Source organism: Phacochoerus africanus, chromosome 2 (genome assembly GCF_016906955.1).
Source record: "Phacochoerus africanus isolate WHEZ1 chromosome 2, ROS_Pafr_v1, whole genome shotgun sequence".
Taxonomy (NCBI): Eukaryota; Metazoa; Chordata; class Mammalia; order Artiodactyla; family Suidae; genus Phacochoerus; species Phacochoerus africanus.
In genome coordinates, this window is record NC_062545.1 from 166,935,542 (window position 1) to 167,077,251 (window position 141,710).

General features: G+C 51.1%; 1 protein-coding gene across 2 annotated transcripts; it reads left to right on the plus strand.

Annotated features, from left to right (window-relative positions):
* The first annotated feature begins 21,443 nt into the window (after nucleotides 1-21,443).
* SMAD6 (SMAD family member 6) lies at nucleotides 21,444-98,122 on the plus strand. Of its 2 annotated transcripts, XM_047767133.1 has the most exons (5): nucleotides 21,444-23,546; nucleotides 31,204-31,260; nucleotides 35,793-35,870; nucleotides 68,263-68,419; nucleotides 97,341-98,122. In XM_047767133.1, exons 1-5 carry the CDS (start codon nucleotides 22,733-22,735, stop codon nucleotides 97,969-97,971), a joined length of 1,737 nt encoding a protein of 578 aa, XP_047623089.1. In that variant the 5' UTR covers nucleotides 21,444-22,732; the 3' UTR covers nucleotides 97,972-98,122. The 2 variants fall into 2 exon arrangements, with proteins under 2 accessions (XP_047623089.1, XP_047623090.1); XM_047767134.1 differs by lacking the exon at nucleotides 68,263-68,419 and having other exon boundaries at nucleotides 21,659-23,546.
* Nucleotides 98,123-141,710: the final 43,588 nt, after the last annotated feature.

Below are 141,710 nucleotides of genomic sequence, written 5' to 3' on the forward strand. Positions count from 1 at the left end.
GCTCGGATCCGGCGTTGCTGTGGCTGTGGTGTAGGCTGGCAGTTGTAATTCTCATTTGACCCCTAGCCTGGGAACCTCCATATGCTGCAAGTGTAGCCCTAAAAAACAAAAACAAAGAAACCAGGGGGCTGAAAGTAGGAGGAAAGTAGGAGGAGCCGAAAGTAAGGAGGTGGCAAAGGAAGGAAGCTCTGTTCGAGAAGACTTGCTACTCGGGTCATTACCAATGTCAGCTGCCCAACAGAGAGGAGGAGACACGCTCTCTGAGCCTCAAAGACAGAGAAGGGGGGAGTGGCTATTTCACTCTAGTAGTCCATTCATTTTACTCACTCATTTTATTAAGCACTTAATGTATGCTGGACTCCATGATGGGATCTAGGGGTGTCATGAGGGGGTCATCTGGAGGTGTCATAAACTTCAGCCTCATTCAAGGGAGGTGTGAGAGCTCCAAGGAGGCTATGGTTGTGCCCAGCTGGGAGACCAGAGAGAGCCTCCAGGAAGAGAAGGCCTCTGAACTGGGTGCTGCAGGATGATCAGGGGTTTGAAAGTCCTCTGATCAGGAGGAGAGGACATTTTAATCAGGAGCTCCAAACCACAGGGTTTTAATGTTTACTATTTAGTTCACCTGGCAAATCTTGGAGCAGGTAGCCAAGGCGAAGGAGATAAGGAAATAAAGGATAAATAAATAGATAAGGAAATAAAGACCTAGGGGCCAAGCCCAGAAAGCGCAAGTGCCCAGCCCCAGGTCAGCAGCCTGGAAGCAGCAGACTTGGGACTAAAAACCAGAGCTGTTAGGCTCCCAGCCAAGTGCTCACCCTGTAGGTTCACAGCCACTACTGGCTGTTTTAGAGCCCCCTTCACTGCTGCTTTTCAGTGCTGTGGATGCTGGGAGGGAGCTGTCAGCTGGTCCCCAACCCCCAGGATCTTGATCTGCCGAAGCCTGACCCCAGAAAGGGTCCAGGACTGGTGCCCCAGTCCAGGCTCCTCCATGGTTGGCGGAGGGCAGGCAGTGATCAGGTTGGAGAAAGACTCATCAGCCTCTGAGTCTGAGGGCTTGGGGCTGGTCCCAGGTGGGCCAGGTCCTGACTATGCAACTGAGGCTCCACTTCCCCTGTCCGGTCCCTTCAGTTCACTCTGTCAAATTCGAATGCTGTTCACTCTAGGGTTCCCTATATCCAGTCAGTGGAGAAACTGAGGGCATAATGGGTGTGACTAACAAAAAGTTACCTGATACTATTTTGAGGGACTGGGGGTTTCCTGCACCACTAGAATGACGACAAGAATGCTGCCTCACTGGGCCTGTGCAAGGTGACTTTCTCTGAGCGCTTACCAGGCCCAGTGCTGAGTGCTTTGTGTGCACTAATTCGTTGACTGGGGTGTAGACTGGAAAACTATCATTAATACGTTTGGTCTGTAAAGATGAAGAGGAGGAGGAGAATGAAAATTTCTTGCAAAGCAATGTAATTAACAATCTAATTCTTGCAAAACAATGTCATTCAGAAGTCTTTGAGAGCTCCTGGGGGCTTTGCAGACTGGGCACCCTGGCCCCTTGGGACAACTCTGGGCCTTCGCTTCCTTTATCCGAGTGGCCGGCATCCCTAGCACATAGGCAGCCAGCCCCGCATCCTCAGCCCCCAGCCCCTGGACGAGGTGTTTAGGCCCCAAGCCAGACCAGCCCCAAGATTCCTATTCTGGGGCAGCTCGGCTGCAGACCCAGGAGGGCAGCCAACAAGGGGCCCAGCAGCTTATCGCTCGGCAGCGACTCTCCAGCTGGCAGACTGTCTCCGCTGCTGCTGAGCCAAGCTGATAAAGAGGACAGACCCTAGTGTTTACAGTGGCTGGGAGAGTGGGGCCTCCGGGGGGCGGCCCCATCTCCTCTGGGAACAGACTGTCTGTTTGCTGAGATACCATCGCATTCCTGGAGCCCCAGGATGGATGGGGGCCGGGTGGGGCGTGGAGATGGGAGGGAAGGAGGAAATACGACAGCTGCCGGCTCGCTGTTCCCCCGGGGCCCTCGCTGAGAAGGCCGACACTGGGTCTTCCAGTGGGTCTGTGGTTTCCCGGCCCGATTGTTAAGCACTTCATAAAAGGTCAGTGATAACCCACACGGGCATTTCACTCCACAGTTTGTAAAGTATTTTGGTCCTGCAGATAACCTTCCATTTAGGTAGTCTAAGGTCATAAAGTTTCACAGGTGAAAGATGCCTAACAAGGTTGGAGCAGAGAAGCAATGACATGGCCAGACACTGGGGCAGGGGCCTTGTATGACCCTCAGTCGACCTGGCCAGCTCACAATAAAAGCTACCACTTGTGTAGCGCTTGCTGTGTGGCAATGACTGTTAAAAGCGCTTGAGGAGTTCCCGTCGTGGCGCAGTGGTTAAAGAATCCGACTAGGAATCATGAGGTTGCGGGTTCGGTCCCTGCCCTTGCTCAGTGGGTTAACGATCCGTCATTGCCGTGAGCTGTGGTGTAGGTTGCAGATGCAGCTCGGATCCCGCGTTGCTGTGGCTCTGGCGTAGGCTGGTGGCTACAGCTCCGATTCAACCCCTAGCCTGGGAACCTCCATATGCCTCGGGAGCGGCCCAAGAAATAGCAACAACAACAACAACAACAAAAGACAAAAAAAAAAAAAAAGCGCTTGAGATGTATTAATTCATCCTCAGCATATGGAAGTTCCCAGGCCAGGGGTCTAATCGGAACTGCAGCTGCTGGCCTATACCACAGCCACAGCAACATGGGATCCGAGCAGCGTCTGCAGCCTATGCCACAGCTCATGGCAACGCCAGATCCTTAACCCACTGAGCAAGACCAGGGATCGAACCCTCATCCTCATGGACACTAGTCAGGCTCTCTACTGCTGAGCCACAATGGGAACTTCCATATTAACTCATTTTTGATCTTCACAGCAGCACATATGAGGTAGGTGCTATCATTATACATTTAACAGATGAGGACCTTGAGGCAGACACATGTTAAGTGACTGATATAAATCACACAGGTGGGCAGTGGGAGGGCTGGGACTTGAACCCCAGCAGTGTACCTCCAGAATCTCCAGTTTAACCCCTGGGCTGCACTGCCAGCTTAAAGCCACCTAACGATAGGTGTGTCTCCACCCTGCTTACACCATTTACAACTGCAGAGGTAGCCTGGCAGAGACAGGAACTGGCTTTGGAATCAGGCCTGTGTTCAACCCCCAACCCTGGCATTGATGACCCCCAAGGCTGAGCTTCACCTCTCTGAGTCTCAGTTTCCTTCTCTGGAAAGTGGAAATGGGACCTGCCTTTGCAGTGGGTGTCAGAGATGTATGGGGCGGACCTGGGACATGGTAGATTTTCATTAAATAACTACTCTTATCATTTTGACAGCTGAGTTGGGGAGGTGGCCTGCCCAAAATTGAGACAGAGGAGTATCGTTTAAAAAGAGATGCCCGGTCACTCAGCTGTGGTTGCACAGAGGGGTGACATCTAGTTGAAGGGATCAAGTAGCTTCAGAGGAGGCAGCGTGAGCAAGTGGTTGGGACTCTGGCTTCAGAGTTGGGCAGACTTGAGTTCAGATTCCAATATCCAGAACTTACCATCTGGGTAAACTTGGGGGATTGCTGAACTTCTTTTTGAGTCTGTAAAATGAGAACACTAATAGAACCTTCTTATAGGGTTGTGAAGAATGAGTGAGATCATTCAAGAAAAGCAGTCTTGGACATGCTGGCAGGTACACACTGAGTGCTCAATAAACACTGCTGCCATCATTGTTCCTGGAGGAGGGAGAGGGCGTGGTAGACAGAATAATGCCCCCGACCCCAAGATGTCCATGTCCTGGTCCTTAAAACCTGTGACTTGTTAGGTTACGTGGCACAGGGGAATTCAGGTTGCTGGTGGAATTAAGCTTGCTAATCATCTGACCTTGAGATGGGGAGATTATCCTGGATTATCAGGGTGGGCCCTATGTCACTGTCAGGGTCCCTATAAGTGGAAAGAAGGAGGGAGAGTCCATGTCTTAGTGATGTGAGTGAGAAAGACTCCTCCAGTCATTCCTGGCTTTGAAGATGGATGCAGGGGCCATGAGCCAAGGGATGTGGGGCTGCCTCTTGAAGCTGGAAAAGGCAAGGAAATGAATTATTCCCTAGAGCTGCTAGAAAGTTATTCAGCCCTGCTAGTGCTCTGATTTTAGCCCAGTCATGCTCAATCTGGTCTAGACATCCTGAACTCTAAGATAATGAAATATGAGTTGTTTTAAGCTGTAAGCTTGTGGTAATTTGTTATAGCAGCAAAGAAAACTAATACAGGAGAGTTGGTCCTTAAACTCTGGCAGGATGGTAATGGGTGAAGGTGGGGCTAAGGACATACAGGTAGAGGAAACTATACACCTAATGGCATTTAGGCTAGAAAGCACAAGGTATTTTGGGGTTTGGTGGGAACCCACTGTGTGGTTCTTTGCAAAAACAGGCACAATCCTCCACCCTTGTTCCTATCTCCTTAGCAACGTAACTAGGCAGATCTCCCCATCAAGATGTGGAGTCTCCTTCCCCATCCCTTGAATCTGCACTTGGCTTTACGACTTGCTTTGACCAAACCTATGCATGTTTCAAGCCTTCGCCTCAAGAAGGTTTGCACACTTCTGGACTCACTCTTGCTGTTCTTGGAACCTTGCCACCAGCTTATGAGCAAGTCCAGGTGTGACAGGCAGCTTCTAAAATGGCTCCCAAGAATCCCTGCCTCCTGGGATCAATGCCCTGTGTAATCCTGCACTGGTGGCTGGATCTTGTGCCTCCCTTCTAGCAAAGAGAGTACAGCAAAAGAGATGGGTTGGCACTTCTGATATTCAGTTATGAAAAGACTGTGTGGTTCCCATCTTGCTCTCCCTTTCTTGCTTTCTTCCTGACTTGCCTTGAGAGAATCCAGCTGCTGTGCTGTGAGTGCCATGTAGAATAACTCATATGGCATGGAAATGATGTCTCTGGTCAACAGCCAGTGAAGACCTAAGACCAGCCAAAGCCACATAAGTGAACTTTGAAGTAGATCCTCCCCCATCTGAGCCTTGAGATGACTGAAACCTTCGTTAATACCTTGCTTGTAGACTTGTGAGAGGCCGTGGGCCAAAGTTACCTGCTAAATGGTGCTTGGCTTCCTGACCCACAGAAACTGAGAAAATAAGAGGTAGTTTTAACTGTGGAATTTGTTTTGCAGCAACAGACAACTAACACAGATAACTAACTAACCGATAACTAACCAGGCTCATCTGCTGGATATGAGTGACACATGGCTCTTCCTTTCACTCAGTCAATAGCTAGACAACTATCAGAGATGTGAGTGAGGCCATCCTAGACCAGCTAGCCCCCAGCCAACTTGTTTGCTGCTTATAGACATGTGAATGAGCCAAGCCAAGATCAGCTGAGCCTGGCCCAGATCAGCAGAACTTCTGCTGACCTTAGACGTGTTAGTAATAATATACGTTGTTGTTTTAAGCTGCTGAGTCTTGGGGGGGTGATTTTTTTTTTAAACCCAGGAATAGCTAACTAATATAACCTGTATGGCCAGAAGGTTACGGGTATAATAGGAACTGAGGCTGGGAAGCTGGTTAGGGGCCTGAATGTAGAGAGATTTGATGCCAGATTAAGGCATTTAGATTTTAAATGGCCAGCAACAGGAGTAGGGTTTTGAGCAGGAGACTAAGATCATGACCAGCACTATGGTTAAGGACCTTTCCTGTGGCAGCAGGGAGTGGCATGAATCGGAGGCAGGGGATCATTTAGGAAGCTGCTGTCCAGAGGCTGATGAGAAGTGATGGGGGCTTGAAATTTGTAGTTGTGAGGAATGAGAGAGAGACAGCAGAGGTGGAGTCAATGGGACCAGTTCTGGAATGGGTTGGGGGCAGGGCAATGGGAGTGTGGAAGTCAGTGCCCAGGTTTTGATGGGTGCTATTGACAGAGATTGGGGAGTCTGCATGAGGAGGAAGCAGATGCATGCTATTTTTTTTTAAGGCCACACCCATGGCATATGGAGGTTCCCAGGGTAGGGGTCCAATCAGAGCTGTAGTGACAATGCCTGGTCCATAACCCACTGAGTGAGGCCAGGGATTGAACCCAAAACCTCATGGTTCCTAGTCGGATTTGTTTCCACTGTGCCACGACGGGAACTCCATGCATGCTATTTTGGATGGACAGAGGGTCAAGTGCTAAAGAGACCTTCTGGTAAGAGGCCCAGGAGACAGTGATTCAGTTCTGTAAAGGGAGCTTTATCCCCAGCTCAGTGTATCAGTAGCTCTAAGGAAGAGTAGAGAATAGCACGTTCAGACTGGGCAATCGAGAGAGATGGATAAGAGAGATGGATAAAGGACTATTTACAAAGGTGGGGAAGTAGCCTGGGGCTAGCATTGGTGGGGAGCTGATATCACCCCCCCAGCACTGAGAAGGCCCCAAAGGGAGGAAGCAGGAACCAGAATGAGGAGAGTGTGTGGTATGGACAAGGCTGCGTTATAGGAGATGTGGCCTTTGGTAGAAAATGCAGATGACCCGTGGCAACCCAGCAAGGAGGACACAGGAGATTAAATATGCTGACTGCTCCCTCTTCCTGTTCTGGGAGCACTTTCCAGTGTCCTTTGTTGGCTGGCTCTAACCTGAAGCCAGAGAACAAGGTTGCCTATTGATGCAGCCTAGACACATCAGCCTCACAGGACACAGGTGGAGAAGGGGAGGGATGAACAGAGGGTATCTAGCCACCTAACAAATTAATTTTTTTCTTTTAAAAAATGTGTTGAAGCATAGCAAATGAAATTTCTCTACCTAGGTCAATCGGTGACCCTGTACTGGTGGATGAAATGTGAGGGAATATGCTAGGGAATTTCTAGAGAAATGTTCTTTACTTTTAGGAAGGAGATAGCAGGAAAGCTGTTCCTCATTATGTCTGATGTGATGCCTGGAACTGCAGCAGCTATTTTGCAACTGTGAGGGAAGCTAGCCTAGGTCAAAACTGACCTACCAAGGATCGAAAAGCAAAAGATGGAAAGAACTGGATCTTTAATGACCTTGTGGAACTGCGCTGAGAACCTGTTCCATCTCTGGTTCTTTTTTTTTTTTTTTTTTTTGCCATGAAATAATAAAGGTTCTTATTGTGAACCACTTTGAGTTGGCTTTCCTAATGGACACAGCTGCCGTCTACCATCTCCAAGCTCATGTGCAAGCATTCTTGGCTCCCAGACTGCAGGCCACACCCCCTTGTTTTTCTCTACTGACCAAGGGCTTGAAGTGCATGCATCAGATTCAATGAAGAGTTTCTAATGCTTTTCAGTCTGTGGCAAATGAAAGAGTTGGAAGTGGGGGATAGGCTTATATCTGCTGTGTTGCCCTATAGCTACAGATGGCTCCTGATGGTAGCAATGACCGCAGTAGAGAGACTTTCATGGAAAGAGGTGGAATAGGGTGGTTGGGAGGCATAGACCTTACAGGTTGTCAGAATTGGCTTCAAGTCTAGATTGACTGCTTTCTAAGTGTGTGACTTTGGGCAAGTCAATTCACCTCTCTGAGCCTCGGTTTTCTCACTGGGTGCATTAAGGATTGAATTAGGTAAAAGAAAACCAAAAAACCTACCCAATATTCTGTGATCATCTATATGGGAAAATAATCTGAAAGAGAATAAATGTGTGCATATGTTAACTGAATCACTGTATTGTACAACAGAAATGACCACACCATGGTAAATCGACTATACTTCAATACAACCTAAAAATGGAAAAAAAAAAAGTAAGAGTGGAAGCATATTTCTCTGGAGAAGAGAAAAATATTCTTAGCTGTGCATCATGCCAACAAGGTGTGTTGGAAAAATGCAACTTAACACACTGTTATGAAACAACTGACTTGCTTTACTCACTGCTCTGGCCTGGCAGGCATTTTACTGGTTGTACAGTGCCCTGGGAAGACGGTGGGTCTGGTAGTTGGTCTTCCTGGTTCTACACAGCTCACTCCTCTTCCTGGGAGAACAGCCCCATTTTTGTCCAACATCTCTTAACCCCCCCTTTGGAATGATCTCGCCCTTCTTTGTACTCAGGACTTATTTTGAGCAAGTTTAAAACTGTCTTGCAAAGTTCAAGATCATTATGGCAGGCAAAAATGCAGTGAAATAGCACACCACTGTCAGTTAATTACTAAAAATCCTTTAATAGCTGACATTATTATAAATTACATACCCATTACGACAGGGACAATTGGGCTCTCTGTTTTTCTTGCGCCGCATTGGAACCCCAAACAATGCCGTCTTGTTGGGGAGAATGACCTGGATGCACTTGGAGGCAAGTTGGGGGATTCCATGGGCTACCTATGCTGATCACAGCAGCCTGAGGCAGCTGCCTGACCAGACCCCAGAACCAATCCTTTCTCCATTTCTACCTGCTTCCCCCACTGCTATGGCTACAAGAATCCATTCCCCATGGGCCTCGCAACTCCCTCTGCCCTGCTCCCGTTCCTCTGCCTGTCGACATAGCTTAAAGAGCCCCTCTTCCAGGAAGCTTCCCTTGATTCTCCTTCCTAAAGCTCCAGGCACATGGTAGGTTGGTTCCATTTTTGCTTTTGAGTTGGGCACATAAAGTATACATGTTAAGAGTAAACCTTGATGATTTTTGACGTATGTGTACACTGCGTACCCACCTCCCAAGTCAAGATATGGAATGTGGGTCCTCTCTGGACTCGGAAACATTCCTATGCATGAGAATCCCCTCTGGAGCATGTGCAAAAGGCAGCCCCTGGCCTAGGCCAGAGATGCCGACTCAGTGGGTCTGGGGTGGCCCAGGAGGGCGGATGAATAGCACTTAGGTCTTCAGGTGGCCTGGGTCTGCAGCCCACCCTTGGAGAAACCCACTCCATGGTTGCTGGGGCTAAGTCCCCTGTCTTCTTTGTTGTTTCCCTGTCAGGTGGGGGCATGCGCTGGTCCTCTCATTTCAGGGCCCAGCAGAGTTCTGGGGCCAAGAGCAGCATCCATAGGGATGGATCCAGGCAGGGTACAGCCTGAAGCTATGTGATCTGTGAAGCTGTCCCAGAGAAAAAGACCATTGTTGTTGAGTGTGGGGGGCTTGGAAGGGCCTCCTGCAAGGGACTTCTACCCCACTTTCAGTCCACCTCTGGCAACCACTAAAAGTTCAGGGTCTTAGATGTTGTCAGGGTGAGAAGTCATCTGCTGGACAAGACAGATCATTCCCCAGCTCACTCCTCCTATCCGCAGGCAAGGCCATGGCGACACTTAGCCCTGCCCCAGATTAGTATCACCTGGGGGAGCTTAAAAAAGCCATACCCAGGCCCCACATCTGATATTCTGGTTTAATTGGTCTGCGGTGGGGATTGAGCTTTAGCAGTTTTTAGCGCTCCCAGGTGATTCTAATATACAATCAAAGCCAAGAATCCCCGAGCAGAGACCCGGCTCTGAATTTTAATCTTCCTTTAAATGCTTCAGTCTGAAACTAGGAGAAGGCCAGGTGACTGCACCTCGTCCATCACCGTCTGCGTCTCCTTCTGAAGGGACCAGTCATGTTCCTTGCCCACCTCCAGAGCACCCACTCCATCCTGTGGACAATCCAACTAATAATATTGGGCAATTATCAAGCACCTTATGTTATTTCTAATCCTCATGGCACCATTGCATTTCTGCGGGAAGGAACCTGAACATGGGAAGCCTTACTGGTGGCCTTCGGAGCTAGGATGGTACCCAGGCCTTTAGGACTTCAGAGCCCACATGCGTTTCCCTGGCCAGGCTCTTCCTGGAGGCATTGCCTGTGAACACTGGCCATGCCCAGGGCACAGGCCTGGGGCCTTCTTATCCATTAGGCACAGCAGATACAGGGCCTAGGGCCCACAATAATTTTAGGGGACCTGCAAAGTGTCTTAATTTTAATTTCGTTTGAAATCAGAATAAAAAAAAAGGAATCATGATGAATGTACAATGAATCCATCCTGATTACATTTGTATGCCAATACACTTGAGCAATATACTATTTAATATTTTGTTATGGAAGAAGAGGCCCATGAAAACAAAAATGTCTGGGGACCATATGCAACCCCGCACACAGTCCTGGGCCCTGGATGGCATTGACACCTGAGTTGCCCAGCCCGTCCCAGAGCATGGCCAGTGCTAGTGGGGACTGAGGCAAGAAATGTTTATCACACACCTTCTGTACTCCGAGCTCTGGGAAGTGACAAAAGCATTAAGCATGTCCTGGACTGGCTGCGGAGCCGATGTGCACCAGGAAACCAAGAGCAGGACGGCCCAGGATGCCCTCTCCCCCTGCACCCAGTCCTTACCTCTGTCTCTTCTCATTCTTGTCATTTTATTATCTAGCTATGTCCTCTTTTGCGGGTTATTGAACTGTTTAATGCATGTAATTCTTCAATCAAACTATTCTTTTGTTGATTTTTTTCCCTTTCTTCAGCAAAAGTATATATATATATATATGTATATATATATATGTATATGTATATATATATATATATATTTTTTTTTTTTTGGTATTTTAGGGCCAAACCTGTGGCATATGGAGGTTCCCAGGCTAGGGGTTGAATCAGAGCAGCTGTAGCTGGCGGCTTATGCCACAGCCACAGCAATGCGGGATCCGAGGTGCATCTGGGACCTACCCCACAGCTCACAGCAATGCCAGATCCTCAACCCACTGAGCGAGGCCAGGGATCGAATTCACGTCCTCATGGATCCTCGTCCCGTTCATTAGCCGCTGAGCCATGAAGGGAACTCCAAAAGTATACTATTTTGATAATGCACTTGTTATTTTAAAATATCGAATTGAGTTGTCTCTGAATGGGTAAAAAGCCCATGGTGTAGAACTTCAGAAGGTACTGAGGAAGGCCGAGGGTGGGGGGAGAGAGGGAGACTTCTTTTGTACGGAACCTTTGGTCCTGTTTTGATTTTGTGCCACGTGCAAGCATTGCCTACTTAATAGAATGGATGAGAACAAACAAGCAAACAAAAACCAAATGAGTTTGGGCCAAAAAGTTAATTTCCTTCTCTCCCGGCTTCCAGCCTCCCTGTCTCCCCCAGAGAGGACCATCTTTACTAGGTTATCATGTATCTTTCCAAAGACATTTTATGCATATGCAAGCTTATATGCTTTCTATAAAATTTACCCAAACTGTAGCACACTGTATGCATTGCTGTTATTCACTTAATATCTTTTTCCCAGTTAAATATACTTACTATAACTATATATTTATATTCATTATATATGTTCTATATTTCAGATTATTTTCCTTTATAGGTTATTATAAGATATTGAATACAGGTCACTTGGTACTTTGATAGGGATTGTATTGTATCTGGAAATTGCCTTGGCTGCTATGTTCATTTTGACAATGTTGCTTCTTCTAATCTAAGAACATGGTGTATCTTCCCATCTGTTTGTGTCAGTCATCTTTGATTTCTTTCAACGGTGTCTTACAGTTTTAAGAGTACAGGTTTTTTTGCTTCCTTAGCTAGGTTTATTCCTAAGTATTTTATTCTTTTTGGTGCAGTGGTAATGGGCACTTGGGTTGTTTCCATGTCTTAGCTGTTGTAAATGGCGCTGCTGTGAACACTGGGGTGCATGTACTTTTTAAATTAGAATTTTCATCTTTTCCAAATATATACCCAGGAGTGGGATTGCTGGATCATATGGTATCTCTATTGTTAGTTTTCTGAGGAACCTCCATACTGTTTTCCATAATGGCTGTGCCAGTTTACATTCCCATCAGTAGTGTAAGAGAGCTCCCTTTTCTCCACATTCCCTCCAGCATTTATTATTTATAGACTTTTTGATGATGGCCATTTTGACTGGTGTTAGGTGATACCTCATTGTGGTCTTGGTTTACATTTCTCTGATAATTAGTGAAGTTGAGCATCTTTTCATGTGCTTCTTGGCCATCCATATGTCTTCTTTGGAGAAATGTATACTTACTTAGGACTATACCTAAGTAAATGTCACCATACTTAGGTCTTCTGCCCATGTTTTCATTGGGTTGTTTGTTTTCAGTCACTTAGTATCTCGGTCTCGTCTTACGGAGAGTTGCCTCATTCTTTTTTAACAGCTGGATGATATACCATAGTTGGTTTAACCAGATCCTCTATTGATAAGGATGTTTCCAATCTATTTTTTTCCTTTTTTTTTTTTTTTTTTTGGCAAAGGAGAAAAACAGCTTTATTGCTTTGCCAGGCGAAGGACTCCACAGCAGGCTAATGCCCTAAAAACTGTGTCCTCCTTTGGGAGAGAATAGAAAGTGGTTTTATAAGTTTGGGAGTAGAAAATAGGGCCGCAGATAAGGATCAGGGTATATGCAGCTTTCATTCTTCTTCAGAGTTGGTGTTTGGTGGCCCCAGGATTGATTCTGGTGATCCTCCTCTCTTGTTTTCCTATTTCTTTTTATTATAAAGTAATCTTATGGAGCATAACTCCCACCCATTTAGTTGTGCTTTAAGTGTGTGTGTGTGTGTGTGTGTATATTATTTTACTTATGTGCAAGCATATCTGTATGGTGTGTGTATAAAGTGGAATCAGGAGTTCCTTTCATGGCTCAGCAGTTAACGAACCCAACTAGCACCTGTGAGGACATGAGTTCGATCCCCGGCCTCACTCATTTGGAGATCTGGCATTGCCTTGAGTTGTGGTGTAGGTCGCAGATGCAGCTCGGATCTGGCTTTGCTGTCGCCTTGGCGTAGGCCAGCAGCTGCAGCTCCGATTCAACCTCTAGCCTGGGAACCTCCATATGCCAAGAGTATGCCCCCCCCCCCAAAAAAAAGACACACAAACACACACACACAAATAAATAAAGTGGAATCACAGTGTTAACAGGTGTGAGCTTTGCTACCAGGAGGGTAAGTTGGGACAGCTACCATGGGGAGGCCAATTTGGCCATATTTATCTAAATTAAATCCCTGCTCTGTAAACAATTTCTGGAGCACCTCCTGGGTGCTGGGCTAGGAGTACAGTGGTGAGGAGCACTCCATCTTTTCTCTTGGGGGGCTCTCAGATTGGGACAAATTCACTTATAGCCCCTGGAAGGTAGGCTATACAAATGTCAGAATAGTGCAAGCCATGGACCTTTCACTCGGGAGAGAAGGAAAAAACAATTGCTCAGAGGGAAAGAAGGAAGGGGATTGCAAGCAGGTGAACCGGCATGCACAAAGGCTGGGCATCAGCTAGCAGGACACAGGGGAACTTTGGGGTGTTCTGGGGAGCAGGCCTCCTCTTGTTCAGGGTCCATGAGGTGGGAGGGGAGGTGAGATGGGACCTGCACCTAACAGGGCTGGAAAGCGGCTCTTTTGGCTGTCACTCATGGGCCTCCATTGCATGGGTTCTTAACCTGGGAGCTCCATGATAGCAAGTGCCGTAGAACCAAGCAGTTGATTCTAGCCAAGGACCAAAATACGCCATATTCCTGGGCATTGTCTCTGAAATGAGGGTAGTTCCCCTGAAGGCTGTGGGTAGTGAACTTCCTCCAAGAGGCCAGGGGTCAGGTCTAGGGTTGTGGTCTGATGCTGCTCACAGTGACAGTCTTTTTTTTTTTTTTTTTTTGCCTTTTTGCCATTTCTCGGACTGCTCCCGTGGCATATGGAGGTTCCCAGGCTAGGGGTCGAATCAGAGCTGTAGCCACCGGCCTACGCCAGAGCCACAGCAATGCGGGATCCAAGCCATGTCTGCAACCTACACCACAGCTCACGGCAATGACGGATCCTTAACCCACTGAGCAAGGCCAGGGATCGAACCCGCAACCTCATGGTTCCTAGTCGGATTCGTTAACCACTGAGCCACGACGGGAACTCCACAGTGACAGTCTTTAGAAGTCTCTTGTCTCTGTTCAAAAAAAACTTCCATTTTGCATTCTAGTCCCTGATAGATCAAGGGTAGCTTTAATATTAACATGGGATATATTATAAATATGATGTAAAAGTAAATTTCTTCAATATCTTTGAGTCAAGAAAACTCCTTTGACTTGAGAGGTTCCCCTGGTCATGCAGTTTGAGAAGGATGGGTGCAGGCAATCTAGTTTCAGCAAAGCCACAGCTGTCACCCTGGCCTCTGTGGAAGTGCTTCCAGCCCTCTTAACAACCAGGAAACTTGGTGCACTTCACTCATTCACTCCCCTCTTCATTTGTTCACCTAGTATTTCTGAGAGCTGATAATGGACAGGGCATTACCAACGTCCACAAGGAACAGGATTACAGTAGCAATTCTAAAGCCTTTGCATATATGATCTCAATCCATACAATGCCCCTATGAGGTAGGTGGTACTATGATTAAACCCATCTCTGAAACTCTGGGAGCACAGGTAAAATAACAAAGGCCACCCTGTAAGCAGCAGAGCCAAGACTGAGACCCAGGCAGTCTGACCACCCTCCCCCACCACCAACTGCCCTTTTACCTCCTGAACTATGCACACTGAACAGTGGTGAGAGGCCTTAAGCATTGGGAAAAGGGGCAAAGAGCTCTGGGAGTTAGAATACCTAGGCTTGGGAGTTCTTATTTTGACGCAGTAGAATCCAACTAGGAACCATGAGGTTGCGGGTTTGATCCCTGGCCTCGCTCCGTGCATTAAGGATTCAAAGTTGCCATGAGCTGTGGTGTAGGTTGCAGATGAGGCTTGGATCCTGCATTGGTGTGGCTATGGTGTAGGCCTGCGACTACAGCTTCAATTTGACTCCTAGCCTGGGAACCTCCATATGCCGAGGGTGCAGCCCTAAAAAGACAAAAAAAAAAAAAATACCCAGGCTTCACTTCTGCCTCTCTCCACGTGGCCCTAAGCTCTTGGGCAAATCACCTTCCTTTCCTTTTCTGGCCCCCCTATCCTGCCCTATTCTGCTCTGAGCTATTTAGGTGATTTATTGATTGATCGATGGAATGAGTGCTCTTTGCTTTTTAGAGCCACACCTGTGGCATATGGAGGTTCCCAAGCTGGAGGGGTCAGAGCTGCAGCTGCCGGCCTACACCACAGACACAGCAGCTTGGGATCCAGCTGTGTCTGCAACTTACACCATAGCTCACAGCAACGCCAGATCCCCAACCCACTGAGCAAGGTCAGCGATTGAATCTACATCCTCCTGGATACTAGTCAGGTTCATAACTGCTGAGCCACAATGGGAAATCTCTATTTAGGCTACTTAGATAGTACAGGGTCGGGAGTTTCCATCATGGCTCAGTGGTTAACAAATCTGACGAGCATCCATGAGGATGCAGGTTGGATCCCTGGCCTCACTCAGTGGGTTAAGGATCCGGCGTTTCCGTGAGCTGTGGTGTAGGTCGCAGACTCGGCTCAGATCCTGTGTTGTTATGGCCTGTGGTGTAGGCTGGCAGCTACAGCTCTGATTGGATCCCTAGCCTGGGGCCAAAAAAAAAAAAGATAGTACAGCTTTAAGTGCAGTCCAAGGGGTGGGACCAAGAGCACTCGGCTATCTGAGCTGCTGAGTCCTGTGTGCCAGGACCTTCTGTTTTTAATTCCTACTGCGGTCAAGCAGGTCCATTTCATAGATGAGGAAACTGAGTCTCCCAGAGGTTAGTTTGTTGCTAGTTTAGTGGTTTAACCTGGTAACAATTGACTCCATGCTCATTTCACTAATAATAGCTCCCATTTACAGAATACTTATTGGGTACCTGACACTGGGCTAAAGCATTTGGATCTTCAGAACAACTTCCCAGTGTCATTATTGCCAGTTAAGTCTCAGGCTCCCCATCTATAATCAATAATTTGGGAGTAACAATAACAACCTACTGAGGGTTGTTGCAGGAGGTAAAGGAAATTGCCCAAGTTCACACAGCTAAGAGGCAGCTGAACCCAGCATTTGAACCCAAGTCGGTTTGGTTCAACAGAGTAACAGCTAAGAAGCAGTACTCTGTGCAAAATACAGGCTGCCTGGGGTGGCAATAGTAGAGCCAGTATTTGATTGCAGGGGCTATGGTAATAGGTCCCATAAGTACAGACAGGACCAGGAAAAACCATCCTTTCTGAGAGAAAGTAGTAAGAAGCAAGCAGGCCAACAAAAAAAACCTAAAAGTAGGTGACGTTAGGAACTGGTTAAACCAGTATCCCCAACATTGCATGTATCCAAGTGGATATTAGAATGATAAGAGATGATACACAGATAAATTTCCTATTCTGTGTATTTTATTTATTTATTCATGTCTTTTGTCCTTTTAGGGCCACACCTGCAGCATATGGAAGTTCCCAGGCTAGGGGTTGAATCGGAGTTGTAGCCTCTGGCGTACACCAAAGCCACAGCAATGCCAGATCTAAGCCGCATCTGCCACCTACACCACAGCCCACTGCAACGATGAATCCTTAAACCACTGAGCGAGGCCAGGGATCAAACCCACAACCTCATGGTTCCTAGTCGGATTCGTTTCCACTGTGCCACAGTGGGAATTCCCTGTGTATTTTATTTATTTATTTATTTATTTATTTATTTTTGTCTTTTGTCTTTTTTGTTGTTGTTGTTGTTGTTGTTGCTATGTGTATTTATTTTAAAATGATAACTATAACTAGCACATTTGTGACTCCAGGGCTATTACTGCTTACAAGGCCAACTGATTTTTTAAATTAATAAGCGTCGATAACTTGTGTACACTTTTCAGATGTTCTCTCAAGCTCTCAAATACGTAACAGCAAGTTATGCTGGTTCTGTCTTCAAATATGTCCAGAATCTGATCTCTTCTCTCCAAGCCTGCATTGCCTCTCCTGAGCCACTGCGTCTCCCACCAGTTCCTTGCTCCCAGCCCTGCCCCTGCAGTATAGTCTCCACATGGCCGCTAGAGGGAGCCAGTTAAAATAGAAGGCAGATCTGTCTCTCCCTCTGCTGGCTTCCAGGGTCTCCCAGCTCAGAGGACAAGCCAAAGACACATCTATGGCCTGTGTGACGCCCCACTCCCACCCCCAATTTTTCTCTCATCTTATCACCTCTTTGATGGTCTCGGAACATGCTCAGGACCCTTGTACTTGATGTTCTCTGAGCCTGGAACATTCTTCCCCCAGTGTCAGAGAGGTTCCCTTCATCATCAAGATCTTGCTCAAATGTCACCTTCCCAGAACAGCATTCCATGACCACTTTCTCTGAACCACACTCACCCTCTCCTAGCATTCCTGTCTCCTCTTCTCTGTTTTATTTTTGATCTTGGCACCTTTATCTTCCAAGATGCTGGATACCTGATTATTATGTTTATGGTCTGTCTGTCCTTCCACTAGGTTCCTTGAGCTCAGGGATTTTTGTTTTGCTCACTGCAGGATCCCTAGCACCTGGAACATGGCCTGGGACCCAATAGGAGTTTGATGAGTTGGTGTCCAATAAATGAATACAAAGTTTCATTCATGCGCATGTGCATTTTTCAAGAAAGAAGGTCCAGGGTACTCACCAAAGTCTCAGAAGTGTTGTCTACCACCAAAGGGGGCAACAGCTCCCGCATTCTGGACCATGTTGGCCAAGTAGATTGACCTTCTAGAGATGCAAACAACATCACATAGCCAATTGGGCCTATAATGTTCTCCTGAGAGTTAATAAGTGAAGTGTTGTTTTATCCATTAGTTTTCTGTGAAGTGGGCTGGGTTGAATCAGTCTCCCTGCCCTTCCATCTGTACATAGCAAGAGGTGGCCCAGACACCCTCTATGATACCTCCATTCATATGCAGTGACTCCTAGAGCCTGCCTCTTCCAACCGTTGAGAAGCAAGCTCTGTCTTGAATGATTTCTGCCATTTCATGCCTTGTGTCTTCCCAGCTAGTGTGGAAACATCCCAAAGCAAAAGATCATGTTTTTCTGGGACCAGATATTAAGAAAATGGACACTCAAGCAGCCCTGGGTTCAAGTCCCATATCTGCCACTTGTTACTTAATCTCTCTGTTTCCTTCTTTTTTAAAAATGGATCCTATAAGAATTTCTTCATGTTGTTGGGAGGATTTGATGAGATAGTGCATATAGGTGTTTGGTACAGGATGATGAACAGCATGGAACTTGGCGAAGCAAACAATTTTTTTTTGTCTTTTGTCTTTTTTGTTGTTGTTGTTGTTGCTATTTCTTGGGCCGCTTCCGAGGCATATGGAGGTTCCCAGGCTAGGGGTTGAATCGGAGCTGTAGCCACCGGCCTACGCCAGAGCCACAGCAACGCGGGATCCGAGCCGCGTCTGCAACCTACACCACAGCTCACGGCAACGCCGGATCGTTAACCCACTGAGCAAGGGCAGGGACCGAACCCGCAACCTCATGGTTCCTAGTCGGATTCATTAACCACTGCGCCACCACGGGAACTCCAGCAAACAATTTTAATTCCAGCATATCACAAACATTAAGTGCCCTTATGTGATAGGAGTTATGCTAGGGACTAGGGAGACGAAATGGGACAGGCCCTCTCTTGTGTACACTAGCTTCTCTGATAGTGCAGAGTGGCATCAAGTGGCCTGTTTCGCTCAATGGGGCTGTGAGTGGTCTGTGCCTGGCATTTCAGCATCTTTAGCCACAGGGGGCTTACATTCCAGAGGCAGAGGAGAATGGACGCAGGATTGCAAGGTTTACGAATTGTGAGAAAACACAGGATTCTCTGAGGGGAATACTAGAATGATGGGGAGGGGGCAGATTTGAATCTGAGGGGTTATCTCTTCGTTATTTTGTGAGTAACCTGGCTGCAGAGACCTGCGGAGCAGCAACTGGGACCCCACTTATCTCCTCTCCTGCACCCCAGGGAATTGGAGCTTGTTCTCCAGAAGGGTGATCTAGGAGGGTGCCTGTAGGCTGAGGCTCCGAAGCATGCCCTCTGGGCACTGCGACACACACCCTCTAGTGGTCACAAGTCAGGCAGTAGGCTGGATGGGCCCTGTAAATCCAAGTACAGTGGGACTGCCACCATCCTTTTAGTATCCCTTTCTGATCCTATCTCCACCGTGACACAGTCTTTCTAGAATGAGGGATGACTCTGGGACCTCATGTTGTTTAATTTTGGTAACCACCTGTAGCATGATTCCTATTCCCAATTTACAAATGAGAGCCCTGAGGCTAATAGAGCTGAGGGAAGTTAAGTAGGGTCAGTACTGGACTCAGGCCTACCAGGCATCATCCAGCTGGGACCTAAAGGCGCCCCACCCCACTGGCACATCTCTGGGTTGAGCAGGAGCAGAAGGCAAACTCTGTCTGAATTACCACCCAGGGAGAAGGTAGCCCTCCCTTGGAAGGTTACTACTTTAGTTGCTCCTTGGCCTGAGGCTCCAAGCACAGACCTGGCATCCCTGAAGGAATCCTGCAGAAAGGGGTGAGCTGGTACCTCAGGGAGGTATGGGGGTAAGAGGAAAGAGCCACAGTTCACAGATTTGCCTCCAGGGTTAGGGGCTGAGCATTTGAGGAAGACTTGAAGGGTAGCCCATCTGCCTGCTGGTCTCCCTTTACCTTTGCTTCACACCCATTTATGCCTCCCCCCAGCCAAAGTGGCTGGGTTTAAATTCAGCCTCTACCACTAACTACAGGCTTGTGCAAGTTACTTAAGGTCTTTGTGCCTCAGTGTCCTTAACTGTAAATTAGTGCTTAACAACCATGCCTACCTCCCAAAGTGTTGTATGGAGTTTGGGGCCTCACTCCACAACAGATTCAGCAGGTCCAGTGGACATTTTGAAAAACACTGTCCTGAAGGGTGTGCTCTGGCAACACAGACCCACCCCACTTTCTAGCTGTTGGGGAGAGGGCTCACAATGGTTTATACCTCTTTGGTTTTAGCATTTCAGTACTTTCAAGACTATCTTCTTTTCAATGGCAAATTAAGTGAGCAAGTTCCTATTCCTCAGTTTCCTCATTTATAAAATGGAAATAAGAGTATCAGTGTTGTTGTGAGAATGACTAAAATCTTTGTAATGCTTGAAACATGGCCTTGCCCATAGTAAACACAAGTTATTGCAATCCATGGCCAAACCAGCAGATACCCTAATTAAAACAAGCTATCAAAAAACTACATTACATTGAGTTTCTCCTTACATTAATTTCCCCAGGGGCAAGAAGTGATCGAAAAGGGGGTACAAGATCCTTTATTCTTTATTTGTCCTTTAGGTGTTGCTTACACAGGTGTTTTGTTCACTTGTGAAAATTCACCCTGTTTACTTGCGATTTGTGAACTTAAAATGCACTGTCTTGTAGAATCTTCATGGTTCTGTGAAGAAAGCAGGGCAGGCATCACCAACTCCATTTATCAAAAAAGAAACTGAGGCAAAGACAGCTGTTTTCATTCGGCCGAAGTAGAAGGGGATGAGGGGGGGGAAGATTCTAAGTCCTGCCCTCAGTTCTCCAGAGTAACCGCCTCTCCCAGAGGTGCGGAGCGAACAGTGCCTGGCTCCAGGTGAAGCTCGGCAAAGGGTTCTGAGTCCTTCCTACAAACACCGCCCTTCCCCCAGCGCACACACAACTCGGGCTTGCTCGGGGACTCGCACCACCGCACGCTCACAAGGCCAGCCCCACACGTGGGAACCCCCGAGGGAGGCACGCGCGCAGGCGCCCCCTCTGCCCTCGCTGGGGAATGGCGCCCAGCCCCGGGCCAATGAGAGTAGCGGAATTTCTTTCATTCAAGCAGGGCCGGGCTCTTGCCCGGAAAGGGGCGGGGCGCCAGGCCCGGGGCGGGGCCGACTTGCGCCAGGGAGAGGGCGGTGCCCGCCCCGTGGCCCGGCCAATCGGCGCCGCGCCCGAGGGGGGAGGGGGAACCAGGTCTTTTTTCCCTCCGCTCGGGGCCAATCCCGACTTTACAAGCTTGAACTTTTGCCACCCTCGGACGAGCTAGCGCGCCCGAGGAGGTACCCCGCCGCGCCGGCTCCAGGGGCAAGAGCGGCCTTAACCCTTCCCGCGCCGGGAGGCCTGCTGCTGCGCCCCCACCGTCTCATCCTGGATCGGTGGGGAAGCGGTTCCCCCAACCCACCCCCATTCCCATGGTGAAACGTTGTTGGGGAAATCACGAGCCCTACTACCTATTCCTCTCCGCTGTGCAGAGAATAAACTGGGGAAGGGAAAGGGGTGGAAGAATCACTCAGGCTCGAGGGGGCCCGGGACACTGGAGGCCCGCCTAGCTCTGAGGAAGAGAGACTCGGCGACCAAGAAGAGCCGATAGAAGACATCTCCTGCCTCTACCCCACCCTCTTTAACTCCCTGTTTCTGCAAGCCTGGAGCCCCCATGCGGGAGGCGTCCCACGCTCCGCGGTCGGCCCAGCGGACAACCCCTGACTGCGCATGGGGTGTGTAAACCGCGTCCTCTCACGGAAGATCCCGCTATTCCACAAATCAGCAGCCCCCTTTGCACCTCAAGAGATGCAAGCCACGAACGCACACACGCACACCCATTTTTATCAGCCTTCTCTGGGCTGGGGGTATGTAACAACTCTAAAGTGCAATGTGTAAGTCTGTGCACAAACCGAGGAAAGGCAAAGCTCCCCGTTTGCATCCAAGTCTCAGTGGGTTCGCCGAGCCCTCGCACCGCCCGCAGTGGTTTGTGTAACCGTGTATGTGTGTGTGTGTTGTTCGCTCGCATGCGTGCCCGAGGCGCACGCGAGCCAGAGAGCTGGCCGTGGGCGCTGTCAGGACCGGGGCCGGAGGGGGGCGCGGGGGCGAGCTCGGGGCGGGGGCCAGGGCTCGGCCCGCCCCGGGAGCCGGCCCCTCAGAGCCTCCGGCCCTGCAAAGGGACGTGTTCTCCTTTAAGAGTTAAGAAACTTGAAACCTTGTTTGCGCAACAATCAGCGCCGCGGAGCCGCCAAAGTGTCTAGACTGGCATATGATGGGAGGCAGCCAATGACTCCGCGGCGCTCCTCCGGGGGCCCTCAGTGTGCGTTTGAGGAGAACAAAAAAGAGAGAGAGCCGATCTGGGGAGCGAGCGAGGGAGCCGAGCCGAGAGAAAGAGCCGCCGGGCGCTGCCTCGCCAGACCTCGCTGGGACCGCGGGGCCACCGGGAGGCACTTTTTGTGGAGGGGGGAGGGGGGCGACCTCTGCAGCCGCAACGTCCCGGGCGTCCCAGCGCAGCGTGGGGCGGGCTGCGACCTCTTCCTCGGTGGATTGCATTTTTAATTAAGGATTCCCAGCAGCTCTTTGGGATTTTTACAGTTTCCACTCATGTGTTGACACCCGCGTTCAGGAGAAATTCGCTCCAAGTGCATCTAGCGCCCGGGACCTGAGACGGAGTTGGCCTTTCGTGCATGCAATTCCAGGGATTTTGGTTTTGTTTGGGGTTTCTTTTTCTTTCTTTCCCCCCCCCCCCTTTTTGCAGGGAGTAAGAAGGAAGCCGAGGGTATCAACAAGCCTGCCTTTCGGATCCTGCAGGAAAAGCCCATGTAGTGAAGCTCTTGGGTTTTAAAAGCAGGGCTTCCCAGACACATTTGGGGGGTTCGGCGCGAGCGCTTTGTGCTCATGGACCAGCCGCGCAACTTTTGAAGGCTTGCCGGCCCATGCGGGGTCCTTCTGGCGGTGCGCCGCCTGCAGTCCCTGTAAAGCGCCGGGGCTGGAATTGCTGAGCCGCCCGGCCGCCGGGGTCCATGTAGCCGCGGGTCAGGCGCGGACTGCGGCTCGGCGTGCGCGCGTTCCCCGCCGTCCCGCCCCGGCGAGCTCCCTCATGTTGCAGCCTTGCGGCGCCCCTTCGACGACAGGCTGTGCGCGGTCTGCACGGCGCCCGGCGGCAGAGCTTCATGTGGGGCTGCGGCTCGCGCAGCCGGCGCCTCGCTGAGGGAACTGAACCCCGGTAACCGGAGACCGCCTCCCCCCCCACCCCTGGCGCCAAAGGATATCGTATGTTCAGGTCCAAACGCTCGGGGCTGGTGCGGCGACTTTGGCGAAGTCGTGTGGTCCCCGACCGGGAGGAAGGCGGCGGCAGCGGCGGCGGCGGCGACGAGGATGGGAGCGAGGGCAGCAGAGCTGAGCCGGCCCCGAGGCCACGAGAAGGCGGAGGCTGCAGCCGCCCCGAAGTCCGCCCGGTAGCCCTGCGGCGGCCCCGGGACGCGGTGGGACAGCGAGGCGCCCAGGGCGCGGGGAGGCGCCGGCGCGCAGGGGGCCCCCCGAGGCCCATGTCGGAGCCGGGGGCCGGAGCTGGGGGCTCCCCGCTGGACGTTTCGGAACCAGGAGGCCGGGGCTGGCTGCCTGAAAGTGACTGCGAGACGGTGACCTGCTGCCTCTTCACGGAGCGGGACGCTGCTGGCGCGCCCCGGGACGCCGGCGACCCCCTGGCCGGGGCGGCCCTGGAGGCGGCGGGCAGCGGGCGGAGTCGTGAAGCCCGCTCGCGGCTGCTGCTTCTCGAGCAGGAACTCAAGACGGTCACGTACTCGCTGCTGAAGCGGCTCAAGGAGCGCTCGCTGGACACGCTGCTGGAGGCGGTGGAGTCCCGCGGCGGCGTGCCGGGCGGCTGTGTGCTGGTGCCGCGCGCAGACCTCCGCCTGGGCGGCCAGCCCGCGCCGCCGCAGCTGCTGCTCGGCCGCCTCTTCCGCTGGCCCGACCTGCAGCACGCCGTGGAGCTCAAGCCCCTGTGCGGCTGCCACAGCTTCGCCGCCGCAGCCGACGGCCCCACCGTGTGCTGCAACCCCTACCACTTCAGCCGGCTCTGCGGGCCAGGTGAGCGCGCCGCGCCTGGCCGGCCCTCGGGGTTCCCCTCCCGCCCCCTTCCGTAGCCTTCTCTCTCTCCTTGACACCTCGGGCGCACGGGCGGAGCTTCGGGTGCTCCCTCAGGTTCCTCTGGAGCGTGGGAACTTCCAGTGGGGGCACCTCACCTTGGAAGGAAAGCCGAGGAGTGGGTATGTGGGCGCACACATCAAAGGGCAACTTCATCTTAGGACTCTGGCAAACTCAAAAGGGTACGCGATGGGGTTTGCTCCGTGCAGCTTCAGAGACTTAACTCGGGCTCCAACTTCTTAAGACAGTGGAAGGGAAGGGCAGGTCCGGGAGAGGCCAAAGACGGGAGTGCCACCCCCCACCCCACCCCACCCCCATTTACCCCGTCTTTTCCCCGGGCCTGTGGCATTTGTGTGCATATGCCTCTGCCTCCGGTATACTTGGTTGTATCCAGGTATGTAAGTTATGAAACATCCAGGTATTGTAAGTTATGAAACTGGGGAGTGTAGACAATTCATGGCTAGAGTCAAAAGTGTTTGTAAATTGTTCCACTTGCTCCTTTCTCTGCTTTGGAGGAAAACTTTTGCAGGGTAACCCTTCTCTCAGAGTGGAGACCACCCTCTTACCCCCGTTGCTGCCAGCCTCCCTTGGGTGTGTCAAATGCTAGGGCCCTCTGTTAGCATCATTCTCAGTTCTCTTTCTAGCTTTTCTAGAGAGTTGAGACACCTCCTGGAGGTGTCTAGGTAGGCAAGGAAGCTGGATATTTTAGTGTCTCTGCGAACTGACCCCCTTCTTTGTTCTCTTCCTGGGATTTCCTGCACTCACCTACCCAGCCTGCTTACCTGGGCAGACTCTGGGTCCTGGAGCAGAGGTGAGGGCAGGTGGAGACTCCTGGCAGGTCAGAAGCTTGCATTCCCCGCCCCTCTTGCACTGCAGGGATCACACATTTTAGCCTGTAGCATCTTCTGGGTGTTTTCATCTCAGGTAGCACTGGGGGTTCTTGGGGGAGGGGGTTCAGAGGGTAGTAGACTGTTGGGCAGTTCTGGGTTCCTCCAGTCTGGTCCCTCTGGAGATAGTCACACCCAGCCTGGGGACACAGGAGAGGGTCAGATCGTAGGTCTCCTGACTCCCAGTGTGGAGGGGAGGGTGGGGCTAGAAGCATGGGTTTGTCCCAGGTGTCTTGTTTATGTCTGGGGTGGTGGCTGGAGAGGAAAAAAGTTGCCTCAGTGGTGGTTCCTGAAGAGAAAGCACTGATGGGAGTCGGGTGGGGAGAGGCAGCATTGATCTTGCTGCCCTGCTCCCCTCATGGGCATTCAGATGGTCCCTGACCTGTGGCCCACTGTGGGCTTTCTGTGCCTCTTGTTCCTCTTCTGACAGCTTCCCCTGGAAGTGGCTTTCACCCCTCTTCCACCCCGGCTCCTCCCTGCTTCTGGGGAAGAGGGCCCTGTGTGCAGTTGCCCTGTCTCTGGTCCCTTTTTTAGTGGGGGAGAACTAGGGGAGTCTCCTCTGCTCTTTTAGAAGGCCCTGCCAGGCACGTCAGTCTGACAGTGAGTGTTGAGTGCTTACCCTGTGCCAGGCACTGCGCTGGGTGCTATAGTTGGGAGAGTGGAATATGAGTAGGATCTATGCCCTTAAGAAACAGAATCCTTAAGTGGGGTGGGGACATAGATGGAGGAAGCAGGATGGCCTGTAGGCTTGATCTCACAGGACTGTGGGGTGTGCATGTAGCAGGAGTACCTCTAGGAACCTCAGGGCTCCAACCAGGAGCAGAGTCTTAGAGGGTGGATGGATCAGGGGAGGTGAGTGTGGCGGGGGCAAGGGGAGGAGGAGAGGGTCCACAGCTGGTCAAGGTGCCAGACAAGCTCAGGTGTGTGGGGTGGAGTAAAAAAACTCGAGGCAATAGACAGGACCCACCCTGTTCCTACTCCTTGGGTAAGTTAGCTTGGGTCGTGGTTTGAGTTTGGTGAACCTGGGCAGTTTTAAGTTAAAAGGCAAACCGCAGTGGAATGGTTCTTACCCACAGACCTGGTCCGAGGCTCTGACAACTTGACCTTGGAGGAGTAACCCCCTTCTCAGTCTCCCTATGGGCCAGTGGGGGAGGCTCTAGAAACATTCTCCACATCTAATTCTAGACTAAGCATTGGTGCTTGACTCCTCTCCTCCTCCCAGAAGGAGGCGCTATTGCAAGGGCTGCATGGATTCTCCTGCCTCTTGAGCAGCCCAAGATTCCCCACCCCCCACACCCCCAACTCCAGCCCCTGGGGTGGTGGGGGACAGTTGGGAGGACTGGTGGTCTGGTAAGTTTCCGGTAGGCGCCAGGTTGACCCTCTTTCTTCATCCCCTGCCTGATGGCTTGGGCTGCCAGGACGGAGAACTGGGGGAGCCCTTTGGGGCCCACCCCACCCCCGCCTCCTGGCCGCCAGCCTGGCTCCCAGAGCTGGGCGGGTGCATAGCTGGAGTTCAGCCGTGCGCGTCCTGATAAGGAGACTGCTCCTTCCAGGGTTCTGGGGGAGAGGGCTGGGGCAGGCAGGCAGACGGACAGATCTACACACAGAGGGGGCATACAGCTAGAGAGTACGCTGGAACATCCAGCCAGCCAACTGACAGACACCCACTTGGCATCCCAGGGCCTCCCTGACCCCACAGGGATCGCTAGTGACAGGAGGCCCCTTTCTGAGCATTGCGGCCCCCTGATGCTCAGAACAAACCCTGCTCCTTCCTTCCATATGCCTTGGGGCATTGGGGCCAGTTCCCCAAGTCTTTGGGCCTCTTTTCCCATTTGTAAAGCAAGGGGGGTGAACAGAATCCCAGAGGGTCTGACCAGTAGATTCCAGGTGACACAGGCCTCCCTTCTCCCCCATGCTTTCCCAGAAAGTGGGGTCCTCTGTGCCCAGCTCTGCCCCGGCCCTCCCTTGGGAGTCAGGCCTTAGCACTCCCTCCCTCTCGTGTGTCTTTCTGTCCCGGGAAAAGCCAGTTCGCTGAGCTTGGTGCCTATGTGGACGGAAATGTGGAGAAATACTTTAATCACAGTTCTAACCTGTGTTTATAGAGCTCCTTTCTCCTGAAAGTATCCATTAACTTTGGAATAAATCTCCTGCTCTTTGCTTCACCACTTTTTTTTTTTTTCTGTAATTATATTCCGTAAATTACTATTATCCAAATTGCGCCAGGGAAAGAGAGACAGAGCTAGAGAGAGAATTTCTAAACGACTGGAGGAGGCCGCCTAGGAAAACACAGGGTTCCCAGGCCAGGACTATAGGAATTAGAACGGGCTAGAAAGTTTTCCTTTTATTTGGCCTGGCATTATCCCTTTGAAATGAGATCAATTTCAAGTTGGGCTTCCAAGCCCCCGCCCCGCCCCTCCGGCGGCCCCTCGGCCTGCCCGCCCTGCTCCTCAGAGCTCCTCCTTGGAGGTGAGGAAGGGGTGATAATGTGCAGTTTGCCTCTTGCTGGCGCCAGCCGGCCGCGCTGTTTATCTGGCTGCCGGGGGAATCTGGGCAATTAGGCTCCGCCGGCCTTAAAGTGCCAGGAGCTTCTTTTCTGCGGCTCCCACCCCGGGGCTTGGGGTTGAGCCTTCAGGTTCTGGGGGTGGAGGGGACAGGCACCCGGGAGGCCACCCCGTGGGAGGGTGGAAAACTGGGAGGTCCAAGGAGGCGGGTGGACCTTTTCCTAAGCAAGATGCTAGGCTGCACAGATGGGGGTGGAAGGTAATATCTCCACTTGAAACTTTACCAGCCCGTGGGAGAGGCTGTGAACTCTCCTGGCTTTAGAATTAGGGTCTAGATCTCCAAAGGCTAAGTACCTCCTGGGGGCTAACCAGAGGCACGTCTGGGCTGGACTGAGCTGAGCTGGGCTGAGTGCTAGCCTTCTGGTACACTCGGCCCCTGGCTGACTGCTCTTACTTCTGAAGGAAGTTGGAGGAGATTCCTGAGGTTTATGCCTGAGGCTGGACGTATGAGGAGCTGGATTTTCTGATCTCTCTCTCTCCTCTCACCCCCCTCCTTCCCTCCCGCCCTTGAGCCTTTCTTTCTGAGGGGGCCTGCAGGGCTCTAAGAGATCTCCCCTGAAAGTGTAGAGCATGGAAGTTATTGTTTAGAAATCAACATAACTTTTGCAAGTACTGAGATAGCTTCTGAGAGCACAGTGGACCGAGGGCCTGGAGGCAGCTTACACTTTCTGTCTGGACCTTTTGTCCCACCTGAGTTAATGTCCTGGGGCTCCATCCTCCCAGATCCATGGGGAGAGGCTGGAGGTGTTGGAGTGAGGCAGAGGGGCCAGTTAAAGATTACTGAGTATTGTTCAGAGCAGCTATATTCCTGAGAGCCCGAAAGTGGAAACAGCCTGTCCCTTAGCTGAAGGATGGATAGACAAAAATGTGGTATTGCCATCGTAGGGAATATCATTCAGCCATAAACAAGAATGAAGTATGGTTGAAGCCACAGCATGGAGGAGCCTGGAAACCAGTGCTAAGTGAAAGAAGCCAGGCGCAAAAGGCCTCGTGTTATGTGAATCCATTTGTATGAAACGTCCAGATAGGCATCTCCACTGGGAGAGAAAGCAGATTTGTGGTTGCCTGGGTTTGGGGTTGGGAGAATGGGGACTGACTGACTGCTCATGGGGACAGGGTTTCTTTTGGGGTCATGAAAATGTTCTGTAATTAGATGGTGGTGTTGGTCTCACCACTCTGAATGTACTAAGAACCACTGGATTGTATACTTTAATAGAGTGGATCTTAGGGTATGTGCAGGATAACTTGTTCGTTTTTAGAGTTAACTTGGTGTTGCTCTTCCCCTTTGTTTAGTTGAGGCAGAATAACATCTTCCACCTTCCTGTGTGGCCTGGGGTGGGCCCTTTACCTGGTTGGATACCAGTTGCCCCATCAGTTAAAGGGAGACATTGAGTTGGGTGAACCTCCGACATTCTAAATCTCCATGTCTTGGGGTGGGCTCTCTAGGCCTTCATACTTTTTTACTCTCCTAGGCTGGAAGTTAATGGTGAAACTCTGATCTCTCTAGTTGTTAAACCGTTCTGTGCAAACCATTTTTCTGGAGTGGAGGGGTTGCCTGGTAAAGTCCCTCCTGAAGGCTTTGCGTTTCCTCACTGGCTGGTATGTCTGACATATCAGGTCTGTAGATTTGCCTTCTGTCATACTCACACAATAGAAACCCCCATCCCAGGTGTGGCCACAGGTGATGGGTGTCCAAATTCAAGGCCCGGGTGGCTCCTTTGAGGGGGGACCTTCATGAGCAGCCTCTCCCCACCCCCCAGCCACCCCCTTTGGGTCCCAGGTAAGCAGCCCCTGGAGGAGATGCTGGGGTCAATTACAGTGGCTTGACTCCAGCCACCACAGCCCGTTGCTGCCAGGTTACACTTTTGGGGGGCAGATCTTGGGGCAGATGTCCAGAGCACCCCACCATGTGTGGCCTGGGCCTCAGCCAATCAGATGTTTGCAAAAGGAACCCTGACACAGGAGCTGCAGGCCTTCTCATTAGTTAGTGGGAGTGGCAGGAAGGGCATGAAGCCACCGGTCAGGACACCTAGCTTTTGGTTCTGGCTCTGCCCCAGCTCCCTGTCTGGCCCTGAGGGAGTCACGCCTACTGTCAGGCCTCAGTATTCTTGTCTGTACAGTGGGAGCACTGGTCTCAACTCTCTTTCCCCATGGAGCCTTAGCCCTTCTTGTACGTTGCCTCTGGTCCTGAGAGTCTGATCCTCCCTCGAGTTTGATCTCTAGCCCCTCCAAGGCCGGTGGATAAGGAGTTTCTGTTGAAGGCAGATAGTTCGCCTTACTTGAGGTCTCCCTTGGGTCACCCCTTTGGCCCCCTAGGTCCTGGTTCCCCACACCTTTGACCTCTGCTGCCCCCAACTTGACCATTATCCTCACCATCATTGTCTTTGCATCCATTTGCCGAACACTTTCTGTGCATGTGATGTACCCGATCTAGCTGGGAGGAAGGGCTGTGAACAGGGTGGATGCCTCTTGAGTACTTGTCTTGTGGGGGTACAGAGCAGAGTCAAGCCTGGGCTCAGGTCCCAGCTTCCCCATGATTGGCTGGGGGATATTAGGTGCATCAGTTTTCTTATCTGCGAAATGGGGATAATAAGGGTTATCTTTTTTTTTTTTTAAAGAAAGGATGAACTACAAATAGGTGCCCAATGAACATGAGTCATCATTTTGTACCTAAAGTCCAAAAGAATAAAATGCAGTGAATGAAATGAAAGGTCCCAGCACAGAGAGACACAGGGTAGGCATTCAGCAAATGTTTGCTTCGCTCCCAGTGGCTACTCTGTGATTCATTTTCCTTCTCCCTCACTCCAGAGCACAAAAGATTCCCTGTTTCTAGACCTCAGAGCCTTCACTTTGCTGAAGTCACTTCTAGCTGGAAAGGCCGGGGTGGGGAGGAGGTGAAGCTGCCTGCGCCTACAACTAATTGCGCCTTATTATAATTGCGAAAAACGCTTATTACCCCTTGTGTCATTCCTGATACCTGCCTAATAATAGTTATTACCACTTTACTACCACTGAGAGTTTGTTTTAGTTTGCGATTTGATGGTGTTTAGTTTCATTTACGGAAAATGAAGGGTCATTTCATTCATGCAAATTGTTACTTAGTTTAGCAAATTGTTACTTCCCATAAAGCAGGAGGCTAAGGAATTCTTCTGAAGACAAAGTATATGTTTTTAAGGAGGAGTATTTTAGGCAAATGAAAGGAAACCCAAAGAAAAATACCCTAGACAATAAGGAATCACAGAGGGTCTGAGCTGGAAGGCTGAGGAGATGGTGTGTTTTGCTCTTTCTCTTTACAGAGGGGGAGGCTCAGGCCAAGAGCCAGCAGTGACTGGTTTAAGGTCTCCCATCTGTGAGGCAGGGTTTGGCTTCCTGGGTTCCAACCAATCTTGTCCCCTCCTCGCCCTAAAGGAGGTTTGTTCTAATGCAGCTTGTTTAGAAATGAGTTTCTACATTGTAAATCAACTATACTTTCATAAAAACAAAACAAGGAATGAATAGCACTCCCTTGGTTCTGACTAGAGTTGCCAAACTTAGCAAAGAGAAATACAGATTGCCCAGTTAAATTCGAATTTGAAATAAACAACACATAATTTTTTAGTATAAGTATGTCCCAAATATTGCGAAGGATATACTTATACTAAAAACGTATGCCGTGTATATGCAAAATTCAAATTTAACTGAGCATCCTGTATCTTAGCAGGCCAGCCCAGCTCTGAATTGATCTGTACCTGTGTTTGTGTCATAATAATAATAATAGTTACTATTTGTGGAGCTCTTTTTCCACAGTACCAAGAGCTATACTAAGCGTTTTACACACATTATCTTCTTTTGCCCTCCTGGCAAACTTGGGAGGTCTTTGTGATTGTCTGCATTTTAGAACTGAGGAAACAGGCTCAGAGAAGTAAGGTAACTTGCCTGAGGTCACACAGCCAAAAGTGACAGAGCAAGGATTGAGCCCAAGTCTGTACCCCAAGCCTGTGGCCTCCCCTGTCGGACAGTGCTGTTCCAGGGAGCTTGGGCAGTAGAGGCGCTGATTTCCTGGGAGCTAGGGCTATTATTTGAGGACACCAATCATCAAAAGCACGTAAAACCTCCATGTGTGAACTCTCCCTTCCTGGCAGTGACACTGACACGTTGTCTCCTGTCTTCCAGAATCACCGCCACCCCCCTACTCTCGGCTGTCTCCTCGTGACGAGTACAAGCCACTGGGTAAGTGTGTCCTCCTTCTGACCCTTGGGGAGGCCTCCCCCCAGGGCCCCGCCTCGGTACTCAAGGGTTGGAGAGGGAGATGAGGGGGATCACCAGCCTGGTTACCTTTGAAATGGGGTGAAGTTTTACAAACACACCCCCAGTTGGGCCAGAGCCGAGCCAGCCTCTGAGGCGGGCTATTTACATCTCGAAATTCCTCACTCACCATTAACCTCTCTGTGACCTTTAAACATGGGCCTGTGGGAGAGGAATGGGTTTCGGCTTCAGCATCCCGTTGGAGGTGGGTTGGTATTTCTGTCTCTTTTCCCTTCCTTCCCTCCCAGCCTTAGGTGGTTCTCCTTGGTATTAATTATTAACGTGTGTGTTAATTAGCACTGTGGCAAAGAGGTGGAGCACGAAGCCACTGTTGAGAGGAGCCGTGTTTTTCCTTTTAAGCCAAGAAGTTCACCTGGGCAGAAAGAACGGGGGGTGGGGAGCTTCAGAAAGCAGGTGTCTTGGTACCCCAAGCTCTTGGCACGTGCAGTACCCCTCCACTGGTAATGTGGTAGGCAGGTCCCACCCAGGGGTAGAATGTGTTTTCTATAAAGCCTTGGGGCTAAGTGCGCAGCTTGTATTCTGGGGAAGATGCATGTGGTTTTAAAAGTAGAGGCGGGGAGTTCCTGCCATGGCTCAGTGGAAATGAATCTGACTAGGAACCATGAGGTTGCAGGTTCAATCCCTGGCCTCACTCAGTGGGTTAAGGATCCGCCATTGCCGTGAGCTGTGGTGTAGGTTGCAGACAAGGCTCTGATCCCGAGTTGCTGTGGCTGTGGTGTAGGCCAGCAGCAACAGCTCCCATTAGACTGCTAGCCTGGGAACCTCCATATGCCGCAGGTGTGGCCCTAAAAAGGACAAAAGACAAAAAACAAAAAAAAGTAAAGGGGGAGTTCCCATCGTGGCTCGGGGATTAAGGAACCTTACTATCATCCATAAGGATGTGGGTTCAATCCCTAGCCCTGCTCAGTGGGTTGAGGATCTGGCGTTGCTGTGAGCTGTGGTGTAGGTCGCAGACTCGGCTCAGATCCCAAGTTGCTGTGGCTGTGACGTAGACTGGTGACTGCAGCTCTGATTGGACCCCTAGCCTGGGAACCTCCGTATGCTGTGGGCGTGTCCCTAAAAAGACAAAATAAAAATAAAAGTAGAGGGGCTTGTTTCCTGGTCCTCCTGGTTCCTCCAGCAGAGAGACCCTGTGGTAGGGTGAGTGAATATGGCCTTAATAGTACCAGAAGGGCAGCCCTGTGACCTAGGCAGTTCCCGTGGGACTCAAGCTTTAAAAGTCAGATGGCGTGGCAGTGATGCTAACACATTCCACCAAGTGACCACAAAAAGTGGGGTTTGTTTTGTTTTGTTTTCCATAAAGGCCTCTTCCCGGTAGCATGTGTCAGCATCATCTGGGAGGTCCCTTCTAAGTGTCACAAACTCTCAGGCATCCAGTCCAGTTCTCCTTCCAGGCCCCCCTGGGGAGTCAGAAGTGTCTACTGGGTCCCTTCAGGAGCTTGTCCCCCTCAGTCTAGGAGGACAGAGGCCGTCTCATGCCAGTGTCTGAGTCAGTGGCTTAACGATGGCAACTTCCTCATTGCTTTTCCTGAAGGATGGTCATCCCATGGATGGTGGAGCTTTGTTTAGTTCTCTGGGGAAGTAGAGAGGTCGTGTGGTGGAACCTGGTCTTTTGATAGATGAGGAATCAGGCTGAGGGGCAGAGAAGGAGGCTCCTGATGAGCAGTAGGGCTGAGATGGAAACCCAGAGAAGCCCCTATTCTGCTCAGTGGTTCCCCATTCTCCCCTCCCAGGCCGGCTCAGCATTTTGTAAGTTAACCTTATTGCTCTAATGGCTTAGAAGATCCCAATTCCAATAGCGGGATGACCCCTGCCCCCGCCGCCGCCAAATGTTCTTAGTAAGTGTAAGACCTGAGTTTGAATTTTGAGGCTCAATGCCCTGAGGAATCATGGGTCAGCCAGTGATAAAGCCACATAAAATCAGGACACCGTCCAGCTGGGCAGAGTGACCATTTGGAAATCAACATGTGTCCTGGTTCTTTTACAAATGGGACAGCGGAGACGGAGGAAGAGGAAGTGACATTTACTGGTGGTCATATAGCTCAGGAGTCTGCCCACGACAGCCCACCATTTGCTTTTGAGTGGCTCTAGAGCTAAGAATCATTTTTCACTTTTTTTTTTCATCTTTTTAGGGCCACACCCGAAGCACATGGAGGTTCCCAGGCTAGGAGTCAAATTGGATCCACAGCAACGGCTGGATCCTTAATCCACTGATCGAGGCCAGAGATCAAACCTGCGTCCTCATGGCTACTAGTCAGATGTGTTTCCCCTGAGCCACCACAAGAACTCTGGTTTTTCACTTTTCTAAAAAGCAGAAAGCAGAAGACTCTTTTGTAACATGAAAATTATGAGATTCACACTTCAGTGTCTGTGATAAAGTTCTGCTGGAGCCCAGCTGTGTCATCTGTGGCCACTTCCCCACTGCAGCAAAAGGGGTGAATAGTTGCAACAGAGAGTGTATGCCTCGCGAAGCCGAAAATCCCCATTCCGGAGACCTTTGTAGTCAGTGCTGGTGACCCCTGATTTTGCTAAGACTAGAGGTGGAACTTGGGACCTAGGGCTCCCACTTCCAGATGGGATTCCTCCTTGGGGCTTTGAGCAGGGATCAAGGTTGGGAATGTTCTTTTTCTTCAACAGCTGAGATGGCCCTTTGGACCTGAGGGCCTCACTAGATGCCCGGCTTTGGAGAGTGCATGGCAGGAACTTACTAGCTACGAAGGGTGGAGACCACCCATTGCCCCCACTCCTGGGGACTTCACAAAGCTGTCTGTGTTGGCCCCACAGCGGAACACTCAGAAACAGGGTTCAGCTGGGATGTTACTGCTTCAAGCAAGAAGTGCCAGCAAGGCTCAGGGTCTGTACACTTTGGGAAGATTAGGTCTGAAAAGCAAAATTCTTTTGAAAGGTTCCCACTTAGGCATTGTGGTTATTTATTTATTTCGTTTTTCTTAAAGAGATTGTCTTTTTTTTTTTTTGTTTATCTTTTTGTCTTTTTTTGTTGTTGTTGTTGTTGCTTTAAAGAGATTTTCCATCTGTCCTTATTTTCCTCCTAACACACTCGACAAGCAGCTAACTTTTTTTATGTCCTGATAAACAGTAAAGAGGTATTTTTTGTATTATTTTCTTTTCCTTGCATTGTTACTTTTTCATAAACAAAAAGTCAGTTCACTTCTAAGCCGCTGTGATCACATGAGACCAAAAACCAAAATAAAATCCAGAACACCCAGTCAGCATCTGGCAAGTGGGTAACGAAAAAGAAAAAAAAAAAGAGGAAAAAGAAAAAGGCCAAATTGGTTAATGTTTCATCTTCCCGCCGCCCCGCCTCCCCCAAGCCATGTGGTAAAAAGAAAAAATTCCTACAGGATCGAATGGAATTCTAGCCAGCTAGGGCCCAGGCTAACGGTTTTTGTCCGAGGAATCCCCAGCTTGGAGTGGCTCTCCTAAGCCAGGTGGGACCAGCCGAGCCAGCCCTGGGTTACACTGGGTGAGAAGAAGATGCAAGTACTACAGGCCTCACAGAAAGGACATGCCTTCCGACTCCTGGATGGACCTGACCCTTCACGAGGACACCACCCTCTCGCTGGTAGCAGAGGCATAGGCCCAGGAACCACCTTCCAAGTCAGCCTACCCCCAGAGGCACTGGCTTGTCCAGCTACAGCTCAGCGTTCAAGAGACAACGTGCAAAAGAATTTCCCTTCCCCGTCTAAGTGCACTGCAGACAGGAGAAAACAAATAGCGCGCGCCATACAGAGCACTTAAAACTACTTAAACAACAATGAATGCCAGTGGAAAAAAAAAAAAAAACACAACCCAAACCCTCCAGGCACTGAAAGTTGCTCTGGGAGCAGGTTTGGATGTGAGGGAGTGGGGGAGGGGAGAGAGAAAAAGAAGTTAATCTGGGAGCAAATGCTTGAGCCCTTAATTAGAGGGGTGTAAGCAGGACAGAGTGAGGCTGGCTGGTAACTTGTTAAAACAGAGTTTCCCCAGCTCCAGCGGGAGGAAGGAAGGAAGGAAGGAAGCAAGAAGGAACAACTTCAAGAATTTTAATGGTTGTAATTAAGTACAGCAGCTATGAATTGTTTAGGGGCTTAATTTAACCTTACCCTAGGAGGCTCCAAGTTGCTACTTGCTCGGTCCCCTGAACTTGGGTTATTTCTGTGGTCAGAGCAATTGAAACTTTTTCAGGTGCCAGGGCTGCAGCCGTCAGCATTTTCCAGAAGAGTTCCAGGGTTGGCTGGCCTGGTCTCGTGCGATCGGGGACAGGGAGTGGCAGGAGAAAGTTGCGAGGGACAAGCTGCCCTTTGCAAGCACTTGCATGCCCATATGTGCATGTGTGCACCCCCCCCACATACCCTCCCTCCCCCTACAACATGCATGAGAAAGATGAGAGGAACACCCCACAGCCAACTAAGTTCTCTTTTTCTTTCCCTCCGTAGATCTATCTGATTCCACATTGTCTTACACTGAAACGGAGGCCACCAACTCCCTCATCACGGCTCCGGGTGAATTCTCAGGTTGGAATTTCTTTTTGCCTTGCACGCTGCCATTGTGTTGGACTTTCCAGGTGGGAACCAATGGCCAGGGCTTGACGGAGGGCTTTTCAATGCCCCCCGCCTTTTCTTTTCCCTTGGCCTCCCACCCCTTGAGGAGAAGACTGTCAGTGTCTTCATCGCTGGTGGTTCTTGGGGTTGAGAACCGTTGGTATGAATGACACCTAAGGATGGGAACTTTCAAGTGCCTGGCGATGCACATCTTAACTGGTTGTCTCTTGTGGAAATGATAAAAACCCAGCCCAACTCTCTATCCTGGTTTTACCAGCAATCTTCTTCTCCCAGCTGCCGAGAAGCAGCAGAATGGATGTTTGTTTACATTTATTTTTGTGGGTTTCTTCTGTCCCCGCTCTGGGGAAGGACTGATGTGAAGGGTCAGAAGAGGGGAAAATGGAGTGGGTGGAGGAAACGTGGGGGTGAGTCTGGCAAGCGAGGAGTTTTCCAGAGGCCGATGGCTTCCTGTCTCTCCCTAAGCAGGAGATGCTGGGCTAGGGAGCAGGGAGAGAACCCTGGTTTGGAGCACCGCCACCCCTCCCCCACCCCCGCCCTGCAGTTAAGAGTTGGCCACAGGGACCCTCACATCCTGGGGGTCCCTAAATAAGGGACCTAAATCTGGCTTTCCTTAGGACATGAGAGATTGGTGGTGACCCCAGGGGTTTTGAGGCCCCTGGAGGGATTGAGTTGCCGAGATTTGTGGGCCCTTTGGGAGCATAGTGGGTGGGGTGCAGTGTGAGGATGGCTGGGGCTTGTGGCCCGGCTCTGTGCCGTGTGGGGTGGCAGCCTCTCTGGCTGGAGATGCTTCCTGAGCAGACATGGCTGGATCTCTGCGAGGCCTTTGTCTCCATCTGAGCGATTCTTCCCCGACCCCACCCCCACGTCATAATGGCAACAACAGTCATTGGAGTCATTTCTTTTTTTTCTTGTTATTTTAGGGCTGCACCCACAGCATATGGAGGTTCTAGAGTTTGAATCAGAGCTGTAGCCACTGGCTTACGCCACAGCCATAGCAACGCCAGATCTGAGCCACGTCTGCGCCCTATATCACAGCTCACAGTAATGCTGGGTCCCAAGCCCACTGAGCGAGGCCAGGCTTTGAACCCGCATGCTCATGGATGCAAGTCACATTCGTGTCCTCTGAGCCACGATGGGAACTCCCTGGAACCATTTCTTGAGTGTCTACTTGGGGCCACATCCAGTATGCTGGTCTCTTGACACACATCACTTCAGAACAGCAGTAAAATAACTTGCCCAGGTTCACATAGGAGCAGAGCTATTCGCCACTATGCCACGTTGCTCCCAATCCCTTCTCCACAAGGCTGGATGTACCTCCGATGAACTCATTTCGCACAGAGTTCTGGCTGTCATTCCTGCTGTGCTCTCTCCGTGACTCTAAGGGTGTCACGATGTTGGCTCCTCAGCTGCCTGGCCAGTTCCCATGTGCAGGGCCCTTCCCATCCATTCCATATCCCGTCACAACCATGGGAGATCACAAGGGTACATCTGTTTCCAAGAGAGAGAAACAGGAGCCGGAGCAGGGAGTGACTTGCCCAGGGGCTCAGCGGAGCTCACGGCACAGCTGGTCTTGGGGTCCAGGTCCTCTGGTCCCTCTTGCCTTCTGGTCTCTGGTGGCCCCTCTAATTGAGCCCCTTGTTCTCTTCTCTGCCTTTTAATCCTACTTGTGAAAATGTCCCTCTGAAAGACCTAACCAGATGAAGTGTTTTAATCCCTTCTTTTGCCTGTATGCCTATGTGGATGGGAGCCACATACAGTTTTGAAGCAAGAGGCTTTCAAAACTTCACATTTCTGAATGCAGGATTCCATGTCCCCGCCAACCCTCAGAGTGTTTCGAAGGCTTGCACTGGCATTGGGTGTGTGCTTGGATGGGTAATTTTTCAGCGTCCCCTTCTCCTCATTGTTAATAGTGGAAACTGCCATGTATGGAGGTACCTTCCAGGTTCTTGGCATGTTTCATGGCAGGTGCGATCTCGTTTGATCTCTCTTATCCCAGAGCTGGCCTGGTGTGTGGCCCAAGCTGGAAGGAGCAGACCCCAGAACACCTGCAGGAGGACCCTGCCTTCATCTGGTTCCCAGGAGAGAGCACCCCCTGGAGGCTGGGAGGTCTCCAGAGACCCTGAGGCCATTAGGTTGGGCTGCCTTTGGGGCCCAGTGGGCCTGGGTTTGGGACCCCTATCCTACCCCCACTAGTTATCCCAGTGTGGTCTCTGGTGTTGACGGTGAGAAGGCCCCGCTGCTGCTTACTGTGGACAAGGAGTGTGTGCTTCTCATGAGAAAAGCTGGTATCCAGTGCCTTGGAATTCAAAGGGGCTGGGAAGGAACCGAGGAGGAAGTTTGGAATTTCCTTTTGGGGGTTGATTGCTCTGGGTTGCAGGTGGTAGGCGAGTAGAGGGCTCCCCATTAAAGTAATCCAGCCCCCCCAACCTCCCCGTGGTACATGTCTTCTCCCACCCTGGGGGCTCACCGTTCATCTTTTCCAGCTTCCTCATGCTGTGGGGGTCTCAGGGCTGATGGGCTGACACTGCCCTGCCTCCTGGGAGCACAGAGTTGGGGCTATGGTGGCTGTCACCCTAGAAGACAGGCTCAGGGAGGGAGGCCCTGCAGGGGGAGAAGGCTCACAGGGGTCTCAGTGGATGGTGACGCCAGACTCAACCTGCAAAGATGGGAGGCAGGGTGATGCCCGAGGGCAGGGCAGGAGGTGAGGTGAGAAAGGTGACAGGCACAGGCAGGTGGGATGTGTTGGGCCAGGCCAGGTGTTCGATGCGCAAGGACAGATGATAAGGATGCTGGTGCTGATGCTGACGTTTGTTTATTTATTTATTTTTAATTTTTAATTTTTTTTTCAGTTTTGCTCTCTGCTTTTAATTTTTCTCCAAAACATTTCTTTGGATGTTCATTTATTTATTTACCATTTATTGAGACCCTGACTATTTAGCACTTTGCTAACCACTGGTCATTCTCCAGTGCATTGACTTCTTACCACAGCCGAGTGAGACAGGTATGCTTTTCCCCTGTATTATAGATGAGGAAACCGAGGCTTGTTGCTGGGCCCGCTGCCCAAATTTCCAGACTGTAAGTGGCAGACTTGGGAGGGGAGACTGATCAGTGCAACTGCTCAGCTGGCCAGCCTTCCATAGCAAGGCTCCCCATCCCTCTCCCCGAGCCACACCTGACGGGGAACAGGGGACAAGGTAGAGTGATCAGAAAGAGGCTGGGGCACCCTGTCCTGATTGAAGTACCAGGGGTCGGGGCACGGTCTGGCAAGAGGCACAGAGCTCCATGCTCATCTGTCCCCCTCCAGGTGAACCCTGCCGACCACCCAAAGACCGCTCCAGCAGCTGCCACAGCCCCCTCTGCCTCCCTGCCTCCTGGGTGGGGGCGCCGCCATCCCTGAAAAGCCTGCCCTCTCTCAGAGTCTTGGGATGGGTGTCACTAGAGCAGAGTGTCTGCAGCCCCGGACTGAGACTGCCCTTGTTTGTCTCGCACAATGACAATCCCAGCACCCGGCCTGAGGCTTGCTATTTTTATCCAGCTCCAAGGTCTCTGCTTCACTTTCCTGTCTGGTTGTTGAGGCTGCTTTAGGGGGTCTGGGGAGGAATTTTGTGGCCCAGTCGCAGCCCGGGACGTTGAGGATGCATCAGTGGGCAGGGGTGGGGGCAGTGGGACAGGAGACCACCTTGTTTTAGGCCTCTGCTGATCTCCGTAAGAGCTCCAGGTGGCCACACATGATCCTCCGAAGCTCAGGGGCGCAGGTGGCCTCGCCAAGATCACCTGGGGTGGGGGTGGGGTGTGAAACTCAGAGCTTCCACTACGTAAAAACCTTTACACCTGGAGGCTTCAGTTGGATTTGGGAAAAAATGGAAAGCCCAGCAGTCCCTCTGGGGTGCCCTCAGGTCCTTGACACTTTGGTTTCCATGTCTAACTGCTGCCTCCCGACTATCTAAAGCTCCTTCAGCTCATCCCTTTCCATTCTGTATCATCTCCACCCCTTCCCATTCCCTTGGTTTCAGTTTAGTTTGGGGAGGAAAGCAAGATTAGCTAGTTGAATTCATACTAAGGTGTGAGTGGCTGGTAGGTAGCTCTTCTTGGCAGTTTAAAGGCAGGATATGTGACAGTTCAAAGAAATTGCAGGATGAAGGGCCACGTGGGATCGACCATTCTGAGGAAGGCAGGGTTCTCGTGGTTCTCAGCTAGAAGACCAGGATGAACACGACATAAGGAGCTTTTTGCTCTGGATAAGAGAAGGAGTGGCCAGGCCAGGCTCAGTGCTGGGCGCTAAGTGAGCTCTTGGGCCAGGGCCACTGACCAGGGCCTAAGGTGACGGGCTGTTTTAGAAGCCAGGCCTGCCTGACCCCATTGCTGTGGGGTTAGGGAGTGGAGCACTGGGTGGGCTTCCAGCCCGTTGGCTAACTGTTCAAGTGCTTTATTAAACACCCACTGTATGTAAAGCATGGTGTAAGCTGCCTGTCCCGGGGACCAGACAGTCCCTTTGTCTGACCTTGGCCATGTGTACCAATATCTCAGTCCTTGGAGCACACTGGTTTCTTTAGAGTTGCATCAGTGAGGGCGAGCCCCTCGTTTTGAAGAGAAGGCCCAGGGAAAGTTGGGGGCTCAGCTGGATGTGGATGTCTTTCCTCCACCAGCCAGACTGTAAGCTCCTTGAGGGCATAGCTCATTCTCCAAGATTCGTGAGTTCTGTAGATTGGCTGAGTTTGGGAACAGATGCTCAGAGAGGTTAGGAAAGTGGCTGAGGGCCACATAGCAAGCCTAGCAGGTGGAGCCAGGTCACCTTTCCTCTCAGCAGTCCCTGAGGAGGTGCCCTTTGGGTCAATGCTGTCTGATAGGCATCGTCAGTGGCCCTGGAGGCCGGGAGAGGAATGAGTTAGTGCAGAATCATTTCGTGATGCTTCCTGATCCCAGGGCCCAAACTTGCTCACCTCGGAGGCTCTGTTCCAACACATACTCGAGCTCCTCCTTCTCAGAGGTTCTCAGTTCAGCTCAGTCAGTGTGTGCCGAACCTCTAGGGCAAGGTGGGCTGCACCACTGAGTCCTGAGTTCAAGTCCTGGCTCTGCCATCTCCTAAGTTGTGGGGCTTTGGGGCACTCTGACCCTCAGTTTTCTCCCCTGTAAAATGAGGATGGTAACAGGGTGAAATGAGATGGCGCCAAGTGTATCAGCCAAGGCTTGGCTCACACGTGGTAGATGTAGCCATTATAGTAGCCCAGGCACTGTGCCTGGGCTGAGGCACAGAGACAAAAATTACAAGTTGGCTTTTACAAGACAAATAGGTGTCTACCAAAGAGACGAGTTCTGGGGGTGGGAGATGTCTTCCAGGTGGAAGGAAAATTGGGTGCAAAGGCCTGGAGGTCTGAAAACAGCCTGATGCTGAGAACCCAAAGAAGGTTAGAGGGGTTGGGAAGCAAGCACCCAGAATTGGTGGGAGACGAGGCCTGAGGAGGCCAGGACCTGGGTAATATTTTTGAAAGTCTTTTTCTCTATAATGTACAGAGGGCACAGGTACATGTTCGGCTTGGTGAACTTTTTACCAATCGATCACACCTGAGTGGCACACAGGGCCTGGAGAACATTGCTGTCCTGTGACAGTGCTCCCCTGACATGGTAGGGCTCATTTCCTGGGAGTTCTGGCCCTTATCTGGCATCCAGCACTGGACCTAGCCAATAGCAGGAGGTCATTGTGGAATAAATGAATGAATGAACGAATTTTTGCCTGGAACAATGATCTCCAAAAGAGAGAGAACACACACAAATAAGGACAGAGAGATCATAAGACATTTAATAATCACAGCAAGGACAGAGCCCTGTGTTAGGCGCTCTCTCAGTGCCATGCACGTTTTCATTTACGAATCCTCCCAGCAACCAGGTGAAGAAGCCCCTTTTATTAGCCAAATTAAAGAAGTAACTGTGGCTCAGAGAGGCTAAAGAACTTTCTAAGGTCACCCAGCTAGAACAGTGAAAATGGGATCAGAACCCAGGCAGTCCGGCCCCTATTGGGTTCCCCAGGGTCTGGTGTAGTGCCATCTCTGCCCCCTGGAAGGTACAGGGCCCCCCTTGGTTCCTGTTCTTCTGGGGTTTCTGTGTTCCTGGGTACCCGGAATTTGGCACGAACTGTTGTCATCGGGTCCCAGAGAGATTCTGCTCATTGGATGGCTGCTGGGTGACCAGTGAGATGATGGGTGGGTGGGCTTCTGGGCTGAGGGGGTGTCCTGTGCCCTTCCCGGGCTGTGTGCCCTGAGCTGGATGTAGGCAGACCCTACCCATCATCACTCCGCATCTGGCGGCCTCCATCCCTGGGGGAACCGGCAGGTTTTCTGAGGAGACCTGAAATTCCAGAAAATGCACTTGGTTGCCTCCAGCCTAATCACAACCATCTGTCTGCCAGGCCCCATGGCTCACCCTCCTCCTATCCCCGCTGGCATGCTTTCCCTGGGTGTCTGTAACAATCGGGAGCCGTGCTCGAAAGTTTCCTTGTCAGGGTAGAGCGCCTGTTGCCAAGAGCTCCTTCTTTGATGCAGAAAATATATCCCGAAGGTACTTTGTCAGATGTTTTTATATTAAACATTCTCCCTCCATGGCCCTTGGCCGCCAAGGGAAGGGGAGATGCATGGCTTTTCCAGTTGCCCCTTGTGGAGAGAATTGCGGGTGTTCACTGGCCTTTGCGTCCCCCCCACTCCCCACAGTCAGGGCCTGGCATCCCCAGCTCGAGACCTAGGGGGATGGCCCCTCTGCAAAGCAGGGGCCGCTCCGGCCCCAGGGAGAGACATTGCCCTCCTCCCATGGTAGAAGTCTCGGGGTTTGGAAAACCAGAGGTCTCCTGCCTGGTGCAGACATCAAAGGCACTGTCCCAGACTGCAAGGTGAATCATCGCAGAGGCTTTAACTGATATTTGAAAGGAGAAGGGGACACTCAGAGACAGGGGCCTGGAAGCTGTCTGGATCGCTGAGTTGTCCAGAGTAGTGCCGGCTCTGGACAGAGCAGCGGGGGAGCTGGGCTGCCAGGCCTTGCGTACCAGGTTGGGGGGAAGGTGGAGAGGTGGGCTCCATTCACCCAGTCACCCAGCTTGAAATCAGGAGGGGAAAGCCCAGTGGGGCAGAGCAGGGAGCTGCAAGGCTCCTGAGCAGCCCTGGAAGGCAGCTGAGGGGAAGGAAGGTTTGCTGGACAGATGCGGTGAGTGGGGCGTGTTGGGAGTGGGACCAGGGCAGGGCGCAGCCCCTCTGTCACAGGCTGCTCCTGTCAGGGTGTGCGTGCCCAGCAAGTCCCAGCCCGTCTCCCATCTCTCCCTCTTCCCCCAGCCCTCCTGTCCACCACCTATGTCCAGCACTGAGGGGACAAGCCCCCCAGCCTGGCGTTAGGTCCCAGCCTTCCCCTCAGCTGCGATATGGCCTTCTGCAAGCAGTACGTCCGCTCTGGGCCTTGGTTGTGCCCTTCTGAGCCGAGGGACGTGCAGGGTTGCTCCAGGGCTGCACACAGGGTCTCAGGAAGAGAGGGGATAGTGTTTCCAAAGCAAGGACTCCAGGCTGCTCTCTGAAGGCAGACGCTGGGAATGGGATCTGGGAGGGCAGGGCCTGGGTCATTCCCACCTAGCTACCCCTCTCAGGGCTTGGCATGTGGAGGATGTTGGGATTGTTTTGTGATTCCCAAAGGGTTTAAAACAAAATGGAACAGATTTCACAAAGAAGATGTGGCTTTTCCACGTCCCTGGACCCCCAGCTCGTGTTGTCTATCTCAGGTCCTAGGAGACCCTATTTGGGTTGGGGGAAGCCTTGCTTCTGGAACTTGCGCCCAGAAGCTGTGTCTTAGCTGCCTGCCCTCCTCCTCATAGGGCAAAGACCAGACAGAGCCCCGGCGGCTTCCTTTGAGTCCGCATTTAGTGCCACACCTGGCCTGGGGGCCAGCAGACCCAGGTCCCAGTCCTGGCTCTCTCCCCCATCTCTTGGTGGCCTCTGGCTGCTTCCGGGCTGCTTCCACTCGGCTTCTCTATGCATACAATGGGTCAGTTGGTCTCGCTCTTTGGTTCTCAACCCTCTTTGCACCTTAGAGTCCTCTGAAGAGCTTTTCAAGAGCTCAGATCTCATTCTAGAAATGGTTGAGGAGAGCCTGAGCATCAGGTTTTCAGAAATTCCCCGGGTGATGCTAGTAGGCAACCAGGGCCATGAACCTAGATCTAGATGGTCCTAGAAGGGACCCAGGGCATCTGGGCCATCTTCCCCTCAAGGCCAGAGCCTTCTCTGTATCTGGGCCCCCAGCCTGTACTTGATCACCTCTGGTGGCGGGGGGTGGGGGGGGCATGCGTGGCATCTTAAAGCAGCCTGTTCTGTTTGTAGGCTGCTGGCTCTAGTGACATCAGTGTGTTCCCGGGGTTATCAGTGAGAGAGCACCAGTGAGGTCACCTCTGACCCTCCCTCTGAAGGTCCACATTTGATTCTCGACACAACCTGGTGAAGTGGGTGTTGTGACCTCCAGTTTTCAGAGGAGAAAACCGAGTCTGGGAGGTGGCGAAAGCGATGCTCAGAGACACTCAGTTAAAGCCGGGTGTCTGACCAGCGCCTCTCAGAGGATGGAGGTTGCTGTTTTCATCTTCTGCAGGAAAATGGGCTCTGTATGGTTGCTCAAGAAAGCAGGGTAGCCCCACCTGAGCCTTGAGTCCCTCCTTGCTGCCCTGATGCCTCCTTTGGGTTGGAACAACTCTACTGACAAGTAAAATGAGCCGTTCGGCCCTGCTCCAGTACCTGGGAGTGGGATGTGGTATGAGAGATGTGGATGACGGGGGTGCTTGGGGACCCAAGAGGGCAGGGGTGAGAAGCCCAGGCCTGGGTTAGACGGCCCTGTGCTTTGACTCGCTTAGCCTCCCTTTTGCAGCGCCACTTCACCCTGCTTCGGACCAGTGGGCTTGGCAGTGCCTCACGGACGCCATGGAGGTCCCCTTCATGCTGTCGGCAGCACGGTAGCAAGGGCACTTTTAAGTTTCCTTAAATGGTGATTAAGTGAATGGGTAACCATGTATGAGCATGAGGGGTAGGATTGTGTGAAGCAGATACCCAAGGTAGGGTCGTCTTAGGAAACTTAGAATCTAATTGCAAAGACTGGGGGGACATCACTTCCTAGAGAGGTGGGGTAAATGCTGTTTCCTAGGTGAACAATGTGGGCTGGGAGACAGCTGCTGCCCAGGGCGGCTGCAGGGCATGCTGGGAGTGGGGGCTAACCAGGCTGAGGGGAAAGGGGACCCCGAGGCCCAGGGAAATGCTGGGTAAAGGCAGGGTGATGTGAAGATGCTTATTGCAAGAGGGGAGAAGTCCTGGCAGGGCAGTAAGAAGTGAGGCACTGGGAGGGCCTTCAACACTGCTTCAGGGAGGGCCACGATTTCCTCTTGGTGGGCCATGGCTGCACATCCCAGAATCCTTTTTTTTTTTTTGTCTTTTTGTCTTTTAGGGTTGCACCTGCGGCACATGGAGGTTCCCAGGCTAGGGGTTGAATTGGAGCTGTGGCCGCCGTCCTGTGCCACAGCCACAGCAACGCAGAATCTGAGCTGTGTCTGTGACCTACACCACAGCTCATGGCAATGCTGGAACCTTAACCCACTGAGCAAGGCCAAGAATTGAACCTTCATTAACCACTGAGCCACGATGGGAGCTCCATATCCCAGAATACTTTTGATAGTGGGTTGACCGTTGCTTTAGAGAATAGGTTTGTGTGGCTCTGTGACTTGGAACACCATTGACTAGTTTTCCTGTTACTGAAGTTGGTTTCAAGTAGAAGCATACACTGTGGGCTCTTTTCTTTTTTCTTTTTTTTCATTGAGATATAATTGGCGTCTAACATTGTGTTAGTTTTAGGTGTACGGTATAATGACATATGTATAATCTTATGACATAATTACCACATAAATTTAACTAACACTATCACCTTACACGGTGACAAATGTTTTTTGTCTTCTGATGAGTACTCTTAAGATCTCCTCTTAGGAACCTTCAAATACACAATACAGGAGTTCCCTTCATGGCTCATCGGTTAATGAACCCAGCTAGGACCCATGAGGATCCGGGTTCAATCCCTGGCCTCGCTCAGTGGGTTAAGGATCTGGCATTGCTGCGAGCTGTGGTATAGGTCACAGACGTGGCTCAGATCCTGAGTTTCTGTGGCTCTGGTATAGGCTGGCAACTGTAGCTCCGATTCGACCCCTAGCCTGGGAACCTCCACATGCCGCTGGTGCGGCCTTAAAAACAAAGCACACACACACATAAAATTACACAATACAATATTGTTAACTATAGTCACCAGGCTGTACGCTACATCTCCAGGACTTATTTATCTTATTATAGCTGGAAGTTTGACCCCCTTCATTCATCACCCAGCCTCACTGCCAGCGCTCATCCTGTGGGCTCTTTAACACAGGAGAACGTTTGGATGGCACATGCATATTGTTGTGAACACCTGTGATGGCTCCTTTAGTGCTGGCTGGTAGTCTTTGGGCACAGCCATGGTTCTCCCAGTCTAATGTATCCATTTTACTCCTGATGGGCCCTTGGGCAGTTCCCAGTTTCTAGCTCCTATCATGATGTTACTAATAGATATTTTTGGACAAGCCTTCCTGGGGACATAAGGACACACTTCTCTTGGGTCAACACCTGGGAGTGGCATCACCGTGCTCGCCATCAAACATGTGGTCAACTTTACACCCTGCTCTACCAGATTGTTGCCCAAGACCACAGCATTCAGTCAGAAACACTTTAGGGGGCTCTTGGTTCATCCCATCCATTTTACAGATGGGGCCAGAGAGGGGCAGTGCCTTCCTTGGTCCCGCAGCTCCCAGTGGCAGAGCCTGGTCCAGGCTAGGGTCTCCCCACTCTGTGTCCAGGCCTCTGCCCACTCAGAGGTGGTGCTCAGCCCACCACTCAAACATCTGACCTCAGGTCCCATTCCCCATGTCTCCATGTCCCCCCCAGGCAGCGTTTGAGCTCCACATCCTTTCTGAAGGCCCTGGGCAGTGCACTCTGGGAAAAACAAAGAGGAGAAAAGAGTGAAAGGAAACCAAACACTGGAAAAGAAGTGTGTTTCCAATAAACTGGGCCTTTCACCGGTAGCCAAAACATTACATTCCTGGACCGCAGGAGCAGCCGGTCGGGTCCGCCTCTCCGGGTTGTAAATCTTGCGGGCGTTGGATCGGGACTCTCGCCTCGTCCGGGGACACACAGACAGGCAGTGTCCTTGGGGGCTTTGGAGCCTTGCTCTCTGGGTGCCATGTCCCTTTGCCAGTGGGCTGGTCCTGACGGCGGGGCAGCCGGGCCCTTCTGAGGGAGCAGTGTGTGACTTACCGTAAGAGATTTTCCTCGCCTGCCTACCCCCTCCCTTTCTTGGGTGCTTTGATGGGTTTGAGGTGTTTATAGGCTTGATTCACGACCGAGTTACCAGGGTTTTCCACGGAAATAACTTATTAAAGGGGCCGTGCACACAGCGACATTGAAGTCTGGAGAGGGGCGCGCATCAAAGGCGGCCGCAGCCCCGCCAGGCAGCCTTCACTGGCCCAGAGCTCCAGACGAGGCCTGGAGGGGCAGGAAGGGGCAGGCCTGGGCTGCAGGAAAAACACTTGGGCTTAAGAACACACTCCCCAGACAAGCCCAGATTCAGCCCCCTGGGAAAAAAAGAGAGGGTGAGTGAAAGCCCAGCATCCCGGGGCAGCTCTCCGTTGGACCCTCCTGCCCAGATGTGGGGCACGTGTGGGGACCCGGACTTTTCTGCTGTCGTGCCCACACCTCCCCCTGGCCCAGGGCTGCTCCTTGGGAGGAAGTGCTGAGACTGTGGGCTGCCTGCTGCCTTATGCCAGGGATAGGTGAGGGAGTAGTTAGGGGTAGAGGGATTTTTCAGGTTCTCCCCCTTCTCGAGAGCAGCTCTCCTTTGATTTAATTATGTCTGATTTGTCCCTTGAGGCTCAGTAAAAGCCTGCCTTTTCCAGGAAGCCTTCAGGGATTTCGTAGTCCAGGGGGGCTTCTCTGTTTTCTGGACTTTCAGTAGCTTTCATCTCTACACGACTCTCTTGCTGTGGGTTGATGTTGCACTGAGCTGAACTGCTGTCCCCGCTCAGACTGTGAATTCCTTCTGGGCAGGGCCTGGGCCTGCCTCTGCCCCTTAGGGAAACTGGTGGTCCTGGTGCTTGGCATTGCCCACCTTGTGCAGGAAGTCATGGATTGAAGTCATTCCCTGCAACTCAGTCCTGGATCTTTGACAATAATAATGAAGAGAGCAGTAGGAAAATTAATAATAATGGCTAAGAGTTGAGTACTGTGAAACATATGACAGATATGTACTGTTTTTCTTTCTTTTTTTTCTTTCTTTTTTTTGGTCTTTTTAGGGTTGTACCCAAGGCATATGAAAGTTCCTAGGCCAGGGGTCAAATCAGAGCTGTAGCCGCTGGCCTATGCCACAGCCACAGCAATGTCAGATTCGAACCGCGTCTGCGACCTACACCGCAGCTCACAGCAACACCAGATCCTTAACCCACTGAGCAAGGCCAGGAATTGAACCTGCCTCCTCAGGGATAATTGGATTCTTTACTGCTGAGCCACAATGGGAACTCCTGTATTGTGTTTCTTATTCCTTAAGCTCATTCAGTTCCAGTAAGGTGGGTTCTGTTATTACCTGTCCCCATTTTTCAGATGAGAAAATTGAGGCTCAGAGGGGAGACTCACTTTGCCCAGGGGCAACAAGCTAATAAATAGCAGAGCTGGGGTTTGAACACAGATCCATCTGACTCCAGGGACTGTCTCCTTGGACAAGCTACTGTATGTCTTTGGGCCAGAATAACCCCCATGTTCTATTAGACTGGTTGCAGAAACAAGACAAGCTCTCCTGAGGCTGCATAGGATTTGTTTGGTTTGTTTTATTAAGATACAATCTATATAGAGGACAACTTTTTGAAAATGTACTGTCCTATGAATTTCAACTGTTACAAAACATTGTTACATAATCAAGATTCAGAACATTTCCATCACCCCCCAAAAGTTCCCTGATGTCCCTCACCCCACTCCCCAGCTGCTGGCAGCCATCCAGTGATTTCTCTCTCTCTAGTTCTGCCTTTTCTAGAACATCCTACAAATGTAATTGTATCACAAATAGGCTTTTGTACCTTTTTCTTTAACTCAGAGTAATGATTTCACATTCATCCATGATGTTGCATAGATGGACATTTTGGGTTATTTCCAGTGTTTGGGACTGTAAACATTCATGCTCAGATTTTTGTGTGAATATAAGTTTTTATTTCGCTTGGGTAAATGCCTCGAAGTAAGAGTATTGGGTGCATGGTTAAAGGTGTGTTTAACTTTACTAAAAACTGCCAGAGTGTTTTTCCAAAGTTTGTACCATTTGGCCCTCTCCCCAGCAGCGTATGAGAGTTCCGGTTGCTCCGAATCCTCACCGGCTGTTGGTATGGTCAGTTCATATTTGAGTTATTCTAACAGGTGTGTAGTAGGTATCTCACTGTGATTTAATTCACATTTTCCTAATGATTGTTATGCTGAACATCTATTTGCTGTCTGTGTATCTCTGGTGAAGTGTCTGTTCAGATCTTTGCACCTTTTTTTTATGTTGGGTTGAGTGCTTTTTAACTGAGTTTTGAAAGTTCTTTATATGTTTTGGTTATCAGTCCTTTCAAAGATATGTGCCTTGTAAATGTTTTCTCCCAGTCTGGGGCTTGTCTTTTCCTTTTCATAATGGAGTCTTTTGAAGAACAGAAGTTTTTAATATTTGCTGAAGACCGATTGATCAATTGGTTCTTTTCGTGTTTTTGTGCCATATGGAAAACTCTGTCAGACCTAAGGTCACAAAGATTTTCTCCTCTGTTTTCTTCTAGAAGTTTTATAGTTTTCGGGTTTACATTTAGGTTTATAATCCATATTGAGTTAATTGTTGTAAAGTGTGAGATAAGGGTCTAGTTTTGGGTTTTTTTTTTTTTTTTTTGCCTATGGAGGTGTAGTTGTTTTAGTACCATTTGTTGAAAAGTCATCTACCCTTTCTCTTTCAAATTATGTTGGCCCCTTTGTCAAATCGATCATTTATGTGTGTTCTCTTTCTGGATCCTATTCTGTTTCATTATCTATATATCTATCCTTTTACCAATACTGTGCTCTTTTTTTTTTGGCACCGCCCATGGCACATGGAAGTTCCCAGGCCAGGAATCAAAACCACATCATAGGAGTTCCTGTCCTGGCTCAGCAGAAACGAATCTGACTAGCAACCATGAGGTGGTGGGTTCGATCCCTGGCCTTGCTCAGTGGGTTAAGGATCCGGCATTGCCGTGAGCTGTGGTGTAGGTCACAGATGTGGCTCGGATCCTATGTTGCTGTGGCTGTGGCGTAGGCTGGTGGCTACAGCTCCAATTAGACCCCTAGCCTGGGAATCTCCATGTGCCATAGGTGCTGCCCGAAAAAAAAGAAAAAAATCCACATCAACACAGATCTTTAATAACCCTCTGTACTGCAAGAGAACTCCAGCGCTGTCTTGATTACTGTAGCTTCATAGTAAGTCTTGAAAGAGGGTACCATGAGTCTTATAACTTCATTCTTTTTTAAAGTTGCTTCGGCTATTCCAAAAGTTTGCATTTCGGCATTTCTTTTAGAATCAGCTGTTGATTTCTATGAAATCCTGCTGGGATTTTTGACTGAGATTGCATCGAATATAGAGATAAATTTGGACAGAATTGACATAATGAAAATATTTAGTCTTCCAGTCAGTGAATAGGGTGTATCTCTCCATATACTTGGGTCTTAGATTCATTGGTGTTTTGTCATTTTCAAGATCAAAATGAGGTCTTGCACATTATTGTTAAATTTATGCTAGTGTAGTTCACGTTTCTTGGTACTGTTTTAAGTTGTAAAGTATTTCCCAGTTATTTATCCCTAGTATCTAGAAATACAGTTAATTTTATATGTTGACCTGGCACGCATAGGATTTTAATGGTGTTGGTGCTTGGTGCTGGGTGCTGTGTTTCAATGAGAGTGGTGCGATGGGGAATTTTTTTCTCCTGGACTCTCAGGAGCATGGCCTCTGCCCTGTGCCATTCCCTGAGATACTAAGTGTGAGTTTATCCTGCCAACTCGGGTGAGTTGCCTCAGGCTTCGGGGGGTCCGTTTCCTGTCTGTAAAACGGAAGGCAGTGGAGAGAACTGGATCGGATGACCCGGTGGGATCCCTTCCAGCTCTGAGCCTGATGTTCACAGAAACCACAGGGTGGGTGACTTAGAAGAAAGCTGAGTCCTTCCCTCAGGGAACCCTCCCCTATTTCACAGAACCGAGAGGGTAGGGACCTTGCCTGGGGTTGCACAGTAGCTGATGAGAAGACAGGTTTCCTCTTCCCAGACGCAGGCCCTCACCCCTGATTTGCGTGGGGAAGGACAGCCCAGCATGGGGACGGCAACGGAGAGAGGTGACTCCACAGGACGGAGGGAGGGAGAGGCAGGCGAGGCGGCCATAAGTGCCAGCAGCCAAGAGGCCGCTGGGAGCTGTGACCCTCAGAAGTGGCCAGTTCACGTTTGGCTGTTTTCAAAGTATAAAAGCACCGTGCTTGGAAATGCGGGTTTTGGCTGACCTCACCCCAAGTGTGGAGTTTAAAGGCCTTTGTAACTCTTTGGTTTGGAACAGGGTCTGGGCATGGCGAAGGGAAAACACTGGAGCCCATTAGTACTCATTCCAGTTGCTCTGCCTCTGGGAGAGGGAGGCAGCCTCCTCTCCCCTTAGTCACAGCAGACGGCCCAGGAACCTAAAGGAACAAGCAGGGAGGAGAGAGCTGGGGAGGGGAAGGCACCTCTGGCCGTAGAGGCCCCAGCCTGGCCTTGATTTAATGGTGCTAGGAGCAGCTCAGCATTTTATCCCTGTTAGCTTTGATTTTCACGGCTCCTCTGTGAGTGCTCATCCCATTTCACAGATGAAGAAACTGAGGCCCAGAGAGGTTTCACTTACCTGCCAGGGTCGCACAGGGAGCAAGTGAAGGAGCTGTGACTGGAACCCACGTTTTCTCTGAACTCCGAAGCTGAGGGCGGGGAGGGGCTGCTCATGGGCACAAGGTTGGGGTGATGAAAAAGTTCTAGAATGGACAGTGGTGTGATGTGGCTGCACGGCATTGTGAGTGTTTCTGGTGCTACTGGACTGTGTGTTTAAAATGTTTAAAAGGGTTAACTTTAGGAGTTCCTGTTGTGGCGCAGTGGTTAATGAATCCGATTAGAAACCATGAGGTTGCAGGTTTGATCCCTGGCCTTGCTCAGTGGGTTAAGGACCCGGCATTGCCGTGAGCTGTGGTGTAGGGTGTAGGCCAGCGGCTATAACTTTGATTCGACCCCTAGCCTGGGAACCTCCATATGCTGCGGGAGCGGCCCTAGAAAAGGTAAAAAGACAAAAATAAATAAATAAATAAATAAATAAATAAATAAAAGGGTTAACTGTAATTACGTGTATTTTACTGCAATTAAAAAAAAAAAAAAAAAACCTGGCGTGCCCTTTCCCCCATCCATGGTACCTCTCGCCACAGCAGACTCCTTGGCATGGAGGAGTGTGGGCCCCTGCTGCTGCTGTGCCTTCTGGTTGTGGGGGCCACCCAGGATCCAGGCAGAAGGGCAGGTGGGGCTTTGGCCAGTGGATAGCCATGACTGGGTTGGCCTTTCCATGCCATTCCCTTCTTTAAGAATAGAGAGACACTTAAACCCTGGCAGCATCCCCAAGAGGATGCTGGGACACTGTCCCAGAGCTCTTGGTCCACACAAAAGAGGTAGGACCAAGGGTGACCACGGCCCGCTGGCCACCAATGCCACGCCATAGTCTAGGGCTGGGCTGGAGCCAGAGTAGATGGCCTGGTGCCTGCCTAGTTGGCCTCTGGTCTCTGTCCCTTGGCACTGTGGGGCGTTATGACTCTTTCCCCCACAAGAGCCTTTCCCTTTGGGAGGGAAATTGGGGAAGGAAGTCAGAACCTTAACTGCTCACATTTTTTCAGAGATGCATAATGAGGGAAGGGGGGGGAATGATCGGGGGTACTTTAGCCAAAACAAACAAGCAGATAACTAAATAAAAGGAGCTAAATGAAGCAATCTTAATAATTGTTGGATCCAAGAGAGACTTAGCTTCGGTTGGGTTCTGAGAAGCAGAGCCTAAGATGGGGGTTTGGACGCATGCAGCTTATTGAGGGGGCGGGTTCTCCAGAGAAGCGAGTAAGGGAAGCAGGATAGGGCAGCAAGGATGTGAGCTTAGCTGGAGTCCAGCCTCAGTTTGGTCCATTGGGAGCTGTGGAATAGGAACTGCACCTCAGAGTTAGTCACACCTTGAGGCAAGGGGTCAGCCTTTTGTTCCCAAGTCAGTTAGTCATTGGCTGTGGGTGTGCACACAGGAGCGGGGAACTATAATCGCCTGACCCAGGACAGTTCTCCCAACAAGGGGCATCTGTGAACCATTAGCAGCCCAAACCTCCCAGTAGCTGGGGACAAAGGGGATCTGGGCGGGGCATGTAACAGCATCCACTCCATGAGTAAGTAGTTTATTGTTACTATTCTTTCTACTTTTGTTGTGCGCTTGCAATTTTTCATAATGAAAAAAAAATGTCTCTACTGAGACAAGGTCCTGAGACGAAAGGAGGAAAAAGGTAGCTTTCACCCACCAAGTGCTGGCTTTATACCAAGCATCTCACTGACTTCTTTCACCTGGCTTAGTTCCCTGATGTAAATGGAAAAGTTGATTTAGGACAGACTTAGACTAAAAAGTTACTTGTGGTTTACCTGAAATTCACCTTTTAACTGGGCATCTGGTAATTTACCTGACAACCCTACTACCCAGGGCACGTATTTTGTAAGTTGTGGAGCTAAGACTCATACTCAAGTGGAGCAGCCCCCACAGCTTGCTTTTCAGCCCCTATGGGCACAGCACTAACAAAAAATTTCTGGAGGCAATATCTTGCTAGGGCCTCAAAAAGGTATTGCCTGACAGCAGAGCCCAGCTAGCATCATCTGGGCAGGTTTGAAAAATACTGATGCCTGGGCTGCACCACTTTCGTTGTTGATGAATGTGGAAAGGAATACACAAGACCAAGAGGGAGCCTGGCTCTGGTGCCTGGAAAGTACCCGGGGCCCCTGCCCTGGCTTGGGCCAGGAATGTGCTGGGGTGAGGCAGGGAGTCTGGGCCCCATTCATCACTGCCCCCCAATTCAGCATCCTTCCATGGCTTCCTGCCACCAGCCGGCGGAAGTTCAGCCTGGCACACAGGCCCTGCCCGACACTGCCAGAACGCTGGGCTCTTTCACAGCCTCCAAGCCTTTGCTGCTCACTCTACTTGGAAGGCCCTGCCAGGCTGTTTTTGTCCACCTGGCCAGCTCCTCCTAACCCTTCTGAAGGTCCAGCTCAGATAAGCTCCTCTCTGGAGCCTACCTCAGACCCCTCACCCCACCCCAGCAGGGCTGGTCACCCCCTCCTCCATCGACTCATGGCACAGACTCAGTGAGAGCAGTTCACGTCTTAGCAGGAATGATCAAGTGGTCTGTTGGTCCCTTTCACTGTTAACTCAGTACTTTTCCATGTCCAGGGATAGTACCTGGCATGGGGAGGCACTTGGTAAATGGATATTGAATTGGAGGGAGAAGGGGAAAGATTTTTGTTGAGGGAGTGGGGTCCTATCTTTCCTTCTCACCCCATTGTCCCCGGGAAGGTCCCCCTTTCCTGCTGCTCCCTTTCTGGGCTGGCATCTAAGTTCGTTTGCCTGGAGCCTAGGCCCTGTGTAGCCCTGAGGTAAACAGGTTTAAATGACTTGAAGGAGGAAAAAAAAAAATGCAAGTGAGTCAGGAAGTTGTACAGTGCCGGCTCTAGACCTGGCAGGTGGAAAAAGGCCGGTGTGGCAAACCCTGAGCCTTGGAGCCAGGCCCCAGCCAGCCTGGGCTGAGCCTCTGTTTCCCAGAACTCCACTCCAGATACACACGGAAGTGAGGGGTGCAGCCTCCCCTCTTTTGAGATGGGCCATATCCCAGAAGGAGGCTGAGGAGCTGGGGTGGAGGGGGGGCCAGGACCCCGCTTAGCAAAGGGAGCCCCAAGGCGCTTGCTCTTTAGGCATTAAAAACATGGCTTTTAAAAGAATCGATCCAAAATACACATAATATAAAATTTGCCATTTTAACCATTTTTAAGTGTTCCATTCACTGGCCTCAGCTACATTTGTCTTGGTGTGCAAACCATCACTGTCCATCCACAGACTCTTTATCTCGCTAAAGGAGAATGGCTTTGTATTAAGTTCTGTTGAAAATGTATACCGAGAGTCTATTTTCACATCATTGGTTGGGGACACAGATAAATAAAACAACCTCTGGCCCTTAGGATGTTCTCCTTCCTGTGGGACAGCTAGGACCAAGGAGCCCAGGGAGGCTAGGTGGGAGGAGTGGTGAGGGCGGAGCGAAATATATGTGGCAGGGGACCTTGCTGGTCTCAGGCTGAATGGGACCATGGGTGATGTGCCTACAGGCCACTCCCTTCTGTTTACATCATCCCTGGGAAAACGGGGTGGCGGATGGTGGTGCATGAAACAATTGTCACAATAATCCAGGAAGTTCAGAAATAGAAATTAAAATCACCCTTACAACTTGCTGTGCTCCATATTCCCCATGTCCTTCAGAATCCTGCCTCACAGGTGTATTTGCACGCTGTGGCAGTACAGTGGCAGAGAAGATAACTTTTTGCTTTCTGCCCTCACCTAACCTTGTCTTAGAACCACTTTTCCAAGTGTGAAGTCCCCAGGCTTCCAAATGTTGACAAGCAGCCCTGCTTGATCCAGGGAGTAGTGCTACCACTCCCCCCTTCCAAGAGTGGGGTGGGCATGGGATGCTTGGCCCCATTTGGGGCCAGAGAACAGGTTCGGATGGCAGGGCTGGAATGTAGAAGGAGCCCGGGGTGGGGGTGGGGGGTTCGGCAGCTTGTGGGGCATCTTCTTTTTTGGAGCAAGCTCGTGGACAGTGGCCACTGGGATTGTCTATGCAGCATCTTCAGGCTCGAGCGGTGCCTTCGCAGGCCTCCACTCTGGGTCCTGTGTCACCTGGGGAGGGGTGCTAAGGCCCTGACCTGGCTGCATGTGGAACCCAGGGCGTGGATTGCTCAACCTGCCACTCCAAGCTGTCAGGGAGCACGTGGCATTACGTGTCCTTCTTCCTGGTGCCTCAGAACGTCACTCCCAGGGCTTCTTGGCAAAGAGAGCCTCACCCAGGTTGCCCATCTCCCAGCCCAGCTCCCTCGTCCTCCACACAAAGGGATGGGGGCCGGGGGGCCAGGGGTCGGCAGTAGCATTGTTTGGTTCGCTTTAAAGCACACCTGTTGGCTTTTGTTTTTTTCGAAGAAGCACACGGGTCATTATGGGAAATGTGGAAAACATAGAAAAGTGCAAAGAGGTGATCCTTCCCTCTGGAGATGAGCACTGTGAATGTTTTGGCTTATTCTGTTTTGGATTTTTTGTTTTTTTTCTGTTAAAAAATACAACTTTGTATCCTGCCTTGCTCCCTCAGCATTACGTAAATAATGTTCCCGCATCATTAACACTCCTGGCAGTGTTTTTGATGGCTGTGTTCTATTCCAGCCTATGGATGTCCCAGGGCTGACGCACTTGCTCCTGAGCTGGACACCTGGCCTCCCAGGTGAGACGTTGAGCCCCAGCCGTGCAGAGGCTCTGCCCCCCGGGCCAGGCAGCGGCTCTTGCCCTGACCACTCCTCCCAGATGGGTTGCTCCCTGCCTGGGCCTGGCCCCGGGGAGGTGGACACACCAACTGGGTGGCATGAACCACTCCCTTCTTTGAGTTACTGCAGCCCTGGGCATGAATGGTGTGGCTGTCCCAGGTCACCTCCTTGGAAGCGCTCTCAGGCCACCCTGGCCTGGGGTGGTCAGTGGGTATTTGCCCTCCTCTGTCAGCTCCCAGGAAAGAGAAGCCTTTGCACATACTGCCTGGGCTGTGTGTGCTTCAAGCGTTGCACACTGGAAGGGCATTGCCCCTGCCACGTCTGGCCTCTTTTCTTGCTTGCTTCGTGAAGTCCTGGCTTCAGTGGAAAGCTTTACTATTCACCAGCTGTGTGCTTTGGGACAAGTTCTTAACCTCTATGAGTCTTGGTTTCTTTGTAAAGGAGGGTGGTAATAACATCCTGTTTGCCTGTTTGTTGTGCAAATGAAAAAATAATATGTGCCAGGTGCCTGGTGTTGTCTAGGGGCTTGCTGGGTACTTGATAAGCAGTGGGGGTTCTTCCGAGTGTCACCACGAGGTTGTACTGTCCTGCCATCTCCCCGTTCACCAGGAGTGAGCTGCCCAGAGGGGAAGGGCTGACCCCGACTGTGGTTGACTCAGCTACAGTTGAATGAACTAACATTGTTCCCTTTTTTCTGCCCACACTTTGCTTGGGGAAACTGAGGCCACCCTGAAGTTCCGCCTACACTCCATGACTCTTGGCAGATCCTGTGAGGGTGGCTTAGGAAACGTCTTCAGAGATTGAGGAACACACTGGATACATCAGTTGGTGGGCCAGAGAAGTTAGCAGTAACGAGCTCATTTCGATAGCAATGAGCTGAGTCTCCCTCCAGCTGCCAGACATTTACGAGGCTGGCTGGGTGCCGGCGGCCGGAGGCCTCCAGTGGCCCTCATCCCTCTGCCTTCCGGCTGGAAATAATTCGTATTTAAAAAATAACAATAATAATTTTTAAAAACCCCTCCATCTCCTCTGGCCTTCTGGTTCCTCTGGGTCCAGGTGAGGAGATGGTGGATGTCTTTGCCCCGGGAACTCTGTGTGGGGCAGTCAGAAAAGTTCCCGCAAGAGCTCTCGGTCTTTTTTCTGGCCCCGGGCCTCAGTTTCCCCGTCTGTGAAACGATGGAGGAGATTGATGGAAGGAATGTAACTTTCAGACCCAGCGTTATCTGGGAACCAGGCTCCCACGGTTGAGGGTTTCCAGTCCTGACCGGGAACCACCATCACCCACAGCACTGTTAAATGCAGATTCTCAGGCCTGGTCTACTGAATCAGAATCTCAAGAAGAGGGTCTAGCAGGGTACTTTTTTTTTTTTTTTTTTTTAGCTGTGCCTGCAGCATATGGAGGTTCCTGGGCCAGGGCTTGAATCTGGGCCACAGTAGGAACCCGAGCCACAGCAGTGACAATGCCAGGTCCTTAACCCTCCGAGCCACCAGGGAACTCCTCACAGTGTACATTTTGGGGACAGTTTTTAAAATTGAGATTAAATTCACATGACATGACATCACCATCTTAATGTGTACAATTCAGGGGTTCTTGCTATATTCTTGGTGTTGTGCACCCATCACCTCTAAGGAGTTGTAGAAGGAATGTACATTTTGGACAAGTGTCCCGAGAGAGCCCAAGGCCACCTGCCTCCCTTGGGACTTCTGCAAGGTTCCTGAGGCTTTGATTTGAACCCTTGGGCACCAAGAGATGAAGCTGCTCTTGCTCTAGTGTCTTGCTAAGAAAAACAGGTGGCTCTGTGGGTTAAGAAGAAGGTGTCTCTGAGAGGAGGAGACTAGCTTGGGGAAGAGGTGGTCTTGTTTCCCCACCTCTTTCCAGGGGAGCAGCAGCTCTCCTATCCCTGTCCAGTACACCCACACCCTGCAAGCCGGGGAGCATTCACTTACTCACTCTAGGGGCAGCTTGGGCAGCTTTGGGCTCACGGCCCAGACACATGCACAGTGATGGTCCATGGGCTCCTGCCACCCCCAAGCATGCCGATCTTCTTCCTCAGGCCACTCCTGGCAGGTGTCAGCATCCTCTCGCTGCCCTGATCAAGCACCCCTCTTCCAGGCACGAGGGGCTGAGGCAGTGGTCTTTGTCATCTTGCTGATGTCACACCCTCTGAGAATTTCCCTCTGAGCAACTTGGGCCACCTGGAAACTCCCCCTGCCCCTTAGCAGACAGGCCTTTGTGAGGGTCACAGAGCCTGGGGTGAGGGGCATGTTACTTTAGATCCTACCTTGGCAGTGCAAGGGATAAATTCTTTCCTTTCTCTGTGTGCCCTCAGCTCCCTGCAGCTGGCACAGGAGGTTCTGCCCTGGCTGAGAGTGTGTCTGATGGTCTTGGGAAGGTCACCCCCCCTGCTTCCCACCCCAGCAAGGTCTCCCCAGGCAGCACACAGCATCCTTTGCAGCCATAATGTCTGTGGTCTCAGGGCCCCACAGGGTGTCCAGCCAGCCCCCTGGACAGTAATTGGTAGTCCCAAGAGTGGGACTCGGCCGTAATGCTCTTGCTGGTTGACCCTTCACCTGGGAAGGGGTGGCTGGTTGGCTCTGCCCCTCCTGATGCAGCTAGTGGTTCTCAGGTCACCTCTGGCATTTCTCACCCTGTCTACAGTCGGCGCTCCTTCCAGAGCCCCCGGCCTAACTTAAGGGTGCCCAGTGAGTCGGTGCACGTGCCCACCTGGCTCTCTGGCCTGAGACCTGGCTCTACTTCTGGCCTTGGGTAAGTGCATTTACTGAGTTTTTGTCTGAATCCTCAGCCCTGAAATTTTCCCTGGAGTCCCCCCACCGTACCTAGAGGTCTTGTATTCCAGAGTGGCTGCCCCTCCACGGTAGCGTGCAGTAAGCCACACCCTGACTGTGCAGCTTTTCCCTCTGTGGGCCTCAGTTTCCACATCGGGATGGAGCCATGCCCTGCCCTTCCATGAGTCACTCCTGCCCCGGCTGTGGCAGCTGCCCAGGGAAGGCTGAGCGAATGGATGGACGCGCCCACAGCCAAAGACCCTGCAGGGCCCATTCCTGCAGGATCCTCAGAGTTCCCTGCCATGTGCAGGGAAACTGTAGCAGCTGAGAGTTTGCTTTCTTAGAAGTGTTGGTGGCTCTCTGGTTCTTTCCTCCAGTTTCCCACCCAGCCCCCCACTGCCAGCCAGTCCTACAAGGTTGGCATGGGCTGTGTTCTCTAGGGGCGGCTGGTGGTGGGGCTTGGATGGCCCAGGCCTCTGGGCTGGTGCAGAGTCAGTTTTTGCACCTGTAAAGGGGTATCTGCTTAAAAGGGCTTTTGTGGGTGTGGAGTGGGATGATGTACACTAGCACCTGTGCAGGTGTTACCTTCATATCTATCAGTATCACCCATGTCCTCCTTAGACAAGGGAAGGAGGCTCCCACAGGCGTTCAATGGCTTATTGGTGGAGGAGCCATGCCCCCGCCCCACCCCAATAGCATATCCTCTTTCCTCCTTTTTCAGAGTAATACAGGGTTAATAAAGAACATTTAGGAGTTCCCGTCGTGGCTCAGCGGTAATGAACCTGACTAGGATCCATGAGGTGCAGGTTCAATCCCTGGAAGTAGGTTAAGGATCTGGCATTGCTGTGAGCTGTGGTGTAGGTCGCAGAATGTGGCTCAGATCCAGCATTTCTCTGACTGTGGTGTAGGCCAGCCACTACAGCTCTGATTCAACACCTAGCCTGGGAACTTGCATGTGCCATGGGCGTGGCCCTTTAAAAAAAAAAAAAAAAGAACATTCAGAAACCAAGAAAAGCACAAAGGAAAAACAGATTACCCCTAATTCTACCACCCTTAAAGGAAATCCTTGTTATTGTTTCATTAGATTGGAATATTATTTTTGCCATCCTCTTTCTTAGCAAAAAAATGGGAAGGAGAAATTTGCTTTAGACATATTGCTAGGTAAAAAGAAGGGAGCTATGAAAAATTTATGGGGCTGTGTGTAGTGCCCTGTTTTGCTCTTAGCAATATTGAGAACGTTTCCTTCATTCAACACATATCCTCTGTGCTTTTTAACGTCTGCTTAGCATTCCATTCCGCGCATGTGCCATTTTTACTTACTGATCCTCCAGGCCTGGACTCTTAGGTTGTTGCAGTGTTGCTGTTTTGTTTTTTTTTTTAACTCTCGTGAACATTGCCTCGTGGTGTGGTGAGTGTCCTCGTATGTACGTCTTTGCACGCATCACTGGCTATTTCCTTAGGATAAATTCCTAGAAGTGGGACTGCTAGGTCAAAGGCCATGCTCATTTAAGGTCAGAGTGCTCTCCGGAAAGGCTGTATCCGTTTTCTCTCCCAGCAGCCGTGGAGGAGAGAGCCCGGATCTCGTAACTCACAATCCTTTGCTATTTCCAAACCACGAGCCCAAAGAGTTGGGGAAAAAAAAAAAAAAAAACCATGGTGCTGGGAGCGACTTCCTGCCAGAGGAAGGGAGGCATTTGGTAAATAGTCCACTCCCAGTTTTTGAGTGGATGCTCTGCAGCCCGCCTCTGGCCAGGCCATTTGGGAGCAGAGAGAGGGGCCAAGGCCTGGTCCGTGTCTCAGGCGGCGTCCCATCCACCTGGCTGGGGAAGACGATGAGCACCTGCAAGGCCCCAGGAGTGTAGGGCCAGGACGTGTGGCAAGTTCAGGCCAAGGGCAGAGCCCCGGCGCCTTGGCTGTCCCAGGTGTCTGGTTCCAGGCTCGCACGGACTAGACCTGTGGTGAATGTTTGTCGAATAACAAAAAAGCAGCTTGTTACCAGAGGAAGCTGATGTGAGCTCTTTGAAGTGGGGTTTGAGACTTGTTCACAGCTGGCTACAGCCCAAGCCTACAGCCACCTCCCTTCTCCAGAAACACTGGCCCGGTGAATGTAGACTCCATGGGATCAGCGGAGGTGGAGGAGTGGTCCTGGCCACTGCCGGAAAGCAGATGAGCCATCAGGTGGCCTGTACAGCCCCCAGCCCCTCTCGTAGGTGCTGGAAAGAGCTGGGCAGGGAGTCTGGGTGCCAGTTTTATGCCTCTGCTCCTGTGTGATGGGGCCATTGCCACACTGATTGAGCCTCGGTTTCTTTTTCTTTTTCTTTTTCTTTTTGTCTTTTGTCTTTTTAGGGCTGTACCCGCAGCATATGGAGGTTCCCAGGCTAGGGGTCGAATCAGAGCTATAGCTGCTGGCCTGTACCACAGCCACAATAACTCAGGATCCCAGCCATATCTGCGACCTACACCACAGCTCATGGCAATGCTGGATTCTTAGCCCACTGAGCGAGGCCAGGGATCAAACCCATGTCCTCATGGATACTAGTCAGGTTAGTTAACTGCTGAGCCAAGACGGGAACTCCAAGCCTTGGTTTCTTCAGGGAGACTTTCTTCAGGGTTCTCAGGGCCCCTGTCTGGCTCCCAGGACAGGAATCTGGGTGCCCATGGTCAGGACAGAAGCAGGGAGGGTGTCAGTTGGCAGGACTCTGGCCCCACACATCCAGCAAGATGGGGGTCCCTCAGATGACCTCTGGGCAGAGGGCAGCTTCGGACTAACCCTGATCCCTGCACTGCCTCCCACCCCACCTCTCCACAGGGCAGCCCTTGAGGTAGCTGGTGGCGCTCTCCTGGGGAGGGGATATGGAAATAAGATGATCTGGCCCTTCCCCCGAGGTGCCCTTCTGTTTTGAATAAGGTTGTGGATTGTTTATTTGAGAGAGGAGAGGCCCCAGCCAAACATCCTGCTTTTAAAGGCTGCCCCAGGTCCTTCAGCACCCCCACCCCCCACCCTGGAAGGCCCCTCTTCTGCAGCACCCAGGCTGGCCACTGTGTGCCTCTGTTGCTCAGCTTGACTTTCCCATCCTCTCCCTACCCCATCTCATCTCCCTTTCTGGGCCCCACAATAAAACAGCTCTTTGGAGTTCCCATCATGGTGCAGCGGAAACAAATCCAACTAGGAACCGTGAGGTTGTGGGTTCAATCCCTGACCTGGCCAGTGGGTTAAGGATCTGGCATTGCCGTAGGTCACAGACGTCGCTCAGATCTGGCGTTGCTGTGGCTGTGGCATAGGCAGGCACCTGTAGCTTCGATTGGACCCCTAACCTGGGAACCTCCATATGCCTCGGGTGTGGCCCTAAAAAGCAACCCCCCCCCAAAAAAACAACAAACCCCCCCCCCCAGCTCTTCATGGCCCTCCCCTTTCCTCCTATTCTGTTCCCCTCCACTCCTTTCCCTAAACCTACCCTTTGCTCAGGCTGAGAGAAGGGCTTCCTTCTCCAGGAGAGCATTTTTATTGTGGCAAAACACATTCCCACCTTGGACTTACATCTTCAAGTTCTGAGTGTTGAATCCATTTTGCTGGTAGGACACTAAGCACCAGAAAAGCAAAGCCCCTTGCCCAGAGCACACAGCTCACCAGCGGTCTAGCACAGGACAGAGTTGGGCAGGGGAAGGCTGGGGATCCAGCCCAGCCTCTGCCTTCAGCTTGCTGTTTGACCTTGGACAAGTCTCATTCCCTCTCTGGGCCTCAGCTGGCTCATACACAGAGCAAGTGGATGATCTCTTGAGTTCCTCTCCACCTCTGCTTCTCTGTCTCCAGGTGAGGATCATATGACATCAGGTGGGGAGGCCCGTTGCAGTGCCTCCGGGGCCTTGTGGCACCCCTACCCCTCCCTCGCGCCCCACTTCCTGCAGCCTGTTTGGAGCCAGAGACAAAGGCCTGCTCCAGGCGGAAGGTGCGGCCAGTGGGGATGTGTGCTGGTGCCTGACTGGCGGGCCCTGATAAGAGGCCGAGTCTCCCCATGAATCAGCTGGAGGTGCTGGGGGTGGCGGTGGGGGTGGGGGGAGATGGGGCAGGCTGGCACCAGTTTCGCCAGCCTCTGCCCGCACTCTCTGGGGCCTCATACAGGTGACAGGTCTCAGGACACATGCAGAGAGAAAGGGACCCCAGCTGCTGTGCAACTTCGGTGACTCTTGTCCTATTTCGTGTTTGCAAGCCTGGGAGTTTTCTGGACCCAGCAGACCTGGGATCTTCAAAAGGCCACGTGACCCTGAGGCGCTCTCCTGGTCTGTGGGACAACGTGTGGGATGGGACGTGTGTGGTTTCTGGAAGTTAAAGGTCTCCTTCCCAGCGAGCCAGCTCTTTGTTCCACATCCTCAAGGACCTTGACTTCAGCCTATTGTTCCCACTGCTGACACAGAAGCTCCGAGTTCCTCTCTGGGTTTGTGCTGGGGTGGGGGTTCCTGGTGTCAGCGGTGGGGGGGCTGGGGGTTGGGATCTGTGCATACCTGCTTAGGAGAAGTCATTTGCTTGCTCAGGGAGAACGTCACTTGGGGACACCCTCTTGCTGTGTGGGAGGCCGAGACAGTGACTGCCTGGTTTTTGTGTCTTGAATTTTGTCAAACTGAGGCCACTTCTGGCTGTGACTGATTTCGTGCCCTTGGTGGGTGTGGTAATTAGACTGCTCAGGGGGCCAGTCAGGGAGGAGGTTCTGTGTGACAGTAGCTGATGGAGCTGGTGCAGAGGGGGCTCACTTCCGGATGTGACGGGCCATGTTCACCTCCTAGTGAGGCGAGCATGTCCTCCCCAGGGTGACTTCATGGGACATTGAGTCAGAGTTAAGTGTGAAGAATTGAATTTTCCAGAGCTGGGAGGATGATCTCAGGATGCACAGACTTTGGCTCTGTGGGGTTAACCTTGTTTTTAAGCATAAGTAAGGAGAAGGTGTATTTCAGCGACTTTGGGGGAATGCTCTGCATTTGGATTTGAGTATGTCCGTTATTGTTCTTACTGCTAATACACTCAATTCCTTCTGGCCTGATTTTCAATCTACAAAAAACAACCCAGTTGATCCAGTTGATCTTCCGCGAGAGTATCCAGCCAGGAAGACAGAAATTTGCTAGAGTTTGAACAGAACACCCCGCCTTAGAATGCAGGGCAAACACAGGTGACTTGGGGGTCGTCAGGCATCAGGGATTATCTGCAGCGGCCCTTTCTGGTCCAGCCACCGTTTCCTCAGAGAACTGACTGCATCCATCTGTCCACAAACTCACTCTTCTCAGCCCTGCAGAGATGGCCTAAAGCTCCTCCTGAGAGGCCCTGTGGTTCCTCTACCTCCAAGGGAGTGTTTCGGGGGGCACAGATGGCCACTTCCATATCCTCACTTGCCCCACTGCAGCTAGACTCCTTCCCAAATCATGAGTCCTGCCTGGGCTGCATAAATCACCCTAAGAGCACATTCCTTGGGGGATTTGTAAAATAATCAAAATATTTGGGGAAAAGACCTTAAGATTACTTATGGCTATTAGTGGGATCCATATATTTTGGCACCAAGCATAGCTTAATTGAAAAAGTATGTGTGCTTGGTGATTTCTTTTTCTTTTTCTTTCTTTCTTTCTTTTTTTTTTTAAATGAGGAGTAGGCCCAGAGAGAAGAGTGGTTAGGGGGAAAAAAAAAGGAATTGAATATCAAAAGGGTTTATGTAGCGGAGCTGTTTACAGAATTGTGGAAAATATAATGCTAAATGGAAAATAAGCCCTGCCTATATAGTCCGGGATTATTAATAGAACGGAGTTACCAGGCACATAATGAACCTTTTAAGAGACCTGGGACAACTTTCCCCGTTGCAAAACAAGTTTCCTCCGAATAGCACCATTCACGCAGCTCAGGGCATTGGGTTACAACAATAAATAAAAATGAACATTGCCCTGAGAAATTCAAGGAATGCACCAACGATTCCGTGATTTAGTATGAGAAAACACCGCTTACACATTTAATTGAATCACATGCTTTCATCTGTAAAACGTGAGCGTTTGAACTGCCACCTGAATCTTTCTCTTCACTTCATTTGAGAGCAAGGCTCCTTAGGGGAGGGGTCACACCCCCACCCCTTCCCAGGTTTTCCCCTTTCCTGGCTGTGCCCTAACTCACTCTGGCCCACGATCATCAGGAAAAGGAGACTGGATGGGGATTTCTTTGTAAAGCTATAGGGAGAGGCCCATACGGGATGTGCTTTTCCAAATGCCTTCTTTGCCGGGACTTGGCCTTAGCTTTGGAACCCGGGGCCTGTCACTGCTCCCCTCGGAGACTCAGTTTCCCTTCTGTGTAAAGAGGGGCTTGGATTAGAGCCTCTGGAGGACTGGGTCACAGTGCATGCGCCTGGAGCCCAGAATGACTCGGCGGGGTCCCCAGCCGCTCCCATTGTGCCTTCCTGGTTAAAAATGACTGAAATAGGAGCTCCAGAGGGTGCTTCTGTGTCTAGGAAACCAGAGGGCAGGGACACCGTGACCACTGGGCACTTCTTGGGACCCTGCCATGTGCCCTGTGCCTGCTGCCTCAGTGAGTCCTCTTGGGTCTAGAGTCTTTGCGATTTTAACTGTGGGAGGTGGGCTAGGCTGATAGCTGCCCAAGGAGGCCTGGCCCCAGGCCGTGTCCTCCAGTGGAGTCTGTGTGCCTGGAGAGTGGGTTCTGAGATGCCAGGACAGCAGAGACAGCCAGCGCCTGCTGACAGGTTGGGTTTGGCCCTCAAGAGAAAGTGGGGCCAGATCATGGGCCTGTAGCACATCTTCCGACCTTGGCCAGGTGCTGTCTTTGCGGTTCATGTGTACATGCAGCAGGTGCACAGAGCAGTCCCTTGCATGTTCACCGTGGCCAGGGCTCCCGGTCTTTCCGCAGAGATCAACCCGTGGCCCTTTATGGTCCTCCTGCCACATCTAGGGCCCGCTCTGAGCTGCTGTGGGTGACATGTGGGGCTCCTCTCAGCCCTGCCCTTGAGCTTGTAATCTGTTTCCACGCTAAGACAGAAGGGCCGCACGACCTTGAGTGAGTCAGCTCTCAGCGAGGCTCGTAACCTTTATCTAGATGCCTAGGAAACCCCCTGGTAGCATGTACCTCTTCCTGTGTGAGCATCTTCAGGAACGGTTTTATTTCTTAGCTCCCGGCTAGACTGGCGCCGCCTCCATGTGACTGCTCAGCGAGTGACCCATCTCCTCTGCACCCCGCTCCATTTACAAGCAGCTCCCAGGAGCCCGGCCTGTGCCTGGTGCAGGGGCACAAAGGGGAGAAGACCCGGCCTGGCTCTGACAGCCCTCCCCATCTTTCTAGAAACCGGGGCTTGGGAAGAGTTTCGTAGCTACGATTTGCTTGGTGCCGAGACAAGGTTTTCGTGGTTTGGGGGTTCCTAGAAGCAGACCCTGAGACAGAAATTCAAGTGCACGGTTGATTGGGGTGGGTGCCCAGGAAGCAGTGGTGGAGGGTGGGGAAGGGAAGCAGGGAGCCTTCTGTGGGCACTTGCAACGGAATCCTGCTGGGAACTTTGGAAAACAACATGGAGCTCACCTCAGAATTATCCCCGCTGAGGGGCAAGCGAGCCGGGGTGCCTTTCCACCCCTCCCGGGGTGTTCGTGCCCAGCACCCGCAGCTTTCAGGCAGCGCAAGCCTCCAGCAACCTTTCAGGCGTGTCCTGGGATGAGCGCAGGTGCTGGATGCGGAAGCTGGGCCGTGCTCCGAATGGCTGTGGGCTCTGGGGATGTGGGCAGGGCACCAACCGAGGTGTTCGTTCAGTTCACTCACCCAGTGTTTATTGCGCACCCACCATGTGCCAGGCCTCTGGTGGCCCCAAGATCTTACCCCTGGCGTCTTAGAGCCAAATCTTGTTCTCAGTGAAGGGGAGCCTGATGGGCCCCGGCCCTTTGGAGAGCAAACGCTGAGACAGGCCCTATATTTGAGGTTCTCTGCCTCAAAGTGCTTTGCACACTATTAAATTCTGTTCTGGGGTGTGTCAGAGGTGGCAATTGTAGTTGTACGCCGAGGGTTCAGACTACCTTACTCCAGAATCAGAAGACGGGGCCAGTTGGTAGCCTGTGGCCTTGAGGAAGCTACTGAACCCACCTTGCCGGCTTACCCTGAGCCTTAATTGGTAGCCGAGTACAGTGCTCAGCCTGCTGCCTGGCACACAGATGCTCAAGAAACCTTCACTCCCACCCCTGTCTCACATAGGCCAATAGCACCTGCCCTTCTGCAGCCCTTCCCCCAGGCTGTGCGATGGTTGGTGGCAGGGGTCTGTCACAGCCCCTTTCACAATAGGAAACTGAGGCGCATGGGAACTAAGACCAACCCAGGTCTCCTGAGCCCCTGGGCCGCACCCCTTTCCTGATGTGACAGGTGTGTATCAAAGTCAAAGCAAATCGCAGAGCCAGCCTGGGGGCTGAGAGACAGGCTGACCATGTGCTTTGGCTGTGCACTCACGGGTCTCCAGCAGGTCCTTGCATCGAGGCCTTGAGGTCCCCTAGGATCTGAGCACTCTGTGTCCTCAGTACCATGCCCATGCCGGGCGTGGAGCGGGATGTTGTGCTGGAGGGGCTTTGGCGGTCAGCCAGCCCAGACCTTTGTTTTGGTGGGAAGAGGAAACGGTCCCAGAGACACCAGTGACTTCCCCAAGTCACAGTGACTTATTGACAACCAGAACTGCAGCCAGGCCCCGGATAGCCAGCGTGCTTTCTTCCTCCTCCTTCCGTAGGAAGCTGCTATGTGAAATATGTTTTATTATAGTTGCTTAGAAACATAGTAAAAATCCCTTACATTTAATGGTGCCTTTTTTTTTTTTTTTTTTTTTTAAAGGTGGTTTATAACTTAGCTTTTCACTTGCTCCTTAGGAAATCCATTGAGGGGCAGACAGGCATCACCCATTTTCAAGCTGACTGGGGAATCTTGCTGGGGTCTTGAGACGCCCAGGGCAGTGATCTTTCTGCTGTACATGGACTTGAGTGGGCCAGGATGGCAAGAGGCAGTGTTGGAAGCCTTGGCTGTGAGGTACCCTCCCCACTTTCTTTCTTTTTTCTTTTTTTTTTGTCTTTTAGGTTCCAGGCTGGGGGTCAAATCAGAGCTGCAGCTGCCAACCTATGCCACAGCCACAGCAACTCCAGATCTGAGCCGTGTCTGTGACCTATACCACAGCTCACGGCAACGCCAGATCCTTAACCCATTGAGGGAGGCCAGGGATCTAACCTGCATCCTTATGGATACTAGTCAGATTTGTTACGGCTGAGGCACAATGGGAACTCCCCTCCCTGCTTTTTGATAGGCTACAGACTTGCTTGCTAGGGGGAAGGTTTCTGGGGAGCGAGTCCTAGACTTGTGCTCAGAGGCTGGGCTTCAAGACTGCCTCTGGCTTCGGCTTGCTGTGTCACTGCGAGGAGTCCTATCACCTCTGTGCTTTGAGTTTGTCACCCCTCCAGCCCTAGCCTCCTCCCTCAGTGCTCACAGTTTGGTGTTAAGTAGACATCTAATTAAAGAATTGCCTACAGAAATCTTTATTATAAAGATCTGAATGGGTGGTTCTGGGATTCCAGCAGGGGTTGCCTAGGTGAGTATGGGAAAGTTTCATGGAGGGGGTGACATTTCGCCCTGCAGGGGGCAGTGAGGGACACTCCAGGGAAAAGGTGCAGGGGAATGACAGTGGCATGTGAAACGTGTGCCACGTGAGTCCTGCTTTGTGTGTATCGTCCTGTTGAATTCTCACAGCAGCAGCCCTGGGAAGGTTACTGACTTAGTGCCATTTTCCAGATGATGTCCCTGGGCCCCAGAGGGGAGATAACGTGTTTGGGGTCACTTGAAGCAGGTCTTAAAGGCCCTTGTCTTCCTTCCGCCTCTCCGAAGCCTCCCACACTGCTGCCACAAAGGTTTGGAGGCCTGATCAGACCTTCCCAGCACTTTCAGGATCCGAGAGAGATCTATCTGCAAAAGGTGTTGAAGCTGAGTGGTCCTGTAAGATGACGTTTCCATGGGGGGAGGGGGCTTGGTGATCTCAGTTGCCCCCCTGGGTGCCAGCAGCCCCAGCTGCATCCTGCCTGTGTATCACCCCAGCTGCGGGGTCCGGCCTCTCCAAGGAGTCCCAGGGGCTCCTCCCTGCTGCCAGAGCCTCGGGCACCATCTCTCCACCTCTGCTCTCCCCCTGCCTTGGCTCCTTCGGAGATCCTCCGACATGCACCCAGGCCAAGCAGGTATGCCCAAAGTGGCCTCTGCATGTCTGCTCCCCTCCCAGCTCTCTGGGTGCCCTTTTTAAAGGGTCCTGCCTAATGGGCCTAAAACATCCCAGGGTCACTCAGCTCAAGATTTTGTTGCACCAATGGGAAGCTCAAGGCTCTGAGAAGGAAAGCCACTTGCTCACAGTCACATCGCTTTCAGGTCTGGGCCAGAGAGCCTGGTGATACCTGGCAGGGAATGACCACGGTGGACCCTGTAACCTGCCACCGGTGTGATCTTGGCTGACGAGATCCTGTTATGTGTTCCCTGCCTTGCACAACTTGGGCCTCCAGCCCCAAGGAGCCTCATGAGCTTGAGGAGGAAACAAGAGTTTTTTTTCAACACTTGCTGCAAGGGCTTCATTACTTTCTTGGAGATTTGAGAGGACAGAGTCTTGCTGAGGGACAGAGCCCCAGCTGGGGATGCTGGGGCCCCGTTTCCTCATTCAGCTTTCTGGCACTGCCTGCCCTCACCATCAGAGAGCCTGAGAGGCAATGCGTGGGGTTCCTGGGAGTTCAAGCTCTGGGGTCAAAGTCAGCCCTGTCACCTACACTGTGGGTGGTCACAGGCTTATTTGTCCCCCTCCATAAAAAGAGGGGATAACAGGAGTCCTACCTCAGGGGCCTGAGTTAATAACATGCATGTAGGAAGTTCCCATTGTGGCTCAGCAGTAACAAGTCTGACTAGTATCTACGAGGACACAGATTTGATCCCTGGCCTCGCTCAGTGAAGGATACAGAGTTGTTGTGAGCTGTGGTATAGGTTGCAGATGTGGCTCAGATCCCACGTTGCTGTGACTGTGGCATAGGCTGGCAGCTAGTAGCTCTGATTTGACCCCTAGCCTGGGAACCTCCATATGCTGCAGGTGCAGCCCTTAAAACGCCCCCAAAAAAAAATGCATGTAGGAAGTGCTTCATGAATGGGCAATATTGTTTCGGGGGACATTTCTCATCCCTCCTCTTTCCCATCTGACTCTCGTGTTCTCTGGACTCACTCAGTCACTCCTCCTGAGAGGCCTCAGTGGCCTCTTGCTTACACTCTCCTTAATCAAGGCAGGGGTGGTGCTCAAACTCATACTTGCAAAAAGGCCTTGCGCTGCTGAAAGGACTTGGCTGCAGTTTGCAATATGCAGGGGTTCACTCTGCTTCCCCGGCACACGAACACACACATGCGGTTCACTGACATCCCTCATGTGAAGTTCAACCAGTAGTACTCGGTAGGAGCTCAATAAGTGCATGTGCTCACTTTATTTTTAGTCCCGCAGCAATGACGTTACCAGATGTGTACCTTCTGTGGTAGGCATTAGAGGGTTGGTTGCTCAGAGTAAGTGCCTACTAGCTGTTCAGCACAGCATTGGGCATTTTATATAAAGTGTCTCCTATAATCCTTATAACTACTGTGGGTGGGGGGAGTATAGTTGATTATAATCCCCATTTTGCAAGTGGGATCACTGAAGCTCAGAGAAAAGTCACACGTCGGTTTAATGGTGCAGAGGTTAAAAGTCCATTTAAGGATATGAATGAACTTATTTACAAAATGGAAATGGACTCACAGACATAGTAAACAAACTTATGGTTACCACAGAGGAAGGGATAAATTGGGAATTTGTGATTAGCAAATACACACTACTATATATAAAATATGTAATTAACAAAGACCTACTGTATAGCACAGGGAACTATATTCAATATCTTGTAGTAACCTATAATGGAAAAGAACCTGAAAAAAAATTTATCTGGATAGATAGATAGATAGCTGAATCACTTTGCTGTATACCTGAAGCATTATAAATCAACTATACTTTAATTTAAAAAACAAAACAAAACCTACGTTAAAAAAGAAAAAGGTCTCAGAGTTCCCATCGTGGTGCAGCAGGGAACGAATCCAGCCAGGGACCATGAGGTTGAGGGTTCGATCCCTGGCCTTGCTCAATGGGTTAAGGATCTAGTGTTGCCGTGAGCTGTGGTGTAGGTCACAGACGTGGCTTGGTTCTTGCGTTGCTGTGGTTGTGGCGTAGGCCAGCAGCAACAGCTCTGATGAGACCCCTAGCCTGAGAACCTCCACAGGTGAGGCCCTAAAACGATAAAAGACAAAAAAAGAAAGAAAGAAAAGAAAAAGATCTCATTGTTTTAAAAAAAGTCCACTTAAGACAGCAGTGCACAAAGGACAAGATGAGACTCCTTATGGCTCCCAGAGGCAACAGTGGGGAGCTGGGGGACAGAGACAGCTCTGTGGCTTAGGGGTGCTGTGTGTCTCACCAAAGAAGTAAAACTTCAGTTGGAGCTAGGGGTGGGCTGCTTTATTCCCCCTCTGCTGTTTGCTTGCTGTGTGACCTTAGGCAAGCTCCTTTCCCTCTCTGGGTCTATAAGGACTGCACACTGTGTCTATCTTTGGATTTTCCTGAAACTCTGGCAGCTGATCAAACATGTACAGAAAGATGCTCTCTTTATTGGTTCCAGCAATGTCCTTACTCTTCAAGAGCTCCTTAGGACTGTGGAGGTCATGACCCAGCTCTGAGGGTGATCTTCACAGTGAGGAGTCATCACCAGCCTGGGAGGCTTAACAGAAATTCTTGTTTGCACAGAGGAAGGTGCCAGATAGGCCCTCGCAGATTCACAGGCCCTGTCAATGTGTCAAGTATGCAAGGTCATACTTCCCGGAGTCCCCACCCACCCCAAAATCAACAAACCACCATTGCCGGGCCTCAGTTTCCCCCTTTTGTATCAGGAGAGGAAAGGAGACAACTTGGATCTCTGCTTTTCAAACCCTTCAGGTGCTGCTCCAAAACACGGAGGCTGGAGTAGCTGTACTTTTACCTGTTTCAGGTCCTGGGATTAACAGTAAGATGCTATATGGCGGGGGGTGGGAGGAGGCGGTGAGTGTTCCCCTGCTAAATAAGAAAACAAATGTTAAGAACCAAGCAGATGATTCCTTCCTGTTCAAGTCTCTTATGATGAGAATATTATTATGCTGAGGTCATCCTTGGATGATGCCCCAGGGAACCCCAAAGCGGGAGGATGGGGTGCTACATGGAGGATGCAGGGCAGTGTCCGGAGTGTTCAAGACTGTGCCCATGATGGCCTACCAGTCCATGAAATCACCACTGCAGCCATCTGCTTACCTGCAGAAATGGCTCTACCTGGGCTCCAGGTGGAAGAACCCACAGTGCTTTGTGGGTGCTCTGTGGTTTGCAAGGTGCTCACCACCAATCTCCCAGCACTAGCCTGGGCAGGGCAGCTGCTGTTATCACCCCCTTTGTGGGATGAGGAACTGAGGCTTGAGGCTCGGGGTGGTGGGAGGATCCTGCCCACAGTGAGGGGCTGGGTGAGCAGCAGCGCCCTCGCAGCAGGGGCCTGGCAGTAATCTCCCCCTCCCTGTGCAGGGCTGGGCTTGGCCCCCACCTCTGCAAGGGGCTTCCAGCCAGGGAAACCCACAGTGGGGTTAAACAGAAAGGCCTCCTGGAGGAAGGAAAAGATTCCCAGAGTTCTGTGCTTCAAGCCATTTTGGTAAAAAAAACCTAATTAGAGGTGACAATGGTGACTTTGTCTGTGTGCTCACTTTTTCCTCCCTCTTCCCCACACCTCCCCCTCTCTCTGTCCCTCATTTGTTATATCCATGGGAAAACTAGGTAACGTTATAATTACTGAAAATATTGTGGGTCCATGGAAGCTAGGGGGAGGGCTGTGCCTGAGAGTGCAGGAGGCCCTTTTAAAAAAAAAAAAAAATTTTTTTTTTTTTAGGTTTTATTTTATTTTTTCCTTTCGTTTGGAAATGGAGCCCTTTGCAGTCATGCTGTCACAGTTAAAATAAGGTTTAAATTACAGGCCAGCCCGTGGCTTTTCCCCTTTCTTTCAGAATTTTTGCCAACTTGCAATTTACTTAATGAAATCCTGCTATTCCGTTTAACAGGGATATTTTTTGCAGATGTTGATTTAACTTAGCTTTGCAAAATATGTGAACTGTACCGTTTCTTTTCCTATTTTTAACGGTTTCAGGATTCTAGTTCAGCAGCTCCACTGGCCCTGCCATGCCAACAGTGGTGTTTACTCCCTTCCCTTGAAAATATTTGTTTTCCATTGCTCCGTCTGCCCTCTCCTCCATCCCACATACCCACAGAGGGGAGGGGTCCTGTACACAGCAGATTCTTCCAGAGGAGACTCAGTCAGGTTTAGTAATGGGTAGAATTGGACTGAAGGGACACCAGAATTTCTTGAGTCCAGCCCCCTTGTTTTGAGGGAACAGAGGCTCGGAGTGGGGAAGTGACTTGCCTAAAGTCACACAGCAGATTAGGAGCATAGTGGCTTGAGGCATAAGCTGGGTCCTCTGGACAGAGGCGAGAGGGAATGACAGGGGGGTCTTGCCTTGTGGCCGTTTCAGCTGATACTTACCCCAGGAAGAGACTTTTCTCCTCCTCCCCCCGCCCCCCCCCGCCCCGCCCCCGAGCTTTGGATTTGACTCTCATGTACAAGGAGGGAAGTTCTACTTTTTGTCGACCTGAGACAGCCACGGCTAGTAGAGAAAACCCCACCGAGAGTCCTGAGACTTGAAGTTCTGGGGAAGGGCTTCTGCTGCTTGACTAGCTTCTGTGACCTGGGTAAATTGCTTCTTCACCCCGAGCCTCAGTTTCCCCATCTGTTACACCGTCGCAGAGAGTCCGTGTCTCCTAATTGCTGTGAGGATCTAATGGTGAAGGCTGGTGTGAGAAGGTCTGGCCTGAAGCCCAGCAGGTGTCCAGGGAATGCTTTTATAACATCCTCACATACTGCCAACTCCGGTCCCCACGGGAGGACACGGGAGGAGAGGTGTGACATGCTAGTGAACCTGGTGTCTGTGGGTGCCAGGATCCGTGTCAGACAGGGCAGGACACGCCCCTTCCCTTCCACTGGGGACCTTCTCCAGCCCCCCTTTCCTTAACCAGGAGTCACCCAGAATGACAGGGACTCAGGTGGAGTCGGGAGAGAGCAGGCAGATTATTTTGCTGAGCAGGGCAGAGGCCCAGAGATGGCAGGCACTTGCCAGGGGCAGAGCCTGAATCCGGGACATGGCTCCAGGTGGCTCCTCAGGGGGGTCCAGCCCCCCCGAGTGTGAGTCTGTCCCTGACTGCCCATGTTGGGGCTGGTGCATCTTGATCCCGGCCCCTTTCAGGGCCTCGCCCCCAGTCTCTTGAAGGGTTTGCCTGGCTCCAAAGTTCTGAGCTCTGGAGCGGGCTAAAGGAAATTCTGGAGGTGGGGCCAGCAGGGAGTGCGGGGGCAGCGGTTCAGTGCTGGAGGGCACTGGGCCGGCCTGATCGCCGCATTCCGCACACACGCCCTGGCTGCCGGAATGTCCACCGAGCTGCGAAGGAAGTGCTGGCAGGACAACAGAGCCGCGGGCGGAACGCAATGGGCCGGGGCACTGGGGCTCGGGCCCTCTGCAGACAGAGAGATGGCCAGGGAGGGAGGGGGGCCGCCTCGCATGCTGGCTTACCTCAGGGAGCAGTGTCCCAAGGTCCAGAGGGGCTGGCTTCTGGTTAGGCTGCCTGAGAGGGCTGGGGACCCTCCTTGAAGCCACATTGTATAAACCCCCTTTAGGTGAAGTTGTTGTCTGTGTGTCTGTCTGCGGGTGGAGGTGATGGGAAGGAAAGCGTAACTGGAATTCATCACCCGGATCCTTGTTATGTTCATGACCCTTGGTTCTTTAACACTCTCCTTTTCAGTGCTACATATAAAGTAGTATGTTGTCACACAAGCAATATCGTTACAGCCGCTCCATATAACACTCCAAATATACTGGTAAAGCAGGAGTCTCCCTTTCTACCCCATCCCCCTCCCCTCCTGAATTAACTACCGTTCAACTGGGCAAGATGAAAACAGCAACAAAGCATGGTTGATGAAATCAACTATAATTTAAAGAGAAAGAAAACAAACAAACAGGGTAGATTTAAAAAATAACACAGCAGGTCCGAACGCTGGTGACAGTAAATGTCACACAATGTCTCAGACGGTTTTAATACATCTAGTTATATGCTGGATTTCCAGGAGAGATACACCTAAACAAAACCATATAGGAAGGTTGAAACTAAAGAGCATGGGGTGGGGGAACAGAGAGTCAATCCTCAACAAAGAGAGGCAAGTGCAACAGTATTAACATGAGGTAATAGAATTCCAGGCAAAAGAGCATTACAAGGAACAAAGAGGCAAATTTTACAAAGCTCAAGGGTTGGCAGACTTTTCTGCAAAGGGCCAGATAAACATTTTCCACTTTGCAGGCTGTTCAGTCCCTGTCCCACTGCTCCACAGACAACGTGTCACACAGGGCAGCGTGACTGAGTCACAGTAAAACTTTAGGTACCGGAACAAGTGGCAGGCTGAATTTGGCTCTGGCTGACCCCTGACATGGATCAACGCTCAAGTAGTCAGGAGGATGTAATAGTCAAGACTCTTGATAGAGGAGTTCCCGTTGTGGCGCAGCAGTAACAAACCTGACTAGTGTCCGTGAGGATCTGAGTTTGATTCCTGGCCTCGCTCGGTGGGTTAAGGATCTGCTGTTGCCAGGAGCTGTGGCATAGGCAGCAGATGTGGCTCCGATCCTGCGTGGCTGTGGCTGTAGCTGACAGCTGCAGCTCTGATTCAACCCCTAGCCTGGGGACTTCTATATGTTGCATGTGAGGCCTGAAAAAAAAAAAAAAAAAGACCCTTGCTATATCCTCACAGCATAGCTTTGAAATCTCTAAATCAAAGATGGATAGAAATAAAAAGGGAATTTTACAAGCTCCCCCCCCCAAAGAATGGGAGTTTATGGTGCAGTGTTTTCAGAAGTTGGCAGATCCGATAGACAATTAGGAACAACACTGCAAACATGTCGAGATGTGTATATTTATTTACAGATGCTTGAACCGCTGCACTGTATGCCAGGTCCTGTTCACCTCTTGGATTTTTATTTAAGTAGACTAGTCTGTCTTATCTCTAAATGGGCTTGACAAATGAAGAGGTTAAAAAAAAACTCTGCCTCTTCCGCATTGCGTGCTGCTGTAATTCTAGGGTCCCCACTTAGAAGGTCCACCTGTGGCCCAGTATTAATCACACCCAGGTATAGGCAGGGTCCCCTCTCTGAACGAGCTCAAGGTCATGAAACAGGGGAGGACTGGTCTGGACCTCACCCTCCTTGCCTACCACCTTTCCGTGGCTCCCTGTGCCCATAGCCCCCCTGAGGGCTCAACCCTAGCTGCCCGCTGAGACCATCTTTTCTCCATGAGTTCTTCCATGACCTGTGATCTGGCCTCAGGGAACTGTTTCCACTTTGACTTCTGCCTATGCACCTTTGCCTGGGCCGTCCCTCAGCCTTGGAGCCCCACTTTCCCTCCCCCTCATCCCATCCTTCCACTGATGTTGCACTGAGCATCCTTCTCCCCTAGGTGCCCCTCATTTATAACATTCTTTGTGGTCGTGGCCTCTCTTCCCCTGGTTTGGAGCTCTGAGCACAGACCTGTGGCCAGTCCCCTAGCCCCTGCAGGAGGTCAGCGTTGTGCACTCTGGAGGTGCTGGGCAGCACTTTGCGTGGAAGGCGGCATCCAGGGAGAGAGGGCCTCCCTGCCTGCTGCACACCCACCAGAAGTGGAGGGGTCAGATTGTGTATTAGTGAATCCTGGCACCACCCCTTCACCAGTGGGTGACCTTGGATGTGTCAGGAGGCCACAGTTTCCTCCTTGTCCATCAAATGGGCAGTTAGTAATATTTACCCCCCAGAGCTGTTGTGGGCACTAGGTACCTGGCACATGGTGAGCTTGCAGGACATGTCAGCTATTAGTACGGTAAGTTCCCTGTCCCATGATCCTTTGTCCTGGGTGCTCTTGATCCCATTTCACAGATGGGGAGCCTGAGGCCCAGGGAGGCTAAGGCCATTCGTCCCCGATGCCCAGCTAGGAAGTGGCAGAGCTGGAATTTGAGCTGAGGGCCTTGTTACTGGATCCCATGAGGAGGTGCGCACTGTCCCAAGGGCCTGTCCTCAAACACACCCAGACGCACTGAGTCAGGGCCATCCGCGGTGGCTCCAGAGTGTCGCCTTCCCTGCCGGTCTCCCGGCTGGGACCGCCACGTCCGTCTAATGCTAGGAAGTCGATTTTGTTTGGTCTCCTTCCTGCCCCTGTCATTTCTCCCTCGAGGAAGCCAGCTCACTCACTGCTGTGCCAGGCTGTTGAACCCTCTACTCGTGGGATTGTGACATATCAGCCAGAAAAGGGGCCTCTTAAAATCTTGTGAAAAACATAGATTCCAGGGCTCCACCCAGGACCCATGAATCAGAATCTCCAGGGGCGGGGCCTGGGAATCAGGACACCAGGGCCCAAAGCAGGGGAAACACTGGTTCTTTCAACCCTTTTATTTTTTGGTGGAGGAAGCAGGCTTCGGAGAGGGGTCTGTGTTGCAGGGAGGCCCAGTGAGGCTGGGGGCCTCGAAAGCCCTCTCTGGACCCTTACCTCCTGGGCCACAGCTGCTGTCCCTTCCCAGCACTGTTCCCCCACCCCCCCGCCCCACCCCCCACCGCCATCTCCATCCCCCAGCCTTGAATCTCTAGGAACCCGGTACAATGGAAGTGGTTGCAAATGGGTGTGCAGAGACCTTCTGGAAACGCAGGCTCTGCTCGGAGACTTCCTGTGTCTTACAATGTTATCTTCAGAATAGGAAACTTTGCCCCATTTTTGCAACGCACATCCTTTGCCTGAGAGTCTGTGGTGGTGCCGGCCAGCCGGGGCGGGTCACTTCTCAGGCAGAGGCGGGGAGTCGTTCTGACAGCCATTCGAGGAAGGACTCTCTCCCTGCTACCCACAAGAACAAACAAACAGACCCTTTTGCAAAAATAATTCATGTGGGCCAGACTCATCAGGATTATTTGTTCCTTGAGCCCAGTGGTTTTGAAGACCAAGTCATTCCTGAGAGACAGAGCCCTAACTGTGAGACTGGGCCTGGCTGCTGGACCTCCAGCAAGTGATTTCTGCTCTCCGAGCCTCAGTTTCCTCTTTTGTAAAGGGAGGAGGTTGGGCTAAATGAGCTCTGACTCTGATGTTGAGCACTTCCCCAAGAATCCCTTAGATTCCCCTAACTTTTTTGGTTCGGTTTGGCTTGGTTTGGTTTTTCGGCATGCAAAAGTTCCCTGGCCAGGGATTGAACTGGTGCCACAGCAGTAACCGTGCCAGATCCTTAACTGCTAGGCCACCAGGGAGCTCCCAAGTCTGTATTTGAAATAAGTGTGCTCTTGCTCTTAGAATGTTCTCCAGCATCCTGTAATTTTCTGACTTTCCACCAATCCAGATTGGCGTGGCCCCCCTCACCCTCAACTCTGAGACATTCGCATGACCCACTGGGGTGATGGGCGGATCTCCCGGGTGCCAGGCTGCATTTTGAATTGGGAGCAGGGAAATGCCCTTGGAACTGGTGGGCATTAGGGCTTTTTTACAGGCTTGCAGTTAGTTACAGGCCCAGGCTAGTGCTCACCTCCTATAGGCCAGCTGCAAAGAATGTTTATGCTATTTCTTTTACTCCCCTCAGACTGGAAGTCTTAGGGAGGGCTCTTTCAGTTTGGAGGAAAAAAATATGTGTGTGTAGCCCACAAAATACCTTGGAACTGACCAGAAGGGATGATGTTTACAGAAACAAGAGCCTCTGATTTCCTTTGACATCACCGTTCCCCTCTCCCACCCTTCAGCCTCCAGCGAGGCCCTCGCCGTGGGATTCTTTCTTCTTCCGGGGAGCCTGGGTTGGTGTACCCTTGCACACAGTAGGCATTTAGTGAGCATGAGAGAGGAGCCCCACCTCGTAAGCAAACACTGTTCTTGCTTCTCAGCGCACTTCTGTTGGCTGGACCCCAAACCCACAATGAGTGGTTCTTGAAAACATCCTACCCACTCTTTCCCCTCAGGGAATTTGCTTTCAGGGTTTCAGGGTGGGGCCCTACATGTTCCAGGCCCAGGCAGAGCCGCTCTCGTGGCTGGGTGGGAACGGTCAGGAGGTAGCGCTCTGGGAAGGTAGAGATAGCCAGACTCTGGCGTGAGCGACCTGCCAGTATGTGGTTCCTGGTGGCTCTTTTGTTTGTTTGTTTGTTTTTTCTGTCTTTTTTAGGGCCGCACCTGTGGCATATGGAGGTTCCCAAGCTAGGGGTCCAATCAGAGCTGTAGCTGCCGGCCTACGCCACAGGCACCAACAACACAGGATCCAAGCTTCACAGCAATGCTGGATCCTTAACCCACTGAATGAGGCCAGGGATGAAACCCACAACCTTATGGTTTCCTAGACCTGGTGGCTCTTTATATGTGGGTCGGTCTGCCTGTTTTATGGTAAAGGCTGTCAGGAAGGAGAGGGTTAAACCAAGTGGATGCTCAGATTCCAAACAAAGGGGTGAAGATCCTTCTGGTCAAACTGTGGGTCAATGACAGGACCCATGGTATCTGTGCCAGGACGTCCATCTGTGGTCGGGATGCAAGAGCATGGCAAGCCCCAGCCTCTGTGTTTTTGTTGGTCGTACCTGACCGCAGTGTTTGAAGCCCATGGTGGGGGGTATGAAGAAATTGGTAGGGAGAGGGAACAGATGCATCCGCCAGCACGCCTGGCTCCCCTGCCCCTTAAGTCTTTCTCAGGGGAACAGTGGAGAAGCCCCTACCAGCCTTGGAGGCCCCTCTGAGGCCGGTTCTGTCACCCAGTGGGTGCTGTCAGGGTCTTGGAGAGCCAGAAGATGCCTGGAATGTGCCGAGGGCGGTAGCCACAGGACGGTGGTCTCGGAGGGCTCTGCCGGGCAACTCCAGAACCATGAGACAGGAGGAGGAGGGAAGAGGACGGTCTTCCGGCCTGGAGGCTGAGCCTGACCCCCTGCTCAAGGTCAGTGCCACTTGGAGGGGCTCGGCCTTCCTTTGTTCGTAGGCAGGTGGGCTACAGGGTAGCGCCAGGACAGGGGCACCCCGGGGAAGCTGGCGGCTCTGGGTCTCCCTGGCGGGGCTCCAGCCCCCACGTGCCCAGAGACACAGGCAGTTGCTCCTGACTCGGTGGCCTTGGGGACCCGCCCGGCCAGGACCTGCCATTCCCCTGTCAGTGCCGCCTCCCCGATTTGGCAGGGCCACCTCCTGGAGCTGGAGCAGCCCTCGGTATTTCCAGCTTGGCCCTCTGCCCACCTCTCTGGGGCCTCGCAGTCTGTCCTCTCGGGCCAGGACCAACACACCCTCTCAGCTTGACGGCTTCCCAGCCTTGCCCGGGCCTCTTCCTGCCACCCCATAGTCCCCGCGCTGACTGCGGTCCCCTCACCTTGCCTGCTTCTCAGAAAACATCAGTGCCCTGGGCCCCCCAGGTGACATGCGCTTCCGCTGAGAGAGAAAACATGGGGCCTGGCTCATTTAGAAATACACCAAGGAGGCCATAAACATCCTGGGGTCCCCTGCTGCAGTTGATGCCTGAGGGGTTTCCACTGGGGGTGGGGCCTCTCCTCAGCTGCTCCCATGTGCAAACGCCCCAGTTGGCTGGGTCCCTTGGCCAAACGCCCTAGGAAACGCTGCTTCTTTCACATGGGCACAGAAATAACTGGATGGCATGTTATGGAACCAAGGGCTACCACTCCTTCCCGGGCACCCACCGAAGGACCTGGGGGCAGGGGGGTGCCGGGGCACAGCTGCCCAATGGCTTCCTTTCTAGATTCACAGAAAGGGGACAGGGACAACTCTGGGATGCCTCAAACAATTCAGGCGGTCGGGAAAGGTTACTAGAAACCAAGTTGTGTGATCTTCGAATTCCATGGACTGTGATGCTAATGGATAATGTTTCCTGTTAGAGGTCATTCGGAGCTCTGCTTTAGTGAACAGATAAGAGCGATTTGTAATTGGTATGCCAGTTGTTTATACAGTGCTAGTAGGATAAACAGTTCTCCTGAACCTTATTTATATTTTGCATTTGTTTATCAAAGCTTTTTTTCTTAACTTCAACCCAGCTGCTTTCGGAATTATTACAAACTCTGGATTTATGGGTCCTAATGAATAGGACTTTATGTATGTGCACGACCATTTGTCTTGGCGGTACGCATGTTTTAGCCAAGAGCCTCAGCACTTAGGATAAGGGAAGCCAAAAGTGTCCCTTGCTCCACAGAGTGTCGATGTTACAGGAGGGCTTGGGGGACAGATCGTATCTGATCAAAAGCAGACAGGTTATGGAGTAGATAAAGCATGAGCTTTCAAAGAGCTTTCCTAGACTATACCCTCAGGAGCTGAGTCCCCAGAGCTTGACAGGGCCACTGCAAGGGAGCTTGGCCTACCACGGGGTAGGTACAGGGCCAGTGGAGCATGGAGAGAAGGTGTCCAAAGGATACTTACTTGATAGCATTCCGACCACAACAGATGTTTATCCTTTTTATGACTTGATAGGTTCCCTCTATTGTTTTTGTCCTTCACCCATCTTACAGCTCACCTTTGACATTCATGCCGCTAGCATTGGCATCAACCCTTCAGCATTATTTCTAATCAGGAATGAATGGTCCTGCTTGGCCCAAGGGTTTGGCACTGGTCTCCGGAGAACTGTACTCTGGTTTCACAACTGGACCTCACTGTCACGGGGGCTGTGTTTCACACCAAGGTTGGTCACCTTGTTCTCTGGATCCCCACATTTCTCAGCATGTCTGTCCCTGCAAAGCCCTCCCAAAGATGTGACCCAGACAAAGAGGGGCTCACCCTTCCATCCTCTTCCTCACCCCCAGAGTCGCCCAAACCGCATGAATAAACCTGAACTTGACTGTAGCCTTGCCAGTCCTCCATTCACCCAGCTGCCTGTCATCCTTCTTCAGCCAGTGAGGACAAAGCGAGCAAATGAAATCAGAGGCAGCACCTTTCCCGGACCAGCCTCTGGATTGCCTCTTAGCTTTAAGTCTTGGTGTCTCTTTTTCTGGCTAGTGAGAATTCTGAGAGAGGAGGGCTCATGGCCATCCCTTCCTACACACACAGAGCAGCTTGTGTTTCAGGAGAATATAGCCCCATTTCATAGATGAGAAACCGAGGCATGCGGTGCTTTGACCGTGACAGTTGCACGCAGGTTGGGTTGGCCCTGCAGGATGGAATTGGGAAAGGACACTTCTGGGGGTTTGGGTTTTCTGCTGTTATTTTTAACTCTGGTTTTAAGCGTCCTTTCTGGCAGCTACGGCCACAAGATTGGGCTGGGATGTTGTGAGACGCTTGATGTAACGAAAAGGGCCTGGCCTGTGAGTTCCTGACCGAGGAGGAAGTGGTTAGGTGGCCAAGAATGCAACCTGCACCTCCCAGATTAATTAATAATTGAGCGCTGGCCCCCGGCCAGGCGGAGCCGCGAGAGATACAGTGAACCAAGAGCGGTTAACTACAGTGGGGGAAGGAAAAGTTTGACTTTGCCTGTGGCTAAAAGGGAAATTCACAATGGCTATGATTTATGGGCTGCATTACTTTGGATCCTCCTTAGTGGGCCCAACTTGGGCATGTGCTCCAGGAATGCAGACGCTGGCGGCCTGCAGGGCCATTTGTGCCCATGGGGAAGGGAGGAGGCAGGGGTGAGGGGCAGTGTGGCCGGCGCCAGCGTGGTGGAGGAGGTGCGGCGCGAGTCGCACTGGTAGGAGATGGCAGGGAGAGAGACAGCACCGACCGCCTGGTGGAACTAGTATAGGCTAGAAGTTGGGTGCCTAGCATGTCACTTTCTGTGGGAGGGATGGAAAGAAGAGTAGGAGCGGAGTCTGCTAATTGGCTGTGTGACCTCGAGCAGGGGGCTTAACCTCCCTGAGTTTCCTCCTCTGTTAAGATTCTACCCACCTCCTAGGATTGTTCTCGGGGTTAAATGAGATGGGGTGTGTGGCTAGACAGTGCCCAATAGCAGCTAGATTCCCATAGGGTGACAGTGACCGCAGTATCATTACTTAGCAAAGCTCTGCTAAGGTTTGCTGGACCCTCACATGCCAGGTGTGTGCTGCTTGCTCAGGTAGACACACATGCGTATTTAGCCCCCCTCCCCAAGAGCCCCTTCAGGCTCCCCCATGATTCAGGAAAGGCGCTCCTTCCTCCCTGTGTCATGCAGGTCCCTGTGGCTACAAACAGCCCTCCAGAGGGGAAGGCAGTCCCTCAAGGCATCTGGGCATTGCCACCAGTTGGGTTCAACCCAGGTGTCTCCCTGGACCCCTTGTCTTTCCTAGAAGACATGAAGGATTACGATCTGGATAATGGCACACAAGCCGTGTGCCCCTCTTGACTGAAACATTAGCCTTGAGACTAGAAGACCAAACAGAAGCACAGTTGGCTGTTGTGATGATCGCTCTCACATTGTTGCTGTGTTAACTTTGAGTCGTGCACTGTGTTAACTTTGAGTCGTGCACTGTGGGTCCTGTGTATCTGGACCCAAGCTTGGCTTCTTTCTGCTCTGGAAACCAGTCTTGGACTTGGGGTTGAGGCATGGGGCACAGGTCTGTGGGGCTGTGTTCACCTGCTAGCCTCAAGGGTTGGATGGACTGCAGCCCCATATCAAATAAGCCAGCCCTTTCCAGACCTCTTGGAGCTTGGGTATGGACGGCTCAGACAGAGTCAGCCGCACATAGTAGCACAGCCACAAACAGGGAGGGTTCGCAGGGGTGAGCTTCTGCTAAGCCCTGGGTCATTCTGCAACATTTTTGCAGGGAAGGCTTAAATCTCATGTTACTGTGTTCTTTACAGCAAATATTAGTATTTAATTGTGGCTTAATGATCTCTCCAGTCAACATTAGCTTTTAGCTTCTTGTAATAGCAATCCTGCTTGTTCCAGAAATGTATAAGAATCATGTAGGCAGCCCTCACTTTAAGAAAATCCAGTATGTAGGACTTTGCATTCACTAAAGAGGCATGGATTTTGGACCTTTGAGTTACAAAAGAATATTTTAAAGGGAAGGATTTAATACAGGGATTATTTTTTAAATTGAACACCCCTACCCCTGGGACTTTAATTTGGGGGGGTTATCCCAAAGTGTGTCTTTAACGTAAATAAGGCAGGCGTATTTGACTTGCAGAGGTCTCTGGTACTGGCCCTGTGGTAAATAACAACAGGCTGGCGTTAGAAGAGGCTTGTGTTTGAGAGCTTTTGCACATAAGAAAACCAGCTCCCCACCCTGTTCTTTGGCTCTTCCATTGAGAGCCATGCTCTCTGTTCCGTTCGCCCTCACAGACTTAGCAAGCCTGAGAAATTAAATCTACCCCCATTGCCAGATGAAATGACTGTGGACTTTAGGCAGTTTTTTTGTTTGTTTGTTTTGTTTTGAGATTTGTTTGTTTTCTTTTTGAGTCACTGAACAAGCCTGGCACATAGCGAGCTCACCTGGCATTCCATCATCCAGGCTGCATCATGAGGATCAGCAAGTAAGGATGCTGTTTCTCCCTCCCGACCTCGATATGCTGGCCTTTGAGCCTCAGTGGTGTCATCTATTCAATGGGAATGGCACTGCTTCTGTCTTTTTCACACCTGGGGAAAACCCAGTGATTTTCCAAGTACCCTCCCATTTCTCGGATGTGAAATTCCATTCAGCTCCTGTTGTTGAGAGCACCCTGGCCAGGTTGCAGGGTGCCAGGTCCCAGGGGAGGAGGGGCAGAGGTGCATGACACTTCTCTCGTGCCCTCCTGATGACAGCATCAAAGAGTGTCACAGAGGAGGGACCGGGTGGTTCAGACGCAGGGACTGAGGAAGGCTTTTCAAAGGAGGTGACCATCGGGGTCTTGATGGTTGAGTAAGAGTCTGACAAACTTTTGGGGAATGGGGAGGAAACTCCTATTCATCAAGTGCCAGTTACTGTTGTTAGGCCCATGATGAACCCCACCCCCACCCTTTGGGTGAGTTCCTACACCGGCTTCCTGGGTGGCCAAGGTGTGCCCCGCTCAGGGCCTGTGCTCAGAAGTGGCCTCCACTCAGTTTAAGTCTCTGCTTTCACAATTGAAATTCTGAATACTTTTTGCAGAGGGAGCCCTGCATTTTCACTTTGCACTGGGCCCTCGAAGGTGTGTAGCTGGTCCCGCCCTGCACTCAGATATGTAGTCACCTGCCCACAGGAACACAGCTGTTGGGCTCTGCACCGCTCTGCTTCACCTCCCTGCTGCCTGTGGGCTCAGGGACTCGTCCAGATCAAGGGAGTAGGATGGACAAAATACACACAGAGTGAGGTGTTCAAGGTACAGAGCTAAGGGATCCCAGTAGCAGGGGAGGGTGGGGCCGGGGATTTGAGGGGCCCAGGCTGTGGGTAACCTCCCCTGGTTACCTCCTGGAATGCTTCTGCACCACTGTTTCTGTGGGTTCCTGCCCCTGAGAGCTGCCGAAACAGGCTGATTGAGGGCAATTTTAAGGTACTTTGCTTTTATGGCTTTACATTGGGTCCAAGTAGAAGTCTGAGGTGGGAGCTTTACCAATAAAACTTAGATTGTATTTGGGAAATAAAAGAGAAACGGAGGTGCCCCGAATTCTCCCAGCCCCAGGAGCCTGCAGGGCAGGAACGTGCCCCTCGATGGGCTTCCTTGAAGCACAGCGCCAACTGCCACACACTGGCCTCCCTGCACCTCTGATGTGTGCCCAGGCTGTCCCTATCTGAGCCCCCAAAGGGCCGATTTTGTTCTTTGTGGTCTCAGATTCAGCAGGGAAGTCAAGGTTGGGTTGAGTCAGCGAACTCTGGCACTTAAAGGCTGAGGTGAAAACCTGCACTCCGCTAAGGCAGGAGCCCCGAAGACCGGCCAGGGGCCCGACTCATGTGAATTCAGGAGTTTGGCCATCAGCAGTGCAGCCCTGCAGGCAGGAGGATTTGGGGGTTCCCTCTCTTTCCACCTGCCACCTCTTTTCTGGGGATTAAGGTACCCCAGCTTCATTATCTTGCACAAACAGTGTTATTTTAGCATCTTTCCAGGGGCAAGATGAAAAGCCAAGCTTTCCCATCCCCCTCGGAGGAGTCTGACTTGGTGTGGTGATAAAACAAAAGAGCACTCAGAAGGGGAGCGAAGTTCAAAACCTTTTGTTGCAGAAACTGGTTCCTTCTCAGAAAATGCAGGCTGATTTTATAAGCTGCTTATCTTGGGCTCTCCCCTCCCCTGCACAGACAGATGCTTTTCACCATCCTTCCTTCCAGGGCACAGGGAACCAGAATTCTCCCACCCTCAGTCAGTTCCCTGCCAGAGGTCTAAGTGGTTCCCCAGCCCTGCCTCTTTGAGGTTTTTGCTTTGCTGGCCTAGGCCATTGGGCTTCATTGAGGAGGGTCAGGCTGGGCCAGGCAGGCACACCAGTGTTTCAGGGGGAGAGTCTGAAAGATCACCTCTGATGGAGATGGATCTGATGGCAGCCTCTGTGGCTTTCAGAAGCTGCCTTCAGTGTCTTTAAGAAGAGGGCTTGGCCTGGGAGTTCCCCTTGTCACTCAGTAGGTTTCGGGCCCGACTGGTATCCACGAGGATGCAGGTTCGATTCCCTGACCTCACTCAGTGGGTTAAGAGCCAGTGTTGCCGTGAGCTGTGGTGTACGTCGCAGACGAGGCTCGGATCTGGTGTTGCTGAGGCTGTGGTGTAGGCTGGCAACTGCAGTTCTGAATCGACCCCTAGCCTGGGAACCTCTATATACCGCCAATGCGGCCCTAAAAAGCAAAAAAAAAAAAAAAAAAAAGAAGAAGAAGAAGAAGAAGAAGAAAGGAGCTTGGTCCACAGAGCACAAAGGCCTGGGGAGAAAAGCCACAGCCCCCTGGGCCCAGAGAACCTGGGACAGTCTTGGTAGCATGAGAAGAATGCTGATGGAGGTGGTAGGTTTTGGTAGGTGCTGGGGAAATTGCCTGTGGAGGAGACTCTGAGCAAACCTGCGTCAGGGCCTGGGTGAAAGCTTGTTTTTATGTCAGGGTTGCAAGAGAGGCTCATCTTTTCAGGATTTGTTTAAATACTGCCTGAGATGAAAATGGAAACCTTACCCACCTCAGCCCAGGCCACCACTTAGTTCCACCAGAGACATGGGGCCAAGCGGGTTCAGGGCACCAAGGCTAAAAGAAGGGCCTTCCGGCCGGGCCCAGCAGGCTTCTCCCTAGAGAAGACTGGTTCAGACCCAGCTGGGCAGCCGCTAACTATACCTCTTAACCCCTCTGCGGCAGGGGCTCCAAGGACTCCCCAAAAGAGCGGAGGGAGCAGATGAGGCAGCACAGAGGGCCCGTCAGAGAGGAGGGGGGCTCAGAGTTAGGCCATCTGGTCAGGATCCTCATGCTTCATGGCTGTGTGGCCTCTGTGACTTCCAGTCTGTGCTCTGAGAATGGGGGCGCTTCTGCCTCCTGGACTTGGTGAGGAGCACAGAGCACCCGGCACCTCCCACCCTCCAGGGACTCAGCCAGGGTCAGCAGCCCTTTCCTCAGATCACCTTGCGTTATTGTAGCACACGGAGAAGGTGCTCTTTGTGTTGCAGGGGGTGGGGTGGGGCTCAGGAGAAACTGTACTTAAAACGCAAAAAGTAGATGTGTTTGCAGGGCTGCATGGGGAGCCATAGATAGCTGCATGGTTTTTGAAAACCCAAGGCCTTCCCAGAAGTTGGGCAGCTTGTAGTGGGGTCCGCTCATTTCCACATCCAAGGACCACTTAACATCTGGTCTTTATACAGCCTCCAGGTGCTGGCTTGCATGGACCTGGATGGGTTAGTATAGCACAGTCCCTGTGCCATCACCCTGCAGGCCTCTGGGCTTTTGCAGTCTGTAGGTTGCAACCGTGAGAGAGTAATGCAAAGTCCCCCGTCTCTAGCTAGATGTGAGCTGGAATCCCGGCTTTGCAACTTCCTGGCCAAGGACTGTGGACACACTACCTGACTTTCAGCGCTCAGCTGCAGCTTAAAATGGGAATTACTGAGAGGATTAGCAGTATGTCGAGACTGTGCATTTACAGTATTTCATACTCTGGCATTTGTTAAAGGCTCATTAAATGTAGACTGGTATATTACTACTACTACTGGCTGGTTTATTACTATTACTACTACTACCACTACTATTACTACTGGTCCTCTCTTGCTTTTATGATTTCCCCTTGATTCTCAATTCCATTGGCACATTGCAGGTATTATTACCTAAAATGAATACCCTTATGAATGATACAGACTGAGTCACTCTATTAAAGAATTTATACCAATAACAGAGAGAGATAAGACTGTGCACCAGAGATACTATTAGTTAAAAAATGATAGCTCTTACTGGAGTTCCTGTCGTGGCTCAGCGGAAATGAATCTGACTAGTATCCATGAGGATATAGGTTTGATCCCTGGCCTCTCTCAGTGGGTTAATGATCCAGTGTTGCCATGAGTTGTGGTGTGGGTCACAGATGCGGTTCGGAGCCCGCGTTGCTGTGGCTGTGGCATAGGCTGGCAGCTACAGCTCCGATCGACGCCTAGCCTGGGAACCTCCTTATGCCGAGGGTGTGGCCCTAAAAAGACCGAAAAAAAAAAAAAAAAGATAGCTGTTACTTATGGAGTGCTTATTTTGAACCAGGTATATTTGATACACTTGAAATTAATCACAACAGCCAGAGGCAGTTGCATCCCCATTTTACAGATTAGGAAACTGAAGCCCAGGGGGTGAAGTCCCTTACTCAAGGTTTCACAGCTGGTGAGTGGCAGAGCTGAGATTCAGGTACAAACAGCTTTGCCCACAGGCCCATGCTCTTTCTTAATCCAGCCCTCTGCTGGGGACTCCCAACTGGTCCTAGCCACTGTATTGCTAATTTCCCTTGTAACCCTGGCAAGTTCACTTTCCTGCTTTGGGTCTTAGTCTTTGCCTCTGCAGAATCGTGAATTTTGGCCATATGGACTGCGCATTTCCTGGCGTCCCTTCTCTCCTTGCTGTCATTCTCCCTTTGCACCCCTGATTCACTCCCTGTCTTGGGGGTAACACCACCACCACCCCCAGCAGAGCAGCTGGTTGACCATCTGGAGGATGATGGCAAAGCCCAGTCCTTGGTCCCAGAGACCCGTGGCCGAAAGAGCCCCTGAGGTGGACCCTGTGTGGGCGGCAGCGATGGCCAGACCGCCCGTGATGTAATGACCGATTAGGAACTTCCTTTTGGAAACCTGGCTTCCTCTGGGGGCCAAAGGTGCTGGAGCTGAGGTGGGGGTGGGGAGGGGTGGGTGGGAGGGAATAAGAGGAAACTCGTGTCAGCTGGGCCCTGCTTTTGGAAAGTGTTCAGCGAGAGACTCGTTCTAAGCTGTTGACCATTAACATGGCCCTGTGCACATTCCTTCTCTGCTTTTACTGCCGGATCCCAGTGGATAAAGGGCTGGTCTCTCCCTCCCTTCACAAAGGGGGACAAAAAAAAAAAAAGAGCTTCTAATTAATGCTGCATCTCTGGACTTGCTGCAAAACCTGAAGCCATTTCTACAGCTTAAAATGACAAAGGAAGGTTAAGTGGAAACTTCTCTTTCCCCCTTAAGTTTGATAACAAAAACTACTTATCTAATGGGCAAACAAGGCTTTTAAAGGGGTGTTAGGTTAACCAGATGCAGGGCCACGTAATTACTCCCAGGCCTGAGAGCCTCAGATGAAAAAGCTGCTGGTCGACGGGAACATAAAGCCATAAGCATGACCTGGGACAGAAGAAAGGAGTTTTCCAGGGGTGCAGGAGGCCCCAGCGGGGGCCCTTTGCAAAGAGGATTGGAAAAGCCAGCCCTGGGCTCCTCTCTGGCTCTGCTACCCACTTGCCGGGTGACCCTGGGCAAATTGCTCAAGTTCTCCGAGTCTCCAAGTTTTTCCCCAGCTCTCAGTGGGGTCTGCCCTTGCTTCCTTGCTCACTGGGGTGTGGCTGGGCCAGCCCTTTCCATCCATCCCCAGGAGAGGCTGCTGTGGCCCAAGAAGGGTATGAGGCATCCACAGAAGCTTTGAACAGGGAAGGAGGATGCACAGCCCAGCCAGGTCCTGGAGACCAGGGGGACTCAGGGCCCACCTTCCTTCGAATGTTCTGAGCCTTCGGGTCTGGCTTCCTTAGAGTCTAATGGACCACAGACTGGAATCTGGGCACATCTCCGGTTGGCCTCCCAGAATGGGTGAGTCCAAGGCCGCCTGGCCCAATGGAAAGGGGGGGGAATCGTGAGGAAAACAAGCTGCATTGCGTGTGCTCAGGCTTTTGGAGCGTGTGGCCCATGGGGGAGCCACACAGGAACGTTCCTGCCCTTTGTTTTGACAGAAAACTGCTGATGCGACGAAGCTAAAGGCTTTTCTTAGGATTTCAGCTCTCTCCGCCTCCCCCAGACTACAGCCGGCCCCCTGGGTGCCCCAGCACCCCCCACAAAATTACACGTTGGGCTCGAGGCACCCTCACAGGGCAGAGAGGCCAAGGGGAAGGACTGCCGGCCTTTGGAGGGGCCGGCTCTTGTGCAGGGGAGAGGACCTGGGGCCAGTCTCCTCCTGCCCATCACAGGCATCCACCACCCTCTGGTGGCAGGAATGCGGGCACCACCGGGAGGCTGGGCCTGGAAACACAGGGGCTGTCCCCTGGGCCACCTCAGAACCCTGCTGGGACCATTCCAGCTCTGCCACAGAGGGCTGGCCTAGCAGCACATTTCCAGTTTCTTCACTGTAACTCTTTCAAGGCATCATACCTGCAATGAAATGCACAGCTCTTTAGCGCCTCCGTGGTGATTTTTGACAAGGTGGACACCTGCGACCCCATTGTACCAGTCAAGCTATCACACGTTTCCAGCACTTCAGAAACTTCCCTCATCCCCACTCCTTGGAGGTTAACGTCACCGTCAGTTAGTTTTGTCTACTCAAGAATTTCATGTCAGGAGTTCCCCCTGTGGCTCAGCAGTTAACGAATCTGACTAGCATCCGTGAGGACGCAGGTTTGATCTCTGACCTTGCTCAGGGGGTTAAGGATCCAGTGTTGCAGTGAGCCATGGTGTAGGTCGAAGATGCAGCTTGGATTCTGAGTGGCTGTGTCTGTAGGCCAGCAGCTACAGCTCTGATTCAGCCCCTAGCCTAGGAACCTCCATATGCCACAGGTGTGGCTCTTAAAAAAAAAAAAAAAAAAAAAAAAAAGAACTTCATATCAGTGGAAAGAGCACATGTGCTTCTGTGTCTGGCTTCTCATACTCAGCCTGATGCATCTGAGATGTGATGTGTGTCAGTAGTTTGTTCCTTTTTATTGGTGAGTCGTGTTCCACTGTAAGGACGTGCCTTCCTTTTTCTTATCCATTATTTTAGTTGTTTTGAGCTGCTAAAACAATGATGTCATAATTTGGGTGGCTTAAATAATACATGTTTATTTCTCACAGTTCTGGAGACTAAGAAGTCCAGGTGTCAGTCGATTTGGTGTCTGATGAGAGCCATTTCCTGGTTCCTAGATAGCCGTATTCTTGCCATCCCGTCACATAGCGGCATGGGTGAGGGAGCTCTCTCTCTCTCTCTGTCTTTTTTTTTTGTCTTTTTGCCATTTCTTGGGCCACTCCCGCGGCATATGGAGGTTCCCAGGCTAGGGGTCAAATCGGAGCTATAGCTGATGGCCTACGCCACAGCAATGCAGGATCCAAGCCATGTCTGTGACCTACACCACAGCTCACAGCAACTCTGGGTCCCCAATCCACTGAGCCAGGCCAGGGATCGAACCCGCAACCTCATGGTTCCTAGTCGGATTCGTTAACCACTGAGCCATGATGGGAACTCCTCTCTGGGGTTTCTTAAAGGGCACTCATTCCATCTATGAAGGTTCTACCCTCATGACTTAATTACCTCCCAAAGTACTAACTTTTTGGGGGGGGGGGGGCAGGGCCATAACATGTGAAAGTACCTGGGCCAGGGATCGAACCTGCACAGCAGTGATCCAAGCTGCCCCAGTGACAATACCAGATCCTTAACCACTTGGCCACCAGGGAACTCCAAGACCCTACCTTCTGATACTATCACATCAGAGTTAGGATTTGCAGCATGAATCTGGGGCAGAGAAACACAAATATTCGGTCCATAACATCCCTCCTCCTGTTTATGGACATCTGAGCTGCTTTCCAAGTGTGGGTGATTACCAGTAGATCTGCTGTGAACATTCAGGACGTCACAGAAATGTAGAGTTCATTGTTGAGTTGGAAAGACCGAGGCCGGGAGAAGGAGCCAGCCTGCCTGATCAGGGCCAGGAGGCAGGACACCTGGCTGCAGGACTCCTGACTCCCGGCCTGGTGCTGCCCTGCCACATCTACCCCAGACATCACGCCAGACCGCGCCTCTCCTCCCCTGCTCCCCCCAGAACCCTCCCAGCCGGGACCCAGAGTCTGGCTGGGAACTAGGCCAGGCCCTGAGCAGGGGGTAGCGAGCAGGAGTTTCGGTCAGAGCACGGTCATCTTTGATGTTGTTCACTCGGGTCTGACTCCCCGGTATTTATTTGCAATTAAGGAGCTGGTTCCTAATTAGGCTGATGGCAGGACCACAGCCTTGGAGCCACGAGAAGAAAAAGATCTCCTGCAAGAGACGGTCCCCTCCCACCCTGCGTGGCACCCCAGGCTGCAGACAAGGGGCGTGGTGGGTGGGGTGGGGCTCTGTATCTGGGACGTGGAGGGACCCTGGGTTTGGGGGTGCCTGCCTTCTTGCAAAGAACGTGTCATCTTGTGTTGAACACTCGGCATGGTATCTGAATGTGTGTGTGTGTGTGTGTGTGTAAATAGAGCCCCAGGAGCACTCATCTCTGTCTCCCACCTTCAGTTTTTCGTTGTTTCATCCTTCTTTCCTTCGCTTACTGAGCACCCCTCTCTACACCTCAGGTACTGGGCTGGGAGCTAAATCTTAACACTTGCCAAGTGCTTCACAGTTTGCAAAGGGCATTGCCGTCTACTGTCCTGTGGTAACCTGCCATGGTAGTGACCCTGGGTCATGACCCCCAACACTCCTAAGGAGCCCTAGCCTTGGAAGGGTTAGGCCAGGGCTGGGATGGATAAACTGACAGCTGCTTCTTTCTGCTCCCAGTTGATCTGCTGCTGGAGTTGCCAGAAAATCCAAAGATGGGCTGTATAAGTGAGACACAATTTTGCATAAGTCCATTTCACCAATGCGGAGACTGAGACTTGGGGACAGTCAGTGGCTGGTTCATGGCCACACGTCCGGCCAGGGGTGAGAGCTTAGGTCTGTCTCACTCGGAAACCTTTTGGATCAGGTGACAAGCATACGATTAGAATGCCAGGGTCTCCAGTTCTGGTCTCAGTTCTGCCACCCACTGCTGTGTGTTCTTGGGCGAGTCCCCTAGTCCCCCCAGGGTGCCATCTTGAGGACACAATTGGCCAGTCTCAGGACTAAGTTTTCATTCGCCCATGGTGAAAGAAATAAGAAAATTTCATATAATCTAAATGTATTAACTTGAGATTTTCTGATTGAAGTCCTACCTATTTTGTGAGTATCAAATGACACATTCTTTTGTGCTAGAGGTCGTAGATGGTGTTGGGGTTTTTAATAAGTCTGCATGTGACAAAATAAGATCGTGGTAACCCTGTGACATTCTCAAGTCCTCTCTTAAACAGTGTATTGGCTTGTGAAAGCCCAAAGCATTGGGGCCCCCTGGACAAGATGATGCCATCTTGAGCCTGGAGACCCCAAGAGCCTAGAGACCCCAAGACCTTCCTGAGGATGGGGAGGCCCAAGCATGGTGACAGGCTCACCTACTGGCCTCTTCTCTCGGGATCAGACCTGAGACCCTAGTCTTTGCCCAGTTCGCCCTTGGGCCTGCAGCTATCAGCCCCACGTGCTGGGCAGGATTCCGAGGCAGGGTAGGGATGAGGGCAGTGTGCCGACACTTGGGATATATTTTATTTCCTTCCTCCTTCCCTTGCAGGGTGTTCCAAGAGCACCCTGGGGATACATGCAGACTCGGGACAGACGCAGAAAGAACCGAAACCCACCTCTTCCTGCTTGAGTGTCGGGGTCAGCGGTGGGCACTGACCAACAGCTCAGACACCTGCTCAGGCCAAGGGAGGGGCTGCATGTCAGGCCCTAGGTGCACAAGAGGGAGAGGTCAGAGAGGGCTCCTCAGAGGTGGCAGTCTATCTCCTGGAATTTGGAAGGCTTGGCCGGGAGCCCAGGCCCAATGAGGTGTTACCCAGTCTACTCAACCCAGGAGGCCGCAGGAGGTGACGCCTGGCCCCTGAGCCAGACCGGGCAGGTCAGGGACACAGATCTTGATGCGGTGGGGAAGGATGATGAGGGCGCATTGGGCGTGGCTGGGCTGGGAAATACCGAGGGGAGGGGGACAGGAAGACCCACTTGGCCTCGAATTGAAAGCCTTTTAGGAGCTGGGAGGGAGGAAGTGCCCCACCCCCTCAGTCCCATTAGCGCTGCACACCCTCTCGCACACTCTGACTGTGAAACTGCTTCTTTGCTTTTGACAGCAGAGTGGCCACACTCTGGGACAGAGCGGCCACTTTATGACTAGGGTGACCTCTCTGGGTCTCATCTGCAGAGGGGGGACAGCAGTAATCCCTCGCCCCATGAGACTGGGTGGGTCTTGAGGGAGGGGAGGCCTTTCGTTTGTGTGGCAGGAGGTGACTCGCCGGCTTGTAGCTTAGCACATCTAGGACTCAGACCACGAGAGCCTCATGGTTACAGGTAGGGAAACAGGCTTCAGGAAGCAAGAGGGACTCACTTGGTGCATGGGTTCTCGGGGGAGCCTTGCCAGAGTATGGAGAAGGGCTCCAAGCATGGCCTGGCATTGATGCCGGCTCCAGCACTCACTAGTGTGTGCCCTTTATCAGTTACGGCCCCTCCCCAGGCCTCAGTTTCCACACCTGTGAACTGAAGTGATGACAGAAGTTCACCAAGGCTGTGGTGAAGATGGCGCCAGGCTCGTGGAAGGCACTCAGGGCTGCCTGTTGCCTGTCTTGTCACCCAGCATTCTCTGGGCACAGCTTCTTTGCTTCCCCACCTCTCGGTGCCTAATGGAATTCTTGTTGCTGGGTGAGAAGGTTGGTGCTGGAGTTTCACAGCCAGGCCGGGACGGTGCTGCTTTCCCGGCTCTTGGGAACACTTAGACCAGTGCCAGATGGATGGATGGAGAAAGGGGCAGTGGCTGGGGTGTTCCTGGCTGCCCACCTGCTGGGACTGGCCTAGTGCCCACAGCCACATCACCCACCACAGGCTAGAGCTGTCTCTCTGCCCGCTGGCTGAGAGATAAGTCAGCTGAGGGCAGGGAGCAGGGCCTCTCCCCCACCCTGACCATTAACTAGAACCATGAGCCTCCTGGGTGGGAGCTGTGAGACAAAATGATACATCCCCAGAGGCTGGCCTGAGGACCTGTGACTGGGACCTTAAAGCCAGGCAGAGGGCAAGGCAGACACCCTTTGGGGCTATACCCAGCCTGAGGCCACAGCAGAGCGGGCAGCCTACAGGAGGCCCCTCAGGCGGACCTCCCAGTACATAAGAGGGTGTCAGGGGCCCTGTCACCCTGCTGCTCTGGGCTTCTAGGCAGGGCTGGGCTGAAGGCAGGCAGAGCCGACCTCATCCAGGCTCCTGAACGAAACTGTCAGCAGTGCTTTCTCCCTTGGCTTTGACTGGACTTTGATCAGTTTCTTTTGAAGGCGCTGACCCAGAAAGGGCCTCGCCATGTCCCCATCAGGCCCCCAGCAGGCTTTCTCCCTCTGCAGAAAGCCCAGCCAGGGGTCCGTGTGGGAACACATCAGCTCACTGGGCAGTCATGGGTGCCCACCTGCTTCTCAGAGCCAGGAGCTCAAAGGAGAGACCGGGCCTCAAAACGCTTCTGAATCTGAGAAGCTGGGCCACACACGAGAGCAGTGAGGAAGGGACAGGCTCCAGCCTCCACGTGGTCTTAGGTCTGGGCTCAGAGCATTGCTAAATTCAACCAGACAAGCAGAGATGCTCCAAGCTGGAGTGAAAAGGGATTGAAGTCATCATTCCTGGCCACCCCTTTGCTGTCTGTGGGGAAACTGAGGCTGGAGGAGGAGCAGCAGCACACACCCGAGAGAGCTGGCAAACTGGAGGACTTGAGGAGCGATTTCCGTTAGCACTTTGAGATCCTCAGCTTCTCTGTCTCAGAAGCGGCTGCAGTTCTGGTGAAAACCTGTACTTCCTGCCAAGAGAGCCAACTCGAGGGGTGAGGCGTGGGGGTTGCTGGGAGACTCGGCATAAAGCTCCAGGCTGGAAGGGCTCCTGGGGGGCTCTGTCCCCCACCCACCCCACCTTCCTATGCCTGAGTCTCCTTGGAGGGGTGATTTATGCCTCCTGATAGCTTAACTTTGCTGTTCAGGTTGATGCTTAGACCAGGTTCAAATCCCGGAGGTGCCACTCACTGGCTGGGTGGCCTTGGACAGGCTGCCAGTGGCTACCAAGTCGTGGATCCTCATCTGTAAAATGATGGGAGGACCCAGTGAGTCACGTGTAGTGAGCCACACAGAGCACAGCACCTAGAAGGATGTAGGTGCCCGCTGCACATAGTCCCTCCTTTGGGTGTGTGGGCGCTGGGCTGTCTCCTGCTGGCTTGTCAAACTCCATGGGCGGAGGGCAGATATAGGTTGTGGTTGTGTACCCACAGCACCTGGCACACAGTAGGTGCTGTGCTCTCTGTAGCTTTGTAGCCTGTGTGCGGTGTCGCAGCGGAGGCCTGGGGCCTCCTGCTGTGGATCAAATTTGAGGACAGCCTGGCAGGAATTAGGTTTTCCGGTGTGTGTGGAGTGCCAGACACACACCCCCAACCCCAGCAGCCAGGCAGCAGTGCCACCTGGGCTCCGCACCCGGAATAACATCCCCGTGCCCTGTGCTTGCCCTGCAGACGCCAGCATGTCTCCGGATGCCACCAAGCCGAGCCATTGGTGCAGCGTGGCCTACTGGGAGCACCGGACACGTGTGGGCCGCCTCTACGCGGTGTACGACCAGGCCGTCAGCATCTTCTACGACCTACCTCAGGGCAGCGGCTTCTGCCTGGGCCAGCTCAACCTGGAGCAGCGCAGCGAGTCGGTGCGGCGCACGCGCAGCAAGATCGGCTTTGGCATCCTGCTCAGCAAGGAGCCCGACGGCGTGTGGGCCTACAACCGCGGCGAGCACCCCATCTTCGTCAACTCCCCCACGCTGGACGCGCCCGGCGGCCGCGCCCTGGTGGTCCGCAAGGTGCCTCCCGGCTACTCCATCAAGGTGTTCGACTTCGAGCGCTCCGGCCTCCTCCAGCACGGGCCCGAGCCCGATGCCGCCGACGGCCCCTACGACCCCAACAGCGTCCGCATCAGCTTCGCCAAGGGCTGGGGGCCCTGCTACTCCCGGCAGTTCATCACCTCCTGCCCCTGCTGGCTCGAGATCCTTCTCAACAACCACAGATAGCGGCCCCGCCGCCGGGCCGGTGCCCAGAGACACAGCCCCACCGGAAGAACCCCCCCCCCCCAGATATCATCTACCTAGATTTAATATAAAGTTTTATATATTATATGGAAATATATATTATACTTGTAATTATGGAGTCATTTTTACAATGTAATTATTTATGTATGGTGCAATGTGTGTATATGGACAAAACAAGAAAGACGCACTTTGGCTTATAATACAGATATATTTTCTTTCTTTTCCTCCTTCCTCTTTTTTTTTTTTTTTTTTTTAAGAGAATGATACAGCAGAGCTAGGTGGAGAAGCCTGGGTTTGGTGTATGGTTTTTGAAATATTAATGCCCAGACAAAAAGCTAATACCAGTCACTCGTTGATAATAAAGTATTCGCATTATAGTTTTTTTTTTTTTTTAACTGTCTTCTTTTTAACAAAAAGGGACGTGCAAGGCTTGTGTGGGTTTCTAAACCATCAGGCATCCTAAAACTGGATATCAGTCTTTTACCAGATAAAGAGTTGAGCATATACATTGAAAAGGGAGGAAGGGAGTTCCCGTCGTGGGGTACAGCAGAAAAGAATCTGACTAGGAACCATGAGGTGGTGCGTTCCATCTCTGGCCTCATTCAGTGGGTTAAGGATCCGGTGTTGCTGTGAACTGTGGTGTAGGTCACAGACGCAGCTCGGATCCCACATTGCTATGGCTGTGGTATAGGCCAGCAGCTATAGCTCCTATTCAACCCCTAGCCTGGGAACCTCCATATGATACGGGTGGGGCCCTAAAAAACAAACCAAAAAAAAAAAAAAAGGAAAAGGGAGAAAGGACTTGCTCTTAAGACCAGAGAAGGTTCTGATGTTCCTTCCTGCTCATGGCTGTGATGTGTCCACAGGACTTAGAGGGGAGGAGGGAGAGTACATGGGCCATCCATCCTGGGTAAGCGCTTCCAGTCCGATGGCCAAAGCTCATGCTCTGGCCTAGAGGAACTCTCAGGCTGAAGCAGAAGCCTCAAGTCCATGCCTACCATCTCTGAGTTGTCCACAGTCTAGAAGAAGACACTGATTCTCACCACTTTGGGGAAATGGCCTGAGGAAGAAAGACTGAGGCGGTGGGTTTTGGGCCCACCTACCACCCTGTAGAACCCACCTGAGCCCCAGGGCGAAACTCCCTTTAGGACCTAACTGAGCTGCCCTCCTCCTCCCCCACTGCCACCAAGTAGCTCAGAACCTGCTTATCTGGGGCCTTAGTCATGATTTATGCAAAGGCAGGTGGTTTCTCTCTACTCTATAAAAGGGAAAAGTTGAGGTTCTGGAAGGGTAAGTGATTAGCTCATGAGACAGATCAAGGTTAGAAATTACATCTAATTGTAGGACCCGAGCCATATTAAATCTGTTTTCTCTCCTGAGAAAACCCAAAAAAGAAGCCTTCCTGGCCAGATAACTAAGGGGAATGTTACACTGTGTATCTTCTTTCTTGGAGATTTACATTAGCTTATTAAATGCTCTGAGAAGTCCTGTGTATTATCTATTGCTGCATAATAAATTATCCTAATACTTGGCAGCTTGAAACAACTCACATTTATTATCACACAGTTTCTGTGTTTAGGAATGCAGGAGCAGCTTAGCTGGGTGGTTCTAGTTCAGGGTCTCATGAGGCTGCATGCAGTCAAGCTGTCCGCCAGGGCTGCAGTCATCTGAGGCTTCACTGGGGCTGGAGAACCCACTTCCAAGCACACTCACGTGGCTGTTGGCTGGAGGCCTCAGTTCCTCACCACATAGGCCTCTCCATTGGGCTACTCGTGATGTGGCTCCCCCTAGAGCAACTGATTCAAAAGAGAGAGACCAAGCGTGGGGTTGCCGTCTTTCATAACCTTGTCTCAGAAGTGTCAGGCCACGACTTTGACTATATTCTGTCGATCATACAAACCATTCTTGCTACAGTGTGGAGGGGCTATGCAAGAGTGTGAATGCCTAGAGGTGGGAGTCATGGCCACCGCAACCACCAAGGACTATACTATTTCACTTTGTTTCCCGAAGTTATATGCCAGTGGACTCTTTCCCCACCCCTGGTAATCCTGTTCTCATACCAAGGCACAGCGGTGCACGGGGCTGGCCACTGCTGATTGTTGGGCCTTGAAGATGCCCATTGGGGTTGCTTTCTTCAACGGTGTGTTCCTGGTGTGGGGCCAGCATGGGAGGCCTTAGAGGAGCACAAGGAGGAAGTTCCGTGGGGGTCCCAAGGAGGGGACCTGGCAGGCCTCCCAGGAGGGCTCAGTGCTCTGGTCCTCACAGGACAAATAAGTGGCCGGCTGACAGGCTGGGTTGGCTGAGAGAGCAGGAGCTAAGGGCTGATGTCATGGGAGGAGCAGAAACTAGGAGGCATCCGTTGCTTGGAACACCTAAGAAGCGGGAGGGGGAGTCTTTAAATTCTTGAGCTCTGGAGCCAGGTTGCCTGAGTTGGAATCCTGGCTCTGCCACTTACAGAGTGACTTCAGAGACGTCTCAGTGTGCCTCAGTGTTACCATCTGTAAGATGGTAATAAAACTTCCTGCCTCAGAAGTGGGTACAAATTGGGAGACTTAAGCACATCACACCCTACACAGTCCACCAATCAGTGCATATCAGCTGTTATTATACAAGGCCAGGGCTGGAAAGGGAGGCTGAGGGACCCTTAGTGTTAAGATGAGGAGCTGGGGTGACATTCAGGAGGCAGTGGGGTGGGTCAGGGAGGTGAGCAGAACTGGGTTTTAAGAAACTCCTTGTAGAGGCTTCCCAGAAGGGCTAGGCTGCAGGCAGGAGCGGGTCGACTGGGCCCTGAGCCCTTCCTGTCTCCCCAGAGCATAGACCACCAGTGTCGGTCTCCTGAGAGGGACTCCTCACCCTTAAAGGAAGCAGACAGTCACCCCTCAATCCCTGGGTGTGGAAGGATGATCATAATGCTCCTTCATCAAGGAGCCAGAGGACAGGGGGTGACACTCCCATTTTATAGATGAGGAAACAGGCCCAAAGCAAGGTCCTGCTCAGATAGGACCTGGTTTCCTGCCTCCCATCAGACCTACTGCGTGCACCCCAAACCGTGGCATCCTCTCCCCATCTCCCAGATTCTCAGAGGGTGCCCACTCTGGCCAGTGACATTCTCTAGATGATATTCTCTCTAGAGCTAAGCCTCATAGGCCAGCCAGCCCAGTCCACCCTCAGGCCGGAGCTTCCTCGGATGCCCCACTCCCTCCACTCTCCCCATGCTCCAGGCTTTTGTCCTCCTGGGGAGCAGTCCTCCCTGGGCTGAGCTGTGTGAGGATGGGCTAGGAGTCACCGCATCTGTCTGCTTTTCAAGTCAATGACTACTGACACTAACTCACTGTTGGTGAGTCCTTACTCCACACAATGCGACTTTCATGCAGCAAATCGCCACAAGAACCCCTGTGGGGTTGTCCTCAGCCAGCTCCCTTCTCCAGATGGAGAAATGGATGCTCACACGAATGCTGTCATTTGCCCGAACTCCCTAGGGGTAAGACCAAGGCTTGGTTTCAGATGTCAGCTGGGAGCCCTCTCATGTGCTGGCCGTGATCAGCTTTGCCGAAGTGGCCTGGCCTGCCCCTTGGGGACAGTCTGCAGGCTGGGAGGGCCCTGAACTCTGAGGGCCCAGGGGCCTCAACTTTGCAGTGATCTTGCTCCCAGGCCTGCCCAGTCTGGAGGCCGAGGACTTCCCTAAGTCTTTAGGTGGCCTCGAGGGTGTTCATGGGGACTCCAGTTCTAGCCCCTCAGTTCATGTGGGGAAACTGGGTCCCAGGCAGAAGAGGCCGAGCTGCTGAGGTCACAAGCAGCGACAGGACCTGCTGTCCCCCCCCACCCCCCACTCCCCATCCGGTGCCTGCGGTAACTCTGTGGTTTCCCCCAGACCACCCAGGGATCTGGTGACTCAGGCTCTAAAGAAGACACTTTCTAAACAAGGCCCTGTCTCTGGAGAGTGTGGTGGGAGCCTGGTCCCTGCAGGCCCTGGGAAGTGAGGTGGGTGGAGCTCACTGCCCCCAAACCCAAGCCCAGGCCCAGGGTGGGGGCGGAAGGGAAATGACTTTTCTGCAGTGGACATAGATGTGAGAGAAGGGTTAATCCCTCCATCATCACAGCCCACCCCCATGTCCAGTCCCTTTCCTGCCTCCAATTCTGAGAGTGTCCTGGGCCGGGGGCTGGAGGGATTGATCTCAGAGTGAGAGAAGCAGGGATGGGGGGCCTGAGATCTTGTGTTCATGTTTTCAGTGAGAAAACCCAGAGCCCAGAGAGGGCTATGAGGAGCTCAAGGTCACACAGCAAGTTCAGGACAGAGCTGAATTTAAAGCTCACGTCTCAAGACTCCTGGTCTGGCTGCTTCCTCTGTGTCTGGGCACAGATGCTCTCGGTGCTCCGAGGGCATGCGCACACCTCTGTTCACCTCTGGGAAATTCCCCTGTGCCCCCTCCCCCATCCCAGAAGCTCCCATCCCGCACTCACATTTCAGGAGACTTAATTGTTCCGGCTGCTCCTGGCTGCAGCTGCATCGTCGTTCTAATCCAGACTCTGCCACTTACCAGGTCTGTCATCTGAGGCAAGTTCCTTAACCTCTTGGTGCCTGAGTTTCGTCATCAGGATAACAGTAAGTGTATTTACGTCCTCGGGTTTCAGGAGGATTAAATGAATTAATGAATGAATGGAATGCCTGTTAGGCACTCACAACTGGTGTGTATTAAGCAGGGGCTCCCTAGTGTTATCTTGCAGCCTAGAAGGTGGCTCAGGTTGGTGAGTAAAGCTTGGGCTGGGGTCTCAGCAAGTATGAGGCTTCAAATCCAGATCTCCTAAACGGGCTGTAGGCTTGGGGCCGTCACCTGACCTGTATGAACCTCAGTTTCCCCAGCAGGAACGGAGTCAGTGATCCACTGGGACATCTGTAGTCGGGGAGGCTAGGGCCCCCCCACCCCCAACAGCTGCTATGGCCTCTTAACTGGGCCTCCTCCCCTCTCCTGCCCCCTCCAATCCGCTCTTCACCCAGAGTCACGGTCTGCACCCAAATCTGACAGTGCCCCACTCCCAAGTGACAGTGACCTTTCTGATGATTGCCGGTGCTCTCAGGATAAAGAACTCCCTTTGAGAGGATCTGGCCCTGCTCCAGCTCTACCTGGCCAAGCCCCTTCAAATGACATTCCAGGCTTCTCTCTCTTTCTTCGGTAGTCCTTTGCCCAAACTATCCCCTGTTCCCAACCATGCCCCAGCCTGCCCAATCCAAGAGCTGCCAGGCTGCTGTCCCCTCTCTCCTCCCTGGGCACCTCCTAGAAGCCAGAGATGTCTCATGTCCCACTGGTCCCCATGACCTGGGCCAGCCTAGTGCGGAGCACAGAGGATGGGCTCCCTGGACGTTTATGGAATGAAGGGGTCATGGAGGTAATGGATGTGGGTGTGTTTTATAAACTTTAAAGGAACAAGCAGGCATCCGGAGGGGGCTGTGTTTATTAGTATCATGTGTCTCCATGACAACCCCAGCTGGCTTCTCCTTACAGGCCCTAAGAACCCTCCCCCCTTCCCCATCCTCAGGCCCCAGGTTCTGCAGACCCTACAGTCTTAATCTACCCTCTTAGGGTCATGGTTGCCAGAACTCCAGGTGTTGGAGGTGGCGGGTGGTGTTCCTTTGATGATATAGAACACAGACTCAGAAAACATCTCAGCTCAATGGGCCCTTAGAAGGCATCCACTTCCATCACTGTCACCAAACTGAGGCTCAGAGAGGTCAGGGTGCTAACAAGTGTCACACAGAAAGGCCAAACCCATGACTTGGGGCTCCTTCCAGAGCTGACCTCTCATGACCTCTCAGAGATGCAGCAAAGGCTTCTAGGAAGCCAGCATCAGCTTGAGCAAAGCAGTGGAGAGGGAGGCAAGAAGGGGGGCAGGGCGCGGGTGCTGATCATTGTTTGGTTTTGTTTTTAACTGTGGTTAAAAAAAGAGAAAAACATACATAATATCAAATTGACCAATTTAACCATCTTTAATTGTACAGCTCAAGGCCATGAAGGACATTTGCATTGAGGTACAACCATCATCACCACCACCCATCCCTAAGAATTTTTTCATCTTCCCTAGGCTTTTGTTGTTGGTGTTGTCATTGTGGTAAAACATGCATAACATAAAATTGGCCTTTTTAACCATTTCTCAGTGTGCAACTCAGTAGCATTAGGTACATTCTCATTGTTGCATTCCCTATGCTTTTTTTTTTTTTGCTTTTTGCTTTTTAGGGCCGCACCCATGGCATATGGAGGTTCCCAGGCTAGGGGTCAAATTGGGGCTATAGCTGCTGGCCTACACCACAGCTCACAGAAATGCCAGATCCTTAACCCACTGAGCAAGGCCAGGGATCGAACCTGCAACCCCATGGCTCCTAGTCGGATTTGTTTCCGCTGTGCCACAACTGGAACTCCCCTATGCTTTTAAATAAAAGGCAAATGAAGACAAAGTTCTAAAATTCTTCACCCTGGGATTGTGAGGCCTCTGCTGACTTGTAGCAGCCTGAATAACCCAGAGGAAACTGTGTGTCACCTTGGCCTGGTCGGGGCTTGGTGGAGGATGCTGCAGAATGGGGTATCCAGTCAAGGCTGATAGGATGCCTAGTCACCAGGGAGATCAACTGGAGCGGCCTCACAGCCTCCAGGCTGTGCAGATGAAATGCCTAGAATTTCTGAGTGTGAGACTGGGAGCTCGTGGGCCGAGCAGAGGACACAGATGGTTTTTAACGTGAGCTCCTTGGACTCCCGGGGGGCCCTGTGGGTGACCTGGCTGAGTGATACTGGGAGAGACCCCCTCCCTTATCAGGTTTTAATTTCCTTTCAGGAATGAAAAGTCCAAACCAGATGTTTGGTGGTACCTTTTGGGGGACCCCAGGAGCTCTAAAGAGCCTCTGCTGCTCACCCCAAAATTGTATGTCCCAGGAGAGGCAGCTGGGGGGAACTTTGTTGGATCTTCTGAGAGCTGAGTAATGGTTAGGAACAGAACCCTTACTTCGTTTAGCAATAAGAGTAAGAGTTATTTACCCAGGGACTTGTTAGATACCAGGCCCTTTGTATCATCTCATTTAATCCTTATCCCTGTTTTTTGGATGAGGCTCAGGCAAATTAAGCAGGTTGCCCACAGTCACACAGCTAGTAAGTATCAGATGGAAGATACCCACCCAGATCTCTCTGGTTCTGGAGCTGGCCTTCCTACCCACCCACCCTGCTAGTGAATGACAGCACTTCTTTTTTTTTTTTTTTGTCTTTTCTAGGGCCGCTCCCACGGCATATGGAGGTTCCCAGGAGCTGTAGCCACTAGCCTACTCCAGAGCCACAGCAACGCAGGATCCGAGCCGCATCTGCAACCTACACCACAGCTAACGGCAACGCCGGATCGTTAACCCACTGAGCAAGGGCAGGGACCGAACCCGCAACCTCATGGTTCCTAGTTGGATTCGTTAACCACTGCGCCACGACGGGAACTCCTGACAGCACTTCTGAACTTGACTTTCCACGGCTGCCGAGCACACAAACTTTGGAGGCAATTCCCAGGGTTCCAGGCCCAGCTATGTCTCCAGTTGAGTGACCTTGGGCAAGTTACTTAAGGTCCCTGAGCCTCAGTTTCCTCATTTGTCAGAAGAGACATCTCCTAGGATGGCTAGGAAAGTGAAATTAGATGGCCTTATATTTGTGAAGCAGTTAGAACAGGGCCTGCTTGTAGTAATATTTAGCATTTGTTGAATTTGTAAAGTACTATGTTTATTGTGGGCTTTGGGGGGGTTAGTTCTGTTTGAATCAACAAATTAATTGAAAATGTAATATTTATTTGTAATAGTTTCACTTTCTATTCCTCATCATTGAGCAATGAACAAAATGGAGCTTTAGGAATGCCTAGAAAAACACGCATAAATGACACTTGCATACACGTGAGCAGTCCAAGATGCATTTTCCTTAACATTCTAACGGAAATATATCTATTCATGAGTTTTTGTAGAAAAGGGCGGGTGGAATCTCATCCATAAGCCATAGCATGTTGGCCAAGTTCCTTAAATTGTCTAAAACGGGCAGTGTTTTGTTGCTTTGTAAGTATGTGTATTGGAAGCAGATCCTTTGGAAATGGAAACCCCATCCCCACCCCTGCTCCCTCTTGTCTCTCCTTGTCCATCCATGGAGTGAGCATGGTTGCCTATCTTTGTCCTGAGGACAACTATTTTGACTCCCAAGAATCCCCTGTTTTGTCCTGCCCAAAATAAAATGTCAGTACACGTCAAAGACCACATCCGATCCCCAGAAAGCCAAGTGGCGCCTTGGTGACAGACCTTGGCTGGATCCTGGGCTCTCCTCACCCCGGAGCTCCAGGGGACTGAGGTCTGACCCTTGGGGCCACTTGGTCCCCTGCGGGCCCACAGCCAGGATCTCTGCCAGGCCCTGACTGTGCTGAGGGATGTCCCTGCTGTGACTCACAGGGAAGAAGAACCAGCTTGAGCAACACGATATTTTAAATTGAGGACTTGTCCGTCTGCCTCCTTGGGATCCCGTTCTGAGTCTGAGGCTGGAGATTCCCAGGGATATCCGGTTAGGGGAGGGCTCTGGCTGGGCCAGCCCCCAGCCCAAGCAGGTGATGTCCTCAGACATGTCCTGTGACAGTTTCTAGTCCTCGAGGGTGGGCTCCCAAATGACCAGGAGAAGCCAAAGGCCTTTGAGATGTGTCTGTTCTTGAATTTGCCTTTGCTGAGGAGAGAGCGGACACCGAGCTACTGAAAACCATGTTTGAACAGAGTGATTTTACCACCTTCTCCATCAAGCCTCCTGTCTGAGCTGCTGCTGAAGGTGGAGGACCAGCTTGGGAAAAAAGTGAAAGGCTGTGGATGTAGATTGGAATCCTGGCTCCACCATTTTCCGTCTCTGTGGACCTGGATTTTCCACGTGATTCCTCTGGGCCTTGGTTTTCTCATACGTAAAATGGGAATGATCTCCTCTACCGTGTGGGGACCAGATGAGAAAGCTTGTAGTGTTGGGGGACAATTCTCTATGGGTCTCCCTGAGAATCTTGCAAGCGAAGGTACTGACTGCCTGTCTTCTACATCCTCTCTTTAAGGATATATGATAACCAACAGCCTTAGAAGATAGAGATCAGGAGTCCCCTTTGTGGCAGAGCAGTTAACAAACCTGACTAGGATCCATAAGGATGTGGGTTCGATCCCAGGCCTCGCTCAGTGGGTTAAGGATCCGGTGTTGCCGTGAGCTGTGGTGTAGGTCACAGACGTGGCTTGGATCCGACGTTGCTGTGGCTGTGGCGTATGCTGGTGGCTATAGCTCCAATTCAACCTCTAGCCTGGGAACCTCCATATGCCATGGGTGCAGCCCTAAAATAGCAAAAAACAAGAAAAAAAAAAAAGAGATCATATCTCCCTCTGGTGCAAAGCACAGGCATGTTTACTACCCATTATAAAAGATTTGGGTTCCCTAAGTACAGGATTCCTCTCCTATAAATCATCCCACTGGTGTGCAAGTGTCACTTGTCTATCTTTGCACTGCAAGCAAACCACTGCAGACATGATGCTGCCAGCTGCACCAGGAATAACAGAAGTCTCGTGTCTCTGACCCAGGAGTCTCGTGTCTTGTGCCAGCATCCAGGAAACCAGGCAAGCTAACTTGTTGTCTTACAAACAGGGTAAAAATCTCAGATCCCTCATAGTTCTTGATAGTGATGAGGATGGGATGCTCAGAGAGACATGGCTTTCTGGAAAAAAGGAGGCCCTCTACAAGCCAATTAATGGGATTTTTGAGGGAATTACATGGAAATCAGTAGCAAAGATGTTGACCAAATTGTCTGGCCAAGTAGGCAACAGATGGCCTCTACTTTATTGCCTTTTAATGAGGAGGAATTGGGGAGGTGGTTGCAGGCTGAGCACTAGGATGCAGGTTCAAAGACAGCTGCCAAAACAGTGCCCCAGTAAGGCTAACTCTCCTCCAGGTGGTAGGAGTTTCTCATCAATCTCATGCTCAGGGAGTTCCCGTCATGGATCAGCAGTTAATGAGCCTGACTAGTGTCCATGAGGACACGGGCTTGATCCCTGGCCTCGCTCAGTGGGTTAAGGATCCAGGATTGCCGTGAGCTACAGTGTAGGTCGCAGATGTGGCTCAGATCCTGAGTTGCTGTGGCTCTGGCATAGGGCAGCGGCTACAGCTGCAATTGGACCCCTAGCTGGGAACCTCCATATGCTGTGGGTGTGGCCCTAAAAAGACAAAAAAAAAAAAAAAAAAAAGAATCCAACTGCAGTGGCTTGGGTTGCTGCAGAGGCATGGGGTTTGATCCCAGTCTCAATTCCTCCCCATCAAAATCACGTCACACCCTCTGGGGAGGATGGTAGCTTAGCCTCTCATGCCATCTATCATACCAAATTCCCACCCATGCAGAGACGACAGTTGGAGGTCCATAAGTGGGTCCTGGCTGCTGTCAGGGAATTTTGACCATGTTGGGGAATTTCCCCGAGATAGGCACACTCCCAGAGGAGACAGTTGGTGGAGAATGGACTGGTATTAGGGCTCTTACCGCTGCAGGTCAGGTTTGTCCCAATGGTGTCCAGTGGGCGGCTACAGCTTCCCTGCCTCCACGCCAGCTCTGCAGACCGAGAATGGGCACGGCCCCTCGGCTCAGTGAGCAGAACTCAATGCCAATGTTCCTCCCAACACTATTCTTGATGGAATTTGTTACATTTTTACTATCTCTTGGATCTAGCCAGTGACCTGGCTGTTTCACCTGGTAAACTTTAGGCTGGCAGATTAAAGACACCTCACCGAAGTGTCACAAACTGTGGGGACAAGCTGAGGCTATTGATCAAACTGTGTGGGTTACTCCTGACCCTGTGTGGGTCTCCTTGAACAGATGGGAAGGGTCTGCTCTCTGATGAGACCCAGTGGTGTGCCTGCCCTGCCCTGCCTGTCCCCACTGCTGCCTGGACCTATCCTCGTAGCAGAGCGACTACCCTGAGAGACCAGAGCACACCAGGCTTGTGACTACTGCCCACACTTGACTGGCTCTCTCGCAGTGGTCACGGGCACTGCCTGCTTGGAGATGGATGACCTTGGACCTTTGACCCATCTTGGGGCCGTGGGTGAGCACCTCCCTGCTGTTGACGTATATTCCCGTTACAGTGCTGCTCTTTCAGTCTGATCAGCTGATCCCAGCTGCAGCGTCACAGCCCCTGAAACTCATCAGGGTCATGTTTTCAGCTCTCGGGACCATTTACAATTTGACTATGGCGCGCCTTTATCGCAGATTGCGTCAAGGTGTTCATACCCATCCCCGCTCCTGGCCATCCACAAGGATGGTCTTATTGAGTAAACAAATGTTCCCAGCTCTATTTCCCTCGCCTCCTCTTGGTCCACACACCTGAGGAGGGCAGTCTGGTCACTGATTGTGACTATCCCCAGAAACAGACCGCCCACTGTGGGCCACCTCCGAGGTAATAACCAGGATGAAGGGGGTGGGGGTGGGGGTTATGTAGAGATTCTGCCCTGGGCATTCCTGGGCATTCCTGGGCCAGCTGTTTCTTACTGTCCTGAAGGGCCAGCCTTGCTAATGCAACCTCTGCTTGGTAGTCTGACCAACAGGGGATTCTGGCCCAATTTTATTATAAAGCTCTGTCATTTGTGTTCCTGGCTCTTCCGGCAGAAAGCCTGGGCATGAATAGGGGATGAATGAGGAAAAGTTGAAGTTATAGGCACCGAGCGAAAACACACAGCTTTTGTGGCAGTGGTGGAAGGGCAACAACCCAGCACCTGGAAAAGGAACACCTCGGACCTCAGGACTTTCTGCACAATAGAGAGTGCCCTGCCCAGCCCTCCCACCCTGGGCAACATGCCTCAAATCTCCTGATTGTTTGGTGAGCCATCCCCTGCCAGACAGCTCAGATCAGGGTTTATCCCCATTTCCCTGATCGTCCCAAATGGAGGCGTTAGGAGAAACAGCATGAGAGAGCCCCACTCCCACGCCTCCCATGCAGAACACCTGTGAGCACCTATGAATGTCTGTCTGCCCCACCCCACTCCCAGCACTCAGGCTTCTGGTGAGGCTGATAAATGCCATCTAGCTGGGGGTGTTGACAAATGGCCAGGTGGGTTGATGAGTTTAGGGTGGTCGTCTCTCTCTTAAAAAAAAAAAAAAAAGGCAATTTGGGCGTTCCTGTTGTGCCTCAGCGGGTTAAGAACCCAACATAGTGGGTGAAGGATCCGGTGTTGCCACAAGCTGCAGTGTAGGTCGAAGATACAGCTCAGATCTGGTGTGGCTGTGGCTGTGGTGTAGGGCGGCAGATACAGCTCCAATTCAACCCCTAGCCTGGGAACTTCCATATGCCGTGGGTGTGGCCCTAAAAAGAACACCAACAAAACTAGGCAATTTGCGACACAGCAGTAAATCCTCCAATTTTCTCATTCCCTGCTCACAGCAATGTTTTAGCCTCTGTGAGATGATGCCTGCTTTGTGAATGGGAAGCCAAAGCTCTGAGAGGTCTAAGCGTTTACCAGAAAGTCACACAGCCAAGTGGTGGTGCTGGGTTGTAACCGGGTCTATCTGACTCTTGTTCCAGTGCTCACTAGCTTTCCCTCATCCAAAGGGCTGGGATTCGTTCAGATGCCTCAGAGACCCTGGCTCATAGAAATTCATGCCTCTAGCCTGTGCTCTGGCTTTGGACATCATGGTTGGGAGGCTGAGAGGCCTGGGGGAGAATGAAGTGGCCAAGGGGCCCCCTACCATTTCCTCCCCATAGGGGCATAGCCTCAGCTTCTTCATCTGTGAAATGGGTCTAAGACCCGGTTGACAGAGTGGTTGTAAGGAGCAAATGAACTCAGGAGCAAGAAAGTGCTTTGGAAAACTGGAGGTACTGATGGGAGCCTTGATGTGGCCTGGACACGGCCCAGGAGAGAATAAGGGCTTGAGAGAGGTCCTGGGATGCAAAGAAAGCAGAGTGGAAAGGGCCAGTTTGACACAGAGCTGGCGCCAGCCTTCTTTTTTTTTTTTTAGGGTCACACCCAAAGCATATGGAGGATCCCAGGTTAGGGGTCGAGTTGGAGCTGTAGCCGCCGGCCTACGCCACAGCCACAGCAACTTGGGTTCCAAGTCTCATCTGCAACCTACACCACAGCTCATGGCAATGCCAGATCCTTAACCCCCTGAGTGATGCCAGGAATTGAACCCTCAACGTCATGGTTACTTGTCAGGTTCATTAACCTCTGAACCATGACAGGAACTCCCAGCCTTCTTTTTTTTTTTTTTTTTTTGGTCTTTTTGCTATTTCTTTGGGCCGCTCCCACGGCATATGGAGGTTCCCAGGCTAGGGGTCTAATCGGAACTGTAGCCGCCAGCCTACGCCAGAGCCACAGCAACATGGGATCTGAGCCACGTCTGCAACCTACACCACAGCTCACGGCAACGCCGGATCGTTAACCCGCTGAGCAAGGGCAGGGACCGAACCCGCAACCTCATGGTTCCTAGTCGGATTTGTTAACCACTGCACCACAACGGCAACTCCCCAGCCTTCTTTTATAAGCTGTTGTTTGTCAGTGGCGATGCCACCTACCTTCCTGTGCCTGAAATCCTGGACATTCCTGGGTTAAGTTGGGCCTTTTCAAGACCCTCCTTTTAAAACTCTCAACTCTCATCTTTTTTTTTTTTGTCTTTTTGCCATTTTTTGGGCTGCTCCCGTGGCATATGGAGATTCCCAGGCTAGGGGTCTAATCAGAGCTGCAGCCATAGACTTACGCCAGAGCCACAGCAACATGGGATCCGAGCCGCGTGTGCAACCGACACCACAACTCACGGCAACACTGGATCATTAACCCACTGAGCAAGGCCAGGGATCAAACCTGCAACCTCATGGTTCGGATTCATTAACCACTGCGCCATGACGGGAACTCCTCAACTCTCATCTTGAAGGTCGTGGTATTGTGCTGACATTTCCTGAGCCCCTCCCAAGGGCAGGGACCTTACATACATCATCCAACGGAACACTAACACTGGACTCTCACACTCAAGGTCTTTTCATGGCTGTCCCATTTGACAGATATGGGAGCGTGAGCCTGGGAGGAGCTCAGGAACCTGCCTAAGGTCTCACGGGAGGTAAGGGATAGACAAGCCTAGGGTTCGACTGAGATGGCTCTTGCTTCACAATCAGGTTGCCTTCCAGCTCCTTGGTTTTATACCCTTGACTCTTACCCCCAGGGAAGCCAAGCACACTCTGAGGCTGGGGCCTGGGCAGAGGGGGCCCAGAATCCTCCCTCGTGGGTGGGATCCCAAAGTGACCGAAGGCCAGGTGTGCACAGGCAGAACTTCTTCAAGGATGGGTTGGAAGGAGCAGCCCCAGGCCACCGAGGTCTGAGCAAGTCATAATCTTTCTGTGACATCGTCATGGCTGCCTCAGAATGGGTCCCTCCACAGGCTTTCAGGAGCTCCTTCTCTCCCTTCTCTGTGCTGCAGCCAGATGGATCTTCCTAAAATGCAGCCCTGCCAGGTCATTCCCCTGCATCTAGCCATCTGCGGGCTGCCCATCAATGTCCAAGCCCCTTATGGGACAGACAGGCCCTCCTTGGCTTGCAGCTCCTCAGGCTGATCCAATAACTGGTTTGTGGCCCAACTGATTTGTGACGCCCAGCCTGTGTTTATGCTATTCCCTCTTCCTGGATGCCTTTCACCCACTCCAGTGTTTAATTGTCAAACTCCTTTCCTTTCATTTAAAGTAGCAACCCTTGGCATTCCCATTGTGGCTCAGTGGAAATGATCCATGAGGACGCGGGTTCGGTCCCTGGCCTCACTCAGTGGGTTAAGGATGCAGCATTGCTGTGAGCTGTGGTGCAGGTCACAGATGTGGCTCAGATCTGGTGTTGCTGTGGCTTTGGCTGTGGTGTAGGCCAGAAGCTATAGCTCTGATTTGATCCTAGCCTAGGAACTTCCATATGCCTCGGGTGCAGCCCTAAAAAGACAAATAATTAATTAAAGTAGTAATCTTTAAGGATGCAGCATTGCCACAAACTGCTGCGTAGGTCACAGATGCGGCTTGGATCTGGCATAGCTCTGACTGTGGTGTAGGCCAGCAGCTGCAGCTCCGATATGACCCCTAGCCTGAGAACTTCTATATGCCGCAGGTATGGCCCTAAAAAAAGTAGTGACCTTATGAGTATTTAATGGCTTAAGAGGCACATGCCCATGGTAAAAAAGGCAGGGTGAGAATTTTCTTCTCCCACCCTTAAGGTCCCCTGCTTCTTGGGTGTCTTTATATCCTTTAATATGTTTGCTTTTCAACACTCCAGCTCACCTATTGGCTCCTTTGGGACCCATCATTTTCTATCCTTTCACCTGGCCCAGGTAAACCCTGCCCACTGAGATGCACACGGCACCCAGGTATCCCTCCTTGCTGGTTGACTGGCCTGTGTTCTCTCTGGCTTGGGAGCTGCTTGAGAGGTAACAATGCTAGGGTGGTTTTTGTGTCCCCAGGGAGAGGGCAGAGGGTCTTAGTCTGGGGTATATAAGTTAAAGGTATTGCTGGAGGACTGGGGGCATCTTTAGGTGGTGATGGCACAGTACTTGGGGCTACTACACTCCACAAAGTCCCCCAGAAAGGAAGGTTTGCTTCATGAGTGATGCTGGGGAAACTGAGGATTTGGAGGAGTAGGGAGGGGAAGATATCAAATAGGTCCTTCTTCACCTCACACTATTGTATAGAGAAGAATAAAGTCCAGATGGATGAGACTGCAAAATATGAAAACAGTGAAACCATACAGTAACTAGAATAAAATGCTCATGATTTTGATCTCTGTATAGGAAGGGTCTCTCTAAGCACAGCAGTCATGGGAGAAATTATAAAGAAAAAGATGTGTATGTTTGTGTGCTTAAAATTGGAACCTTCTGTACATCAAAACATCCCATAAGTAGAATTCAAATAACAACAGCTATGTAAAGAGCACTTGGAAATCAACAAGAAAAAAATTGAGAACCTTAATGGAAAAAAAAGGGCAGTGGATACAAAATGAAAATTAGCAAAAGGAAAAACATGTGACTAAGGTTATGTTTAAAAGTAAGTGACAAAGAATATATTTAACCTCATAAGAAAACAAAGCTCAGTTAAAATTGAGAGGTGTTATTTTTCACTCATCACTTCAGCCAGACTATTAACAACAACAAAAAAAAAAGGTAGTGCTGGAGTTCCCTCTGTGGTGCAATGGGATTGGCAGTGTCTCTAGAGCACTGGGACATAAGTTTGGTCCCTGGCCCTGCACAGTGGGTTAAGGATTTGGCATTACTGCAGCTGGAGCATAGGTGGCAACTATGACTCAGAGCTGATCCCTGGCCCAGGAACTCCATATCTCCATATGCCAAGGGGTGGCCAAAAAAGAAAAAAAAGTAGTGCTCAGTGGGGCTGAGATGAAGTAGGATGAATAAGATGAATGTCCTCTAGGCTGATGCGCCTGCAATGTGGCAGCTTTCAGGAAATCAGTTTCTCAATATGTATCAAGGGGCTTAAAACTGTTTATGCCCTCTGTTCCAGCAATTCTGCCTCTGGGGATCTTTCCTGAGAAATATTCATTTTTCATGGCAGCAAAAGTTCTAAAACAGTCTAAATGTCCAAAAATAAGGAATTACAGAAATGATGGCATGTCTATGTAACAAAATATTATGCACCCTTCTAAAATCATGTTTAATTGCTGATAGCAGTCATATCTGGGAGAGTGGGAAGGGAGATCAAATTACGCCTGGAGAGTTTTTTATTTCCACTTTCTATTTTTCTGGACTGTTTACTCTACCATGGGGATGTGTTCTTTTTATAAAGAAAAATATTATGTTTTAGAATATTGTCAATTATTTGGAAAAATTATGACGTGATGCCAAATGAAAAAAAAGCAGGCGATAAACCTACATAAGTGAACATGTATGTTTCTTCATTTACATATATACATAGATGATGTCCTAAGTGCTGAATTCACTCCCTGGCACGTATAAAGTGCTAACTATAATTCATACCTATCAATATTATGATATTAATGCATATGCATGTACGCAAAAGCTATCCAGTGACTATTTCCAGGTTGTGGAGTTAGAGGTGATTTTTGTATTCTTTTTTGTATACGTTCCCACATTTTTCAAATTTTCTACAATGAGCCTGTATTGTCTTTATTATTTTCAACTTTATTATAAATTGTAATTATAAAAACAGATTCTCCACAATAAATATTGAACCAAAAGGGATTTGGTGTTAAGTCTTAAACATTTCTATTTGCCAGAGTTCTGCTTAGTGGAAGTTTGACTGTATTAAATAGCAATAAATGAACCTCGTGTTCGTACAGTGGATTTCCACGCTTAACTTCCTCCCTTGACCCGGGTAGCACCCCTGCAAGTTCTGGAGATTAAGGGAACTCGACAAGACATAATGGGAAAGTGCACACACACAGCTGCTGTGACCTTGGGTGAGTCACAGTCTCCAGGGCACCAATCCCACAGAAGTCCCATGTTGTGGCTTTAGATGACCAGGCACAGCATGGCTTTCTGACTGGGCTTCCGGGCCTCACCTTGGGCTGGCAGGCACAGGTAGGGGCTGGCAAGGCAGCGGGGGAGGAGAAGGGCATACCCATAGCCCCAGAAAAGAGACAGCGGCTCTCATTTCAAGAGGTGACGGGGTTCACCTCCCCTCTTGTTTGGCTTTCAGAGAAGACCTCCTTGCTGCTGTCCCTGGAGGACCCACCCTGATGAATGAGGTTCCTGCCCCCTCCAGAGGCCACCCAGACCTGACCTTCTCAGCCCGACAGTGGACGTGGCAACCAGGGGACATTTCCTTGGAAGAAAAGAAGACCATATCCTGCAGATGCTTCCAGGTAACTGCTTTGTGTTCTTTCAGTCTTTGGATTCATGCACACTTTGTTTCTGGGCTGCTCCAGATACAGAGGTTCTGAGCCTCAGTGCAGAAACCCCAGTTTACAAAGAAATCTTCGGGGGAGCGGGACACCGCACAAGCAAGACTCTGGGGCAGCTTTGCACTAGACATGTTGGTCCTACCCACTGGAGGCCACGCCACAGTAGAAAGTTTAGAAAGATAATAATAATATGGTTGATGGTGAAATACCAACTATCGTTCACTGAACACCTAGTATGCACCATCTATTGTCCAATTTAATTGTCCCTGTGAAGTAGGTAATGTTATGTCCAGTTTACAGATGGTGAAACTGAGACTCGGGAAGGTAAAATAACCTGTCCAGATACTCGGCAAGTAAATGTCAGAGTGGGAATTCAGATCTAGGTGGTTCTGCCTCCTCAACCAATGTCCAGAACTTAGCTGGCATATGGTGTTCTCAATGGCAATTGTTTGAATGATGGACTTAAGGAATACCTCCTGAATGTCAAGCCCTGACTTAGGTGCTTTTATACAGCATCTCATTTAATCTCCAGAACAACACTTGTCAGGTATGTGTAATTATTTTCATTTTACAAATGAGAAAACTGAGGCTCAGATGTTTGTCCAAGGTCACATTGAGCCAAATAAAGGCCTTTTTGGGATGCACTCCTGGGCGGAATGAATCAGGAGCAACCTGGACCCAGGATCAGAGCCCAGAAGCCAGAAAGGACCAGGGAGTAGACGGGGCTGCTCATTGGATGTTGTCTCCGCCCACAGGAGACAGCAGAGGCTACAGGGGTAATGATGATTTTGGATAAGCCATCCCAGCCTCAATTTCCTCATCTGACAAATGGGACCACCCATACCTACTGTATAGGTAGTCAAGAGGATTGAATGAGGTAATGCATGTGACATACTTAGAGCAATGCCAAGGTCACAGGGAACACCTGACAAATGGGAGATCCCTCTGCTCCTACCCGCTTTCCCTTCTTTCCTGGTCTCTGTCAGTTGGTCCACATTCCTGGCATCTGGGAGAGCAGCCTGGCATGGCACCCTACCTACCGCTGACCCTGACCCAGCACCGATGTGGTGTCTGTGGAATGAGAGCCAGCTGAGCGGCTCCCTGGCTGTTTGACCTTGTGCAGCTCATTTATCCTCTCTGGGCCTCAGTCTGGGCTGCCAGGGTGGGTGGACTGGGGTCAGGGGGTGCTGACTGGACCATCACTGGTGGGGGATCCACCCGTACCTGAGCGAGCCCCTTACCCCCAGCTCTCCCCCCCGAGCCTGTACCACCTTTGCGCTGAGCCTGTGCAAAGGCTCTGGGAGCTGAGCCGACTGACCGCTGGCCCGGGGACTGTCCCTGAGGGCATCTCCAGAAGTTCCTTCCCTGCACATGCCAGGTGACAGACCCATCCTTCTTTCTCTCCCACAGCCCCTGGCGGAGGCCCTCCCACTCCAGCAGGGGACAGGAAAGTGACTCAGCCCCCACACCCCCTCCTCAGACTCACACACTCACAGCATTGCTTTGGAAAAAGGGTGGTTTTCATTTCTTTCCTTTTTTTTCCTTTTCCTTTTTTTTCCTTCAAGCACTCTTACTCGCCTGTCCCTGGGCTGTCTCTCCCACGGGCCTCCGTGGTCTGGGCCAGGAGTCTGTGGCCAGTCCTTCTCCATCCTCTCCTGGTGGAGGGTCCCGCCATCAGGGCGGGCTGCATGGCCCTACTGTGCATGGTGGGAAAGAGGCTGGCCTCTGGAGGCCCCAGCTGGCCCCCTATTATATTGGCTTCTATTAAATTGAAATACATAGCACATCTATTACACAATAAACCACAGCTATTTCATGGATCAAATTAAGTTTTATTTGGGCAAATTACAACCTTTCCTACAGTCGTGCCTTTGTGAGGCCATTCCTTTTTAATAAAAGCAAGCATTTCTGGGGCTGGCCCTCCTGAACCAAAGCTCCATGGTGGGTTGGGGGCTCAGGCCGGAGCTGGCAAGATTATGAGTGTGTGAGTGTGTATGTGTATGTGTGTGTGTGTGGTGGGAATTCTAAGGGCCCCTCTTGGGAATAGATTTGTCCACCTTCTCCCCCTGCCTCCTCATCCTGAGGTTGCCATGGAAGTCTGCAGAGAACTTCTCATTAAACGAGAAAAAAGCAGCAGCAGCAGCAGCAACAGGAGGAAAGCATTTCCCGGAATCCAGGAGGAAGTGTGAGTCACCAGCCTGCTAAGTGAGCCCTGCGTGGCCACTACAGCCCCTGCCCAGGAGGCCTGGAGCACAGGGCCAGCCGTCAGGACTGCGCCAGGCCTGCCCGCATAGACATGCCCGCTGCCCAGGCTGACGCAGGCTCCAGGAATGCAAACAAAGCTGGGTGGAGGGGCCTTCTGAGGGCCAGGGCACTGGGCCAGGCAGGAGGGAACCGGCCCGGAGGAGAGGCCCGCAGAGGGGCCTCAGGCCTCAGACGAGCCCCTCTCTGGCGTCCTTGGAGCCTGGGCTGCTGGGAAGGCTCCTAACTTCCCAGTGTGACCTGCCCTAACGCTGCCAGCTCCAGCCTGGCCTCGGGGCTCCTCCTCATGGGACAGGGGCAGAAGGAGTTCCCCTAGGTCAGTGGGTCTCAAAATTGGTCTCTGGATCAGCAGCATTAGCATCACTTGGGAACTGGTCAGAAATGCAGATTCTCAGGCTCCCTTCATGAATCAGAAACACCAAGGGGTGGAGGCCAGCGATCCGGGGTTTAACAAGCCTTCCAGGTGATTCTGTTGCACACGTAAATGTGAGGACCACTGCTCTTCCTTTGTCTGCAAGTCAGCTTCAAACCCGCATCTGCCCATTGTTCATGTGGCCACAAAATTAAGAGGTGACGCCTAAGGAGCGCTTCCTGTGTGCCACATCCCAGGCTAATCACTTTACATCTAATCCCCACATCAACCCTGTGAGGTCAGGTTCTGTGATCATTTCTCCATTTTACAGGTGACATGAGCACTGCCTTTTGGCCAGAAGCGTTCTGGGACCTCGGAAGTGATGGAAGCTGCTGGGCCCAACTCAGATTTGGCCCAGCTTGGTTAACTGGTTTATGAGGCTGACCTTCCCCTGGGTGGCTTTTCTTAAATGCCCTCCAGAGGCTGCGCTGCCTCCTAAGAGGTGGCGGTGGGGAAATCCCTCACTCCAGCACTGGGGAACACAGAGGGGATCAGGCAGGTGGAATAAGAGAAACAAGAAGTGATGAAAGAAGCTGGGCCTGAGATGCAGGTTCCTGTAGAATCTTGTTTCTCCAAACGCGGCCCTTGGACCTGACCTGCAGCATCAGCGTTACCCAGGAAACTGTTAGAGATTCAGAATTTAGCCCCCTGCTCCAGGCCTGCTAATCCAAATCTGCATTTTAATAAAATCTCTCAGGGTTTGCTGTGTGCATTTCCAGTTTGGAGAAGCACAGGCTGGGGCACATGGGCACATCCCCCAGCCTCTTCCTGCCACCAAGGGGACAGGATAACAGGAACTGGGACCTGCATCAGCTTCAGCCCAGCTCCCTAGGGGCTTCAGCTCCTGTGTTAGCACAAGCATCCCCTCAGGGCCTCCAGTCCTTAAAACTCGCTGCCAAACTAACATAGCGGGAGAGACTCTCCCTCTGCCAAGCCCTCTCTTCCCAAGCTCGAAAATATTCACTCCTTTACCCTCTCTTCTTTGAAGAGGTTTGCAGAGTTCCCATTGTGGCTCAGTGGTAACAAACCTGACTAGTACCCATGAGGATGCAAGTTCGAATCCAGGCCTCACCCAGTGGGGATCTGGCATTGCCGAGATCTACGCTGTATGTTGCAGATGCGACTTGGATCCTGCGCTGCTGTGGCTGTGGGGTAAGCCGGCAGCTGCAGCTCCGATTCCACCCCTAGCCTGGGAATGTCCATGAGCTGCAGATATGGCCCTGAAAAAAAAAAGAAAAAAAAAAAGAGGTTTGCACTTTGGGTTCAAACCCAGGCCCTGCCACTTACTATGATTATTGTTATAAACGTCTCAGTGCTTTGATTTTCCTTTTCTGTAAAATAGGGTATGTATTTCCTAGAACATATATTTTGTGTGTGTACAGATTAAATCTGTGAATACCCATAAAGTATTAGAGTGGTGCCTGGCACATAACTCCATGAACATTAGCTGCTTGCTTTCAGCCTACCTTCTTTCCCTCCTCTGACTGGCCCTTGGGATCAGGTCAGGTGGAGGAGAGGCAGTGCTGACCTGTGTGGCATCAATGCCAAGGCAGGGGCTACGGGACTGGATTCCGGAGGTGACGGGGGCTCCTGTGGGGGGAAGAAGGAAATATGTTTGTGGGAGACCTGTGATATGCTAGTCTCAGTGCCAGGCATTTCCTTCATCTCTACAGTTGTACCAGGAAAGTACTGTTATTTTCTGAGCTTATAGAAAGGATTGAGACTTGAGAAGTGCAGTGACCAACCCAACGTAATAGTTAATGAAGGCAGAGCTAGCACTTGGTGGATCTGTCTGGCCAGCCTGACCTCAGTCCTACCCACTCGACAGGACTCCATGCTTCCGCCTCTACCAGAGCTCAAGCTGGTCCCTTGAGGAGAAAGGGGGATCCAAAGGGTCAGAGCTGGCAGAGGAATGGGGATGCCGATGGGTCCTAGGGATGTGGTCATGGCTCTTTCCTTAGAACCTCACTTAAGAGTGAGGTGGTGCTGGAGTTCCCGTCGTGGCGCAGTGGAAACAAATCTGACTAGGAACCGTGAGGTTGCTGTTTGCTCCCTGGCCTTGCTCAGTGGGTTAAGGACCCCGCGTTGCTGTGAGCTGTGGTGTAGGTCACAGACACTGCTTGGACCTGGCGTTGCTGTGGCTGTGGCATAGACTGGCCGCTGTAGCTCCGCTTCCGCCCCTAGCCTGGGAACCTCCATATGCTGCGGGTGTGGCCCTAAAAAAGCAAAAAAAGTGAGGTGGTGCCTTACTCTTGCAAGGAGCAGGGAAGTTCTTCTGAGTGGAACTACAGTGAGATTAGCTGCTCTTGGTTTTGCTCCCCCAACACAGTTTGCTCGTCCCTCTGTCTCATGACTGGAAGGCAGGCCATTGGTAGATATGTTAGAAGCCGGTCGAGGGGACTTCCAGTTATAGCACTGATGTATAAAGAACTTGGAAATTGTCACTCCCATCCCTACAACCAGAAAAAGCCGAACAAACTGAAAATGAACAACTTTCAGCTCCATCGGAGAATTTTATTTTATTTTTTTGGTCTTTTTAGGGCTGCCCCCTCGGCATATGGAGGTTCCCAGGCTGGAGTCAAATTGGAGCTGTAGCTGCTGGCCTACACCACAGCCACAGCAGCGTGGGATCCAAGCCGCATCTGTGACCTACGCCACAGCTCACGGCAACGCTGGATCCTTAACCCGCTGAGGGAGGTTGGGGATTGACCCCCTGTCCTCATGGATGCTAGTCAGGTTCATTAACCACTGAGCCATGACAGGAACTCCTGCATCAGAGAATTAAAGTCCCAGGGCAAACTGCCACTCTCACATCTGTGAAGAGAGGTGAATATTGAGACTCACAGCCAAGATCGCCTTATTTAAAGGAGAAGCCACCAAAGCCAGTAACTGGTAGGAACACTTAAATGCTAATTTTTAAAACTGCTTTTTTGGGGTGTGGTTGACAAACAAAAAGCCGTATATATTTAATGTATACAACTCAATGAGTTGGCACATATGTATACAACCATGAAAACGTCACCACAATCTATGCTATAAACATATCCATCACCTCCAAAAGTTTCCTCCTTCTCTCTTTGTTAATTATTGCTGTTATTTTTAAGTGGTAATTTTGATGAACTGCTGAAAGCTCAGTGTGGACTAGCTTGATAGTTAAAAACTAATGTGAGCACAGCCTTAGGCTGACCATATATTCATGGGTTCACATGGTGAAGATCAGGGAATAACTCCCTCTGTTTGGAGCAGGAGAAATGAACACTTTGAAATGTGCTCAGAGTGTTTTCCATAATAAAGGCCTCATGAGAAACTGCTTTACCAGAGCTTTGTCTGACCTTGAGAAGGGCAATTAAATAACTCCAGTCCTCTTGAGCCTTCCTGTCTGTCTCATTTAAGGGGAGGAAAAAATAAGGGCTAAGATAGGCTTCTAAAGGCTGCAGCCCAGGGACTCATGCCAACTAAAAATCTGAGATTTAATGATAAGAATATGGAATGCTTCCTGTCCCCAGTATTTTACTACTAATACAGTAGGTTTTCAGTATAATAACAGTAGATTACAATAGAAACAGCTGCAAGACACAAACTATTTTTAAGAAGGAGTTCTTAGGGAAACCCAAAGATAACAGGAGGGGAAAACAAACAAGGAAAGTCTAGGAAACTGAAGCCTCTGGCACCTACAGCTACAGCAAACCTTAACCACGGGTCAGCTCCCAATTCGATTGACATGAAACCTCACACTAAAAGCCTAATTACCTCAGTTCCTATAACCTCATAGAGCATGTCTGGATTTCAACCAAAACTTAAATGGCATGCTAAAAGACAAGAAAAAGCAGCCTGAGGAGACAAAGTAAGCTTTAGAGCTAGACTCAGATATCATAAAGATTTATGGAATTAGGAGAATTTATTGTATTTATTTACTTATTTTTGTCTTTTTAGGGCTGCACCTGCAGTATATGGAAGTTCCCAGGCTAGGGAAATCAGAGCTGCAGCTGACAGCCTATACCACCATAGCAAGGCAGAATCTGAGCCATGCCTGCATCCTACACCTCAGCTCACAGCAACACTTGATTCTTTAACCCACAGAGTGAGGCCAGGGATCAAACCCGCATCCTCATGGATACTGGTTGGGTTCTTAACCTGCTGAGCCACAGTGGGAACTCTGAATTAGGGGATTTTAAATAACTATGGTTAATATTCCAATGAAAAAAGTAAATAGCAAGCAAGAACACATGGGTGATGTAAATAGAGAGAGGGAAACTCTAAGAAAAAAATCAAAAGGAAATGTGAGAAATCAAAAACATTGTACCAAAATGAAGACTGTCTTCAATGAGCTCATCAGTAGACTGGATGGCCAAGGTAACAATCACTGAGCATGAAGATGTGTCATTAGAACTTCCCAAACTGGGAGTTCCCATTGTGGGTCAGTGGTTAATGAATCTGACTAGCATCCGTGAGGAAGTGGGTTCGACCCCTGGCCTCGCTCCATGGGTTAAGGATCCGGCTTTGCCGTGAGCTGTGGTATGGGCCTCAGATGTGGTTCAGATCCTGCATTGCTGTGGCTCTGGTGTAGGCTGGTGGCTGCAGCTCCACTTTGACCCCTAGCCTGGAAACCTCCATATGCCACAGGTACGGCCCTAAAAATACAAAAGACAAAAACAACAAAAAAAAAACCAACAAAAAAAACCTTCCCAAACTGAAATGAAAAGAGGAAAAAGAGCAACAACAACAACAACAAAGAACTGCCAGACAATTACAAAAGGTGTAATATATGCATAATACCATAAGGAAAAGAAAGAGAGGGAGAAGCAAAAGAAATATTTGAAGTAATAATGGTTGGGAATTTTCCAAAATTAATGCAGACACCAAACCATAGATCTAGGAAACTTAGGGAATACCAAGTAAGCAAAATATAAAAATATCTACACCTAAGTATATCCTTTTCAAACTGCAGAAAACCAATGACAGAAAAAATCCCAAAAGAAGCCAGAGGAAAAATACACATTACCACACAGGGATAAGGATAAGAATTCTATCAGGCTTCTTACCAGAAACCATGCAGACAAGAAGAGAATGGAGTGAAAATTTTAAAGTATTGAAAGAAAAAAAACAACCTAGAATTCTGTATTCAACAAAATTATACTTCAAAAGTGAAAGAGAAGTAAAAACTTTTATCAAACAAAAACTGAGGGAATTTGTCACCAGTGGAATTGCCCTCTAAAGTATGTTAGAAGTTCTTCAGGGAGAAAGAAACTTATGTAGGTCAGGAGTTCCTGTCGTGGCTCAGTGGTAATGAACTCAACTAGTATCCATGAGGACTCAGGTTTGATCCCTGACCTCGCTTAGTGGGTTAAGGATCCGCATTTCCGTGAGCTGTGGTGTAGGTCACAGATGTGGCTCAGATCCTGCGTTGCTGTGGCTGTGGCATAGGCCAGCAGCTACAGCTCCGATTCTACCCCTAGCCTGGGAACTTCCACATGCCACAGGTGCGGCCCTAAAAAGACGAACAAAAAGAAACTTATGAAGGTCAAAAACTCAGCTCTACATAAGGAAAGCAAGAATAACAGAGAAGGAGTAATGGAAATAAAATAAAAAGGAAAAGGATGACTATTAGAGAAGTAGTAACGGAAATAAAATCTTTTTCGTTCTTTCTTTTTTTTTTTGTATTTTTAAGGTTGAAAGGAGGCATGTGTAGGTTCCCAGGCTAGGAGTCAAATCGGAGCTATAGCCACCAACCTACACCACAGCCACAGCAACGCGGGATCCAAGCTGCTTCTGTGACCTACACTTCAGCTCTTGGCAACACCAGATCCTTAACCCACTGAGCAAGGCCAGGGATTGAACCCAAGTCCTCATGGATGCTAGTTGGGGTTTGTTAACTGCTGAGCCACTACGGGAACTCCGTCTTTTATTTTTCTTATTCTTAGTTGATTTAATGGACAACTATTCAAAGTGAAAACAGCAAAAATAAGTAACATAAGTACTGGGTGATTATAGCATATGGGAAGGGAAATGAATACCAGCAATGTTATAAAGGATGGGAAGAAAAATTGAGACTACTCTGCTGTAAGTTACCATGAAGCAATACAGAGTTATTGAATGTGGATTAAATTAGTTGTAAATGTCCTATATTGTAAACTATACAATAGGGCAACAATTACAAAAATTTTTTTTGAAGAAATTTAATTGTTGTGCTAATAAAGGGGAAGAAAGTGATCATTCTGTATAGCTTTTCATCTGGTCTCTTTTTGCAGGATACACGGTTGTAGCCTCTCTTTCTTCTGGTGTTTGTCCCTTGCGGGTGAAGTTGAGAGAGGGGCTCTTTGCAGGCTTCCAGATGGGAGGGGCTGGTGCCTGCCCCCTGGTAGGTGGAGCTGATTCTCCTCCCTCTGGTGGGTGGGGCTTTGTCTCTGGGTGTGATTCGGGGCAGCGGTGTGCCTAGGAAGACGGTCAGCAGTCTGCATGCTGGTGGGTGGGGCTGTGTTCCCACCCAGTCTGTTGTTAGGCCTGGGGCTTCTCAGCCCTGATGAGGGGGGCCAGATTTTTCCAAAATGGCCACCTCTAGGGGAACATACACTCATGAGCATTCCTGGGGCCTCTGCCTCCAATGTCCTGCCCCACAAGGAACCACAGCTGCTCCTTGCTTCCTCAGACTGTCCTCCAAGACCTGCAGGTAGGTCTAATCCAGAGTCTTATGGAATCCCTGCTTTTCCCTGGGACCCAGTGCACACGAAACCCTGTGTGCACTCTCCAAGAGTGGAGTCTCTGTTTCCCCCAGTCCTGTGGAGCTCTTGTGCACATGCCCTGCTGGCCCTCAATGCCAGATGTTCTGGGGGCTCCTCCTCCCAGTGCCAGAGCCTCAGACTGGGGAACCTGATGTGGGGTTTGGAACTCTCCTGTGGGAGAGCTTCTGTGATATAGTTACTTTCCAGTCTGTGGCCCACCCACCCAGTGGGTATAGGATTGCTTATATCACATAACTGCCCCTCCTACCGTCTCCATGTGGCTTCTTCTTTGTCTTTGGGTAGGATATCTTTTTTGGTAGTTTTCAATCTATTTTATCGATGGTTGTTCAGTGGTTAGTTGTAATTGTGGTGTTTTCATGAGAGGGTGAGTTTAAGTACTTCTGCTCTGCCATCTGGTCCCAAAACCAAGAAAGTGAAATCATGTAAATTCAGATAAGGCAAGAGAGGAAGGGGAGATTAAAAAAAGAAACAAGAGCAACAAATAGAAGACAATTACAAACATGGTAAATATTAATCCAAATATATTAGTAATTACCTTATATATGAATGATGTAAATTGATACCAGTTAAAAAACGGAGACTATCAGAGGCATAGCAAAACAGGACTCAACTATCTGTTGTCTACAGGAAGCCCTCTTTAAAAATAAAGACACAGTAAAAGTAAAAGGATAGAGAAAGCTATACCATGCTAACACTAATCAGAAAAGGCTGGAGTAGCTACACTAATTTCAGACAAAGCAGATTTCAAAACAAGGAAAGTGATCAGGGATAAAGTGGGGCATTTCATAATGATAAAGCTATGAATTTTCCAAGAAGGTATAATAATCCTCGGTGTGTATGCATCAAACAAGAGACTATCAGAGTACCTGAGACCAAATACTGACAGAACTGCAAAGAGACACAGACAAAATCATTATTATTTTTGGAATCTTCAACACCCCTCTATCAGTAATGGACAGATCCAGTAGGCAGAAGATCAGTAAGGATGCAATTGAATTAAACAGTACCAACAACAAACTAGAACTACCTTAGAGAATACATCATCTAACAACAGCAGAATATACCATCTCCTCACATTCCCATGGAACATTCACCAAGACCAACCGCATATTGGGGGCCGTATAACCCACCTTAACAAATTGGAAAGAACAATATCTGGGGGATGGCCATTTGGTTCTGTTTCCCAAGATCTCAAGTTATTTTTTAGGGAACAGGGCCTCTGAAGCCTGACAGATATGGGGTATAATCCTAGGCCCATCACCTACCAGCTATTCGACCCTTGGGCCAGATATTTAATCTGTTCATCTGTAGAGTGGGGGCACTGCTGGTAACTTCTTCATGGGAAGATGTTACAAGGATGAAATAAGACATCCCATGGAAAGTGATTTAAAACCTCCCTGGCTTACGGTAAGAAAAACCTCAATAAACATTTCCTGCTCACTCATGGTGTTAGTAAGAGAAAAGGAACACAATCTGAACCCCTGCTGTGCACCCCCCAATGCTGGTCATGGGAGAGAGATGAGGAAACTGAGACCCAGAGTGAGAAGAAGAGACCACCCAATTGTCCCACTGCTAGATTTGCTTTCCTCCTGGGACCTCATTGAACTAATTAGAGAACGAGAGTTTGTTTGTTTGTTTTTGTCTTTTTGACTTTTCTAGGGCCACTCCTGAGGCATATGGAGGTTCCCAGGCTAGGGGGTCCAGTCAGAGCTGTAGCCACCGGCCTACACCACAGCCACAGCAACTCGGGATCCGAGCCGCGTCTGTGACCTACACCACAGCTCACGGCAACACTGGATCCTTAACCCGCTAAGCAAGGGCAGGGATCAAACCTGCAACCTCATGGTTCCTAGTCGGATTCGTTAACCACTGCGCCACGACGGGAACTCCTTGTTTGTTTTTAATGGTCACACCCACAGTGTATGGAAGAGCCTGAGCCAGGGATTGAATCCGAGCCTCAGCTCTCGGATCTTTTAACTCACTGCACCAGGCCAGGGATGAACCTGTGCCTCCTCAGGGACTCAAGCCGCTGCAGTCAGATCCTTAACCCACTGTGCCACAGTGGGAACTCCAAGAATGAGCGTTTTGATTAGAAAGGAGTGATTTAGTGATGATAACACACTGATATATATTGACTGAGGAGTATGTATCAGGCACTACTATAAGGGTACTGAAGTAACCCTAAGAGGTAGCAACTATTATTTCCCTTTTATAGTTGAGGAAGCTGAGACACAGAGAGGTTATCAATGACTCTTCAGTGCTTCCCACCTGATCCGCATCCACTCTGGCATTTCTCCCTTGCTGGCTGAGCAGCCACGCTACTCCTCTGTCCCGCCGCTGGCTTCAGGGGAGGCTCTTCACTGGTCTCAGCCAGCAGTGATGGTCCACTCCTTCCAGAGGCAGGTTCAGGGGCGGGCATGTAATGCCTCCTGGTCTGTTAGAAGTGGAGGGAAGTTAGGGGAATTCTGGAAGGAGTTCCCTCATTGTAAGAGAGAAGGATGTGAGAAAGAGAGACCCACGGAACATATGACGGCTCCTCTTCCACTTGTGGACATTATGGTGTCTACATGTGATGCTGGAACTATGGCAGCCACTTTGGGTCCAAGAGAGAACAAGTCTGATACACTGAAGATGGCAGAGCAGAGGCAGGAATGAACAGGGTCCTTGAAGATGTGGATGAGCCTGGGACATCAGCAATAGTAACAGGACGTTCCCCACACATTACCACCTGTGCTCTCGGTGGTATCACCAGTGTTCTCTTTTTGTAGATGAGGAAACTGAGGTGCAGACATGCCCAGAGCTGAGAGGTAAATGCAAGGTCTTTAGCAAGATGAAAATAAGATATATATTGAATTGTACATATGTAATTGTGTATGGGAGCATGTGTATGTTTGTGTTTAATTGACCTATGCTGGTAGGCATATTGGCAATCAACCTTTCCAATGTTCTCAATATTTCTAACTTTGTTTCAGAGGCATAATGGGGAAAAAATTTTAAGGAATAGCCAAAAGTTTAGAGAATTAATGTTAGGCTGGGCTATGTGCCCTGAGGACTTCACTTTCTTAAAAATTCTGTGGAGGAGCAGGCAACCCACATCAGGCTGTACTCCCGAGATGCGATCTGAACCGTGTAATGTCGAGCTCTCCTGATCCCTCATTCTCTAATCTGCGTTCTCATGAATTGGGGGAAGTTTTCATTCGTTTTTTCCTCCCTCCCTCCCTCCTTTCCTCTCTTTTTCCTTCCCCCTTTCTCTTTCTTTCTTTAATTTTCTTCCTTCCTTCCTTTCTCTCTCTCTCTCTCTTTCTGGCCAGGAAGCAAGGATAAAGAATAAGCATTGCTTACATTTTTCCAGCACGACTCAAATTTTTTGTGCTTAGAAAAGTTTAATCATTAAGTTGTTGGGATGGGGATGCAGAGATAGGAAAACACATCTCCTTTTTTTCTTATTTATATGCAACTTTATCCTGTAGGCGTCTTGTGGCCAAAGAACAAGAGCAGAAACAAAATCAGGTCATAACCATTCTGCTCTCTGCCCCTTGCTCAGCTGGACCCTGGGTGGAGCCCAGGGCAAAGGTCTGGGGGGCACCAGGAAGCAAAGCCATCCCATGCGGTGGGGGGAGGCCCCACCTGCCCTGACTCAGGCTCTGAAGTGGAGAGAAGTGGTTGGAGTGAGGAGCTAGGCTCCCCGCAACCCAGCAGAGGGTCCGAGCTCAGAGAGGAGAGGGCGCAGTTCCCTCCTCTATGAACTGGGGCTGTTGTGAGAACCCAGTGGGTGACCCATGGGCCCAGCGGGAGGGAGGACCAGGCTGGGCCAGGAGCTCAAGCAGCAAGTGCTGAACCCAGTCTGTGAAGATGAGCCTGGGTGGGGGCTAGTTTTTGCTGGTCAAAAAGCATGTGTTTTGAGAACCTCCCCCCCGCCACCCCCCCATTCTGTTCTCTGCTTGGCACTCTCACAAGCCTCTGTGAATCACTCTCGTGGCACTGGTGTTTTCCTCACCTCATGGTGAAGTCACGTGAGTCTGTAGCGCCACTTTCTGCTCCCCCTGGGCTGGCCACCAGTAGCCACTGGTCTGTGCCATCCTGAGGGCATGTGAGTGTTGGAGGAGGAGGCAGTGTCCCCCCCCCACAAGAAGGCTTTGCCCTGGACTTGCCAGGTTTTAAGTATCTGGTGTGGGCCAGTGGAAAGAACTCTTGATTTGGATCAGAAGCCCTGAATGCCTCACGGTCCTGCTGTGTAGCTGCCTGTACCACCTCAGACCTCAGCTCCCACCCCTATGAAATGGGACATCTGGCCTTGATGTTGGGAAGGGCCTTCTCAGCCCTGAGGTCCTAAGGGAAGGGCTGGGATGGCTGGAGGGAGGCTGGCAGGGAGCTCAGCCCTCCCCCTCGGGCCCCTGCACCCCATCCTGCCCTGCTCCCCAACAGGGTTTGAGACGGTGGCAGCTACTGGGTAACGCAGACCAGATGCAGCCCTTTCCCTGCTCGGCGGCCTTCCTCCTCCCGGGCCTTGGGGATATTTGAAACTTCATGAAGTTTGGCTTCAGAGCCTGGGTGGAAACCACAGCCCCATTACGTGAGCACATATGATCTCCCTGGGAGAAGAGAGGCGACTGGCCCCAGAAAAGGAGACGCATTGGAGGTGGCTGGCTCTGGAGAATGCCTAGGACGGTGTCTGCAAGCCCCAGGAAGGGCAAGTCCAAAGTGTTCGGCCAGGATGGATGTGTTCCCCTGGAGGCATTGGGCTTCCTGTTACCAGAGGATGGAGCAAGGGCGATGGTCCTGTTGGGGACTTGAGCCCTGCACACGAGCTGGATGTCCACCAAGGAACCCTGCTACCTCTTCCTTCCTGGTGTGATTGAATATTTTGAAAGCTTTATGTTTGCCAGACAAATAGTTGAAGAAAAATTCCACTGATGAAAGGGAATGACCTCCCTCCCCCTCCCCCTAGGGCAGACCAAGCAACAAAGTTTGTATGAATGAGTGGGAGATGATTCCAAAGTCACTGCCCGCTAGGATACCCCAGCTTCTCCCACTGCCTAGTTGGGTAACTTTGGGCCAATAATTTAATATCTCCAGCCTCAGCTTCCCATTTGCCCATTGGAAATATTGAGCCTCGCCTCAAGGGTCCTGTAAGATGTACATGAAGGGTCCTAGCAGAGGCTCATAGAGGCAGGTTAGCGTTGCTCCCACATGGCGTTGATTAAGTCTTCATTTTTCATTTCAAATAATCCGGGACCATCGGAACTGCCCATCAGCACTGTGGTCAGCATAAAATAACTGTGAGACCCCCTAGGGGTGACAGTGGTCCTAGTAGGGGTGGCCAGTTGGCCAGCAGTTGTGAGTATATCACCTCCCGGCTGGAGTGACCCTCTGGGGCGGCACTTTGCTGCTGATGCTTGGCTGGCGTGAACCAGGGCTGAGACTGCCTCTGCCGGCCCTTGCAGCCTGAGGTTCTTTTTCTCCAGGGTTTGAGGCCCATGCAGGACACTGGATCCCCAGGTTTTGGCTCTGCCCAGTGTCTACTCCCCTGGGGTGCTCTGGGCTGGTCACTTGGCTCTTTCTGTGCAGTGCAGAACTGACTTGCTAGGTCACTTAGCAACCTCAGTTTCCTCCTCTGTGAAGTGAGCCCAACAGCCACATCAGCTCCTCAGCGAGATGTTGGGTCCGGTAGGGAGTGTGGTCAGCGGGTTTTGTTCTGTGATCCTTCCCACCATGCAGGAGAGACCTCAGGTTTCAGGGCACTAAGGAATGGGAATACAGAGCAGGTGGCTGCCCTCAGGGACCAACTTCTCCTAGGAGGGTACACTGCTGGCATGGGATCTGGGAATATGTGGGGCAGATTCTCAGTAAATCTAAGATTTGTGGAAGGAAAGAGATTGGATTTGGTAATGGACCTTGAACTAGGCTACCCTGACTGGATAATGAAGGCTTTTCTACACCTGCCAGACCGCGCCCTCCCCGATCCTTGTCCTCATCCATCCCTCCCTTCATGCAGCTGCTCATTCCATAAACACTTCTTGGAGCCTCCCTCTGTGCCCTGCACGGATACAGCGCTGAGTATGGTGCCCTCCCTCAGGGATCTCCCACTCCACACGGGGGACAAAGACCTTCAACAAATAGCCGCACACATCAGCACAAAGTTACAATACTGAACAGGAGCCAGGAAGGAAGAGACAGGATATTTCAAGTGCATAACAAGGGCCAACTCTTCCTGAAGGCCAGTACTTGCTACAAGCCTGACAGATCCCTAAGCCCTTGATGTTGACTCACTGGATTCTTGCTGATCCTCGCCGCGTCCTTACCAGATGGGAGCCATCATTACCTCCATTTTGCAGAAGAGAAAACTGGGCAGAGCCCAGGTCTCAATTGTCCCCCTGAATTCTGTGCCCTGGGAGGGCAGGTATCCCTCTTTCTTTTTCCACAAATGAGGAAACTGAGACTCTGAGCGGAGGTCAAATGTTTTTCTCAAAGTCACAGATAGATAGGAATGGCTGAGTTCTCTGGTCCTTCTCCTCCTACCAAACTCTAACCATCCTAGGACAGAATTTTCAGCCCAGTGAAGAGAAATTATCCCTTGAAGAATGAATCCATGGTCTAGTAAGGAACACGGACATTGTAGATCAATTGTATTCAATTCTTCACCCCTCCCTGTATCCACATCTTTCATCCAGTAACTCTGCAAAGCCCTCCAACCCAGGATCGAATGTTTGACCCAGTCCATGGTGATGGGGTCAGCTCTGTGACTTGCTTTGGCTGATAGGATGCTAGCCACTTGGTACAGGCAGAGGGTTGGCAAAATACTTGCAAGTTTCCTCTTTTTCTCTTTCTCTTCTGCCATGGTCACAAGAACATGCCAGCTAGACATATGGCTGGGACAAGTCACCTCATAATCCCAGTCGAGGCCATTTTAAGTCAGCAGTTGACCCCAGCTAGGGGAGCCAAATGAATGAACCAACTCATGAGCATAGTGAAGATTTGCCAATGAAGTTCCGGGTTGTTTGTTACACAGCATTATTGTGGCAATCCATGGCAGATACAGATATGCATGGGTTTCTATGGATTCCTAGGACTTATAACCCCTTTCAGAGCCCTGAGTCTTGGTTTCCATGGTTCCCAGGCAGATGGTGAGGGCTCTCCTCCTGTTTTACTCTTTTGAAGGAAAGTGAGGGGAATTGTGTGGTTTCCCCCATATCCCATTTGAAGTTCTTCCGATGACAAATTAATGGAGCTCCTATGACAAGAATGACAAGCTAAGAACTTGGACTCTGTTGTCAGACTCCTGGGATTTCAATCCCAGCTCTGTCAATTTCTAGCTGTGTGACCTTAGGCAACTTACTTAGCTTCTCTGTGCCTTCTCATCTGTAAACTGAGCCCAGCTCTTTAAGTTCCTATGAGGAGTAAATTAAGTAATACAAACAAACTCTTAAAATAGTGCCTGACTCAGTATAAGTCCTCAGGAAACATTATTGTTTCACTACTTTTATGATTACTAGTGTCCAGGGATTCCAAGCTAGATATTTCAGTGTTTTTGAGAAGTACAGCTCACACTTAAACAGGTAAGTTGTAACGTAAAGGCATAAAAATGAAAATAGGAGCATGGTCAAGTCTGGGGGGATTTTATTCTACCTGGGAATTAGGAAGTCTTCCTGGGGGAGGTGACAAGTGAGCTGGGTTCGAAAGATGGATAAGGAGTTTGCTGACTTTATCAGTTAGGTCCTAATGAAAACATAGAACAACAGTGACTTAAATAAGACAGAAGCTTATTCTGACTCGACTAGAAATCAGGTGGTGGGAAGTCCAGGGCTCACAGGGTGCCCTGTGGTGACTGACACCCAGGTTCCCCCTATCTTGTTCCATGTGCTTGGCCTTTGGCCCACACGGTCCTCCTGGTGCCAGCTGGCTGTTGGAGCTCCATCAACTGTGTTTCTTTAAGGACACTCCTGGAAGTTATACATTGCACTTAGAAGTCATTGTCAAGGCTCCACCTTTGTTGTTGTTGTTGTATTTTTAGGGCCGCACCAGAAGCATTTGGAGGTTCCCAGGCTAGGGGTTGAATTGGAGCTGTAGCTGCTGGCCTACACCACAGGCACAGCAACACTGGATCCGAGCCACATCTGCGACCTACACCAGAGCTCACGGCAACGCCAGATCCTTAACCCACTGAGCAAGGCCCGGGATTGAACCCGTGTCCTCATGGATACTAGTGGAGTTCATTAACCACTGCAAGGCTCCATCTTATGGCCAATCTAACTTTAAGGGAGACTAAGAAACATATTCTTTATTGTGGGTGGCCATGTGCCCCACTAGTTAAGACTTGGGGCTTCATTACTAAGGAGGATTTGGGGAATAGGCACTGGAAGTCATAACTGGCCAAGTTTGCCACACAGAGGACAGACGATAGGAAACGTGTTCCCACTGAAAGGAATAGCATATGCAAAGGCCTGTGTACAAGAAGCACATGGCTGGTTCTGTCTCCACAGGGCCTTTGAGGATCTTTCTCTTCCTTCCCTGACACATTCACTGCTTCGACTGGCTGCTTCCATGGACTCGCCTTTAGACTGGCTTCTTGCCAAGCAGACACATCCCCCTTCCAGCTCTCTGTGGTTCTGGAGTTCCCTCCTACCCCATGTGTCCATGGGAGAAATCGAGATGCCACCGAAGAGCTTGTGGTTCCTGAGGAGGTGGAGCTGTGAGTGAAGAGGCCGCAGGGCGGGTGCTGGGGCTCTTCTTGGACTTCTGACCTTGGCCTGGACAGCAGAGCAGGAGGCTGTGAGGGCCCCTAGACCAGGGGAATGCTGTAAACCAAGGCCAGGAGGTGGCTCTTAAGGCACTTAGGGGGCCCTTGAGAAGAGCTGTCCTGCTAGTCCCGGGGGTCTGAGGCCTGACAGGCCAGATGCTGGGGCTGAGAACCCCCGTGCCCAGATCACATGGCACAGGTGGATGGCCATAGCACATGGGGGCCATGGAGTCAGTGCTGTTGGAGAAGAATGGGAGCCACAGAGGATGGGACCTGGGAGTGGGCAAAGGGAGGCAAGGCCCCACTCTGAGCCCCCTCTGGGTCTGGAGGCAGAGTGGGAGATCCACCCAGCACAGGCCTTGCTGTGGAACTCCAGTTCTGCCTTGGACATGCTGGGTGACTTGAAGCCTCAAGTTTTTCTGTCTCTAATGTGGCCGTGCTTCTCAAGAGCATGATGAGGGTGGGAAAGGTCTGCGTAAGAGCTCAGGTGCTGTGGAGATGTCTGAAAGCAGGGCCTCCCACACGTCCCTGGGCTTTCAACAAGGCAGGATTGCCTGGCCTCCAGGGCTCAGCAGGGGCCTTGGCTTCTCAGGGAACCCCCCTTGCCCTCCCCTCCTTGCCTTTCATAGGCTCTGACTCAGCCAGCAGCTCACACCTTCGACCAGGCTGTATTCCTGGAGCCTGGAGATAGGCAGAGGTGACATGGTGGCTAGAAAGCCCCACTGCTGGAGTGAAGACGAACCCGGTGAAGGCTCCCCACCCACATGCCCACAGGGACCAAGCAGGCACCCCATGTGGAAGGTGGCTCAGAGGGCAGCAGGCAGCCTGTTTTAGACTGTAGGTATGTGTGCCCACCCAGTTCAAACGCAGTGGTGTTTTGTTTTTGCTTTTTTGTTTTCTTTTGCTTTTTAGCACCCCACCCCACCCCGGCATGTGGAGGTTCCCAGGCTAGGGGTCGAAATGGAGCTGCCGGCCTACACCGCAGCCACAGCAGCATGGGATCCGAGCCGTGTCTGAGACTTACACCACAGCTCACGGCAATGCCAGCTCCTTAACCCCACCGAGCACGAGGTCAGGGATCAAACCCGAGTCCTTGTGGATACTAGTCACGTTCGTTTCCGCTGCACCACAACGGGAGCTCCTCAAACACAGTGTTTTTATACACTGTATTCAAAGCGCCTGCACTGAAAGGCAGAACTGCAGATCAGAGGCTTTGTGATCTGGATTCCCAATCACAAGGCTCTGCTCTGTGCGTCAGGGGGTAGGGAGGGCGTTTGTGCGTGTGTGTGTGTGTGTGTGTGTGTGTGTTTTACAAACCAATAAAATCAGCCAGTCTGGAGGAGGGCAGTGCCCACCTGCCTCGCTTCTGTGCTGGAGGTCGGGGTGGGGGTCCTGGGTCTGACTGGGCCGGAGGGGGGGGTATAACCCAGAGCAAACAAGAGACATTATGGTTTTCCTTGCCTAGTGCTGCCCCTTTGCGGGAGCTCCTCCCCATCCTCACTGGCCACAGGTTTCAGGTGGGATTTGCTGTACTGATTTTCTCCAGGTGGTGAGCACGTGACCCACGCTGAGCCAATCTGTGACTTCGGCAGAGAATTTGGAATCAGAACCAGAAGACTTCAGCGAAGGCTGGCTGTCTTCACATGTAGAGGCTTTGGGGCTATTGACTGCCGTGCTTTCTACTACTGGCTGGAGGGGTGGACAGAGCCAGGGGCTGTGAAGAAGATGAAGAAACAATAGAGCAGCAGGTAAGAAAAGGCGGGGAGCCCCACTGGGCACCCACTGGGCGCTCAGCCCTGACTGCACCCTTTCCAGAGGCTGACTGGGTCCTGGACTGGGATTCTAGGTGGTACCTTGGGCTCCTTTCAGTAACTTCCATACCCCTCCCCAGGCAATATCTTCTTTTTCTTGCCATAGCTAGTTTAAATGAGTTTGTGTTTCCCACTAAAACAATCCCACCTGATAGTAAGAAAAGCAGGAGTTCCCATCGTGGCGCAGTGGAAACGAATCTGACTAGGAACCGTGAGGTAGTTGTTAAATTCCTGGTCTCGCTCAGTGGGTTAAGGAACGGGCGTTGCTGTGAGCTGTGGTGTAGGTTGTAGATGCGGCTCGGATCTGGCATTGCAGTGGCTGTGGTGTAGGCCAGCGGCTACATCCGAGATTAGACCCCTAGCTTGGGAACCTCCATATGCCACAGGTGCAGCCCTACAAAAAAGACAAGAAAAGCACGGTGAGATCTATTTTGCAATGACTTCCACTCACTGAGCCAGCTGCTTCACCTGCATTATTTCGTGAAGTCCTTACAATGACTCTGTGAGGTGGGCCTGGTTATTATTTCCTTTTGGCAGATGAGAACTCTGAGGCCCAGAGAAGCTAAGCAATGTGCTCAGAGTCACACAGCTAACAGCAATGAGTCTGGGCTGGCTCCTTCTAGAGGCCAAGTAGGAGTCTTCTGGTGCACTTACCCTCCCTGTGGGAGGCAGTTGCATTTGAAAGTCACTGGCCTGGGGGTTCCGTTGGGCCTCTTGCAAAGCCCGCTATTCTCTGGGCTTATCTGACTCTGTCCTATTAAATTGGTTTGTACATCCTGAGAAAGAGCCAAGCTGGTTGGGCTTTAAGTTTTCAGTACTAGGCTGGAGGTGACCTCCTTGGGGAGCCCAGCCAGGGCCTGGCTGAGCCCCCGGACCAGGCCAGCTGAGGATGCTGACATCACGTCCTGCCACAGCTTTGAGGCCTGCATCTGAGTCACGGGCCAGCCAGCCTGGGGCAGATGGTCCAGACCCCAAATCTGAGCCACCCCCTCTCCAGGAGGTCTTTCAGGATCTGGGTGACTGCGACCTTCTTTCCTCTGTTCATCCCGACACTCACTTTGCCATGGTCCCTCCCATCTCAGGACTCTGGAGCCCTTAGCTGGTTCTCCTGGTGAAGGGTCATGCAGGATAAAGCTGACATTTGGGACAAGCTTGGCTCCACACACCCACCCTGGGGTTTGTCCAAGGACTGTCCTTGGAGACAGAGAGAGAAGACCCAGCACTGGCTGGGCCGTGGAAAGCCCTGAGGTCTTGGAGGAAATAGGAGGGGACCTGGCAGCTCAGGGAGGACTCAGGGACAGTCCTGGCTCTGCGCAGACAGTTAGGTCCTCCAGAGATGGAGGCCAACTGCCTCCTCCTCTTTAAAAATCTTTAAAGGAGTTCCTGTCGTGGCTCAGTGGAAACGAATCTGACTAGTATCCATGAGGATGTAGGTTGGATCCCTGGCCTCACTCTTGGGTTAAGGATCCGGCATTGCTGTGAGCTGTGGTATAGGCCAGCAGCTACAGCTCCATTTCGACCCCTAGCCTGGGAACTTCCATATACCTCGGGTATGGCCCTAAAAAGACAAATCAGACAAACAAACCAAAAAAACTTTAAAATTTGCTCATTTAAATTCTACAAATGTATAGTTTTCAAGATAAATAGTATCATACTATATGTTTTATATCTATCTATATTTATCTGTAAATAGACAATGGACATCCTTCCAAATGGACAGAGATCAATGTCATTCTTGTTAATAGTTGCCTAATGGCCTATAGAATGAACACTCAGGACTGGTTTCATTGTGAATGTGAATATTAGAATTCTAAGTAAAATATTAGCAGAAGAAATCTAGCACTATAGTAAATTACCTTGTGACCCAATAGGAGTTTATTTTCAGGGATGCAAGGATGGTTGCTATTGGAAACTCCACCAGCAGCATTCATTACACTGATGGACAGTGGAGGGAAACCACGTCGTCCTCTCAGTAGATCCTAGAAAAGTTTGCACGCCGATCAGCAGCCCTTCCTGATAAAAGCAGTGAGGAAGAATCCTAAACATGCCAGAAGTATTTGCCAAACCCCAATAGCAAAGAGAGGGGCAGATGTTTTAAAGACATCCTTGATTAAGTCCAGAGCAACAAGGCTCAAGGTGAAGCCCAGGATTACTATTCCACTTTGTCCCAACTAGAGGCCCAGGTAGAGTGGAGGGGAGTGGGATCCTAGGGTAGTGGCGAAGGTGCAGGTAGCCTCCAGGTGAGTCTGTCCTCTCTCTGGAGACCCTTCTGCCAGAGGTGAATTTACTCCAAAGCTAATGCCATTTAAACTGAGGGCTGCTCACTTGTGGTAGCCCTTCCAAGACTCGGGAACCAATTCTATATTCATAATTTGGTATCTTTTTCTTAAAACAGCCTTTGAGCTATAGAAAGTTCTGGCTTCCACACCCAGACTCTCTCCTAATTCCAACTCAACTCTTTCTCCCTGGATTTTAGTTACCACGCCACCTCGAATCCTCAGTTGCCAGCCCTGTCCTGGCCAGGAGTGCAGAACAGGTTGTCAAGTGAATGAAAGAGGAAAGCAGAGGATGTGACTTGTCCAAGGTCACTGCCGTCAGTGGCAGAGCTGAGACCAGAATCCATGTCTCTACTCGCCCTCTGTGGGGTCCTGCCTACCTCGCCAGCTTGGCCCTAGTTTTGCCCTCATGACATCCAAGAGGTGCTGGAAGCATGACGAAGGTTGAGTTGTGCCCTTGGGTAAGTGGAGGGAGACCCAACTGAGGGAAGATACCCAGGCCACCCAGTGCATGGGCCTATGGGTTTGGCACCCATGTTCCTGACTCTCCACCTGCTGGCCCCTTAGGGACAAGTGACCTGAGAGCCACCCGCTGGACAAGGCCAGTTCCCTGAGTCCTCTCGCTCCCTGGGTCCCTCAAGCCATGTTGAATTTCTTTGTTTATCTTTTTAGGGCCACACCCAAGGCATATGGAGGTTCCCAGGCTAGGGGTCAAATTGGAGCTACAGCTGCCGGCCTTCACCACAGCCACATTGGATCCTTAATCCACTGAGCGAGTCTAGGGATAAAACCTTTGTCCTTAGGGATACCAGTATGGTTGGTTACCACTGGGTCACGATGGGAACTCTCCATGTTGAGTTTCTGATGCTTCTGGGGCATCCTTGACAGGGAGAGCAGGATGCACATGGCCTTCTGCCTTCCCCACTCAGGCTCTATTGTATTAAACAAAAATACCAGCTTGGACAGCAAGAGGATCCCATTTTTGTAAAAATAAATATGTATTTATATGTGTACATTCACATGAGGGGACATCTAGGAAGGTATCCACCAAAAAGTTAACAAAAGTAACTTTCAGGTAATAGAATCCTAGAGGATTTCTTTTCTTTTTGCTTTTCTGTATTTTCTGCTTTTTTCTATCATCATTATGTGTTACTGGTAGAGAGCAGTGCAGTGTTTATTTATTTATTTAGGCAAGAAATACATTTATTAGGATGCTTGTGAGAGATGCAAGCAGGCAGGCAAAGAGGCTCTGCTCAGTGTTTAAGAGTCAGAATGGGGATCACATCCTAGCCCTCCCTCATTCCAGCTATGTGGCATGTGTGTGTGAGAGAGAGAGAGAGAAGGAGAAGGAGGGAGGGAGAGAGGGAGAGAGAATAGGAGGCAGGCATCCTGAGCTTCAGGCTATTCATCTGCAAAATGAAGTGGAACTGAACATTAAGAGCCTAAGTTATTGCAATGGAAGATCTTGGTGGAGCCCAGCCAGTGATCAAATTTAGCACTACTTGTAATGGCAAACCCACTTGAGAAGCACACAGCCCCAAGGTTCCTGCTGAAAACACTGACCCTGGATCGAGTCTTGAGGAAATGTCAGACAAATCAAATAGCACGACGTGCTGCAAGGCAACTGGCCTGGACTGTTCATGAAATGCCAATGGCATGAAAGAAAGTCTGGAGAACTATTCCAGATGAAAGGAGAGGCAAAAGGTGATCCTTGATTGAATCCTGAGTAGGATGAGGAAGCTATGAAGCACATTATTGAGACAAGTGGGCAGATTTTTGTATGGCAAGTGCGTTAGATAACAGTATGACAGTGTTAAATTTCCTGAGCATCATCACAGTATAGGGAGGGTGGAGGAAGCGGCCTCGTTCCGGAGCGAGTTTTGCTAAAACACTTAGGGCAGAATACCATGCTGTCTGCAACTATGGTTCAGAGATACAGCAAAGGTAGCAAAGTTGAATGAAGTAGAATGTCCAGCACAGATCAGGTTGCAGCCACCCCCATGTCACTGGGATGTATTGAATGTCTGAACCATCCACACGTGTTTATTGGCCAAAGTTTAGGTGCCAGTACAAATCTGCTGCCATTTTGGAGACTCGTTAAATACATGCTGGTATGTTCATATGACAGAGGACTCTGCAGAGTGACTTGGATTGGAATAATCCAAGATTGAACAGTAAGTGAAAGCAGTGAGCTACTTAGTATTTGTGTCAGAGAAAAGGAATGTATACTTGGACTAGCAGTTTGCTTCAGGAGAGGGGAGCAGGGGGCTGGGGCGACATGGAGGAGAGTGTTTGAGTTTGTGCCTTGAAGATGTGAACCTTTTTAACAAATCATGACACTTAGATTTATAGTAGAGAGCCCACTCTTGGTGGTTGAGGGAAACCCAGGAGTTGGACGCTGAGGAAAGAGGGGGAGAAGCAGGTGACCATTGCCTCTGAGTGGAGGAGGAGCCTGGGCTGCCTGTCTGTGGCTCTTACTGGAGGACCCTGACCTTGAGCCTGTGGCAGCACAGGGTGCAGAGGCCTCCCAGAATCCTCAGCGCCACAGGCACCTCTCACCTAAGTGATGTCCCATCCTCTGGGCCCTGCAGCATCTCATGGCACCCACTTCACTGGATATACCCTGCCTCTGTTTTCGTGTGCTGAGTCCTGCTCAACCTTGAGGGATCCACTCTGTTCCTGCCTCTGCCCCAGGCTTCTCCCTTTGTCTTGACATCTTGCTCCCTGAAGCCCTTAGTGGCAGCTCCAAAGGCCTCAGAGCTGAGCAGACCCAACTATGAAAGCAGGAGAAGGAGGGAAGGGCATCTAGAGAATTCCAGCCCTGCTGGCTTTTCTTAGGCCCAAAGCCTCCTGCTGCCCACACCCTTAGCTGGTTCCTGCGTGGGGACAAAGGGCTGCCCGCCCCAAGCCCGCCTTCCCCTTTTACTACCCAAGGAGCTGTGGAAATGTCATGCCTTCTGGGACCACTTTACACAGGGATGGGCCTGGAATGTGCATATAATAGGATGCATAGGTATAGGAAAGTTACTCTGACATTTGTTAAAGTGGTTAAATCAGGAAGGAAGGAAGGCTTTATTCGGGATTATTGCAGAAGGTGTCAAGACGAACAAGATCGGAGCGAGATCAAGCCCAACCCTGGATGCAGCAAAGCCAGCGGGGGTTTATAGACAACTGCTGAGAGGAGACATCCAGCTTAGGGACCATTCTTATAAACCAAGTGAACAGGATTCTTGCTGAGGGCAGACCAACGTGATCAGCTATCAAGGTGTCTGGTGGCAGGGGGGCACTCACTAAACTGATGTAGCAAGATTCCTGCTAAAACTGGGCTAGGCAGGCCAAAGACAAGGCCCATGGATGAGGCCTAGTTGAAAAGAGGGCTCAGAGGAGCCTGTCCTGAAGTTTGGTCAAGGAGAGTCTTTGTCACATGTTATGGGTTCTTGGGGAAATTCACATTTTCACAGGTGGCGAAATGGCAGTGCAGAGCAGTCATTTGTCTGAGGTCTGCTTTAGTCCACCTCACCCCCAGGAGGCTCAGCTGCAAGACTCCTGCTGCATGTGCCCCTGACCTGCAAACGGTGGTTAAAAGGGCCTGGGGCTCCAGCCCCGCTGTTCTTACCGACTCATGGCTGTGTGACCCCAGTTAAGTCTGGCCCATCTCTGGGCCTCTTAATATGACCCAAGAACAAAGCC

Coding starts and splice junctions, on each gene's coding strand:
- SMAD6 (XM_047767133.1), top strand. CDS start 22,733: ATGTTCAGGTCCAAACGCTCGGGGCTGGTGCGGCGACTTTGGCGAAGT. Junction 35,871..68,262: donor GGCTCCGGGTGAATTCTCAG/GTTGGAATTTCT, acceptor CTTGCTCCTTAG/GAAATCCATTGAGGGGCAGA. Junction 68,420..97,340: donor TTGGAAGCCTTGGCTGTGAG/GTACCCTCCCCA, acceptor CTTGCCCTGCAG/ACGCCAGCATGTCTCCGGAT.